The sequence below is a fragment of the Chlamydotis macqueenii genome, chromosome 14 (assembly GCF_036417535.1).
Source record: "Chlamydotis macqueenii isolate bChlMac1 chromosome 14, bChlMac1.mat, whole genome shotgun sequence".
Lineage (NCBI taxonomy): Eukaryota > Metazoa > Chordata > Aves > Otidiformes > Otididae > Chlamydotis > Chlamydotis macqueenii.
Genome location: NC_141569.1, coordinates 7,122,015 through 7,266,193, shown reverse-complemented (window position 1 = coordinate 7,266,193; position 144,179 = coordinate 7,122,015). Strand labels below are relative to the sequence as shown.

Below are 144,179 nucleotides of genomic sequence, written 5' to 3'. Positions count from 1 at the left end.
TATGATTCTAAAAGAGAACCCAACTATTTCCATCTTACCCAGAGGCCTCTATGTATATTAGCATTCTTCTCCTAGGGAGACTTCTGTTAATACTTCTTTGACAAATTTTCTTCTCTATCTGGCTCTTGCTAACATCCTACTGCCTCAAACTCTTTCCTGTGACAGATGAACCTTATTAAAATGCTATAGCTCAGTTAAAACATTTTACCCTTGAAAGCCCTACATTAAGATTTAACAGTTGACCTTTAGCCCTCAAGTAGCATTGGAGGTATTGATAGCTGCATTCATGATACAGATATTTTCATAAATAGCTTCACAATACAAGCTGGAATGTTAGAATTGCACTGACACATCCAATTAAACATAGGACAAGTGCAAAAGTCCCTCAAGGTCACATAAGGTTTATAATTTCTCCAGAAGATACAAATACAGCAACTTGGGGTGTTATCCCTTCAAATAATGTTTAACTTATTAGCAAAGAGAAATAAAGTTGAGGGACAAAAGGTGTGATACTTTGTTTCTACTTTTAAAATTATTATTATTTTCTATTTGTCCAGGAAAACAAAAGATCCGCAGAAGTTACACTTTTACCCTAGGTCAGTCATTCAACTTAAAGAGTTGAAAAAAACCCATCTTACTTTCTCTCAAATGTAAATCAACCAGCAAAAGGCCACCAAGCCATAACCTTCTCACTGTTCAAATTTATTACATATTCACTATGTGTCAACTAATTCGGCATAATTGTCTTATTTCTTTACACAGCAAAGTAGCAGGAAGCTGGGTGACAGTGCCATTATGTCAATTAGCTCATTCCTCAGGAGAAACTCTAAAACTCCTCTCCCCCTTCTTAGTTCCATATGTAGACAGCAGTGGCAACTGGTTATTAAATAATTCCAATTAAAACCAAACAGGTTCATCCTAGATTCCGTCAAGTTAACTCTGATTAGTGGCTTTAAACAGACTGTACATCTATACTGAAATGATCAAAAGCCAAAATCCAATTTAAGCAGCAGTAAAGTACAATCTGCACTCAGAAGCACAAAAGCACAAAGAAGCACAAATTTAACTTAAATCCTACCTCTAACATCCGAGTTCTGTTTTGTCATTTCTTCTAGCTCTTGCATGTAGTACTTCAATGCATCTGTCACTACCAACACCTACAAGCATGAAATAGGAGGAACTATAACAAAAATACTCTCAGTCTGCAACAATTTAGTATGTGTGAAAACCTATACAATATGCATACTATGAAGAACCTGGTACACATCTTGAAGGCATCCAGGTCTTCCCTTAAAAAGCTGACTTCTCTCTCTTTGAGGTATTCCCTCAAAATTTACACAGACTAACATCTTCTAGATACAAGCAAACAAATAATCTTTCAACTGTCTAAATACTGGGTAAGTATACACAATTTATTTAAGCTTTATTATATCAATGTTATTTTTTTAGAAATAAACCACAGCATGTCACATACTCTTGTGTCCTTTTTCTCTCAGACTAATCCCTCACATTTATCCCTTTCAAGCACTTTGCTACAGAAGCAGATCTTGGAAAAAAAACTTTTTGTCCTTATGGTGCCTTATAAGACATATCATTGTGTGGATAAGTGTTGGTAGCAGGGTGGCTACAGGGGTGGCTTCTGTGAAAAAGCTTCCCTTGTATCTGATAAAGCCAACACCAGCTGGCTTCAAGGCGGACCCCAGTGCTGGCCAAGGCTGATCCAAACAGCAATGGTGGTAGCGCCTCTGGGATAACAGATTTAAGAAGGGGAAAACAGTAGTGGAGAGAGGAGTGAGAATACGTGAGATTACGTAGATACCAAGGTCAGCAAAGAAGGAGGAGGAGGTGCTCCAGGCACCGGAGCAGAGATTCCCCTGCAGCCCGTGGTGCAGCCCATGGTGAAGCAGGCTGTCCCTCTGCAGCCCACGGAGGTCCATGGAGCAGCAGAGATCCACCTGCAGTACATGGAGGACCCCATACTGGAGCAGGCAGGTGCCCAAAGGAGGCTGTGTCACCATGGAAAGCCCATACTGGAACAGGCTCCTGGTAGGACCTGTGGATCCATGGAGCACCCACACTGAAGCAGTCTGTTCCTGAAGGACTGTACCCCATGGAAAGAACCCACGCTGGAGCAGTTCATGAAGAACTGCAGCCTGTGAGAAGGACTCATGCTGGAGAAGTTAATGGAATACTGTCTCCTGTGGGAAGGACCCCACACTGGAGCAGAATCAGAGTACAAATAATTATTCCCCTGAGGGGGAAGGAGTGGTAGAGACAGCGTGCGATGAACTGACTGCAACTCCCACTCCCTGTCCCCCGGTACCACTGGTGGGGAGGAGGTAGAGGATTTTGGAGTAAAATTAAGTCTGGGAGGAAGGGAGGAGTGAGAGAAAGGTGGGTTTTGAGGTTTGGTTTTGTTTCTCATTATCCTACTCTGGTTTGATTGTTATTAAATTAAGTTAATTTTCCTCAAGTCAAGTCTGTTTTGTCCATGACCATAACTGCCAAATTATCTCTCCCTGACCTTATCTCAACCCAAGAGCCTTTCATTATATTTTCTTTGCCCTATCTCCCCAGGCAGTAGGGATGGTGAGTGACCAGCTATGTGGTACTCAGCTGCCAGCTCAGGCTAAACTACAACAACCAATCTTACACCAATGTGTTCATTGATTTGAAAAAATTCTAGAATTCGGGGCGGGGGGGGGGAAGCAAATCAGAGTTGCAAAAAAAGTGCAACAGCTGGTCTAAACACAAGACACTACAGGCACTCCATCACATTCTGAAAATAGAAGCACTTGAACATAATTACTGCACATGTTTTCCAGGGGAAATATAGTTAATGTGCCATTAGTTACAACCCACTGAGTCAGACAGGAAATCCTGAATGCTAGTATAGACCTGTCTCTGTCAGTGAAGTTAACCAATCTCAGTTCTACATTGTAAGTAATCTTCAAGCAACAAAAGCAAAGAAGGATTTTTTTTTCTGTTTTTCAACACACTGTCATACTTATTTTGAGCATAGAATCTAGAATAATAACGCATCACAGAAAAATGAAGCAACCATCTAACAATCTGATTAGATCATGCTAGTCTTTATCAAAGCTATTTTAAAAATTCAGTTTGCAAGTCTTACTTGTAACTGTAAAATATAGCGGTATGCTAGATTGTGATCATGTACTAATAACTCAGAAGGCAGCCAAGGCAGAATCTTTCTTGTTCTTTGCACACCTTCTAGTCTTAAAATAAGGAAATGTGATGCATCAGGTAGCTGTGATGCACACACACATCCATTTCTGTGAGCGGGAAGAAGGGGGAAGGAGAGATACAACAAAGATACAAACATAATATCATGTGTAAAGAAGCATGTGCATCATTAACCTGCTCTTCTACTGCAAAAAATACTGCACAACAGAATCTGGATTGAGCCTAAAGTAGAGCTACTCAAAATTTCCTTTTCTTCAATAGATATTATTTTCCTCTAATTAAATATTTTCTAGCAGGATAATACTGAAAGAGAAAGCATTCAAATGAAGATCATGAGCCTGAGTGATTTATGAAACCTTTGCTAATATTGTTTTTATTTACATTACAATGGTTAAGGAAGTAGAAGCTTCCAGATTTTCTGTATAATCCTTCAACAATCTTTTATGGCAAAGATAGCTTCAAGGAATGTGGGACAAGACAAACCAAAAGTATAACTTCCTCTCAGAACAAGAGTTTCAGCAGAGCTGTTACTCAGCAGTACTCTCTTAAATTTTATCTTCTCTGTCACAGACTAGCTCAGTTTGCAAGAAACTAGGAGGCAGAATCAGTAAAAAAAAAAAAGAAAAAAGAAAAAAACCCACAAAAACAGCTATCAAAAAAAAAAAATAAACCACACCCACACAACTTTCTTGCTTGAGTTTCTACCAAAAAGGCTCCATATCAGTAAATCACTTCACGTGTCCTCAATGCCTGCCATAATATAAACGTTAAAATACACTCAAATCATAAAAACTCTGACATATAAAAGCATAACTAACATGGCATTTTACAGTGAAGAGCTACCCTTTGTAAGATGGGCATCTCTCATGTCCAGTCTTTACTACAGACTTGCCTCACACAGGCCAATGTTGTGTTAAAAAAAAAGCTTAACATCTCAGTGAGATATTGAATCTCTTAAGCTCTCTGGAAGCTTATAATTTGCTGCCTCTGTGTTTAGAAATAAAGTTCCCAGGCTCAGCTCCCCATGCCCTCAAATATTAGACTCTTGTTTCCCCAAAAACTTATAACTGTTAGTTTACAGAATCAAAAAATCTCAAACATACCAAGCAACTTCAAAAGCAGCAGCAAGACGTGTTGCAAGCAGACAAGTACATTTCTAATCTAGCAATACTAAGTCTCAGATAAAAAAAGTTACCAAATTTGCCGAAAATAAAGTAAGTATTAGAGAAGATTTTCAACTATGAAGTGGTGAAGGAAAGAACTCAGAGAAGGTATAAAGCACAATATACATCAAGTCAATAAAAGGCAGCATTGTTACACAGCCTGGCATCGTCAAGATCTTCAGAACAGTACGCCCACATCTCTGTCACTTTATAGAAACGTCTGATTAGTGTAACTTATGCTGTGCAGTAGCATTCAGAGGTCTCAGATGCTAGACACCATATATATACACACACACACAAAACAAAAGCTAACTATTACCACAAAAAAAAAAAAAAACAAAACCACCTCAAACTATTCTGGATCTTTTAAAACCTAAGTTCTGCTGAATTTTAGTGGGTTTGAAATATACAGAGATGCAACAGCACATCCTCATACATATTCAAGACCTAGGGTTGGTTATGCAAGAAACCTCACATGAACAGAAGAACATGAGAACATCCCCTCTAAGACTTATTGCGGAGATGAAATGTGTCTGAACCAACAGAGAAAAACAAACTTATGCCAAATATTTGATCCATTTTTAATTATTCTAAAAGTCAGTTAGTAGAACCTAGAAAATGGATACACCTTTATAAGAAAGCCACAGTATATTCAAAATGAAAAAAAAAGCTTAAAACAGATGGATTGCAGTCAAAACATAAATAAGCCTATTAATCCCAGTGGGTATGTACTAACAGTTAATATATAAAAATTTCTCACCATGTGAAATGTTGAGAAGACTGATCTGAAGAAAACTTGAGTTTTTTAAATAAAAAAAAAACCCAAACTTTCACTTACATTTCATCTGTTGGCTGAGTTGCAAAGAGCCGAAGTACTACGTTGATGTTATGCATACATACATCTGAAGCTATTTGATTCGAATACTGAAACTTCACAATGACAAAAAAATCTGAAAAATCGTGTTTAATAACTTCTTTGACGTTCATAGTGGCTGCTTTTAATGAACTATTAATTTCTTACATTATTTAGAATAGTATCTATATATTAGAAATCAGCACTACATGCGTAATAACTGCTTATATTGATTATAACATCAGCATTACTATTTTCCTCTTTCATTTCATAACATACATTCTAAGTATTTCTAGTTACTGTAGAGATTCTATTATAAATGCTCTACACACATACTTTCCTTCAAATGACCAAATCAGTATCCTGTTGTCATAGCAGCAAGTTACTTTTTGAAGCCGAGACCAGCAAGGTGGCTGTTACTGGAGTCCAGTTAGGTAAATTACCTCATCCATCCATCTGTTTCTGCAGTGGGACAGAAGGGAAAGACCTGTTCCACCTACATCTCCTGCATCTCAGTCTGATGCTTTGCATATGTACAGATTGGAGCTTCAAAAAAGCAACGGCATTGAAGCAAGATCTAAGCTACCTTCCTTCACTTTCAGTTCTTAGAGCTCCCAATCAGTGAAAAAAAAAAAACAACAAAACAAAAACAAAACCCCACAAACTTAGAATCTTCATTATTCAGAACTATATATTTTTAAACAAGAATACATTTACATGATTTTCAAGACAATATTAAATGAACTTGTTCAACAAAACCATACAGCAATAGCTAGTATCCTGCTATTGGTGTTCCAACTCCAAACTTACCCAATACGTCTTAAGCATACTATAAGTCCAGAGGAACAGGTAGGCTTTTCCATGTAGCTTAAATAACCATAGTAACAACCTTAAATAACCTTTAAGAATCTTTACAATGTGCCTTAAATCAATATATTTGACCAAAGTAGTAACAATACAAAGCCATTCAGTATTTGTATAAGACTGAACTATCAGGTCTACATTCAACACTGATCCTGTTTTGGCCGAAGGTCTCTTTCAACAGAAAACAAGCTATGATTCTGCAATTGCAGCCTTGCTGTAACAAGTATACCTAAACAATGAACTAGATGGAGCTTGCTGTAATTTCAGCAGTATTTTTACTGGAAATGCGTTAACTAAAGCCTTTACTCAAGAATCAAAAATGCTTGTCACTCATATCAGATGCATGCAGATCTCTTCTTAATGGAAGCCACATAAGCTATTATGATCATTTTTATTCTATCTTTTATCCACAGTAAGATCCAAAATTTATAACTGAGTTTCACAGACCAAGAAAATCTGATGTCCCTGCAGACTACAAGAGCTTTTAAACAAGAGGGCCATCACAGTTCTCAGAGCAAAAGCAGTAAGAGAGGTGTGACACACTTGCACAAAGTCTGACTCTTAGTGCTGTGTACTTTCTATCTTCAATGTACCTTGGGTTGGAAATATCAAATCTAAATATACCAAATATATAACATCCTTTTCAAAACCTCAATCATAATTTTCTTATGTCTTGTCACTTCACCACTTTCTGCTGATATGGAAGATGGTCACGAACAGATCCAACAAAACACACTGGTATGATATAAGCTAACACTTTAAGGAGTTCCACATACACTTTTTTGCCCAATTACAACTGAGCAGGCAAATGTTCTTGTGGTAGCCTTTTTAGATGGTTGTTCTCTCCACATTTTTCTTCTCCAAACACATTAACTGTGAGTCATAAAGCTAAATGTGTGAGAAAGGAAAAGAATAACTGTGTGTTGCAACAGATCACATTAATAATTCAATCACTACTTTGACTTGTTCTTGGTGCCCACATGAATAGTCATTTTTCCTCTCTCCTGCTTACAAGCATTTATCCAACCCATTAGAAAGTTCTTCCTCAACCACCAGAACATTAGCTTGCCATCTTTATTTTTGGCGATTAGAAAAAATGTTGCCACTAATGAGATGTTATTACTAAGTAAAATTAATTATGCAATAATCCATAAAAATATATTAAGAGGATGAAAATTGTAAACATTTATGTAGTTTCTTCCACAGTTTCCCCAGTGATCTTCCTGTAGTGGGAATTAAAAACAGAGTAAGTTTTTTTTTAATCAGCCAGAATAAATAAGACATCAAACAAGTTTGGAGTTAAACAATCTTCATACACAGCACATCATGAAATAATTGACATCAAGTAAACAATGGAAAAAAAGGCAGTATAGAAGCTCACAATGGGAAATGGCTTGCTATAAGATCACACAATTAGTTTCTTGCATCTTTGAGATGCAAATATCTGCCATGTGAGGCTTATATTTCAAATCAGCCCACTGCATTGATGCAAACATCTTCATCAGTATCAAAATAAGCATATACTCAGTAAGTATACGCTTCATAACTACTCATTTCAAAGATAAGAGCACTTCCTCATGCTAGGAAACACAAGATGCACCTCAAACAAATGGATAATAGCAGCTTGATGTTGACAACAAAACTCCATTCTTTCGATTAAATTCACACAAATACAGAAGAAAAGCAAATGTCAGATCTCATACACACTTAGTAAGAAACAAAAGACCAAATTTTCCTGGAAAGTTGAAGTTTACCTTCTAGCCACACAAGAACAGTCCAGTGCCAGAAAGATGTTAGACTGGCAAAAAAGTGAAGTAAAAAACTTAATGGTAATTTCAAAGTAAATCAACCAGCAGTGTCAGAGGTTCAGCATTTCCAACTACTTCAAATAAATTGATCTTGCAGGAGAAATCACCTGAATGAACAAAAAAAAATAATAGTTAAAAATCAACTTCCTCTTTCTTTGCACGGAGACAGGAAAGAAAAAGGGGACAGAGTTTTCTACTAAAGAAGAGAAGAAAAGACTATGCAGAGGCAATAAGACCAACATTCAAGCCTCCAAACCAGCTAAGTTCTCAATGCAGAACACACTTCAAAGAAAACATTTGCCTCTCTACAGTTTTCAGTTTGGTTTTTTTTTTTCTGCTGAATCAGCTCACCTGCTTTTCATGTGTATAACAGATTTCAATAAGGAGCCTATTTGTATTATATATAGCCTATACTCATCCTATACATGAGCTCAAAAATTTCAATAAATCCATTATGCACTCTTCATTGAGCTAATTTACCCACAAAAAAAAAAAAAAACTCCTAAGTCACACATTTCCAACATTGCTTTGGATTAAAAAACAGTTGCTCAAGTCCTCCATCTCATGAAGTCATATATAGCTATTACATTTTTCCTCCACTCACACAAAAGACTTGAACATCTTATTAACTACAACTCCACTATAATACTCAGATCCCATTTGTGGAGGAAGTCTAGTCAAGAGAAACCAGCAATAAGTACATGTATGTATTAAAAATACAAAACAAACCACACAATAGGTATGTAAGGCTCTTCCTGCCTCCACGGTTTTTCCATCCCTTTGTTCATGTCTCAGTGGTTATTTTTCTCTGGGGCCCATACACACAGAGAAAAGTATAATCCAAACAAACCGCAGCCTCAATTTCAGGAAGAGAGGTGTTGGAGAGTGATTTAATTATTGTGATGATGGTCGGTCCCATTAGGGTGACCCTAAGTACACAAGGAATTTGCAGAGTCAACACAGATAAGGAATTTCATCAACTCTCATCAGTTAAGATTTCACCTTTGACTTAAATTTTCTTCAGCTCTGTTATCATTACTAAACATTTTGTTCTACAGGGGGTCTAAACCATCCATGCAGATTTAATTTAAGGCAATTTAAACTGTGTCAGAAAGTTAATAACTTAGGAATAATGCATGTGTCTCTTACTGAGTTTAATCAGTGCCCATTAATGTGCCTGTTATTTTTGTCTTTTTGTTATTCATGCATTCTAATCCAAATCTATATTTACATTGAGTGGAAACAAACTCACTCAACTCATCAGATCTCAAAATAGATGGCTAACTTGCTCAAACATTTTACTTCCTTCTATAAGTGAGGAAATTCCACTTTTCCTTTTAAAGTACAAAACAATACTTCCACCAAAATAAGAAAACAGTAAAAGGAGATCTAATCTGTTTAACTGTCGTAGTTCAGCCCCAACGGGGACCAGACTACGCAGTCTCTCTCTCACTCCCCCCACTCTCCGAGAGAATAGGAGGAGATTTGACAATCAAAAGAAAACCAGGAAAAAAAAAAAACCAAACACGCGGGTTGAGATTTGAACAAAAAGTAAATTTAACAGTAATGACAGAAGAAAACAATAGAGTGATGGAACATAAATACAGTATAATAGCTCACAACAGATCTCCACATCCAGTCTCTTCCAACTAGCAGGGCCTCCCTTCAGCACCCTCCTCACTTATATACTGAGCATGATGTCAGATGGGATGGAATAGCCCTTTGGCTAATTTGGGTAAATTAACCCCAGCTGTTAGCTAATTAGTTAACTATCCCAGCCATAGGGGCTACCAGCTTCAGTTCTCCACCCAGCTCAGGGAAATATTAACTCTATCCTGGCCAGAACCAGGACATTCACACACGCCAATAGTACTTAAGAACCTCACTGTCTTCATCTACCACTACAAATCAAGAAAAAACTTGATGGAAGAGGAGTTTTAGCTCAATATAGAAATGGTACTACCATGCATGAAATTGGTGCAAGCGAAAAAATGTTCAGGCTATAAGTTACACATACTTAAAAATTCTTTTGTTTGAACAAGGAATACATTAATAAAAAAAAGGTTTTTACTACTTAGCTGTAGAATGAAGTCACATGAACACATGTGCAACCGGCAGTACCAGGAAATGAAACGTTCATTTCCAGCGTATAGCCAGACAGGAGGAAAATTCTACCTTCCAGAAAACATGAGGAGTTAGTAAAAAAAAATTCAAGCAAGATAGGCACGAGAGTTGAAGCCATATGAAGCAATAGCAATGTTCTCATTTATTTTAATATCTCAAGCCGCATGGAATGGGCCAACCTTCTGGTTTCCAGGCTGCTGACCTCTCTGATGTTATAACTTGAACAGTTCTGCACCTAAGTATCCAGATCATAGATGTTAAATTTACTCTGTTCAGTGTGTATTTTGCTCACTTTCAATGATAAATCTCTAGTACATATATTAAGCACATCTCATCAGAAATCATAGCTGTCTCTTATGCATATCAAACAACAGGCAATAGAAGCCCAACCATTACACAAAGAGTTTATAGTCTGCTACGCACTGCAGATGTTTTTGGCTTCACAGGGACACAATGAACATGTTACCAAGAGTTAATAACCAAACAATGATCAAAAGATTTTTCCATTTCAATTCAGCTGTGTATTTGTTTTTCATCTACATTTAAAAAATACTAAAGAGGTCTTTGCCTAGAAGTCTAGATTGCCCACTATTTGTGCTAGCCATTTACAAATGCTAAAGGAAAGAAAACCATCTACAATGAAACAATTAGAAGGCTTATTTTATTCAAATGACTGTATTTTTCTTAGTAACTTACGAAAGTCCCCACACAGATAACAAATACTTGCAAATGTGCTTTGATTCCATTTGCTAAAAAAAGCACTTACTCAAACATAATTGCTTATTTCAGCAAACTCAAGTTTTGAAGTAAAGAGCACTGCAAAAATAAAGGTAAATGTTAGCATTAATAATTGCTAAGAAATGAGAAGAAAATCTCGCTAAACATATTTTAACAGTGGAAGTCAAACAGCATTTCAGTGCACAGTTGTATTTTCATAGAATTTCTTGCAAACCACTATGCCAGAACCAGTGGATTAACCTAGTTTCTGCGGGCACAAGACTAGAATCTATTGCCAAGTGCAGCTGTCAGAGCCACCTGCATATCTTAGGCTCAAATCAAGTCTCAGAAGTAAGCCAAAGGGTGATTTCAGGATGCTGTAGTGTCCACTTTAATTTATGTTTGTAAGAAAACAAAAGGAAAAAAAAAAAAAAAAAGAGCAACATAAACTACTAAGGCTGGAAGCTGCTAACCTTTTCTGCCTGGAAGCCTTGATCATACAAAGCTGGTATAATTTGTACTTGTCATATTTTCCCAGGATATACAATAATGTCAGTTTGACCTTTGTTTTTACTTGTATGCCTGTAATGGCCTTCCCCACCTTATTTAGGCTGTGTGTGGATTAGCCAGTGAGCAAGCTGCTACTATTAAAATTAAATGGCAAGTAAAGCCAATCGCATGGAAAACTTTGAGTCTCACAGATAAAGGAAAAAATAAGACAGGGACTTCCAGCTACCAGCAAGCTAACCTCAAACAGTTCAAATTGGCACTGTAAAGTTCAGATGCTTATCCAGACTCTTCCAGGTATTCTCAAATTTCTATTTGGAAAAGTAATTAGGCTATTTTTGAAGTTTATCTGTTCCAACTCACTGTTCTCTACCTCCCTGTTCACTAAATCAGACAGAAAACCCACTGGATTTAGCTGTAAACTCTGCAGACACTCTTCATACAACATGGGAAACAGGTTACTGTTAAATGTTTCCTTTACAGCACTTGTTCATGTGAAGATGCATTCATTCAAAACACACCAAACGCTATTCTGTTTTTACTGGCTTGCCCACTAACAAAGCAATATGGTAGCTACCAGGCTGATTTGACTTGCCCCACAAAACCTTCCTCAGCAGATCCGACTTGTCTTGGGGAGCATATCTTTAAGCATTCTATACACACAGACCAAAAAATTCATTTTCCCTTTTCTGAATCAAGAGTTCATGAAACCAGAGTAAAGTTTGGCAGGTTCACAAACATCGGCGGAATAATAACATAACATTCTGATAAGAACTCCAATATTCAAAGCTAGTGAGATTAACAAATAAGCTATCTTCCAGTTTGCCCAAAGTTCCCCAGACAAAGTGAAAATGCTGGGAAAAAAAAAAAGATAACCAGGATAATAAGTAAGCTTATTAAGTACATAGAAGTATTAGAACAGCTCAAGAGAGAACTGTAAGAATACTTCCATTAGTTGTTTTTAAAAACCCACATTACTGAATAAACAAAGACTGTTTTAATGTCTATCTCTGGCCTATTTAAATATGCTGAAGCCTCCATGTGCTTTTTTTGTTACAGAGTTATGTGTACATAAGGACACAGTTCAAGATACTTACACTATCGCTAAATGATTCTGCATCTATAATACACTAGATATACTACGACAGCACCTCACTTGGATTAGATAAACTCTGCTGAGAAGTAAGTTATTTCTCTGTGTAGCAGTGCACTGTGTGATACATACTTGAGTACAGGTTTATGATCAGGCTTTCAGTGCCAGACGCTGTGCTACTTTTAGGTAACAGCTGTGAGAGAACCATAATGCCTATCATGCCTCTGAAACAGCTGAAGAACCACCAGCTGAACAGATTACATGGATGCTCCTCAGTACACATCAAAGTGAGTCATCTTTTTAAAAATTTAGTCACTTCCCACTAAGAAAAATCAAGACTTTTTGCTCAGACAAGATGAAGAGCATTCACACAATTCATTCTGCCTGCTCTAGTTTGCGATCAAGCTTTCAACAGACAACAGCAACTAAAACCCACACGCCTAATTCCATAATGACAGTCTGATTTTAATATTACACACCCTTATTGCTCAGCAAACAAAGATGATCCTCAGTATCTTAATGAGAACACCACAACAGTGAAAGGGAACACACAGACAACTGATCCCAGCTCAGGATCAAGACACACTGGATATACATTGCTGTCCCTCAGAACGAGCTGGGCCAGGCAGTAAGGGCAGAAGCACCATGCCAAGCCAGCGTTACGCAGAGGCAGTCATTCAAGGCGCTGCTCTGGAGTACACACCACTTCGGTGCACACTGCACAACACAGGAGACATTCTCCCAACAGTTTGAGGACTGTGAAACTTCAGTTTCAAGTCGTAAGTATTGCCTGTTGTTCACCTTACCTCTGGACAAGAATGGAGTAGGAATGCAGATTCAGCAGCAAGGAGTTCCCCAAATGGATACTACTCAATCAAATTCCAAGAAAAACTTTTATATGTTTTTAACTCAAATCCAGAAAGGTACCGTGTTGCAGTCTTCTACTGTTGCCATGAATAAATCTCAACATTAGAGCCTTTACAGTTTGATCAGAAATAAGATGTTCAGCTTTTGCTTATTTGTGTGGATCACCCGTAACTTTTTAAATCAACAAGTTTATGTGTAAAAAAGTTTAAAATCTAACTTCTATTCAGAATTCATATAATCTTGACCAACATGGCCGTAATACGCCACTTTTTAAGCTGATTCACCTTGCTTCTGTGGCATTTGTTTTCATTTACTCTAAACTGGATGCAGAAGCTGTTCATCTGAAAAAACTTATTTTTAGAGATAAATTAGTAGTGTAAACACAATTTATAATCTGAAATATGTTAGGAGTTTTCTTATTTGTAACAGGAATACAAAATGCTACCTGAGATTTATGTACTTTTATTATGCACATCAATAAAATCTGCTTTTTTAAAAATTTATACGAGTTTTTCTAAAAAAATTCACTTTCTCTTGCTTACTCATAAAATGATGGTTAATCTAGGCATAGAAAAATATTATGTTATTAAAACTACTGAGTGCTGTCTTGGGTGAGTAACTCATCTATTAGCCTGGGATCAATGTAAATTAATCCACTCAGCACCATGAAAAGGCTGCTTCTGCTCTCTATGTCACATCAGAGTGGGAAAAGGTCTGATAAAGAATGGATGAACAGGCAGAACAAATAATTTGTCATACAACTTCCTTTTAGCAGCAGCAAGTAATTAATTTAGATAAATTATATCAAGTGTCCTGCATTTTATATGAGAATTTCATTGAAGTAATGGCACTGTGATTAAGTTCCCCTCTAACATGGATTATCTGCAGGAGAAAATTAGCACTTTCATTTTCCTTTTTCTTTCTTCAACATCCTGTAACAATTCTTGGCTATGATCAGCTCATAGTCATTGGCAAAAAAAAAAAAAAAAACAAAAAACCTCTTCTGAGTCCAAGCCTGTGCAGTAACACACAGCAGTAAACTCCATTGACATCTTTGTAAGATTCCTGCCTAAACTAAAAAATTTTCAAATTAAGACCCTTAACAATGCCCATAGTCACACAAGCATCCTATTCGTAATGGTCAGTTTGGATACCACAGTTTTTGTACTTTGAATGCTTATACAATATTCAAGTATTGCTGAATCAAAACCTAAATCCTATTTCTGGAACTATACCTGAGGAGTAGATGGATATAGAAGTAAAACAGCCTGCTTCCTTTTCGATTATTTCTCCATTTGAATATAGATTCTCTTGGTATGCAATTGGAAACATTGAGTTCAACCAATCTCTTATGAAGGTATTTTCACAGCCAGGTTACAAATATATAAAGTTTTACGAAACTAGAGTGAAAAAACATTTCAGTCATTTACTGCAAACCTAGTCAAAAGAAAACCATTCAATACATACCACCAAATATCATAAAGTCATCAGATTACTATCTCAAATCCCACAATGATACAGCAACCAACTTTATCTACATCAAAAAGCTTACCTGAAAGGTGAAATCATACATTTTCAGGTGTGACACGTAACTGGGAAGAAGAGTCCCAAATTCAGTGTACCGCCTGGGGAATAAGGAAAGTAGATATAAAATACTGTTTTTAAGTGTGATTCTTTGTAAATAGTTCAAGCTAGTTTTCCAGAGGTCTAGCTGAGTTTAGTTCTCCCAGAGTACCATGGGATATAAATTCTGAAAATTTACAGTGGCATTTTTTATCATGATTCATTGCCACAAGGCAAGGGTGCTTTTCACATTTATTTTCATTGCACCCAAAAGCAAAATTCACCTCCAGTTAGCAATGTCTGAAAATTATTTCCTTCATAATTTGGTTTATCCTTGTATCTTTTTATGAGAACTTCTTCTAACAACAAAAAGAAAGGATGCTTCAGCAACAGTCAATCAGTGAGCAGCTAAATTGCCAAAGTCATCTCCACATTGTGGAAATAGAAGTTTTTCAAGATAGTAGGTAAAGCACCAGATAATATGAAACAATTCAATATAGGAATAAAGAGTAGTGTTTTCAAATTGATTGGATCTTGAATTCTGGGTTTGTTTTTTTTTTTCCACAGCAAAATCAGAAGAGCAACATTTAAAACAAAGTCCAAGCTGCAGCCTCATTAAGGAAGCTTTTAATCTTTCAGAAGAATAAAGTAAGGGGTTATTCTTGTTCCTTTAAATTTTAAGGGAAAAATGCATTTCAAATGGCCATGAGCTGGACCTATCAATCTCAGTCATTCCAATTTATTGTAGCTCATGTTAAAGGAAAAAACAATATGACATCTAAAATTAGCTGTTCCACCCACTTCTACTTTGCTTTATAAGATCATTTAATTTGCAAACTCAGACATCCATCAGCTGAAAGAAAGACCAAAAGGATACTTAGCCTAGCCTTGAAGAAAGCTCTGCCTTCCCAAAAAAAATTTAAAAGTAAAATAAATAAATAAATAAATTCAGACATTACAATAATCTACGTCAATCAGCTGAGTTAAGAAACAAGAAATAACCTATTCCAGTGGAAAAATATACAGATTTAAAAATTTTATTTTCTTAAATAATCACAAGAAATAGATTTCAAAATGGTCAAACTTCTCTGGCTGTAAAGATAAGGATGTTGATCATCCAGCTGTACCACCACTGCAATTCACAAAGGCTTGTCTTCCCAGTTTCATGTTAATGAAAAGGGAGACAAATCAGTTTCTTTACACCACAAATTTTTTTTGGAATTAAGGAAAAAAAAAACCAACAACAAAAAAAAAAACCCAACAAAACACCACCATCAAAAAATGCTATACATATCTTTGATGCTTCCAAGAACTTTTGGCATCCTCTCTTCAGAATGGAGACATTTCCAAACAAGACCAGGTATATCAGTAGCAAGGAAGCTGTGATACCTACAAAGTCCTATCTGCTTTTAATGGAGCTAGTTGCTGCATTTGATTCATATACAAGTCACTCAACTTACAATACTAATTTACAATTTGATCAAAATACTAAAAAATATGCCAATTTCAAGTCCCTGCCTTCCTATCAAATTCTTTTTAGACACAATGAGATTAAGTTTCCATTAACATTAAATAAAGATGCTTCCTGTACTGTAATTTTTTTTAATCACAAAACCACCTCACTTTTGTTTTTGTGATCGAAATGCAGTAGTAGTTGGAGTAGTAGTACTTTTGAAAGATGACCATTACGGCACAGTTCTATCCCCTCAGACAATAAGAAGTGGAGAAATGCCACCTTGCCCTTCGACCAGTCTCAGAACAGGTATTCACATAATCTAAATGTCTGTATTATTCAGGGTTCATAATCAGTTTAGTGGTCCTTAAACTGATAATTTTATATATTAACTACCACAACATCTGTTCTACTAAGAGCATAAGGGGGTGCAATGTCTTCAAATGTCCACCATCCTATTTATAGAGTAAATAAAGTTCATCTTTGCAGGTTATGCTGGAATGCATCCAGATGTCAGCTGTCAGAGGTGAAGAATTCCTCAGATTACTCAGCTAAATTGCCAAAGAAATAAAAATATCAGTTTATTATGCAGATCACTTATAGTAAAACTGGTCTCTGATACATTATCAGTGGTATTGTCAGTGAGAAATTTTAAAAGAAATATTTAAAATAATTTAAGCTATTACTTTATCTATCATCATATTCTAAGAATACAGGTTTTGGGAAAAGTTGCTACTGAATATTCAAGACTGAGTCACATATCAGTTAATACACTTGCTATCTTCTCCAGAGATTACCCAGAGTGGCCCCATGCTGATCCAAAATAAGAGTTGACACTACTCTTCCTTTATGCATGAACAACTTCTGGAGCCTGAAATCACTATACTTAGCCTCTATTAATTAAGGTCAAAAATAAAACCTTAACTTAGGCATGCCAAGTTCCTTCAGCCACTTATATCTTCCTTCAGAACAACAAAAAAAAAATTGACTAACATTTTCAGGGTAAGAGTAACTTCATTCATCATGAGTTTTCAGTCCGCATAGTCAAGCAGACAATGTTACATCATCCAGTTGTTCCCACTGACATCCTCCATGCTCTGTGTTGCTTTGCACTGCTCTCCTGGAGGAGCGATACCTTCACCCTGGGAAGCATATGCGCCAGGTATATCAGATTCTTGAAGTGAGGCTGTGACTATCACCAACCTGAGCACAGGGTATGCCAAGGAGACAGACTGATGTAGTAAGAGGAGACAAGGCAGGAGCTTGTCCTGCTCCACCAGCTCAGGTCACAGATTTCCCCCCTAGCCCGGCAGAGCCCTAACAGCTGCATTTTGAAATCTACAAAAACTGAGTGTCACCATTAACTGAAGTTCCCTGGGTACTGGCTGATCACAGCAGATCTCTTGGATTTATCTGCACGAACTGATTCCATCTGAGATCTTCTGATATTTGCATATCAATGCTAGATATTGAAGTGTCCTAGCTTTTGTCTAACCTAGCACTGCTATGCAGTGTGACCTTACTGCAGCAGCAGTAACAATACAGGCTTACATGTCTAACTGGAAATGCTGAAGCATAATATTTTTACCTTGCTCTCACTGTACCCCCACACCACTCCCCAAGAACTGGTAATAAAAGACAGACCACAGTGCAATAGGTCTGTTCCAGGAACAAACACTGAGCTTTTAAAAAGTAACATTAAAATGAGTTGGACTATTGGAAAACCTATGTTAACCTTACATTCCTGTTAATTTGAACATATACAGAGACTGTTAACTTCAAGGATCAAGAAGTCATTAAAAACTCAATTAGCATTTCACTACAATCTACAAAAAAAAAGAAAATTAAAAAATCACTTGTTGGCATTCAGTAATCTTCCCATCATCAACCTATTCTTGAAAACAGTTATAAAGCGTGTTATAGGACAATCACCCTTTACTTCTGTCTCCATATTCACATAGATCCTCCATCAAATACTAGGCTGTAATCTTGAAAAATGCGAGAATAAATTTATAAAATAAACAAAAAAACAAGAGTGTGTTACAGAAGCCAGGCACAAATGTACCTCCAGAAGGTCATTCCACACCCAAATTATTGTCCTCTCTTAGCTGCCACAGAAATAAGTACACACAAAATCAAAGTTTACTCTTTGTGCCAGTAGTCATTGCCTGCTTTTAAACAATTGGGAAATTGCACATATTCAAGTCTTGAGTTACTCAGGCCCAAACCTGATGCAGCCATAGTGATTTTAAATAGATGCTCCCTACTGAAAATATAGAATCATTCAGAACCATGTTTTGCCTCACAACTTTATATTAGACTTTATTTTTTCTTAGAGTAAATTTTCTGACTTGCCCTGTCTGTGCAGCTGTGCCAAAACTCTTTAACCAGAACCTGCAGCATCTCTGCTTCTTCTACCGACAACCTCCAGGAGAGAGGCTAGCTATTTGCTCAATCACTTCAAGCACGACCGTGTGCTTGTGACTTGGTCAGAGGACTGACAGGCCTTTAATTGCTAACTACTGGCAAATTATGTTGACAATTTATGAAGATCTGATAACTTATTAAGAAATGCTATTAAGGAAAACACCAAACACACTTTTCCTATACATTATCAAAAGGAAGAAAAGTCTAATTAGGGGAAAAACCTACAAGGTTAATCTTAAGCTTTCAAACTTATTACAAAATTCATAGACCTAACATATTTATTTAAAAAAGAGTCTAATCATCTTCACTACATTGTTTTGGACATGAAAACGATGTTGATAATTTTCAGCAATTAACAATTCTTTTCACTTTCCCTGTCTTCTGACAATGCTTCCCAGAAGACACAACATGTCACGTGTTATATCCCCCAAAATTCTCCTCTTTGGATCAGATTTTTCTATTACTTCTTTTTATTGGCTGTATGCAATAGGTATGTCTACAGAAGACCATGTAAGGGAGATAATCATAGAATCACAGAATGGTTAGGGTTGGAAGGGATCTTCTAAAGTCTTCTAGTCCAACCCCCCTGCAAGGAGCAGGGACATCTCCAACCAGATCAGGTTGCTCAGAGCCTCGTCCAACCTGGCCTTGAACATTTGCAGGGATGATACTCTCGTCTTTTGGAAATAATAGGTAGGGTATGTTGCTTTCTTTCTTTCAACTGATAAACAGCAACAACCTGAACCTTCTAATAATCTGCTGTTAAAGATGCTATTTTAGACAAATTCTGTAACAAAATAGAATGATTTATCTATAAAGTGTCCCCAGATCATCCACTCCATATACATTTATACTCTAAGAAGTCTCAGCATGATTTCCAGCACCTTACAATAAACATGAAGCATCTAACAAAAGGTGCAACTGTAACCCCCCACAGCAGAGAGCTAAAGGAAGGGCACTGTTAGGGTCAAGGACCTTGAGACAGCAGAACTTCTTTAGCAAGCTCTCAAAATAGCCCCCCTCCCATGCCACAGTGAAAGATAAAAAGCATCCACAATTACATAAAAATGGAAAAGAAATGCAGTTTGTTAACCTCAGCATATACTCTAAAGTGAACTTATATCTTGAGCCCAGAAACTTGCCCACAGTCACACACAGCGCATGAGGTAAAAGTTCTTTAAGTCCTATTAATAGCATTGCTGCAAGCCTAACCTTCTTTCCTTGTATCTCCTATTTTTTCCTCCTTTTAGTCACCAAGACATGATCTGAACTTCAATTCAAACTTTATCATTTTCTTGCCTTAGCATTTTAAAACTTGCAGTTAAGACGGTGTTCAGATTGTTTTACTTCACTTAAAAAATTATTAGTAGATCTGACCAAAATCTAGGTAGGGGAAGAACAGAATAAGAAGGTACAGACATTATAAACATTTTCATAGAGTCATCTAAAAGTGAAGATATGGGAACAAAAACACAGAAGGAAGACTACAGCACCTGAGATTTTCCCTCCCATACAGAATTACAGTAAACTTCTGCAACAAAGCCTCCTGCAGTTTCTTAGTTGTTTCTAACATTTGCACAGTTGTCAGTCAACATAACTTCAACTGATCTTACTCAATGCTGTAAGAACACATCGCAATACAGGAGAACTCAAATAGAGTAATATAATTTACAAACAGCTCCTGTAGAATTCTGTAAAGAACAATATATAAGAAGCTTGGATTGCAAAGGATGTTGAAAGGCTGATAAACAGGTATTAACTCCCAGCAAACAGTCAACATCTTCACAAGACATAAGTGATGACAACGATGACATCTCAAATAGGTCCACAAGCCAAAACCAAACAGTCTTACTGGATTGTTATGCTAGCAAGTGTTAATCACTTCCATCAAAAGTGACCGATTCAAAGAACAACCACACATCTTGTAAAATGCAGACAGTACTACGCAGCTAATATTCAGGCTAAATAGAAGATGCAGCTAGACAGTCCTTAAGTAGTAATAGCTGAAGCATTTTGAAACTATCAAAAAAGCAAAGGCAAATTCTTCCAGAAGTTCAGCTGTAGGAGTATTATCTGTATGGATAATTAATGAAGTAAATCACCTTAGTAAATTGTTTATTGCTTACCAGCTCCAGCTGAAGCAATTTTCTACATGTACGACAACACAGTTGCAGAAGATAAAATCCAGAACACATGAGCCTAAGCCGAGAGAGTTTTTTAGTAGATGTATTTAAGTTCTATTCTTTACAGCATCTCTGAAAAATCTGGCAGCAATTTTTAGTAAAACCACTGTTTTTCCCAATAAAAACAATTTAAAAAAAAAATACCCCAAACCTTATACTGTCATGTAATTTTGGGAACCAAAGCGCCCAGACCCTCAGGAAATATTTTAGAAGAACTAACAGATAGCATAAACGAGCCATAATGGTTTTCATTACCTGGTCATTTCAGTCACATTTCATCACTTACTAGATTACATTGCTTTTTAAAATTATGGAAATAACACAAGTCAACTAAAAGCCAGACACTCCTTCCTGATAGCTGCCATACTCAGGTGTTATCACTAAGAATCAGAAAAAAAAAAAATTAAAAACCTACCACATCCATTTATACTGCAAAGAAAAGTCTGATACCACATCACATGAAGTTCTGATGTAAGTACAAATACGCCAAGTAACACTAACCAGAAATAAAATATAGCTCCAGCATATTTTTTTCATAGCTGCTGAAGTTTTAAAGTTGCTTCAAACAGAAACAAGAAGACCTGTTTGCACACCCTCTTCCAACCTCCGCAGCTGTCACACTGACTATCCCAAGCAGCTGTCAGTTTGGCTTTCTGATCTCTGACAGAAAGACCAGTCTGAAGCCCGTTTGCCCTTTTAATCCTGAGCCACTTTATGTCACTGCAGAAAGACTCATGCTTCCAGTGGTGAGGGAAGTTATATTCACCTCTTCTACATGACAGGATGAGTAGAGCAAAAAGCATACTGGCTTCTTTCACTCACAAGTTTGGATTTATTAAAAAGAAAAAAAAGGCTGAGTGCAGATCCTTGTCTCACCAGGCCAGTAAGGTTTGCGGGTGCATTGTTTCCTCACCTCAGAACTCAACTACTTCCAGTCCTGTGGTGTTGGCAATTTTATTTGCAGGTGACAGACATTAAGCAAAAATCTAAGCTTGCATCTGAAAGCAGCAATTTGCATTACAGAAAAACAATCTCTGCCTTCTAGCCTACCATAACTAAGATAAAATATTAGTGCTATAATAGCATTCAGACACAGGAAACCACCCTCCAGGCCACAAACACAGAAATTTTTTTCATAAGAAAAGCAAGTGCCATAGCATCTCTCCAACAAGGCCAAGCATAGTTACAAAGAAGAGAACATAGCCCTTGATCTGCCAAGTCTTTAGATTTCAAGTGTAAATATATGTAAGATAACTCATAAATCACATGTTTCCACCAATGTTTTACAGGTGCCTTTCTTAAGAAAGGGAATTCTATTTTCTCGTCTTTTATACTGCCTATGACCTTTTGTCCTGATTTCTTCTGAATTTTCTGAATTCTCTCCCCAGTCCCACAGGAGTGGGTGACGGAGAGCAAGAAATTGTGTGGTGACTAGAGCTAAACCACAACACCTTTCCTAAGATACTTATGCCCAGATCCAACAGAAGAGTTACAAATCCCAGTCAGGGGCAATTAAACTCAGTAGTGCTTCTTTATTATCCTCTGATGCCCAAGACTGTCCCCAGCTGAATGGTTCTTATAAATATGTAGTTAGGATTTAGGTGAACAGATCACTGCCAAGTCCTCTCAGACGCCCAATCACATAAATACACTTTGAGGAAAAAGGCAATGATTAACCCTTGGATGAACCACTAAGACACTACAGAATTCACTGTCACTGAAATACAGTGACCGCAGCTTGTAGTGATGCCCAACTATTTTAAAATTACTCCTGAGCAATCAATCAGTAAGTGGAACCCAGATTAGCTCTTTCCTCCATCTGTAAAGTTGAGATCCTGTTTCCTGGACAGACTATATTTAACTTCAACAGTTAACAAATTCGAAATAGTTCTTAGAACTGAAGTTTGAATTTCCAGTTCATGGACAGTTACCTGAAATTTTGTTATTTCATTGCCCTTTGTTTGATCTGGACCATAATTTTCCATTACCTTTCCAGTTCCTCCTTTCAATACTGGGCATAGATGTATTTGAACTACAAACAGAGTGATTCTGACGTTTCCCCAGTCTAAAGTGTGACAGTACTTCCCTCTCAGAGATCTGTGTGAAGACTGTTCCGCTTATATTTTGCAAGACATTCCAGCCCCAGAATGAGGGGTAGAATACTAGTCCACATGCTAAAAAGTACATTTTTCTGTGCTTATTAAGTTACAGTGCAGAATGCTGTTTTCATCATACAGAGCAAATAAACAAACAGAACAAGTTAAAGAAGAAAAGTTATCCACATGTTCTGGTGAAAGCATTCTTATAAAAAAAAAAAAAAAGCTTTTTTAAAAGACAGAGAAGCATTGAGTAAAGAACAGCTCAGTTAAGAACTGTTTCAGCTTTAAGTTGCTTATATAACACAAATTCACCACTGTAGCACACAAGGTAAAGCCCGATTTCCCATCTCAGTATTTTCTTTTGCACATTTCCTATGAGAGGAAAACCAAATTCATACAGAGATTATTGCAGGTTTGGTCTTCCAGAAAAGCAAATTTCTTAACAGGTTTATTTTGACTTGCCTGTTGAGCTCTTGTCTACAACACAGTTTATGCCAGAAGTAGAAGTTCCGTTGCAGAAGAAGAACAAGATTAAAAATGTCAAGCTTCACTAACACTTTAATGAGAAGTTACCTAGTTGGGCTTGTTAGATCTTTTTCCCTTCAATTGAGCTATGCATTGGGATAATTCATTGCACAGCTTCCAAAAAGGCTTTTAGTCAGCAGCACTTCAGCCTGCCTTAAGGTAAGAAAAGCCTCTTGCCTTCATCTCCCAAGGAGCTTTAAAACTGGGTCTGATTTCTCTTGATGTGAAGAGCTGCCATCTAACTTTCACTAAAGGCTAAGTTAGGGTGAGATCTGAATCTGTGGCTAGTCAAGGAAAAAAAATGCACAGGAATGAAAGATGTCAGCCTGAGGGAAATTCTAAACAATAATACTACTGCATCATGCAGCTTTCCTTCCTCCTTTCTAGTGAGCCAGCCTCTCTGACTCAGAGTTCAGTACACTGTGGATCTTGGTTATTACATCAATTCTTCTCATACTCTCATTCTAGGAGTTAGCTGTAAGTTTAAAACCAAGTGCAAGAGAGCAAAGAGTAGGGTGCATTTCCATAACAGCCTGTTTAACAAAACTGCTCCCCTCTTCCTCGCTCAATAGAATTTACATTTGTGTGACTAGGCAACAAACAGCTCACAAGCTGATCGGCTGAAAACTCATCGCTAGTGAGAAAACTGGAAGTCTTGATCTAGGTCAGCTAAGCCAGCTCACACTAGGGTCATATGGTCAAAGCCAAAAAGAATACTGCTCCGGGAAACTGGACCCACAACCACACAAAATTAAAATTGGCTTAAAACACTGTAGGTCCATACTATCAGACTGCCTTTGCATTGCCTAGTTCAACTAAAGATTAATGGTGCAAGGGATCAGATTATTAGATACTGATCTCACTCCAGAATTACATCCCAATTTTATCTCAAAATGAAGTCAGGCCCAACCTAACGCCATTCAGGTTTTGAAATTCTTCAAGTGAAATACTGATATGAGAGCAGGGCTGATGATACTTTACTGTATGATTTACATTGAGACAGAACTGCTTTCCTTAATGTGAGCTCTGAACTCACTCAGTTCCCTGCAGCCACATATACTACATTGCCTGTGCCAAACAGAATGGAGTTCCTGTTCTGCAGTTTCCAGTCATGGATTTCCTCTCCCCACCTTCCCTGGTGTATTTGAGTGTTGTGCTGAAAAATGCAGCATGAAGCAAACATGCATCTTGCAAAGCATGAATTTAAAAGACAGATTTTTGGGGTTCTTGAGGAGTCCCCCTCTAAAGTGATTGTGAGACAAAAAATTATCCATGGATACCAAGTTTTAGAGTCAATGAAGTCTTAGATAAAATCAGAGTTGCTAATATGTTAATACTAGTCTAACCCCTTAATATCAAAAAAAGGAAATTGCTTGTGTAACTTCAGTAGTTCAGAAAAGCCAGTAAAGCCTATTCTACTATAAAAAAATATAGGCAGGAAATAACTTGTGCATAGAGTGTTAAAACATCAGTTCAGTCTTGCTTCTCTTAAGAACTGGTGACTGAAAGTTTTTATTTTCTCAGCTTCATACAGAAAATTATTAAGTCTTCCAAAGTGTACTCTAAATTCCAGCCTTATACTATTTCAGATCCTGCTGATAAAGGTGGAAAGATGAATAATCATTAACAAAGCAAGAACTGGGATAGCCCACTTCCTCCTCAAATAGGCTTCTATGGATCCATTTATGTACCTGGCAGAGCCGTTAGAGGAAGATTTTTGTATTGTGCCAAACTGGTTTCCAAACTTCTTAAACATCAGTCATACTCCATGTTGGAAAAAAAAAAAAAGTTAAGACTCCTTTAGTGATCCCTCTCAAGTCCTGAAAAGCCGTTGGAGGGAGGGTTTGGGTGCTCAGGCAAGAACAGAGCATCACTGCTGCAGCTTCGTTTTCTTGGACTCTCTAAGAAGCATTGCTCTAATTGCTGCACAGCTAGTGCCTCACTTCCTCACAAGTTAATTGCTACACTAAGTCCTCAGGATTAAAAAGTTGTGAGGAAATATTGAGGGAAGTAAGTCTTAAAAACTGAAGAAGTAAAATCATTATTATTATTATTATTCTCCTCCTTTCATCTGCTGCCATCCCCGGTTTCTTCCTCCTAACTCAGACATTCCCACCTGCAGTTCAAAAAGGTTGGGAATTGCTTCTTCAGTGCAGCCCAAGATTGCCACCTACAGGCCTCGGAAACCAGAACGACTCAATGTATACAACAGCCTGAAACTGAAGAAAAACTAGCATGAAACAGGTTGTATTTTCCCTAAAAATTCAGGCCTGACCTGACCATTTGACACTGTCCCACACAACATCCTTCAATCAGGGATGCCATCCAGAGGGACCTTGACAGGCTGGAGAGGTGGGCCCGTGCCCACCTCATGAAGTTCAACCAGGCCAAGTGCAAGGTCCTGCACATGGGTCGGGACAATCCCAGGCACAAATACAGGCTGGGCGGGGAATGGATGGAGAGCAGCCCTGAGGAGAAGGACTTCGGTGTGCTGGTGTGTCCAAAAAGCACAGATGTCTTTCTAAAACAATACTCCAAAACTTTTGCTCGTAATGTCAGGTTAAATCATAATGAATGCTTTCTGGCACTGCAGGCTGAGAGATCCAAACTACACTAACTAGTTTTTAGCTGAACTAACCTGAGCTACATAGCTAAAACTGCAGAGTAACCCTGGCTACCCTTACACATTACTCCCAAGTATCAGAGATCCAAGTTTACTACACTTTCCAATAAAGGGGAACTGGTCAGCACTCAGCCACTCATTCTGTGACAGAGCACAGCTGATAGACATCATGAGAACATCTGCTTTGTTGCAGCATATTTTCTTGCAACCATTCTACCTATTCTCCCAGATTCTATTAATCTAAATAACGTGACCATCTTGTAGCCTTCTACTGACAAAGATCCTTTCCACCACATCAGCATTTCTATTTAAAGTATTTTTCATTCAGAGTATAATATGAAATCATTTGGGAAAGCCATACTCAGCTTTAATCTTTTCCGTGAATAATTAGCAACTTGGCAACAAAGGACGCGCGCTCTCTCTGAATTGACGCGTGTTCTAATGTCAAGACATCTGCATTTGCGCCAAGGGGCTTAGTAATACTGTTCATTGCATTTCTGTTTTTGCAAGCTAAAAAGGGAAGTGAAGTTTCAAGGAAGAATCCAGGCCAGTTTTCTTTCAACCGTGCTCGTTTACCAGTGCAGTACCAGTGTAGTACAGCAAATTTGTTTGTCTTCCTGAGAAGTTACATTCCTGTCATCCAATTATAATAATAATCCTAACACCCAGACAGAAACAGCTACCAGATGCCAAAGTTAACAGAAAGCATTCAGAAAACTGCTGTTGATTTTAGGTGAGCATGCAAGCAACTGCAGTTCTATCAATCTTCTCAGACTTCACCAAGCCACAGGCTGGTACAGCTTTCAGTTCATACCACATAGAATTATAGAATGGTTAGGGTTGGAAGGGACCTTCAAAGGTCATCTAGTCCAACCCCCCTGCAAGGAGCATCTTTGAATGGCAGCTATAAGGACTGTACTGCTGTTCAGCACTACAGTATTTGACAACCATGAGCTCCATCATAGATATCAGAAATCGCAGAGTTTTATTGCTGGTGCACAACTATCTGTTAGGGGATGCAACAAAGAATCACCACTTTGTACACACACAGGAAGGAGGTGCTGTCACTGTCCTGCCTGCTGCCTTCTTGAAGAAGTTGTTCATAAGCGACCTTTGTCTGGACATAATCCAGTTGTGATGCTTCCACCATTACACTGTGAATCTGAGATTTTGGAAAGCCTAGAATTGTCAATGAAGATAACAGAGGTGAGCAGAAGGAGAGATGGGTCAAGTAAGCAAACAAAGTTAAGTAAAGCCATACAGCTGCCTTGAGTCAATGTCAAAGCCGAAAAACACACGGTCCTGGTTTTGCATTCTGTTCATTCATTAAGTGTCCCTAGCCGTAGGCATGCAACTGAAAACAGATAAGGTGCTAAACTTACAACTCTCATTTTCACCTGATGAACAGCCCTTACATGCTTATTTCTGTTTAAATTAAGGGAAAAACCTTGTATCAAAGCTACTATCTGGCAAAACTTAATTCTGTGTGTCCCTCCAACATCTCTGTACACAAGATGTACCAGGGCAGTGTAACAAAAGTTATATTTACTGTTTGTTCAAGGCAGTAATTAATTCAATTAAATTAACTGAAGGGGAAAATTCAAGGAGAAAGACTACTAGAAAAAGTAATTTAAACTTTGTTTCAGCTCACTCAACAAGTTAAACAGAGAAGCTTTTCCACACTTGACAGTCACAATACACGATATGTAGTATGAATGTTGAAAAAAAACAGTAGCTGGCCTTGAATTATCAAAGTGGTGACTATGAAGGCCAAGGAAACCTTACTCTCAATTTTGCAATAAGGACAGAGTCAAACTGACTTGTTATTTCTTGGTTAGGCTTAGCCTGCAGCAATGTAAATGAATAAAAAAAAAAACAAAACAAAAAAAACAAACAGCAAAGGACCAAATTTTTCCTCCACCAGACCTTGCAAGTCAATTGAAAAGTGACATGCGTAGGCTTGCACTTGACGGGGGGGAAGACTGGAAAGGAAATTAGACCATAGTAGGTGTCGTAGTTCAGCCCCAACGGGGACCAGACTACGCAGTCTCTCTCTCACTCCCCCCACTCTCCGAGAGAATAGGAGGAGATTTGACAAACAAAAGAAAACCAGGAAAAAAAAAAACCAAACACGCGGGTTGAGATTGAACAAAAAAGTAAATTTAACAGTAATGACAGAAGAAAACAAGACAGTGATGGAACACAAATACAGTACAATAGCTCACAACAGATCTCCACATCCAGTCTCTTCCAACTAGCAGGGGGGCTCCCTTCAGCAGCCTCCTCACTTCTATACTGAGCATGATGTCAGATGGGATGGAATAGCCCTTTGGCTAATTTGGGTAAATTAACCCCAGCTGTTAGCTAATTAGTTAACTATCCCAGCCATAGGGGCTACCAGCTTCAGTTCTCCACCCAGCTCAGGTGAATATTAACTCTGTCCTAGCCAGAACCAGGACAGTAGGAAAGAATAAAGAACTCCGTTCTAATAAGGCGTGAAACAGTGACTGCCATAAAGGAACAACAAACATTTTCTCCTATTTGTCTGTAACATGAAATTACTTCAGCTGAAGTCAATCTGTAAGTTGTTCAGCTAGTAACCCTGATCCCCATTTATGGAGAAGACTGCCTTGCTCTTTCAAGTACATGACAACATCCTGTTACAATGAATAAGAGAGGCCGGAATTTGAGAGCCCACACTCGCTGCTCCTTACGTGGAGCTTGGATTGATAAAGAAAACTATGACTCAATGTGGATGCCTATGCTCTTTTTAATTTCAAGCAATGAGATTTCATTTTTCTTGAAATTGCAACAGAAATAAGCTATATTTTCTATTTTTGTCTGAGAAAATTGCATGAACCACACTTACCAGATAAAACACATATTAAGCATACAAAATTCACATGGTTAGGGCAAACAATTAATCCAAGCTTCTCCAAAGCACTTGTGGGGAAAAAGGACCCATAAAGGTCAAGTGAAGCTCTCCAGCCAGTTCTGAATTTAACACCTCTCACATCTTTAATACATTTAATCATAGTATTATTTCAGAAATCCAGAATTCCTACTTTGCAGATACGCCTCATTCTGGAGAAAATATCCTTGGCCTGGAAAGCATCTGTTTTGTCATCAGATTGTTACAAAGGCCAAGTCTGACAATAGTCAGTTTAATATTTTCAGAATTTCATCTTTCCTGGAGGAAACAGATACCGAACTGGTGTTGCATAAACCCAAGAGGTTATCCCATAGTATCAGTAGCATTCAAGTTCTAATCACGTAGCCAAAGAAGGAAAGCAGTGAAAGCATTTGTTTAGTTGATTGGTTTGGGATGGGGCTTCTGGGGCTTGTATGTGTTGTTTGGGTTTTCTGTTCAGTGGGTTTGTTTTTCAATTGAGAGACATTGTATAATTTGATAAAAACAAATTTACAGTAGTTACTATGACACAGCTACTGAAGATCAAGTATAATTTAAAGATGTTGTCCATAAAAAAAAAAAAAAAAAAAAAGAGAATTCCTCTCCAATGTGGTATAAAGATAGAAGAAAGGGGTTTTTATTTTCTAGCATGCAGGAATACTTAAGCCATAACTTCAGTAACACGGGAATGTTTTGTACAATGTAAATTGTAAAGAAATATCTGTGCTTAAGATGTACCAGTTATATGACTGAATTTCCACCACCTCTTTAGAAGGCTAAGATTTGACTAATAATTTCTTAGGTATTTACAGAATAGCAATTCTAAAAATTCCTGAAGGTACTTATAACCTTTCAGAATGAGAAATGTCAGGAACACTTCATCCCCCACTGAAATACATTCGTCAGCTAGGGTGGAATACAGCAACTGTTTAACAGGCAAGAAGAGACACAAGAAACATCAGTCTGGGAAATTAAATGGATACCTTAGGCAAGGAGAACGAAATTACCAGAACCAGAATTTGATCAAGATGCTACTGTTGGTAAAAGTTTCATGATTAATAATGGTCTGAGGGTCATTCATTTCAGCACTAGCAACTTGAAAATGCAAAGCAAGATGAGAGAAGAGGATTACAATTGCAAATATGAGTAGTTACTTCAACAAAAACAGGAAGAAAGCACATTGCATTGGATTATTGTGATAATCCACCTTTACTGTGTCATTCAGAAGTTCAAAGATTTCAGGTCATAGGCAGATATCCTTTTTAGCATCTGTATATTTTTGAGTACAAAAAAGCAGAACCAAACTTGCCAGTCTCAAGTATCATCTGTAACCTATGCTGGCACAATAAAATGGTTCAAAACTATTTAAATGTAAAAAAAAAAAAAAAGCACAAACACTAAGTAATTTTATATACCGCACTGCTGTTTCGTAGATGTCTTCCACCTAATGAGAAATGACACATAAAATTAATTTAAAGACAAATAATGATACAGTGCAAACATGTATTAAAGAGAAAGGAGAATGAATAGGGAGGTGGCTTAACTTGGTAGTCCCCTTGGCCTTTTGAGATATATGTGATGATGCAATCTTTGTGAAGCACTTAAACTGTTTATGTTACACTCCATCCTCAATTTTCTTTTCCAATGGTGCATCAATCACTATTAGAACTGTAAAAAGATACTAGTGTTTTTCTTTTAATTGTTAAAAAAGAAGCCTATGAGAATGAATTTGCCATGGCCTTTGTGTCTTAAACTGCATCCATGTTATTACAAGTTACCCCAAATTCAGCCACTTCTCTTTCCCCATTCCTCTAGTGTTGCCTTCCTGCTTCCTCATATATTTATGTTTTCAATAAAAAAATCCTCTGTCAATCTTTACTGTCTACCCTCTAGAGCAACTTCTAAGCCTTCAATAATTCATAACCTGATAGTATTAGCATAAAATACTTTGAATTCAAGGCAAAAATAATGAGAAAATTTGCATTTAAAAACTCACTTAAAGATATTTTTCCCCTCCTGCCTTCCACAATTTTATGTATAACATGGTTGGTTTATGTCTTAAACACACTTAAGACAAATGCTTTCTAAATATAATTAGTAACTGTTTTTCAAACCTCTTTTACTGATAAGTCGAAAATTTTAACAGTAATACTTCACTGTTTAGGAATTGCATTTTATTATAGCCTAAAATAAGCATGCGAAATCATTCACTGTTGCATCTTTTCTTTTGAGTGCATAAAATAACTAATATGCCCAATATTCATCTTAAAGAGCTTAACTTAACATAGAGTACCTCCTTTAAAAGCAATAGACTTCATCTAAATTGTAGTTTGAAAGAATAAATATGAACTGACAAAATCTAATTTCGTTTTTACAGCTGATTTAGAGTAGGATTAAGTTAAGCCTTCAGTGAAATTACTGCAAATTTACACTTAAGTATCAGATCAAAATTTCATCCAATATCTTTTACTGAAGTCAAATGAAAGCTTTTGTTTCCAGAGACAAGTAATCACACTTATGCTAGAGATTTATTAAGTCAACACCTCCCCTAGTCTTTCTGGCACTATTTTCATTACAATTATCTTTTCACTAAATACATAAATGGACATAAAAGAATGTATTCAGTTCATAGGTAGGCAATCAACCTTTGCTGTCTCAGCCATCTTCAGCTTAGGATATACACAAACCCAAAGGAGAAGTGCGTACTGGGATAGTGTCAGGTATTAACTTTTACAGGCAAATCAGTTCTGTCTTCTACTGTACTTATCAGGAAAGTTTCAATAATGTACCTTCTAACCACACTCGAATATGCACTATCTTCTCTTAGCTTCTGAGTATGCATAGGTCCCAACAGCCTCCTTATTTCTATTAATTTCTTTCCAAATCCTTTTTAATACATTAAGTTACTTATTTCTGGAATTATTAGGCATTGATTTGTACACTTCACTTACCACCTAGCCTTCAGAGCTCTGGAAAGTAAATATAGGTTGGGTTTTATTTTATGGCCCATCCTACTTCTTTTACTGCTGAAATAATGAAATCTTCTATATGTTATTAATTTCATCGTAAAAGTTTATTACATGACATCTTCCAGAAAAGCCATTCAAAACAAAACTATGCAGTTACCCAATAGAATGAAGCACTAACACTGATTAGCAAGTTGATGTTAAATTAGGTTTAACAAAAACACTGCTAGGAACTTGAGAAGAGCCATAATACTGATGGCCCTTTATTAATATAATGACAGCATACAACAACACAAGCCTTGCTACCAACCAAACCTCAGATGACACAAAAGTCCCAAGAAGAGCTGACTTTTCCTGAGATTTGAGCTTCCTACAATCCCCACAGCTCCTTGGGGAGCCATGTCAATTATACCATCATGAATGCAAATGGTATTTTAAAGAGTCTCAGCAAGAGGCAGAGAATGCCAATGCTGATCAGAGGTGCCAGCATACAGCACATTTCTCCCAAAAGCTCTTTAACCACTTGCATGTCTGTTCAGTTGGTTCAAATCCTACCACTTCTGTAACAGGCCACTGGTGCCCCCTCTGCCTTTGTCAGTCAAACATCAACCACTAAAAACAATCCATTTTCCAACATCATAGCAGTGTGGAATGCCGTAGTGGCAGCAAAAAGATAAACTCCTATATAGAGAGTGTGATAATGTGAAGTCTGCTGGCTTTCTTGCTTTGTAAGTTATTCTTATTAAGATAAAATGTTTTCAAAAAAAAAAAAAATCTACTCTCCATAGGAAGTTAGTTAAGGAAAAAAAAAAAAAAGTAGTGAAGACACTCAATACTGCTATGTGGCATGAACAGGAAATGAAACTTGGTTTGAAACTTATTTATCACTGTTCTCAAAAAAAAAAAATTCCACATGCTCATTTTCCAATGGAATTTAATCTGTTCACCACTGATGCTCCACTTATCATATAATAGGGTTCTTTGGGGAATAGATGCAAGGAGTATAAATGCAGCAACCATACAAATTAAAAGGAAAACACAGTATTACAGAAGCAACTGGCACATCAATTTGAAAAGAAATGAGAACCCAGCAAACCATCCCACTGCAGAAACATTCATATATGTGATACATCCACTTCATATTTACATATCAAGGAAAGTCAAAGAACTTCCAAGTTTCCTATGATTATTTCCTAAGTGTTGAGAAATGGTAATGTTTACCCCAAATATTAAAGCAATTCCTTTCGCCTTCATCAAAATTTTGTACTGCCTGGCAAACTAATAAGGTGTTTAAATAACGTAGTTCAGTTAACCAGCATTAGAAGTCATTTTCTAAATTACTTGTACATAATAACTTTTTTTTTGTGTAAAGGTTGATTCTAATACTGCTTCACAGACGGACACAGGTTAAGTCATTTGGTAAACAATACAGATCTGAACAAAAGAAGCAAGAACAAAAAAAAATATTGAAACAAGAAATCAAGGGCACAGGTGGAATAACGATTTACATCTTCAGTTTTAACAAAAGCAGAAAGTCTTTTGAACTGTGCAGTGTTAGAAGGTGCTCAGACAAACCCAATACCTGATTCTGAAATAATTTTTGGATTAAATGGCTACTCCATTTTGATCTGAGCTGTAGCCATACTTTGGGGTATCTGTAGAACCTTATGCTAGAAAGAGAGGGATGGGGGAGAGAAAAAAAAAAGATAGAAACTTAAATCCAAAAGTACTCATAGAACGTGTCACGTTCAAGTTGAGGTGTAAGGTCCCCTCGATGCACACATCTTTCTTAGGATTATCTTTCTCTTAATTGTAAACAACATTAAGAAACTATTTCTGTTTCAAGGATGGTAAAACCTTTATGGTGACACTGAGGTTCAACAAAAATAGAAGACAGCACAGGAAGGTGAACTTCCCAGGGGATGTTTCACCTTCCAGAAAGTCATTCCTCTGTGCAAGCTCTTCTGAAAAAATTTCCCTAAGCACATTCTTTCACAATACAGAAAAAGGCACTCATGTGATTATTTTTTTTCACTTAATACAAATGTAAGCATAAGTTTATGTAACTTTCTGGGAACAAACTGTAAGCTATTTTCATCCTTTTCTAGCAAGCAGAGCTAGTCCATGAAGCAGATTACTTGCAAAATTCTCATGCCTTTTAATAACTCAGTAGCTCTAGTTTCATAGATTTTAAAAAGACAGTCTCCTTCAGCAAGAAATTCTGTCCTTCTGGGAAAACACTACATTTTCCTACCATGAATTGAACACCTTCTTCAGTTTGGGTAAGAGCCCCTCTGTTTTCAACATTGAAGTCTGATAACTCCATATGTCACTATCAGAGACACGCCACTGACCAAACAGCCCAAGCATCAAGTGTTGTACTTCTCACACAGCAGAAGTAATACTACAATTAACAAGAAGTTAGCGTGGCATTCTGCCCCTGCTGCCCTCTCCCTAAAGATAAACTGTGCCACTCCTTTGACACACACTTACTGCTCAACTGACCAATTTATCTATCAAAATAAGACATTCGTCTCTTATGCACAGCATTACAGCAATAATTACTGCTAGTAGCATTACACACCTCCCAATTTTAACTCTGATGCTCACTTGGAGACATGTGCTGAGGTGGCCTCAGCTGGAGCCTCCCACCTCACAGCTCCTTTCTGTGCCTGCACAGTTGGAGCCAGGAAAGCTATACAGGCAGCACACATCAGCAGTAGTCATCCCAACTTCCATTCAAACACAACTGCATAAAACAAAAGCTGTGCTGTCAGATGGGGCAGCATTCATAATTTTTCCTGGCTGAAAGTTCGAGAACATTCTGTGGCAACTCTGGGCACACTGATCCCTTGCCTGAAATTAGGTTCACCAATTTATAGATTTCTATACCTTAGATAAATATTTTTCTTCCCACACAAAGAATTTTATCAGAATACCACACCATTCATTAAATAATCAGTTTTATGTATATGCACTGTTAAAATCCCAAATGCAAGTTAATTGGGGAGTTTTTAGAGCACCTACACAGTATTTCTAAAGACTTTAATCTGATTCAGCTGTAAAAAAAGAAAACAGGTTGCAGTTGTACCAGCTCTCCATTCTGTATTACTGTATTTATAGATATGGAAGACTTTATTCCACAATCATACCCATTTTTCAAAAACCAAAACCATTTTTCAAAGCACAAAAAATTCACCAGAAACCACATGAACTGAATTTTAAGTCCACTATGGAACAGGAATCCCTACAGCAGATAGTTTATCTTAAATTAGCTTTTAAATAAGTGAGATTGTGCCTATTTTTAATTTAATATTTCAGTACAGGTTTCCATCGATCTCAATTTTCCAAGTACACTTGGAAGCTTCTAAGTAACACTGGTAGGCTGATTTTTATTTTTGCTTTCACACCACTTGAGTGGATTCAAGTTCTATGAGGCAAAACGATATTTGGCAGCAAACGACACAAGATGCCACTTGGCATCATATTCTGATTTTTAAGCAGAAGCTGCTGGAGAGCATAAAATAATTCCTTTGTCTTACTCTACAATATCTGAAATACAGGTCTAATTTGTTAAGAAGCCCAATACTAAAGAGAGGAAGCCAGGACATGAAAATTTCCTTTTTATGCAGATCAGAAGGATGTTGATTACATGAATTTGGGGAAACTTCAAAATATTGCAGGGCAATATGTCTGAACATTAAGATCTACTATGTGGCCAAGAAAAGCTACAGATAAGTAGAGTTTCTACAGCCCAGTGTCTCGTGATGGTCAGTTTAATATTTACATGCATATTTATAGTCCACTGCAAATTTAAAGGAGAATTTGATCAACCTATAATTATATCATGAACACCATTCAAATCAGTATATTTGACTTTGTTTTGTTTAGCCCACGTAAACACTTATCCTATCTCAGTTGATCTGCAGTACCACTAAGTACTATAAATATTATTTTCATGCTTCCCTCACCCACACCTCACCTTCCATTATTCTTGGTCATCCTCTGTTTCGTCTTGGTGACTTTGTCATTTGTCATTTGTATGGCAATTTCTTCTTCCAGACTGCAAAATCCTGAACAACGCAGAGAAAGTAATTCAAGCAACTGTAATACCTTCAGGAGTACTACACAGTCCTTTAACAAGCATTAGCTAAGCTCCTGAAAAAAACAGTATTTATTTTGCAGATAGATTATCGCTATAGTTACTCAATTCCACAAGATCCAGAAGCAAAACCAATAATGAAGCATCCACAAGGAACATCTTTTCTGTTGGAGGATCCCTCACCTAGTTGGAGAGTACACAACCAGACTTAAGAAAAAGATGAATAAGTTTTAATACTTTTAAGTAGCACTAGCTCTTACTTATATTTGCTACTGGTAATCTAGAAGCTTATCAGGAAGAGGGAAGAAAAGAACAGAGCAGTGATAACACACGTCACAGTCTTCCTCCAGTACTCCAGGGAAGGATCCATCATTAGATGCTGAAGTGCCATGAGGTAGTGCTGCTTAACATCTATTGATATACGCACTGAATACAGTGGTCAAGGGGTAGAGTTCTTCACGTCTATATTTAGCCGACATAGACTTCATATCATTAAAGCAGACACATTTGAAAAAAAAAATATTTTGGTTCTGAAGATCCAGAAGAATCTAGTATTAGTACATTCTTCTGGTTTATCACCAGGGACATAGAAAAGACCCATGCAAACCTCTACTTTGGAAGTGTCCAAATAGCCCAGAGTTCAACCCGAGTTCCTCCTAACTCTAAGTACCCAAGTAGAGCATATGAGCTGCTGATGGCAGGGGTGTCTCACTTAAGTTCTCACCAGAAGCAACCTCTTGACCTCTTCAAATCAAGGTTTTGTTGAAATTGGCCTATCCTAAGAAGAGTTATTTCAGCAACAATTTCTTAACCAGCTCTCACTCACCAGTTATGCACTTACTTTCATAAAGGCAGATCATTTTTTTAGCTGTTGCTACTCCATACAGCTTCAGTAAGAATACCCCTATTTCACTCAAGTAGCTCAAGGCTTACTTACTAGCATGCCAAGTTATTCATTACATGTTTGAGCATAATGCATTTTCACATTAAAGAGTGAGAAATAAGAGCCTGGCAGTTGCTGTTTGTATACACAAAAACCAAGATTCATTTTTGAAAGCTGACAAAAACATAAAGAAGCATAGATTTAAGTTAAAACATCACTAAATAAGCAGAAGGAACCAAAACTGACAATTGGTTCAGACTGGCCAAATATCCCTTCACTTGTGGTTCAAAGTTATACAGCTGTTATTGTTTGGGGCTCTGGAAGCATCCAGGTCAGATATTGTAGTAAAAAAAAAAAAAAAAAACACACAAAAAAACTGACTCATAACAACAAAGCAAAGAAAGAAACAAAAACACATAAAACTTTGTGCCTGTAAGTGACCAGGATCCCATTACAACTCAGCTCCCCACAGTATGAAACAGTAGCTGTTTTCTATTTAAAAGTAGCCCAAAGTTACACTGGAATGTTTACCGCCTGCGTCAAAAACCCTTGCCCTGCTGCTTTGCATTCAAAAGAGGCATAAGAGAATTAATTTACTCAAAAATCTGTGCAAGGGTACTGAGGATAAGTCTCTCAGGTTCGTGTCCTGTAATTACTTCTTTTGAACGCTAACCAGAAAGCCTGGCTCAGGCACAGTGTGCTGAACAGGACACTGAAGAGAGCCTTGGAACAACTGCAGAGGGGAATTATTGCAAAACAGCCCCCACGTGATTACATAGCCACTCATTTCATAGCAAGGGCATATCTGTTTCTGTCTCTCAGGGAAAATCCTATGAAGTCCACAGTTTTTAAAACGAGAAATAGCAGACAAGTTTTATCGTTTTTCACAGAACGTCAAAAAGACAAAACCAAAAAATTGCCACACACACACTATACAGAGCTTGTGCCAGAGGGAGCTCAAATGTTACATTTGAAAGTGCTAAAATGATTTTTCAAAGAAACAAAGCAAAGCACCAGAGGCACAGAGAGTGGGCAGGCAAGCAGAAACTCTGGACACTAGCCAGTGCTGGAGCTGGGCAGGAACCCAGTATTTCATGATACCCCTATGCTGACTTCTGTCTCAAAGGACTTGGTCCCCAGTTCAGCCGCCACTGCTGCCAGCCTTGTCACTGATTTCAGCAAAAGATTGGTTTGGCCTTAGGGCTTAAAGTTCAGACATGCTAGACGTGTGTTGACTTCAGCTGTTGTTGTCCATGCTCAGCAACACACATCTGGAAGAGCAAGTCCTTAACACACAAAACAATTCTGTACTGGTCACATAATCACCTTACTCAAGTCACAGAAGCATAAGACTATTTTAACACGGAAGACAGCCCTGAGAAGTATGGTAATCGAGAAAACATTAAAACACACAAGAGGCACTTAGGTACTCAAAAGGTACTTTTGCCGTATTTGGTTTGCATATACCCACAACGCAGTGACCACTGAGTGTGAGTTTTTTCCTTAAAATACTATTTTTATTACATGAGAATTTACATAAAAGCATGTAGGAGACCATCTAGAACATGGTAGGCAGCGAACAAAGCTGTGGGGGTTTTTCTTGTTTCAGTTGTTGGTTTGGTTTTTGTTTGTTTGTTTGGGTTTTTTTAAATGTTCAAGTATCCCAAAGCCTCAAAGCACAATTTCTAAAGGGTGGGGGTGTACGCAGGGAGTTCAGTCCTCTGGACCTATTAGAAAGAATAGTTCCAATAACTATAAGTTGTAAATATGTGATTTCTATGATACAAAGAAACTACTTCAGATTTTCTCAACCTATCAACAGTTTTTTTTTCCAAGAGTCTTACTTTAAAAGGGTAGATTTAGATTAGAAATTAGGAAAAAATATTTTACGACGTGAGTTATAGAACACTGGAGCAGGTTGCCCAGCGAGGTGGTAGAGGCCCCATCCCTCGAAACGTTCAAGGCCAGGCTGGATGAGGCTCTGAGCAACCTGATCTAGTCAGGGATGTCCCTGCTCCTTGCTGTCACCAACCACCTCCTTGCTCTCCATGTGCCTTAGCATGGTTTCCAGGAGAATCTGCTCCATGACCTTGCCAGGCACAGAGGTGAGGCTGACCGGCCTGTAGTTACCTGCGTCTTCCTTATTCCCCTTTTTAAAAATGGGGGTTATGTTCCCTCTCTTCCAGTCATCGGGGACCTCACCAGACCGCCACGACTTCTCAAATACAATAGCCAGTGGCTTGGCAACTTCATCCGCCAGTTCCCTCAGGACCCGCGGATGGATCTCATCAGGACCCATGGACTTGTGCACCTTCAGGTTTCTCAGATGATCCCGAACCTGCTCTTCGAGTACAATGGGCAGTTCTTCATTCTCGCAGTCCCTGCTTGCACCTTCTACAGCTTGGGCGGTGGGACAGGAACTCTTGTCGGTGAAGACTGAGGCAAAAAAGTCATTGAGAACCTCAGCCTTCTCCATGTCCTGGGTAACCAGGACACCAGTTCCCTTCTGGAGGGGGCCTACATTTACCCTGGACTTTCTTTTGTCCCCTACGTACCTATAAAAGCTCTTCCTGTTACATTTTATATCCCTGGCCAGATTCAGTTCTGCCAGGGCTTTGGCCTTCCTTACCTTATCCCTGGCCACTCGCGCAGCCTCTTTGTAGTCCTCCCAGGCTACCTGTCCCCACTTCCACCCTCTATAGGCTTCCTTTTTCACTTTCAGTTGGTCCAGGAGCTCTTTGCTCATCCACGCCGGCCTCCTGGCCTTTTTGCCCGACTTGTTTTTCATCGGGATGCACCTCTGCTGAGCTTGGAGGAGGTGCTCCTTGAATATAGACCAACTTTCCTGGGCCCCTCTTCCCTCCAGGGCCACCTCCCATGGCACTTGGCCCATCAGGTCCCTGAAGAGGCCGAAGTCCGCCTTCCTGAAGTCTAGGGCAGAGAGCTTGCCATGTAGTTTCCTTGCTGCCCAAGGAACTATCTTGTTCCCTGTCTCATTCTCCTGCTATTTTTAGAAATAAATGAGTGTTTTTCCCCAGAAAAACAGAGTCCAGAGGGGCTGCATCCAAGGGTGCTGAGAGAGTGTTTTTCAGCAGGAGGTGCTGGTCTGTTATGAGCCCAATAAGAAAGGACCCAGTTAGACTCCATAGGGTATCTTCTAGAATCACACAGTGATTCATAGAAATAATCTAATTTTCCTTCAGATGGCTGGAATCCCAAGTGGTAGAGCATCGATTGGCCCTTCAGTGCAAACACAACACGTGATTTAGACCCCATCCACTTAAGAAAATATTCTTACAATGAAACAACTTTATTCACAGTAGCTACCACTTCCTGCTGCAGGGTTAAAGGTAAGGCCACACAGGAGACATCACGGTTGGTACTGAGTGGGAGCTGCCTGCAGGGTCTCCTGTGACAATGAGCTCCTGAGGCTGTCCTGCGGCCAAGGGACCTGGGCAGCACAGCGCGGGTGTGAGTGCCATGCTGTACATGCAGCGCAGCACAGCACAGCGCTGACTTCTCCACATACAATGCTCTTCTGGTCAGGATCACTGCTCAAGGTTTTCTCTGAGTTGTTTCTTTTTCAGCAAAAGAAAGACAAGGGACAGATTCCAGCTTAGGGATGAGCTACAAAGGAAGGCAAAATTTTCATGTGAGGTACACTGACACAAAACCATGATCTACATTTCCAGTCTCTGAAGATCGAACTGTGCAGCAGAGAGCCTGGAAGCATCTGAGCTCCATTTGTCTGCCCTGCATTTCAGCAGGTAAAATTCAACTCAGCATGTAAAAATGTGCTTTGATTATCTTCCAAGCCTAAAACAACACATGGGTCAGGAAATTGGCCAGGACACTTAAAGAACCAAATGTAGGAGTAGAGACCTCCTAAGCAGAGGACAACTGCACCCTCTTCCATGAGCCTCTGCTGTAGAGGCCCCCACCTCCAGTTGACTCCCTTTTCCTGGGGCACACTGCAGTGCACAGGATCACAGGATGGATCGTGGGAAAGGGACTGCTGGGGGTCTCTGGTCCAGCCTCCCACCCCAAAAGTGAGGTATCACCAACCCCTGTGTCCCACTGGCTGACACTTTGTGGAGATTCAACCTAAAGCCTATGAAGATGGAGATCACAGAGAGTCTCTGGGTGTCCTGCTGTGGGGCAGCACCCCCTCCTGGTCAGTTTTTCCTCAGGCTCACTGTGGAGTTCCCAGGACAGGGCTTGTGGCTCTTGCCTCTGCCATACCCTCTGCCACTGCAGAAGAGGTGGGCTCCACCACCTCTCCAGGCGGGAGTTGCCTGCTGTTGGCCAGCCCTGTGCCTCCCCTTCGGCAGAGTCAAGAGGCCCAGTTCCCTCAGCCTCTCCACACAGGGCATGTGCTTTAGGCCCCTCACCCCATCAGGACAGACTTCCTCAGTTTCCGTCCCCAGTTTCTCCATCCTCCTTTCAAACTGGGAAACCCACTGACTTGTACAGCATCATGACTCCCACCTCCTTCTCACCAGGATCTTGGCTGCTGGTGGCCCACCTCTTTGGCCAGCTCACCCCCTTGATAAGGTGAGCGGTTTGTGAGACAGGTGGAAGTGCAGGCAGAGAACAAGGTGTCTGTAGCAGCCAAGGTGTTAAAGGCAGGAACAAGGCCTGAAATAATGGGGCGAGCAAGGGTCATGCTGAAGTAAAATAGGTTCAATTTAATTTTGAGACAGAAGAAGGAGGAGGATTGGCAATTCAGTGCTGGGATATGGAGAGAAGGAGGGGATTCATGAAAGTGTGGGGCTGAAATATCTTGGGTGCTAGAGGAGCATTAGCAGGGAGTTGGAGAAAGCCAGAGAGGGTGTGGAGAACTCACAGGCACTGGCCAATCTTCAGAAAAGCAAAGCTTTGTGTTTGAAGCTATCTCCAGGGACAAGAGAGAGACACCAGTAAAGCCTGGGAGACCTCATGGTCAGAGGGAGGCGGGGAAGCAGAGGGGTGGCTAAAATCCTCAGAGAGAAAGGCACAGGCGTAGGACAACCTGTGGTGTGGACGGCCAAGGACTCAACCCCTGAATGAAGATGTCAGGCAGCAGTAGAAACACGGGCAGAACAGACCTTGGTGTAACAAGTGTGCAGGGAGTCTTCACATTAAGAATTTTAATGTTGCCCTTTTTTTCATTGCTAATGGACATGAAGCAGCAAGCTGATGAACATTTTAAATGGACAAACTGTGTCCCAAGGACGTGTATAAACTCATACAGTTCCCATCTGCATTTCACATCTAAAGGGAGCTGTGAGCAGTGAAGGGTGCAGAAGCTGGGCAGACCTCACTGTTATTGCTTTGCTCTCCAGCAGTGCCCACCAGTGGTATCCACAGTGGGGACCCACCGGTCAGAAGCTTGGAAGAGCAGCAGAGCTCAGTACAGCTGGTCTGCAAGGACAGCGTCCTCCCAGCTCAGCAGAGAGATATTCAGTTGGAACTCAAAATGGAATCCAGGGGCATCATAATGAGAGACACAGTGAGCATCGATGCCTGTCAGCTTGGAACATCCATCACACGATTAACACGTGAATAGCTGGTGGCTTTTCCAGGACTCATTTCTCAAGGGACAGAGAAAGCTGTGGGTACAAGCAGTCTCAGGCACACCTTTCCCATCACATGCAATTTGACTGCAAGCCAACCACTTGATCCCGTAAATACGACAGCCAAAGGGAGCCTTCCCTGAGCTCTCCCTGCCCAGCGCCGTGGCTGCATGGCGCTGATCTCCCCTTGAGCTGGGACACCTCTCCCGTTTGCTCCTCGAGGCTGAGATCTCTTACAAACAGCAAATCTTCGGTACGTGACCGACATCGCACATGACCTGGTATCACAGTGCACCAGGATTCTGTATTCTCTTCTCTTCATCTCCCTAATCCCTGTTGCTTTTAAAATGCTGAGTCTCCTTTTATCATTCTTGTCTTTATTTTTCTGCATTTTTGTTCTAATTATTTCTTTTTCCTTATTGCTGTCACTTTTAAAAATTTATATCTGTCCACATTTTAGTCAGATGTTGCTATTACTTTAGTGCTTTTGCTTTTAAAATTTTCTAATTTGACCTTGTCTGCTATCATAATCTTTAATTATTTTTTTCTTCTTTTTTTTCCGTAGCGCCATTGCGCTTTATGTTGTTTTTCATCATTTTTCTTTTTCTTGCTGTCGCTACCTGCTTTCTCCTTATAACCTTAATCTTATGTGCATCTACATTTTTCTCTGTACTTTTATTCTGTTTGCTGTCTTTTAAAAAAAAATATATATTTCTTGTCTGTATTCACGCCTTTGATTTTAAAACTTTCTTTCTAGGTGCTTGTTACAGTTTGTAATTTCTGGTTTTTAAATTTTTCTCTATTTCCCTGATACCCATCACCGAGTGACTTCTATTATGTTTGCTAGGGTTTTTTTGTTCGTTATTTCTTGTCTTTCCTTAGCATCCTGCCTTTTCAGAGATTCTTTTTACATCTCTGTTTCATTCTGCTGTCTCTGTTTCCCTAATGCCTGATGTCTTTTCTTTTTTTTATTCCCCGTGCCTACTTTTATCTTGGTCACTTATTTTTTTTTTTCTCCATTTTTTTTCTTGTCTGATTTTAGCACCGCCACTTTTACAAATATCTGTCTCTGTTTGCGTTTTAGTTCTCCGACTGTATTGTGTGTTGTTTCTTCTCCTAAACCTCGGGCTTTAAACATTTTCGACTTTTACGTCTTTCGGCATTATTAGCAGCTTGGACAAAGATCATTGCGGCTTTCGCGGTTCGAGTTGTGCAGCGAAGGCAGAGAGCCTCCTCGTCCGGATCCCCGGAGCTCTGCGGGAAAGAGCGAGAGAAGAGCCGCGAAAGCTCCGAGTGCGGCCAGCTCGCGTGTGGCGGCGATCATCCGCTGTTCGTTGGTTGGAGGGCGACTGCCTTCTGCGCGGCTGCTTCCAAGTTGACGGTAACTGCCAGCGTGCTAGCTGTGTAGGACAGTGAAGAGGCTGACGCGTGTGTGTCCGTAGAGCTGCTAGAAAGCGTACGTGAAGAGCAGGAAGGGCTTTCAGAGCAGCCGGTTCTCGTCTTGGACAGTCGCCACACATCCGCACTTTTAGTGCCTCAGAACCCCGGACAGCTTGCAAAACACGGCTGTAACTGTCCCAGCGCAAGCTGTTCAGGAAAGCACAGAGATGCGATGTTCGTGTGCCTTTAGCGCTGCTAGCAAGAAGCCTCCGGAGCAGGCACTTCTCGTGCGGCAACAACCGTGCCTTCTACGAGCTTTCATAGCCTCTTTTCCTCCGGGCAGCCGGCTTTAGCTGATGTGAAGTGTTGGTGGGCAAATCACCCAGAGAAGCGAAGAGTCGCAATGCTTCTGGGCCGTTACCAAGAGCGAGTGAAGAGCAGCAAGAGCTTTCCTTGCTGACCCTTTTCACGTGGGAGATTAGCTAGACATTTGCCGGTTTAGTGCCTAGTTTCTTCTGCGCAGCTTGGACAAAGATCATTGCGGCTTTCGCGGTTCGAGTTGTGCAGCGAAGGCAGAGAGCCTCCTCGTCCGGATCCCCGGAGCTCTGCGGGAAAGAGCGAGAGAAGAGCCGCGAAAGCTCCGAGTGCGGCCAGCTCGCGTGTGGCGGCGATCATCCGCTGTTCGTCGGTTGGAGGGCGACTGCCTTCTGCGCGGCTGCTTCCAAGCTGACGGTAACTGCCAGCGTGCTAGCTGTGTAGGACAGTGAAGAGGCTGACGTGTGTATGTCCGTAGATCTGCTAGAAAGCGCACGTGAAGAGCAGTAAGGGCTTTCAGAGCAGCCGGTTCTCGTCTTGGACAGTGGCCAGACATCCGCACTTTTAGTGCCTCACCACCCCGGACAGCTTGCAAAACACGGCTGTAACTGTCCCAGTGCAAGCTGTTCAGGAAAGCACAGAGATGCGATGTTCGTGTGCCTTTAGCGCTGCTAGCAAGAAGCCTCCGGAGCAGGCACTTCTCGTGCGGCAACAACCGTGCCTATTCTATTTTATGTTAAGACTCCATTGGCATACTGGCAGATAAATCCAACAAAGGAGAATTTCACTAGATAAACTTCTTAAATTATAGTTATAATTATGTGCAAGTAAAACTAATACACTTTTCTTTCACTCCCTGGCACACCAAAGCTGTTAACTCCACTTTACCAATTTTCATCATCCAGAGATTTCAAAATTTATCTTTCACATTGCCTTAGCAAGGCCTTCAGAAACTCTCATTATCTGCACCAGTGTTCGTAGGCATGTAAATACAAACACCCCCACCATTGACAAGTCAGCAGCAGTTGTGCTTGCATGGAGTTACTCCTTCCACTTCATTTAATACATCTATGGAGTCTTTTGTAGAGAGACATTAATTCACTGCACTGCATGATTATTGGCTTGCAATTGCAGTTTCCAGACTCAGGGGAGCACAAGCACAACCACCTTATATAAAGCTGAGTAGATATGAAGAACAAGCAAAAGCAGGCTGGGCATCATATCAGAAGTTTCTTAAAACCATAATAACCAATTACATAATTAATTCTATTATTCCAACAACTACACCAGTCCTTGTGCCACCTCAGCAAGATACCCGTCCAGTTATAATCTTGCCTTCACTACCAGATTAACTGCTCCAAAAATCATGTCACTAGATTCCGTATCAAGAAGTCCACAATTGGCAGAGAAGTTGTGCTTCACAAGACAACACTCATTAAGACACATACGTTATATATTGTTCTCTCACAAATCTACTAATGCTGCACAACACTGAAAGCCAATTAAGAAAACATGACAGATCACATGTTAAGGCAGAGGGAGGAGTAATTATTTACATAAAACTTCCATAACTGCTGCTGCAAAGCAGCCACATGAGGAAGTAACAATTACAAGTACTTGACTTAGGTACATGTAAATAGACTTGGTGGTATTGAAGTAAATAGCAAAATGAAATATTGTGTATGGAAAAGAATCCTCCAGTAAAAACTTAGTTTCATTCCTGTACAACCTGACCATCTCCTGAAAACCTATAAAAACTTGAAATGCAGATTTGCCAGCTCTACTTGTCAAGTGATAGCATTTTCTTCCCTTCAGCAACTTCTCTTGCTTTTCTTCGGAACTCGAAAAATCATTCTAGTGGGAGGTTAAGTTGAAAATCGTCTTTATAAAAATATCTCCCTTCACAGTCTTTTCTGGTATTTCTAAAGCTCTGAATTTACAAAAGTAATTCCCCAACACATTCACTGAAACACCTAATATAAATATACCCAAGCTCACAGTTTTTAATGAGTGTTATATTAAACATGAATAAGGACTATACACATCGTGCACCGCTACTGCCCTCCTTTGGCAGATGTCTGAATCACACAGTCATCTTCTTCAAAAGACTAGTTTTCCACACAATTATTTTTATTGTTCGTTTTGGTGGTATAGATCTGAGCTTACGTACTGTCATTCACACTTTCTTTCAACTTGAAGCGTCCTCTCCTAACAAGAGGAATTTCTATTAGATCCCTGAGCAAGACAGAGTGAAAAACCTGATAGCACGCTAAAACATAAACCAAGAAATCCACAGTGTTTGCTTAGACACAAGTGACCACAAGCAAGTGATTTCAGTGCTGAACTCATCTAAGTAGAAATGCAAGTACCAAATACACAGTTAAAAAAAATTCAAAAGCTGAAACCAACCAGCTTGGATTCAGATCACATGGAAAGATGTATTAGAACATAAAATAATTAAAATAGAAGTAGTTTAAATATGCTCCACTGTTGTTCATAAAGGCATAATTACCTAAAGGTGGCAGGGGGATCAAAAATACTATTTAACAGACATTATTTTTTTAAAATATGTTAAAAAACACAGCAAAAATTAAGGCATAAGTGACAACAAAAAAAAAATTATTAACCATAACTGTAAAGAAATGGATGCCTCACAAGCAATAAGGAGCCAGATAAGTTTAAAGAAGCAGAAGGAATCTAAAAGCCTTGACCCACAATGACACAGAAACAGTAAAATGATGAACAGAACAAACACTGATCAAATATTGTTCTGTTCTCTTCTTCAGTAAATCATAGCCCTATCAAAATAATTTTTCATTTTAAACAATACATTTCAGCTATTAACATGTGATTTATAGGAAAAAAAAGGAAAAAAAAAACAAAACAAAACTTTAAATGGCTCTATTCCACAAAATGTATGTTCATAAAGAACATTCTGTGCTATTAAATTTGATTTCAAAACACTCCTAAACAAGCCGGAGTCATGATACTTTAAAGGAAATACAGGGTGCTTAGTCTAAATCAATCCCTAGTAATATCCAGAAATGTCACTTATTCCTCCAATGCACTACTCATTTGGTCCTCTTCACACAAAAGCTGACTATATCATCCCTTTCCAGACTGGTAGCCCAGTCTCTAAATATGGCAACAAATTACAAGATCCACAAGCTAAATTTTAACTGTTTAGTAATCAGTGCTGGTTTTTACAGAAAATACTTCTCTCAGCTTTGTTTCAGAACTTGTAAGGGCAAGAGAGGCACAAAGAGAGAAGTCAGTGAGACTGCTCACTCATTTTATTTAGTTAACCAGGGAAGAAAGCTTTCTGTGTTTTCATCAAGCACAGCTTTGGCCAGCTGCAGCGCACTTACCCCACTACATTATTACCAAGTATTTCTACAGTTATTTGAGTCTGAACAAAGCAATACCAAAGAGATCAGTGACCAAAAAAAAAAAAAAAAACACCACTTGAACTCCAAATATTGTAATTTAAGAAAACTGTGCCAAAAATAAGTAGGGAAACGTGTGGGTTGGAGGGCAAGGTAAGAGTGGCACGAAGGGGAATGCAGCAAGCTCTTTCAATTAACAGTTTTCAGAACACCTCTGTAACCTATTTATTATAAAGTAAAACAAACAAACAAAAAAAAAACAGGCTGCCTTTGCCCTTCTCTGTAACCTGCTTTCCCAATGTGCCGCACCAGAAAAGCGGCACAACAGTGCTCATGTTTACCTGAGAGACAACACTGTCACTCCAGCTACATTGGTCTGACATTTTACATTCACGCATTAGGAAACAATGACTATTTCTGGACTGCAAAATACTATCTGAAGGACAGGCAGATTATATACCATGCATTCTAAAGTGGCAGGTTGCTATGGTTTCCCACTGCAAGAACAAAATTCGCTTCATTATGTTACTGAAGATCTCCTCTGCTAAACCAAGAGGGTCCATCGGGGAAGCAGACTGTCCTTTAATCATTGCTCTGCCTTTGTGAAAACCAGTCCATTTTTCCCCTAAACCAGCTTTTGAAGAGAAGGATGGAGCTCTGCACATAAGCTGAAATATCCCAATGCTTCATCTTCTGAGCTGTGTACTAACCACTGAGTTTCCACAATAGCACGGATGCCAACTGACTTGCAAGCTGCTGTACCCAAAAACTGTGGTTTGGAAAAAAGTATTTAACTCTTGATTGTTTAAACTACTACCTGAACTACTTAACTCATGCATTTGGTAGGGCACATTAGCAATTACAATCAATTAGTAGACCCTCCTATCTTGAAATTAAGACGCAAATAACAGGCATCAAACTATTTCCTCACAAAAAAAAAAAAAAAAAAAAGAGATGTATCACTCTTAACTGGGCCATTGGGAGAACGAGTTATTCCAATCTGACATGAAGCAATCTTCTGAATACTCAGATTATTTGTGGGACATTTTGCAGAGCATGACATAGCTCCACTTCAGAGAAAAACAGCAGCAAGACTTACTGGAGGACAGTCTTCAGCAAGGTACAAGTATGGGTCTGGCTTGGGAGGCTTCTTCCTTTCCATCAAGCTAAAACATTGACAAGGTTCCAAACTTTAAAGATACTGTTCTACTGACATTCTGATACAGTGATTTAGGAATAAAATAAATTAGGTTTTAACTGAATCTGCTCTCCAGTCTAACTTGCCACATAAGTGCTAAAGCTAGGCCAAGAGAGAGCGTTCCCGTGCAACCGGAGACAATAGCTAATACAACAGTGTGGCACTACACCCTCACGCCCATAATTCTAAAGGTAATTAAAAGGAATTTGCATTAGAATCATGAGACAGTTACATTTCTAAATCGAAAAGCTTAAAATACCTTCACTATAGAGTTTACTTATTTTCAAAGGCATCCCAGTTAATAGCTCTTGAGGTTGAATGGAACTACAGTCAGAGAAAAAAGCTTAAGCTGTAACTACTACTCTACAGTGAAACCAAGGCACTAATTAGTTTACAATTGGCTGTGATATCAGATCCTGGGGGCGAGGAGAAGGATCAACTCAGAACTGAGTAAACAGGTGAATGGTGGGAAACCTAACCCCACATTTCAATGCATTCAATTCCAGTTCTTCAGAGAGCACCTAATCTTTGTGACACAAAACCAATAAAGATAAATTCCCCTGAACAGTGGTGCCAGGGTGTTATCTTGCTTTTGGAGGGTGTGGCAGGGAGAATGTATTCACCCAGGTTTTTTTTTTCCCCCAACTATCTTTTCCATGTATTTTTGCATATTAGCAAATACTATACGATCCACCAAACAGAAATATTGGTTCAGTCCGTCTCTTTGGATTCATTGATCAAGCACAGTGCGAAAGATCCCCAGGTACTGCTTTTGCAAACTATATTCAACCATTTTAAGCCCCTGAGCTCTCAATTAGTCTTTCATGTTGCATTCATCTGGGATTTATTGAGAAGTCTGCTTTTTAGTAGAAAGCTTCCAAATTCCATTACTTCGCTTCCTAACATTTTTACTTAACAAAAATTAGAAACCACAGATTTCCATGATGTCAAGATGCAGCTAATAGGGTTCACAAACTGCTGTTCCAGGGTGGTGAGTCTCATAATGACTGAAGTATTTCAAACAGTTCTCTCTGAACAAAACTGACAGCGTCCCCAGAGTGCCCCTCACAGGATGATTAACAAAAGCACACACGCTCCTCTGCAGGCTTATTAGTAATCAGAAGTCCCTGGTCTCAGCTTTCCCCATCTACTCAGGAAATTACTCTGTGTTCTGAATCTCACTGACACTACTCTTCCTAGAAAAGCAGTTATGAATCTTTTCAAAGCAGAAGGAAATACCTAGCTGAAAATAAAGGACAGAGATGTATAGTATTTCCCACTCCCAAGGGTTCAGACTGCGTGCACACCTCCATGAAAACATTCAAGGACAGGTTGGACAGGGCTCTGGGTGAAGCAACGAGCAGCCTTGCAGGGAGGTCGGATCGGATGGCCTTTAAAGGTCCCTTCCAACCCCAACTCTTGTATGATTCTGATTTCTCCAATTAAAACAACCATATTGCAGTGCTTCCTGATGTTGTTCAGGACAGTCAATATCTGTCTGTAACCCATCAGAAAATAATCTTATTTCTGCTACAGCAGAAATCCCTCTAGGTGATAACTACAGGTCTGTATTCTCCAAGAGACTTAACTATAAGATCTGTCCTCTGCCTATTAACCATAAACTCTTGATTTTGTCCACATCATCTCACAGAAAAGCTGGCCCTATTCATTTCAGCAAGTATCATTACAGAAGCATTTTTAAAATCTTATATAAACATGTAGGTGGAATTGTGAGTGTCACTTAACATAAGCACAGTAGAAGGATAATGAGAAAGTGCTATACTAAAAACTACTAAGACTTCCTTGGGAAAACCTGCTTTAGATTAAAGCTCTTTGTTTGTAATGATACAATTTATAGCAAGACACATAGATAATTTTTCCCTTTAACATAAGGTATTTCTAGGTTAAATGAAGTGGAGAGGACACAAGATTTTCTATAGAATCAGACAAAAGTTTTGAGGACTGATTCATAAAAATCAAAGAGCCAGCATGGCTCCATCTGAGAAGAGCAGCCAGAAGCTGAGGACAATGCCAGCAAAGGCAGGGCAGGACCTCGCAGACAAAGACACCGGCCCACAGCAGAGTGAGCAGAGCCAGTCTGGTGACAGACGCAGGCTGTGCTGTCAGTCCTGTGATTACCAAACAAATGAGAGGTGACAAGGTAAGTCCAAAGTCATTCTAGGAAGTCCAGTGAACAAGTTTGGAAAAGCAAGGAGAGGGCTGACCACAGTCCTTCCCAGACCACAGCTCTGAGCTTAAGGGAGGCTCCTGGACCCCTGGGCAGGGAGTGTGGGTGGAAGTCTCAGGTGAGGCTGGTCCAAGTCATTAAGACATACTTAGTGCTCTCTAACTCTGGCAATAGAGATGAAACAAACATTTACACAGATTTTTCTAAAGACATACAGACATAGATTAAATAGAAAAAACGTGAAGATGTCACTCCTGAAACTATGCACTCCGCTTCTATGGCAGGATCACCACCAGTCCCTGTCACGGTCCCAGCGCAAGCACACTGCTCAGCTTGGCACAGCGGTATGCACTGGGGTCAGTGTGCCTTCAGCCACCAGACAGATTCACGAGAAAACTGGATGCTCTTGCCTCAGGCGTGACAAGCACCAAAGAGGTAAAACAGACATCTAGCACAGAAGATGTAACACCTTTAGCTATCCAGTCTTCATCCTCTGCCTCCTATCTGGGAGAGCTACTAGGCAACAGCTGCAGCAGGTTTCAGAAGTTCCTGGTGCCCTCACTGTTTGCTGCCACCCTCTTGAAGAGTTATCTACCCACACACAGCAGTCTGCAGAGCAGATGGAGCCTGTGCACTTGCTTCAGCCCCTTCAGCACCAAGTCTGGCACCCTGCAGAAAGTCACTTCTCCCAGCTGCTGCGCAGGGAGCTAACAGCAGCCTAGACTCTGCACCGGGGGTTTTAACTGGTGACACATGCTGACACATGCTGACAAAGGTGTTTGGGGCTTCCCCTTGCTAAGTGTCTAAGCCTTAGGAATGTTTTTAAATCCAAACCTCGATGTTATTTTTAATTGACATTAACTTGTTTTCCATAGTGTTGCTTCAGTCCATAATCCTTACTGCAAGAAAAAAAAAAATAGGCCAGTGGCTTTGGCTGCTATCAGTGGCTTCCAACCAGCTCCATAGCCCACTGCTTTTTAGAGTTCTATTTTTAACAGCAATTTAAGAAATGAAAGCTATTTAAAACAAGTAGCATAAAAAGAAGTATCATTTGCTTCACATGATTATTATGTGCATAGTAATGACAGGAAGACTACTGCAAATGTTTTCCAACTCTTAAAAAAAAAAAAAAAAAAGAAGAACGCTTCCTGTGCAATAGATAATTTTGAATTTTAATTTAGATAACTCAGATTATTTACTGGCAACAAAAATATGCATATTCATGAGATCTGATTTACTATAATCTTTATTTCTGATGTTCTGCATCTGTGAATACTTGAAGTACTTGAGTTCACATTCATGAGCAATTATACAGGAATCTCATAGAGCAGCAACAGATTGATATCTAGTTAAAGAGTCTGGAACACAGAAAGCCAATTCATTTTCTTTCAGAAGGGCTGTGGCATGAGATTTGGGATTGATGCTTCCACTATCATTTTTGAACAAATGACTTTTTCTTGTCTAACAGACATGCAAATCAAGGTCATTATAATGAGAGCCAAAATAATGATTTTTAGAAGCATCCACTCTACCAATAGTTAACAAAGGTCAGAGGAAGAAAGTTAAAGAAACAGCAAGTGGAAACCTTAAAGTTAGATTCGATGCAAGTGAATGGCGCTTTAGAGGGAAAGACAGACGCACTATTTGGTAATTCTGCCTTTGCACCCAAGGGCTCCCTCATGGTGACTTCCACTGAGCCCTCTACAAGTCCAAGCATTTACTATGCAAAACACATTTTTTCTTTAAAATCTCCGCATCTCTAACTACACTTCTTTCTGGTCTTGCCTTTCTTGTCATTCATTCTGGCCTTCTGAAATACAAAGATTCTGCTAATAAAATAACTTAAATCCATTTCCAAAGGTGAGCCGTAGGGAGAATGAAACAAACCCATAACAGATCAGTAAAGAAGTACAGTGGAAGGAAGTTGGATGAATACAGCTTTTGGTACATATACTGAGTAAATAAGATGATAAAGATCATTGATGCAGGAAACAGTCCCCCAGTTTCACACTCACACTCCTTCAACTGTAAAGGCTTCCTAAGAAAGCTGCTCCCTCATCTTCCTCTCCTTCCGTAAACCAATGAATACGGATAGTGATAGTCATTAACACAAAAAAAAAAAAAAAAAAAGCAGAGGATGTGCAAAGTGCTTTTTAAATTGAGTTGGATCATCATATTTAGAGCATCTCAGGCTAACTGTAGATTTGGTGAGTGTCACTCTTGGTGAAAACACTATATAATGCTCTTGCCAATATTTAGCCAGTATTTCTAAACAGTAAAAAACTCACACATATGAACAATTTTTGCTGAACAAAAATACCTTATAACTAATCTCGATTTTCCACACAGTCTCCTTTAAGGACACAGTAATTCCACAACGTTACTCGAAAACATATAAATATAATGAAGTTTCTCATAGCTATAATTGCTACGACCTACCTCTGACAGCAAGTCCACACTGTTAGCTTTAGACAGAAGGAACCAGAATTTATGCACGCCAGATCATGGTTTGTTGTGGGGTGCAGCTATATTAGACATACCTCTGGCTAATGAAAGTACCCTGTTCTGAACAGTTGCAGTATTATCAATCACATCTAAACTGTCTTATGTAAGTAAATACATGCCTTTTTTATTGTTTGTTTCACAAATATTATGCTAATTTCACTCCAAAGGACTTGAAACTCATCTTGTCCTCTACTCCTGGGAGATATGACAAGCTCTCATGTTATATAGGACAAAGAAAACAGTGTGCTCTAGGGGAGGGTAAAATCCTGCCTGGAACAGGTGCTGGCTGTTTGCAATTTACCTCCACTTTAAGGGCAACTCATCCTCCCTCCATTTTTAGAGGCATAAAGCACTTCAGATAGAATGCTTACAGCAAAGGCAGAGCAGACGCTTTAATAAGCAGAAAACATAGAGATAAAAAAATAGCCTGTCTCAGAGGACACAGCACGACTTGTTTCACTTGTGTGTTCAATTGTAGACTATCAGTAGAGCTGGCTAAAAGCAGTGTGAAGAATGCTGTCTTAAAGGCTAAATAAATCATTCAACCTTCCTTCCTTCCAGGAAGATTTTTGAACAACAGACAAGGTGATAGACTTCACTGGGGGAAGAGGGGAAAAAAAAAAAAAAAAAAAAAAGGCACATTCTTCTCAGGATAGTTATCACCTAGGCTGTATGGAAATGTTAGACTTCCTGAGAGAACTTAAAAAAAAAAAACATAAAGCCCACTTGGATTTGAACTCTTTCAAGCTCTTTTGAGATTCAGAGAACTTCCTCCTGTTTGCAAGATGCATGTATCTTCAATATCTACACACGTAATGGTAAAAAAAGTTTAGGGCTGCGTATCACCTCATTTATTAGTTGCATATCAACATACATTTGATTTGGGGAGGTAGAATATCAAACATAGCTAAGAGATTTGCCTTCCTAAAAACCTTGCATTACAGAATATGCTGGTTCACACCTCAAGAGAATTTTAAGCCTTTCAACCAATTATTATTAATCATTAAAAAAATAGTTAGAAAGTTTCAGACTGAAGTAGAAAAACCACCCAAATAGTCTTAGGAAAGCAAGTACTTAAGCACCTTGGACCTATTTGAAAGATGTAGCATGCATTACAGGTCTGCAAAATACCTCCTTCAGTCTTCTTAAGAGACTAACATTTACTTAAGGAACATTTATTAAATAAATATATAAATAACTTATTTAATAACATTTATTTAATAACTTTATTTAATAACATTTATTAAATAAATATATAAATAACTCACAGTTTTCGAGCATGCCCTAAACTCAAGATTTCTATAGTAAGCAACTCCCTTTACTTGCCCAAAATCAGTTCAGAAGTTGAATATTTCCTGCTCCTGGAATAATTTTAAAAGCTGTTTTAAGCATTTTTCAACAATACCATCTGTTTGTAACACGCAACTTGTTTTGTAACATAACTACTTATGTCAAACAAAAAAAAAAAGTTTATACACAGCCTGACCCCTGCAACAAGTTAGAACTAACTTTCACTGGCAGCACTTGAACCTCAACATAGCCCCGAGTAACTCCTGCCAGTCTGCAGAGCAGAACGAATATTTGTTATTTCTCTCAACCAAACACACACAAATGAGGAAGATGAAGGACCTGAAACCCAAACAAAACTCACCACCTCAGCGGTTTTAAGCAAGAGGTTGATCTGGTTCTTCTGTTAGTCTTGACCTTCCACAAATATACCAAAAAAAAAAAAAATTTCTGAGGGACTTTAAAGTGTTTAAAAAAAAAAAATCCCTAATGGTCTATATATAGAAGATGCCAGCCCTGTGGAGGCGGGAGCAGCCAAAGAGCTAACTCCCGCCGGTCCTCACCCCACCAGGAAGACGGTTTCAGTTTCCCGGACCCGCAAACCCAGCGCGGAGCTACGACACGCCCTTAGGAGTCGCTGACACCACGGCCTGGGTGCGCGGCTGGTGGGCGCACCGAGCCCCCGCGGGCGGGAGGCGGCGGGGCCGGAGGTGACCGCGGCCGCAGGCACTGGGGGGCACGGGCTGCGGCTCTCGCGCTCCGAGCGGGCGGGACCCCCTCGTGCTGCCCAGCCCGCCCGACCGAGCGAGCGGCACGCGCCGTCGGGATTAGGCGGGAAGCGGCGCCGGCACGTGGCAGGCAGTGCCGCGCGGAAGAGCCACCAGGGGCCGCCACTGTGCCGGCTCTGCCTGTCTCCTAGCGACGGCGCTCCGCCCCTTCCCGCCATCCACGCTTTGTGATTGGCCTGCCTGGAAGTCTATCATCCCCGCCCCCTGGGTTCGAGGACGGGCTGTCTGCGGGGCGGCGGCTGTATGGCGTTCTCCCGGTGGTCCCTGGGGCCTGAAAAACTGGGCAGTGCTTTAGAGTGACCCCTCAGCGCTGCTGTGTTTGTCACTGCGGGTCACACCGGCTCGGGGCCCTCTGCGCCACAGAAGGGAGCGTGGCGGCAGCGATAAGGTAAGGGTGCGAAACTGGGCCCCACCGACGGTGGGCTTGTGGTCTTCCACAGCGTGCTCATCCGGTCCGCGGGACAGCCGTGACCCCTCTGTCCCGCCGACGGAGGTGGCAGGCTGGCCGCCCCTTGTCCGAGGCCCCGAGAAGGCGAAGGACAGGCCCGGGCTTGTCCCGAGGAGGCGGCGCCTGCGCAGTGCGCGGCCCCCCTGGGCTGGGGGGCGCCGGGCGAGGCCCTGCCGGGTTGGTGGGGAGGCTCTCTGCGGGTTTTGGGGGGTGCGGGCCACCACTGTGGGCACCTTTGAATGAGCCCCGAGTGAAGTTCTCTGGCCTGGTGCTGCCTCAGCTGTGGTGTTGCTCTGAGGACGGCCGTGTAACTCTTGAAGTTCGGGTTGAAAAATAGCGCTACGGTGAGTGGCAGGGTGCCCGCACCCACCCCAGCCGCACAGCTACCGGCCCTGGTGCCGCGGGGATGTGCCCGAGCGTGTCCGTTCCAGGTGTGCCACGCGTGTTGCTGATTGGCAAAAGTACTTACACTGGCAAATCAGTATTCCTTATAGCTATAGAGAAAGTAACTATCTTTGCTTTAGAGCCAACTGTAACTTTGTAAGTTTTTCCCCTTGTAGCTGTTTGATACACTAACATTTGTTCCTCTTTACAGATGATTGAAACATTGGTAACTACCGAAGCTCAGGAACTGCTGTACCAGCTCACAGCCCTGTTGGAGCAGGAGTTAAGATGCCAGCCAAAGGCCTCTGGCCTGAGACTAATTGAATCTGCTCATGATAATGGCCTCCGAATGACCACAAGACTGCGAGACTTTGAAGTGAAAGATCTCCTTAGCTTAACTCAATTCTTTGGCTTCCATACAGAGACGTTTTCTCTAGCTGTGAATTACTTAGATAGATTCCTGTCAAAAATGAAGGTAAGGCTTTTTAGTCATTAGCTTTTGCTCATTGCATCCGTGTTCTTGTAACTTAGAATATCTTGATTTTAGATAGCTAAAGATTATGGTCCTTTCAGAAACTCTCATTGATTGTGCAAAAAATGGCTTTTCCTGCTCAGATTTTAGTATTGTTAAGGAAGCTGTTTGCTCTGGAGAAGAGAAGGAAGAGGCCATCAATTTCAGTTTGAGAATGCCCATAGGCAATGCTGGGCACATTAATGGCTCAGATCAAGAGAGATTGTCTTGCCTGTCACATGTATACAAGAACACCTTAAATTACTTGTTATTTTACTGCTGTTTCAACCTACGTGTAACCCTCATGTAGGCTTGATGCTGTTCAGCACTCTGTTCTACTGTGCATATGTGGCATGCTGACCTGGGTTGTTTTTAATTGTTTAATGAGACAGGATTACCACTATACTATTTGGTCAAGAACAAAAGCTTTTCCTTGTGTTAAAACAAAAATGAGAAAGTTAGATGGAGTACATGGGAAAACAATTATTTTAAAGACTTCTGAATCCAAAATAAGCAGTAAAAATGGGGACTGTGGAATAAATAAGTCAGTTTTTTAATTTATATGTACATATATATATGTGTGTGTGTGTGTATATATATAGGAGTTAAAACCCCTTTTTGTGTGTGTGTATGTCAGCCAAGATGTAAAACACGAAGTCCTAAAAGCTTCTGATTGGGCTATTATAGAACCTCATGAAGAAGTAGTTCTACCTCAATCAAAAATACATTGTTCTGCAATTTTGCTCTTTAGATTAATGAGGCAGAACTTCTAGTTTGTAATGATTTTCCAATTTAGTTAAATAAAGATGTAAATGTAAGTAAATAACAGACTGATTTCTCAGTCTTCAAAAAACTTAACACTCCTTCCCTCTCCTCCAATTTTTCTCCTAAAATACATTGGTACCTACATGGTTTGGTACTTATACATTGAAATGGCTGGTCAAAGGCCTTCCTCTCTGAAAGTAACAACAATTTACTTTTCTTTAGGTACAGCCTAAACACTTGGGCTGTGTTGGACTCAGCTGCTTCTACTTGGCTGTGAAGGCATCAGAAGAAGAGAGGAATGTTCCCTTGGCCACTGACTTAATTCGAATAAGCCAGTATAGGTTCACGGTTTCTGATATGATGAGAATGGAGAAAATCATACTGGAGAAGCTGTGTTGGAAAGTCAAAGCTACAACAGCCTTCCAGTTTCTACAACTGTATCATTCCCTCATTCATGAGAATTTAAGCTGTGAAAGGTAAAATATTTAATACTTATTTAGTATGACTGAATATGATTAGGAAGCCTATGTAGAAAAGTAAGCAGGGAACTTAAGTAATTGCCCTTTCTAAACTTAACAAAACAATGAACTTTCCCCTTTATTGGTAAATATCATAAATGTTAATATCTGTGATTTAATGTTATTTTAATTTTGAATGTTATTTGCATAAAGTGACCTAAAGAGTATTGCTCTCTGATCCAAAAAACAAACTTGCTGAATTATGATGGTATAATAAATCTCGGCTTATGCTGCACTAGGTATTGCCTCATTGCAAAGATTTCAAAATTTGGCTTAGAAAGAGATTCCTTTTGATAGTAAGCATTCAAATTCCTTGTTGGTAAGTATATTTTGACAATTCAGTTCTCCTCAATGTAACACAAGGCTTAATTTTAGCATTGGGACTGCCAAAACTGAACACCTGATTGACTGTAACTCTAGAACTTCTGTACAAATTAGGTCTTTGTTTAGATAATGAACTTTCTTGTTGCTTCTCTGAGTTCCCAGAGTGATGTTGCGTTGACCAAGCTTATGTTATTCTACATTCACTCATGTACTTTTATTATAGGAGAAGATACCTTAATCTTGAGAGACTTGAGACCCAGCTTAAGGCATGTCACTGCAGAATCATGTTTTCTAAAGCCAAGGTAAAAGTCTTGAAACCTCAAAAAGAATGAGATTACTGAAACTTAACAAAGCAGTGTTTAAAAACGTTTTTTTTCTCTCTCTCTCTCTCCAGCCTTCTGTCCTGGCACTGTCTATTATAGCACTAGAGATAGAAGAACAAAAACTATTGGAGTTGACAGAGGCATTGGAATTTCTGCAGTTGCACTCCAAGGTGATGTTTCACGGGAGGAAGGAAGAAAAATGCATGCAAGGGCCTACACAGTGAGGAAGGGGGAAGTCCATTGGCATACTGGTTTCTTTTGTGGCTTAGTTTGTGGAGTTCTTTGGTGGTTTTTTTTTTTTTTTTTTTGTTCAGTTGGTTGGTTGGTTGTTTGTTTTTCCATTTAGCTTGGGCTCTTTAGCTTTCTATCATATGTGAAGGACCTGAAATTACGTGTGTGAAATGAGGATTTAATGAGTTGTTAACATGATAATCTGTTACACTACTTAGATAAACAGCAGAGATCTGACCTTCTGGAAGGAACTGGTGTTGAAGTGCCTTACAGAATATTCTTCGAGCAAGTGTTCCAAACCAAATGTCCAGAAATTAAAATGGATTGTGTCTGGACGTACAGCACGGCAGCTTAAACATAGCTACTACCGAATAACACACCTTCCTACAATTCCAGAGACCAGCTCCTAATAGGTAACTCCTTGTAAAACCAATTTCTGATAATGTAGAAATAGTTAGCTGTTAACTACTCCAAGTTTCTTATTCTGTGTAAGTAACTTCTTGAAGACGTGTAACAGAAACATAGTAGGCCACTCAGAGGCTGGTCTCTGCTTGTATTCATGCTTGAGTAAGTGCTGTACCTAAGGAAGTGGCAACTGAACCTGTAAACATTGGAGAAAGAACTGATTCTCTAGTGTGCTGTGGGAGCAGAAGTGTGTTCTGCAGACATTGGGACCTCATTGAAACTAAAATATGGAATAAAACTGGTAAAATGGCAGAGGAAAAATGTGGCTTGCTCCTATCCTAAAAAGAATTGGCTAACAGGAAGCAGTTGTCTATTAGAATTAGTTTATTGTAATTATTTACCTAAACCACTTAGAAGGAGACATGTTCATACTGGTTTATTTGTATAACTGTCCATTTAGTGAAGTCTAAAAACTCTAATTAAATTATTCATGTTACTGGGGTTTTACTCGGTAAAAATTGTGAACTTCTTCCTTATCTAGACTTTAATTCCAAAGGCTACATATTTTCTGTAACAGCTGTCTTGTTCATGTCTTGTTATATTAAAATCTGATGCTTTGTTTGGCTCTTGTAGAAAACCCTTCAGTTGACTGGGTTTTTTCTTTTTTTTTTTTTTGTTCGTGGTTTTTTTTTTTTTTTTTTTTTTTTTTTTTTTTTACAGGAATGAAATAAAATGAGGAGAGAACCATCATGTGACCTTATCAACAGACAAGTGAATATTTGAGAAACCAAGTCTGAAACATTATCTTAATAATGAAGAACTCGGCTCATGGAAAGAAGATGTAACATGTGAGACTAAAGATCCTTCCAGCAAATACGTTCTTTTCATGATGATTACAAGAATATTCAGTATCAGTTTTCAGTCTCACTTGTTAGACTGTTTACTGTTCAGTCAAATACCACAATACTGATACAAGGAATTTTAACACCTTATGGGTTGTAGAGCAGCTTGTGTCGTCTGACCTTGGTTTACTATATCTGCAGGTGCTGAATTTGTATATTTAATTTAAGAAGTCTGGTTCATTTCCCAAAGACTATGTGACACCAGAAAAACCTCCTGTGCAGTAGCACAATGTTGCAGTATCTCAATCAAACTAAAGACTAATCCCGCTCAATACTGATGACAATAGCAAATGCCTGATGGTACACCTGACATGCTGTTTGGGCAGTGTTGCGTGTCTGCTTGCTCCTGCGGGGCAGGGCACTGGCCTTCTGCCATAGACACACATGAAAAACTAGGGTATGTGATACCCACTGAACATGTCAAGTAGCTAGAGCAGAAGAAAAGAGAAACCTTAATCCTTAATCCTGTAGAAGGTATTGACTAACACAGCATCAGTAACCTCCGTGATTTCTAAGAGGTGTAGTTTGCCAAGATTACAGATTATTTCATGGAGTGTAAAAACTTTAACTCCAGAAAGCTGAGGGAAAGTACTAGGCCATGTGCCCCATATCTGACTTAAGTTTTGCAAAGTTTCAGTGTACAAGAGAAAAAGGCTGAGGCTGAACAGGTGCATTTCTACAGGTACAGTAGGAGCAGAGCTAATGCCCCATCTTGGCCTGTAAGTAGAAGCAGTCTAGTTGGAAACACTGAAGTGTGCTTCAACTCTGATAGCTTTAATGGTAAGCTTTGTAAAATACAACTGTTCTTTCTGCATATCAGATCAGTACTTGAGGCGTATTGTGCTTCTGCTGCTAACAAGGAAGTGAATAACAAGAAAGTATTACTGTATGTAAGATGAATAGAGGTGCTGGGGAGATATTGCTGATGGCCTCTTGAATTCTGCGTCACTGAGGAGCAGAGGCTGTTAGTGATAGGCTGTTAATAACTGATGGCCAAATGAACCGACTTGGTGGAGAGAGAGAGAGAGAGAGATCGGAATGTCCTGAATATAGTGTGGGCTGAGATGTCAACTAGCCAACCCTTTCCCCTGTATGGTAACAGCGGAGGGGGAAACCTTTCTTTGCATATCTCAACCTAGTTAAACCTGCCACAGAAGACTTCATACCAAAGCTCTATACTGGACAAATCAAGCCTTCTCATGAACACATGGGAGCGATTGCACTGCATGACATCTAATTGAGTTTTGCATCTGCCAGTGCTGTCTTTGCATGGTGCTGGCCTCTGAAAAGCCTACAAGTGATTGGGACAAAAGTGTGGTTAGCCTACTAGGAGAGATGGAGAAGATGCAAGGTGCAGTTCTAATGTTATTGTCATGTCTCAATATTAAGAAGTGTACCTTTCAATAAAACATTGAAATGTGCTTAACTGAGTAACATTTGTCCTATTTGTTATAAAACATCTTGGTATGAAGCCTGTAAAGTGACTTATATTTGAACAGTACCTGCAAACCTTCCAGACGGGAGGTAAGAAACTGATGTTTTTGAGGTTGGGTTTGTTTTTCTTTTTCCTTTTAAGAGGTTGAGGCTGCATGGGAAAGGCTAGAGAACCAACAGGATAAACTCAAGGTGCTTGATTTAAAAAAATATTTCTGCTTAGCCCATAATTGTGTGGAATCCATTGAGATGTGAAGATGTTATGATTTAAAAGACTGACTTAAATAGTTTAACATAGAAATTTGATTTCAACCCTCTTCCTTTATCTAATAAGGTGTACCACCTGTCCCTATACATTGCAGTAAATACATGGATAGTGCTTCCTTAAAACACTCTAGCACACCTATTTCTAATCCAATATTTGTGCTTTGGCACTGAGCCGAGCATCCTAGTTTAACTAGATAAAAGTTTAGCTATATCTTTCTGTACCTAATTCACCTGGAGCAGCAGTGGTCCTTTTGATGAAGAGAGCAATGCTGTAGCATTACTCTAAGCTGAGTTTGAACCAGATACATGAAAATAATGCCAACACACTGTCCTCAACTCATTTACTAACAAAGTACTCTGAAAGAGTGCACAGGATTATTTCCTGTAGAGTAGGTTGCTCTAGACCCTAGATCACATAATTAAATTCATATATCATCTGTCAAATACCTGTTACTGTTTGTCTAATAAGCAAGGGCTTGAATCTCAGTGAGACTTCAGATGGAACACAAACCACCATTTGTTCAAGTATAGGCTGACAATGGAGTACATACTGATAAAGAAAAGTCTATCATCAATATGTTTTTATTTTCATCTAGATTCTTTCTAAATGGGAAATCTGTAACTTACAGTAGGCAATAGAAGTAGTTCAAGCCTTTCCTCTTAAAACGTTTCATAACTGCAATGCTTGAACATGTACTTCACATTTGTCCTCCTTCCTTGACATCAGACTTGGACTTAGCTGTAGGATGACTCTCATGCTACTTCATAAAGCAGAAAATATGGGAATTAAGTTCATCTTTGAAAGTGACAGATGCATTCTAAACTTCATACAAAACCACCCTGTGCAAACTAACTGCTGTACTAAAAAACGACTATTGCACTGGATACTATGTCAGCATTTTGATGCAACATTGACAGTTTTCTATCTTCCCTCTGTTTTCAGCTACTTTTGCTGCAGTCTCATTTCTTAATTTTCCTTCCACCTTCTATACTAGTATCAGGGTGAAAATACAAAACATCATAGCTGTCAATCAGGGCTTGACACCACACTACTTTGCTTCTGTATAGTAAGGCAAGTTCTCTAGAACCCAAGCATAGTGTCTGGACTTACTTTACACTCTGTAAATATGACATAGGTGTAAGGAGCACACTTGATTATTTCAGGAGTACTTAATGCTTACTTGCTCATACAACAAGAAAGCATTAGATATAATTACAATGCAGACATTCTTCCTCAACTATTGCTTTACTCTTGCCATATGCCAACTGAAATTATGATGCAATTTTAGAAATCAGGCTCAGCAGTACAATGAACAGCTGCTGACAATTTATCTCCTGTGAGAATTCTGCTTAGGACTTGTCTATAGGCAGTACTTTCAGGGTTCAGAACACAATAGGATTTGGCAATCATTGTTTCTTCCTCTGATAATCTGACACAGCATTCATCCTGTATAATGCTGTGGTTGGAGCACTTCTCAGCTGCAACCTTGACAATCAGTAGAAAATTCCTGACATAAATGGCACATGCAAAATATTGCATCATGCAATAGCCAAGCTCAAAATGTGACTATTCAACTTAAAACTCTGTCTACACAAATCTACAGCTTCTTAAATACACTATCAACAATTTCTGCTATGTGTTGGTCATGAACAGATGCAAGATAAAATTTTCTACTTAAAGACTTATTATTCCTTTCAAAATTCATTATATTATCTTACTTTCAAGATTTTAAATATTTATACTGCAAGGCTATATTACATTAACATATAAAGTTATTTCTATCCAGACGTTCACCTTTCAGTTTTCTAGTATCGCTTACCTGGTAGCAAGTGTTAATTATTAGTGCTATATTTGACAGCACGGTGGATTGTAAAACCTTATCTGAGGCAAGATGCAGTAGTTTCTTTATTTAAACTACTGTTTTAGAATTTCATTTATGAGTTCTCAGAGGGCTGCTACAGAGGGCAAGTGTAACTGTAGCCATCCTAATACCCTTCCTGTTGCAAGTTAAGAGAAAGTATTAAATGTCTTGATTATAAGATCTATTATTTATCTGTGAATAAGATATTACTGCATAAAGACCAGGGGTATATTTATAACTGATTAGTTTATCATGGTATTTCTAAAAGGAAACAACCAATCAAAAAAGCCCCAAAAAACAAATAAACCCCAAAACCAACCAACACTCTGCTTAAAGATGTTACTTTTTTGTGTACGCCTTTCGCTATAGTTTGTCTCTTAGTATTAGAAAGTTATTGCAGCTCATAAATCAGCCGGTAACACTTTGTCTTCGTTGTAGTGGAAGAGAGCTTCTTTCTCTTCACTGACTTAATTACTTGACAACAATGTGCTGAAGAGATCACTGAAGTCTTCATTAGTTACATGATTCCAATCTTTTAAGTGTAATGTGTAATTTCTCTCAAGGAACACAGATAAAAAGAGGTCACTTTTCAAGGCTAGAGAAGTCTGGTCCTCCTTTGCTGTAATTTCCAGAAATTTCTGCCCCACTGAAGTCAAATCCAGGATTCTGAAAGAGACAAGAGACAAGCTGAATAGATTATAGAATCATAGAATGGTTAGGGTTGGAAGGGACCTTCAAAGGTCATCTAGTCCAACCCCCCTGCAAGGAGCAGGGACTGCAAAACAAACAACAAACAAAAAGCTCACAACTGTTTCTGTCAATATTCTGCCATCCTAACAAGAACATGCAGCGATCAACTTGTCATCCATTTGTCATGGCACTGAAATTCTTGGAAAATACATCAATAAATAAACCTTGAATTGTCATAGTTTGGATGCCTACTGCTGAAGTGACCTCGCAACGCCATTCTCAATTCAGCAAGCACCTAGATCTCCCAGTAAAGAAACACTAAGGAAAGTTCAAGAAAAATTCCTGGCTTCTAGTGTCCCTTAGAATTAGTATTTGAAAATTTAAGTACCTGCTATGCTCAATAACAAGAACATACAAGTTATGTTCTTTGTTGCAGTACATAATGTGCTGATTAAGCTGTTAAGTAATGAGTTGCAACTCTACAACCCTGCAGACTTGCATAGGAATAGTTGCATGCTAAAGGTGTACCAAAACCACTTGAGCAATTTTAGTAAAAGGGCAAGGAAAATATTTTCCAGCTAACTATTCTATATCACCTGACGTTATAAACAAACACACTGAATACAGCTAGGTGGTACAAGCTGGTTGTAAATATGGCTAGGTCGTAATTCTAGATAATAATAGAAAGTGTGTAGCCTAACTTAACTGAAAAGTTATTAGCATTATGCAACAAACCCTAAAACAGCAATACCCCCTCAACCTCATCTTACCTTTTCACAAAGCCTTCAGACAGACTACAGACAGATTAACCTCTTGAAAGTACGCTGATAAATAAAGCCTCATGAGGGTTCCATACATATTGAACTAGTGTATACGTTTCCATGACACTGGACAGCAGAACATTTTTGCTCAGCTGTCATGGCCATTACCTCTGTACGCAAACACAAAATGTAACGAGTCCTTTAACTTGCCTCTCTTTGGAATCGCTCCAGTGTAAGTTTCCTTTGCATCTGGTCCTGTACCCAAGGATCAGCAGCATATTCATTTTCTAACAGAGATGTCCAACAATTTCCAGCGTCTCGATTTGTCTTCATTAGAACAATTCGTATCAGCTTCCTGTCTTCTGTTGAATGAAGAGAGATGCAAAACAACCATTAAACTCGGTCCTATGTGCTAGTCTTCTCTGATGTTTTGCTGACTTCACCATTAACAAGCACAGGATTTTTTGGGTGAAGTTATTTAAATTCCTAATGCAAATGCCCACAGGGTTATTGATATGCAATTAAACACTAAAAAGAAGCAGAAAGGCTGAAGCAGAGATAGCCTACACCCCTTTCTGGCCTGTAAAATGCTGCAGCTTTTTTAAGAGATTAAACACAGTTTGTAAGTACTTCCACTGCAAACAAACTAACCTTTTAGAGTGGTTCACAATGGATAAAATATTTAATCTATTAATATATACAGCTTAGGTAAGGCAATAACGAAGGATGTGTGGTCAGAAAGTTATTACCAATAAAAGCCAGAACTAAGTTTTAGTGAGCTACGAAGGTATAGTAAATGTATTTAAAGACAGACAGTATGCCTACAGATAACATACTGGAAGTACATTTCAAAGTTAACATGTAGGATGTTTAGTTCTACCTAATTGAATAAATACAGCATCACAAAGTGTATTTTAAAGATTACTCACATACTGGAAAAGAGTAGGCGTCACTTCACAATGTTTGTTTACACTTCTAGTTTTCACATTTGAGTTACTAAATTATTAATCAATATTTAGAACAAATATTGAATGGAAAACAAAATCCATCATTGGAAAACACTAAGTGAGAGGCACAATCCACAAATATGATTGCCAGAGCCCAAAATATTCTGAACACTTTATTATTTATAATCTAACAATCAGAGAAGCTTTTTTTGCTCATTATCTGCAGGTACTTTTGTGTGATTTTTAGATTGCTTTTTTTTTTTCTCTTGAATTGTTGGGCTTTTGTAGTACCTCAGTTCCTTAATATGGCAATAACAGTTGTCTTTTTTACAAAGCTATGTATAGGGAATAAAGTACTCTTTTCTATTGAAAAAAAAAGAGGGGGAGGCAAACTCGTCTGCAGCATATTTTGAGTAGTTCTGCTACCCTCATAAAGTCATTGAAGACGTCTGCTGTTACCTAAAGTCCATGTTCCTTCATCAGTTATTGTCGAGTCAAAAAGTTTGCCCTGCAAAAGACATGTACAGTATTACAAAACAGGGAAACCTGTTCGGTATCCAGCTCACATTGAATTGTGAAGTCTTACTCCCAACTCACGTTCTTGTTTTCTATTGAAAATGAATAGGGCGATCGGACCCTCTAAGTACAGACTTGCATGCAGACAATCAAAGAATTATCTTTTGTTACACATTTCTTTTTAAGTGAAGCACCGAATACAGCAAAAATCCCTGTCACTGTCTCAGTATCTCGAGACACTGAAAGGGGTTGTGTTTCTCAGCGGGTAATGCCGTTTTCAATAGACTTGCTATGACAATGCCAGTGTTTCTGCCGAGCGCAGCGTACAGCTGCGGTGCTACGTGCGTACATTACGCTGCAAAGATTTGCTCATCACCAATGTGAAAGCAAATCTGCTTTTGATCTGGTTTTCTGGCTTTCAGCAGTGACCGAAGCTACGCGCTTACACGCTGCCCGAATCGTCACAAAAGCAGGCCGCAAACCCACGTGAATTTGTTGTCTTTATTCTTCCTGTCGCCCTTAAAACCTTGCGCAGTACGACAAAACTGTTTCTAATAAGCTTAATTTGTAATTTACCCAAATCCAGGTATTTAAAGAAGCATTAAAAGAAAAGCGCGGCGCGGCGGAGGGACCCTGCGGCCCCTCGGCGGGCGGCGGCTGCGCTCCCCCTGCTCTCCGCGCCGCGCACCGCCCACACGCCCGCCCGTCCCGCCCTCCGCGGGCCGCTACCTGCAGCACCTCCTGGCCCCGCACGGAGAGCGCGATGTGGCGGCTCTGCAGGCTGCAGCGCACGTCCGCAGCCCGGGTTCCCGGCGGCACCCGCACCTCGATGAACACCTCCTCCAGCGTCTGGTACCAGCGGCCCCAGGGCGTCCCGCAGGGCACCACGCCGCTGCGCTCCTCGAAAGGAGCCGACATGGGAGATGCCCGCTCCCGCCCCTCTCAGCACGGCGCATGCGCGCAGCCCCACCGTCACTTTCTACCCACACCGCTGGCGCGGCCGCGCGCCTGCTCCGTGCCGGGGGCGCTGATTGGCTGAGCGAGCCTGGAACGGGAGGAGGTGATTGGCTGCTCGGTGCGCGTGGCGGCCGTTGGTCCCTTTGAAGGGTGAGAGGGCCGCGCTACCGTGCGCTCTGTCTGTCCGCAATGGCGTTCGCCAGAGCTCCGCTGCGCCGCTTCAATGAGAGCTCCGGTACGTGCGCGGCGCCTGCCGCTCTCGAGGGGCGGCGGGGAGGGAGGTCGAGGTCTCCGTGGTGGTGCCGCCGCCGCCGGGGGGAAGGGGCGGCCGGTCGGCCTTGTCTCGGTGTGTCCGGTTCTCTGTCCTGTGCCCCTCTGCGCGGGGAGCTGCCCGCAGCGGTGCGTTTGGGCGCCTCTTCTCGAAAGCCTTATAGGAGTCTTCTCTTGAGGGGAAGAGAGTTCCCGCTTCAGGTCGAATCCTGGTCGTAGGTAAACGGCTACTAACTGTGACTGTGGATGTCTAGGTGTGTGTAGTAAATAAACCAGGGACAAGCCAGCATTTGCTAGCCATCTGATACCGCCGTACAAAGCTGCAGGAGAAAGGTACAGGCCTAGTCACAGCTGAAGTACTGCTGCTGAGAGCGTTTTCTGATCCAAAAGTTTCCCACAAGGAGCTTTTGGCTGTGACTGAGTGCTTCTCTGCTACTGTCACCTCTTTTCAAATGAAGTCGCTCTCATTTGCGGAAAGCTGAAGCGAGTAGATAAGCATTTCCTGGGCTTGAGACCACCTGACTGTAATGGTATCTGCATGAGGAATTTGTAGCAATCTTGTTTCTCTCTGCTGTTTCCCTTAAAACTGTTCAATTAAAAAAAAAAAAACCACAAAACTTTTATTAAAAAATTAGAAGTTTTAAATAACTTAGCTCTATGGAGGAAAAGTCTGGCATTCAATAACATGTAAATATTGTCTTCTAAACTGGAATAAGTTGTTTAAATAAACCAGTGAAGTTTACTTTTTGTACTTAAACACTTTAGACTGACTATTTCACTAATTAGCATTAAGGTCCTTTAAGCATTTGAATTTTTTCTTTATGCAAGTTAATGCACTGCTATCACTACTAAGATGCCTTGGAATATTGTATATGGAAATCACAGTTTCTAATAGTGGTGTAATAAACAAACTCTTTCTCCCCCACCATGTGAGCTGTATATTTTTGTGTGTGTGTTTATGGGGAGGATGAGGATAACTGAGACTTAAGTTATTGATTGGAGGTTTGTTTGGATTGTTTGTTTTTTTTTTTTAAGCCAACTTGACTTACATGTGTTACTAGCCTCAGATTGCTGAAGTTGAAAACCCTATCATCTACCTTAATAGTTCTCTGCTCTTCTGGAAATCTCATTTCTAGTTTGTACTCCACTGCGAGGATCCTGTGATGTTAAATCTTCAGACGCACCAAAAAGCTCTCTATTCTCTGAAACATGTCAACGGGTTAGGAAACAGAAAAGTAAGTAGTTCTACAAGTTGCACAGAACACAATGATGAAGTATTTTTGAAGGCTACAGTTGTTAGTCCTTATATGCTGTTACCACTCTCTTCTTGTTTAGAAATGGTTTGCTGTTGCAGGGGCTCACTGCCTACCTTCCAGCTCAAGGGGACAGCAGCTGGAAAAATATGTCTGTGTCTGCAAAAAATAACTTTACACATGACTTCTGTTCATCAGGGGGACCTATGGAGATTAAATAAATTACTTCATTACTTCATTAACCTTGGTTTTAGTGATATTTCATGGGGTTTTTCAGATATATAACATCCCCCAGTTTAAGCATGGATCTGGATGGTGAGTGGGGAACTTGGGAGAAACTGGATTCTGAAAACAGGCTGTCATGTGGTAGTCTCTCTCTAAACTCTGGCAGGTGCCCAGGGGACTAATATTGAACTGCCTGATTGCAGTAAGAAAACAGCTGGCAGTAGTTTGTGAAGTGGGTAGTCTAATAATCAAGTGGCATTCTGTCTTTTGTATTAAAAAAATCAATTAACTTTGTCTCATTTGCTTGACTTTCTCTCACCGTGTGATGCACGCTTTATTTTTTAACTGTTCTTTTCTGCATTCTTCTGCAGGTGTGACAGATCTGAACAGTGAGAAGAGTACACCTACCCCTGTAACTGGAAGGAGACTCGCATCCCTTGGATCAACAGTAAGACTTTCCTGTGGTGTCTGCTCCACTGTTAAATTCCAGTTAAACCTCACAATGACTAGTTTAAATCATGTAGTCCCTTCATGCAATTACTATTAACCTACTTGAGTTAACTATGAAACACATTATTGTGCCTGTATTCCTTAGTAACTAAGAAGGAAAGATGAAAATGCAGCATCTTTGGGAATCACTTGAAGATAACTTGGGGCTACAGAGTAGCTTGTTGTCTTTGGTGTTACAATGTTGGGGTTTTTTGCCTCTTGCTTACCTTATAATTACAATGTAGCTGGTTTTTTTTGTTTGTTCTTTTAAGGAATGTTTCTCCTTTTCTATGGTGGGCAGAGCAGAAACCTAATGGTAAAAGAAAAAAGAGGAGATGATACTGTATTTACAGGTTTTCAGGTCAATGCACAAGGATTTGGGTTTGAAGTTCCATAGGTTAACAAGTTAAAAAATGATAACCCTGACTTATTAGTTCCATTTACTAGTACTCATGATGTAGGACAAAAGCTTTTTTTTTATGGAGTTTAAGGAGTGATAAGGTACCAAACTTACTCTATCTCTTTCCTGTCACTGTCGTTATAAACTGTCCATTCAAAGGAACGCTTATGAGAAAGCATGATGGTAAAACCCATTGTAACCCGATATTTGTCTGCCCTATGTGTAGAAAATGTTTGCTTTTTATTTTGTGTGTGTATGTATCTTTAATAATATTGTCTGTATGAAGGCATCCACTCCTACATTTAACTGTGTAGTTAAACTAGAGATCAGCTAGATCTAGAGATACAGCTAGAGATCAGTTTAAATATTTCTTATACGTCTCTTTTCAAAAGCCAGCCAGTGGAACTCTGAAGCCTAAAAAAGATCTTATCCTTTTGAAAGAGAAAAAGAAACAGAAGGCACTGGAGAAGGAGGTATGGATACGTTATACAAGTGCAACCCGGTAATATGTTTTCCATTTACCGTAATAAAAAATAGAAGTTGGTAAAATTAGCCTCTTTTGCATAGCATAGCATGCAGGTTGTTTGCAGACAGCTGTGTGCAGAGCAAAGATTATCAAATGGGGTTTGTTAATGGAATTACCTTAATTTGTACTGATTGTGAACAGCTTTGCAACCAGTCAATTTTTTTCATATAAAAAAAAGAGAGAACCAGATTTTAAGTTCTTTACCCCAAAAAGGTTCTATTGAACAACTGTTTACTGAGATTTTTGCTTAATAATAGACATAATTTCGAAATTGAAAAGGCAGCTAGCTTTTCCTTATCAGTACTCTTCTATGTACTAATCTGTGCCTCATATGTCTCAAACATCACATTCTGTCTTTGCATTCCACAGTCAAAGAGGAGAGTTGGCTTCTGTTGCAAGTAGTAGCTAAGACTGTGCTAACTTGCATGTGCTGTACTGGCTTAGTAGCATAAAATAAGTCAGAAGAAATGCTAGGACTGCAAATCAGTGATGTGTAACAATAGAGAATTGTGGTGATTCTCTGATCTCCTTTCCTGTGAATGACAAGAGTTTAAGATGTATATTCTGAATAAAAGTTAGTACACTTTGCATACTTAGCCTCTCCAAAAAAAAAACTCATGGGCATAAACTAATGATGTTATTTAAGATGAATAATAGTAGGAAATAAAGAAAAATCTCTTCTGTTTCAGATTCGTGCATTAGTGAGAGAGCGTGGAGAGCAGGATAAAAAACTTCAGGCTCTGGATGAGGACTTAGTTAAGATTGAAGCAAAGCTGAGTACTGCAGTTCAGGAGAAAACATCTCTTCTGGCAAATGTTGCATGCCTGAAAAAGCAGCTTCTGGAACTAACAAGAAGCAACGAACTACTAAAGTCAAAGGTACTCAGTCAAACAAGCACATGTTTGCTTTGTGTTTGCTGCTGTTAAGCTCCCTGGGCAAGAGGGAATTTTAGTTGCGGACAAGCATCTGTTTTTACATCCGCTGTGTCCCTTCACTGGCACAGGGATAGAGCGTGTCTGGTTTGGGATCTTGTACACTTCTGTCTAAAGACAGAGCAGGACCTGCTACTGTCCATCTCAAGGACAGGTAGAGATCAGTGTTGTGGGTGGGAGGGGGACCATTTGAAAGATTGTGTGAAGAATAATTCATATGAAGGACTTGTGCTTAGTGGCTTTATATTCATTTCTAATAAGCTATCTGAAGATGGCGTACAGAAGAAAATGAGCAGCCTGTGCATGGAGTTAATGAAGCTCAGAAACAAGAGGGATGCTAAGGAAAAGGTATGACTATTTGCAGTGCACAGGATAGTAATTCTGAGCTGTTCAGGAACAGACAATGAGGGGCTTACAGCAGAACTGCAGATCATGTTTTGTTTCTTTCCTTAACTCTGTAGTTTATTCTACTGTGTGCAGAGTGAAAATAGAGAGAGATCAAACAAGGAATGTTCTTGATCTTGCTATTGATGTGCAGAGTAAATCTGAGTTCAAGTAAGGAAGCCTAGAAATACCTCTTTTACAATATCAACTTGTTGGTCACAATATTAATTTATTTGAAAAGGAGTGGTCAAAAACGTAGCTTGAAGCTCTTACACGTGTTTGTGTGTTTTGGGTGGTGGTAGTTGTTGTTTTAATGAAAGGCAAATATATTTACAGAGGAATAGTTTGAATCACATTTAGTATAGTAGCAAGCACTATCGTTAAGTTGTAGTTAAGAATTAATTTCTGTTTCTCAGTTTACCACTGTCTGAGACAATGTGTTTTGGGGTTTGTTTTTGTGTTGTTGTTTTGGTTGTTTTTTTTTTTTTTTTTTCTGAATCTAATTTTGGTGGTAATATTTGTCTCTTTTTTTTTTTTTTTTTTTTTTTAAGACTGCACTTGCAAAGCAGGAAGACATGGAAATGAAGCTGCAGGAAGTGCAAAGGCATCTAGAGCATTCAAAAGGAAAAGTAGCACAGTTAGAAGAAAAATTGTAAGTAGTCAAGAAGGGAATTGATAGATAACATATCATCTAGCTGTCCTTATATGCTTACACCTTATAGACAGTATGTAGTTTAGGGAAAATAGAGTCCGTCTCCCTACTGAGAAAGAACAAATATCACTAATATTTGTGACCTGGAATAAATTTGATGGATTTAAGTTTTGGGAACTGCTGTATTCTTGTAAAATGAACATACAAAATAGTGTTCCTGTAGTGTATCTAACCTTTTCCCAAAAATCAGATAATAAAATCTCAACCCTTTTTCTTCCAGAAGGGTATGGGTGGAGATTTCTTGGTATGGAGTGGGGAGGGAAGACATGATCTTCAGAAAAGGATTGTTGTTCATGTTGGAGCAAGACATTAATGTAGATTGGGTACTTCAGGGTTTGGCTCTTTAGACTAGTAAGTTAAGAATAAGCAAGACTGAAAAAGTATTGAACCATGAGTTGAGATGCTAATTCAGTAGCTAGGCATTTGATGCAGACTTGATAAACAGGTGTGTGTTCTCTACTTAAGTGTAATGAAGAGCAGTTGTTGTGCCTTCAAAGTTGCTTCTTAGTAGACACATTCTCTGAAGAAAGGCAACTGCTAAGTGTCTATAGATAAAGCAGCTGTATAAAGGAAGAGAAATTTGCAAATCCATGGTTCCTGTTCTGCCCAATAATGTCACTTGCCGCACAGGAAGTGCGCTAACATATAGGCTATTTCTGAGGATGGCGACCTAAGAAGAATGATTTTATAAGGTATATTTTGGCTCTATTTTGCATGATTGGCACTGCAGCATCCCTCTTATGTTTTCTGTGTTTGCTTGATATCCAAGTGCTCAAATATGTGCACTATTTTCATACTTCCATTAGAGTTTAAATACACAAAGCTAATAATGCAGGTAGTGTAATTCACAAAGGAAGGAAATAATTTGTCTAGCTAATGCAGCTGTTCTAGTATATTTGCTTGTAGCAGAATGTGGCTCAGCATCTTTACTAAAAATGAGAAGACCACATGGAACAAGTAGCAAAAGAGGGTAGAATCACCTCTTAGAGCCAGTATGAGTTTGTCAGACAAACTGGATTATGAAAAGTCCATATTGCTACTAAGTCATGATTCTATGCTTTATTTCTACTTGCTTATCAGTAAATAAATAGCTTACAAATATATAAACCAATAGTTTATAAGTATCTGTAAACAAATAGCTTACAAGCTCTGAATTGTTTAAATACAGTCATGAAAACTTCCTGGTTTTAGGTCTGCTACTGAAAGAGACAAAGTTGAAGAGAAATCTGACACTGAAAAACTGCTGGAATATATCACAGAGCTCAGGTAACAACAAATTGTTTTTGATTTGGATTGGGTAAGTTAAAAGGCAGTAAAACTAACCCTGTTTATAGCTGGTAAAGTAGAACCTCAGCAGCAGTTCTGTTTAACAGTATTGAAACAGAGGAGGGGAGAAAGAAATCAGGTATTTTTTTCCATACAATGGAAAGGAGTTGTAAGATACTATTTTTCCTGTTTTTCCAAATGTGTCTCTGATTTTCTGGGCTGAGTAATACCATGGAAGAGTTTTGTATCGGGGTTCTCAAGTAATGTTTTTAGCCTGAGTTATTTGTACATAGATCAAGGTAAATCCTTTTCTTCCAAGGTACTGGCGGTCAAGTGTTTTAGCCCTTGACTGTAAAACAATGTACAGAAGGGCTAAAAACCCCCTCAGTCTTGGCTTAGTGAACTTTGCAATAGTCTGATTTGCATTTCAGAGTTGTGACAAATGATCTATGTAGAAGCATGATTGTAAAAATTACTCATCTGGTGCTTTGTAACTTTTGGAAACTCCAACCAATCTTCACAGTCGTGTGACCCTAGCTCAGAATATGGAATGGGTTACAGGGACTAATCCTGTTCAAAATTTCATGCTTTATTTGTATGATTGTATAAGTTTCTTTTAAAACAAAGTTTAAGTGTTGAAATAAATTCCTTTTAACTTTAACCTATCTTTAATATGCAAAAATTTGTCTGGCAAACTAGGTGAAGGAAGTTTTCCTGTTGGAAACCAACAGTGCTAAGCAGTTTTCCGTTTTGCTGAAGTGTAAGTTTAAGAACAAAATCTAGTGGTAATGAATACCTGAATTTTCTCCTACAGCAATGTTGCAGAAACAGTTGAGAAATACAAACAAGATGTTGCCCAGTTGGAGGAGAGACTGATAAAGAAAGATCAAGATATCATGATCCTGAGGGATATGCTCAAAACAAAAGAGGAAGAATCATTTAAACTGATAAAAGAACTTAATGAAAGATTTCAATTACTTAAACAAGAAAAAGGTAACTGTTAGTGTTTGCATGCTGTTCACATATGGGAGATCACTGGAATGTCTTAAAGCATCTCAAACAGGTTTGTTCTAAAATGACAACTTAGACTGGTTTGTTCCAAGGTAAGTCATGTCTCTGAGCTCCAGCTGAAAACAGCTAGGCATACTTCTAACAGTTATGGAAACTACCTTGAGGCTGACATCTAAAGTACAAATCTAAATTTGTACTTCCAATGAGGGTTACTCAGGTAATAGTATAGAGGGAAAATGATTTACATAGCAGGAGTGGCTTTAATCTGAAAGCTGAACACAAATGACTTGTTCCTTACTGTTCATTGAGAAGCAGTGTGATATTGTGTCAATCCACTGTTAGCAGCCTGTGCACAAGCTCATTGAGGTACTGGGAATGTGTCTGGGAATCCTTTTTCACCTCTCCACTCTTCCTCCAAAGCCAGCAGACCTGCAGCCTGAGACGTGTACTCAGTTGTCTGTGTACCAGTTGACTTGTGTGAGCTGGTATTATGTGGAAGAAGCTTTGGGGAAATAATTTAGTTTTTTTTTTTTCCCAGCCATACTGCTGTTCTCATGAAGGCTAATAGCTTGATCCAAAGATTCTGTTAAAATTATTTTTAAGTGGTGTACTTCCAGCCAATTTTGAGGAGTTTCCAGATGCATTAAAGATGTGGCTGTGTTTTGGGTTTGTGTTTTTTTTTTTTTAGTTTGTCTGTGTTTGGTTTGGGTTGTTTGGTTTTTTTTTTTTTCCCCCCCTTGCTTAACTAACTTTAAAGCTAGAATGGTAGTACCATGAAGAATAGATGTTGTAGTTCTGTGAAGACAGAGAAGGGAATTTGTGTGATATTGGCAATTTTTCTATGCAGAGGAAGAACTGTCTGAGAGCAGACTAAAATTTCTGAGTATGAATGCTGAAATAGAAGACCTGAAAAAAAAAATGGGCTTAGAAGAGCAAGAACACCAAAAACTGCTTCAGAAACATGAGGAGATAGTCTCTCAGCTGCAGCAAGAGAAGGTAAATACAGACTATAAGTTACTCTAAAAATAGACTCCAGTCCCCATGACTTGACACGAAAGGTTATGATTTTGGTTACACGTGAGATAGCTGTATTAATAATTGTCTAATCTGTGGAATGTACAAGTGGGTGCTTGCCAGCAGAAACTGTGTGGTCCAGTATTTCTAAGAATCATCGCTGTTATGGGTGTGTTGGTTGTTCTTGTAGATTTGGCCTTATTCTTGCACTTGAAAGTTTTGAACTCTGCAAATTAGTCTTTAATATCAAGAAAAGTACCGGTGGTTTTAAGATCTGTGGTACTTTGGCATGCAGGAGTCATCTGCATCAATGCACCAGAAGTTAAGAGAGTTTGAAGATGAGGTAACGAATGAGAGACAGCTTCTTCAAGAAGAGCTGAATGATACAATGAATGAGCTGAATAAATTACATGCTAAGGAGAAGAAAGCTGAAAAGTTGGTGAAGCGGTTGGAACAAGAAATGAAATCTCAAGCTCTTGAACTTGCACACATGGAAGAAAAGTTGAAAAGGTTTGTGAAATAAACTTTCCAGTACTAAAGCTTGGAAAGGAAAAAATGTTAAAACAGTAGCACAAACAAAGCTTCTGAGCCTAGTTCATGTTTTAGAGACCTGAACAGATCTAAATTTGTTTCTTGCTGGTTGTTGACTATCAATAGTGACTAGACCTAATCCAGCTGAATGACTTGAATCAGTTTTATATTGTCTTAAAACTGTTTAGAGTGCTGAGACTTGCTTGAAATGCTGGTACTGTAGTAATATGACACTGCTGTGAAGGGTAAGCTACATGCATGTCATCTTAGATGTTTCTGCCCTGGGGAGGGCAGTAACTAAGGAATTAAAACTAGGGGAAAAACTTCTCAGCAGGGCCTGTTTGTGATAGGACAAGGGGTAATGGTTTTAAAGTAGAGGGAGGTAGATTCAGAGTGGATATAAGGAAAAAATCTTTTACACTGAGGGTGGTGGAACACTGCCACAGGTTGCCCAGAGAGGTGGTAGATGTGCCCCATCCTTGGAAACATTGAAAGCCAGGTTGGATGAGGCTCTGAGCAACCTGATCTGGTTGGAGATGTCCCTGCTCCTTGCAGGGGGGTTGGACTGGATGGCTTTTAAAGATCCCTTCCAACCCTAACTATTCTGTGGTTGTAAGATATTTCAAGCAAGTTGTTCCTTCCTTTCACGTGTGGAAAGTTTACTGTTAGATGTTCAATCTATTCTATAGCTACCTTGAGAAATAATGGGAGGGGGAAATGCTTAGTTAAATCTGCTGTGAAGGTTGTGCTTCAATACTTCAGAAGTTATGGCAGAGAAGTTACTTTTTTGTCATAATTAATTTATTGCTGTCACTGCAAGCCTTCTGTAACTTACAACAGCCTTTGGTAATGTGTTCAGACATACTTAGCTCCAGCATTGAATGCTGAATTTTTATTTCAGGAAGGATGCAGAATTGGAGCAAATCAATGAAACACACAGCAATGCTGTTGTGCAAATCCAGCAAGAGCATAGCAACACATTGCGCAAACTTGGAGAAACTGTTGCTGAGTTTGAAAGGTATTAAAGTTTTAAGATCTAGGACAGGGATTATCTCTAAGATGACAATAAAATACACTGTTTATTCATGTGCTTTGGGACTTAACACTGTATGTGAGTGTTGGTACAGCATTACAGCAGAGGATTTTGTAAGGGAGTATTTGGCAGCATTAAGAAATTTATTAATTCCTTTTGAGTACCGATCGAGTGTGATGACGTATTCAGTATCTAGGTCAGGAAACTGAATGTTTCTTCGTTGCAAGTGTAACCAATGGGAATACTCAAGTGCTCTTGAATCTCAGTGAGAGTGGTAACTAGTGATGATGTTCTCTTTGCACTAAAATACCTTGCAAAAAGACTTCTTTTTTAGGCTCGGAACTTGTACTGAATTGAGATTCGTGCAAATCTCTCTTCTCAAAATACTCAGGTAGTGGAAGTATTTGAAAAGTGATACTCTTACTGCTAAGTATGCAAGGTACTCTTGAAGGATCAAGTGAGATAATTGCTAATGCAAGCTGCAGGTAGTAGGTCTTTAGGTGTTTAAAGTAAGCTTCGGATGTAGTAGGTTTTTTGTGTTTAAATTTTTACCAAAATGTTATGTTATCTGTAACGCGGAATTTGTCGTAATGTTATTGCTTGTAGCTTTAAAGAAATGGGGTTTTTTTAACTTTGGATTTATCAGTACCAGAATACTGCTATATCTCTAGATTATTAAATCTCTTAAACGTGTTAGCATGAGCTTATATGGCTCTTGAAAGGCTTGAACAGGTCAATCTGTATTTTTTTTTTTCCAAGTAACAAGATTCTTCTGATTTGTGTTGTAATACCAGCTACAAGAAGACAGTAGATGAAGAAATATGCAGTCTTAAACTGGAGAAAACCTCTCTACAAGAAGAAGTTGCCAACCTAAAAAAGTTAGACCAACATAACCTACTGCTACTTCAGGAAGCAGAATACACTAAAAACAAAGCTAACGAAGAATGTGCAAGGTACTAGACAGACAAACTTCCTTAAGCTAAAGAATCCCAGCTAAAACTTGTGGAACTTAACATGGTGCTCTGCCAAATAAAATCAGTATTTGTAATAGGTTAAGTTGATTCGTTTTTGCAGTGCAGAGGTTTGAAAATACTGACAGACAAAATTCATTACGTTTATATGCATTAGAAAACTAGTCTGTCCAATCAATTGCTTTGACTTTTTCCTTTATGTGGAACATCGAGAAAAGGCAAGTACTTACTTAAACTATATGGGAATATAGTCTTCATCAGAAATATCAGTTACAGTGACTGCTCCATAAATAAGATCCACAGGGACAGACAAATATCTAATGTAGAGCTCACCCTTTGCCACTCTGAATAATGTGTCACCTCAAATTCTGCTCAGAAGCAGATGCCAATTAACCATCCATGAATTACCACACTGCACTGAGGTAAACAAAGGTCCTTTCTCTGCCTAATATGAAGTACCATAGTGCAGCTGATAAGACAGCTTTTTCGGTGTTACTACTTAGGGCACTAGCTGAGGATGTTTCTGTGACTGTCTAACAGCAGCTTAGCAGTGTATGTTCTCCTTCCAGCTCACTACACAGAGCATGGGTAAGTCCCTTGCTGCGAGCCGATCATTGGCTATTGGAGGAAGTGGGGGAGTTTTGTCTTGAAAGGTCCCAGTGCGCAGTCACCTGTATTAGGCAGCTGTGGTAACTGTCTGTCCCTGAGTTGCATTACGGAATATAATATCTGTGTGCTGGAAGACTTCCTTCCCCACCTCTTTTGATGTAGTTCCTGGCTACCTTTTGAAGTTGAAGCTAGATTGAAGTCAACAATTATGCTCTAATATTTTTAACTGTTGCATGTGGATAAAGGACTTAATCAACAGCATTAAAATGCTGCTCTGGATAAACTGAGATGGGCATTTCTGATCTTCCCAACTGCATCTCATTAATTTATAAAATGCCTCTGTAATGTTTTGTGGCACTTCTGTCTAGTTTACCTATAGGCAGGATATTAACATCGTCCAAAGGACAATTGCCGCTTACCCCTGCCTATTCTAAAACACCTGTACTGCTTAAGATGTTGCCCTTTCTTTCCTCCCAACCTGCTTAACATTGTCTTCAGTTTCCATTAGTAAAAGAAAAACAGCTGAATAGTTATTTCCTGTTTGATTTGCTGGCTGAGTGTGGCAGAGAAGTGATTCTTGGTCTCCACCTCAGTGATGTAATGAACAGCTGAGGTTGGAGAGGGAAGGCAGTGCTTTAGGTGTGGAGTTCTTGAACTCTTGAATACATCCACACTGACCAATCTAGTTTCTGCATGAGCAAATTTCTACAGGTAAAATATAACTACTGAAGTGTCTTCCACTAAAAGCTGCTGGAATTAAATACTCATGAATAAGAAACCTATGATCTTTCCTTGCTTCAAAAGCACTGCTTGCTTCCTCATAGGACAGGTTAAAAATATTGTACATTTTGAACTTGATTGCTTTCTGTATTGTTGTTCTTATCTTGAAGATAAGATGGTTTGTGCAATCTTTATTTCAGTCCTTCTACTAACAGCTTTTCAATCATTGTTACATGTGTTTTCAGATTTAGAGTAATGTAAAAATAAAAAAAAAGGGTTAATTAAAGATGGATGATATTTTTCTCAGGATGCTTTTAGAAGTTCAAACAAAGCTTGCGCTAAAGGAAGCAGAAACAGAGAGAACAAGAGAGTCTTGCTTTGCACAAATATCTAAACTTCAGGAAAAACTAGAAGAGCAAACTGGAGATCTGAAAAGACAACTTGAAGTGGAGAGATCAAGGTGATTTTTCTCAAACTAAACCTACTTTTTATAGCACATCAAGGCTCTAGTGTGAAGTTCTGAGAGCTAACAATGAATGTAATGAAATTCCATGTCTTGCTTTTTAGGAAAGCCATAAATGAAGATATGAACTCTAGCTTAAAAGAAGAGATAAAGACCTGGCGTAATCTATATGAAGATTTACATAACAAAACTAAGCCTTTTCAGGTGTGTTATGAAGTAGATGTTTATTAGTATCTGTTGATTTAAGTCTTCTGCAGTTGCCTCAAGTTCTACTCTTCAGAAGTAAACATGCTATTTCCCATTTGAAGGCATGTATCCTGCAACTGTCCCTCAAGGCAGCTATTCCCCTTCCCAAGCCAGTCTCTGTAGATTTCAGTTCAGTAAGAAGCTATGTTAAATTTCAGGATTTCTAAAATATTTCATTTGTATTTCAGCAACAACTAGATGCATTTGAGGCAGAGAAGAATGCACTCTTAAATGAGCATGGTGCAGCCCAAGAAGAACTGATTAAGCTAAGTGATGCATATGCTAAATTACTTGGCCACCAGAACCAGAAGCAAAAAATCAAGCATGTAATGAAGTTGAAGGAAGAGAATACCAACCTGAAGCAGGTTTGTGAAATGATAAGTTAGAAGTTTAAGTTACAAATTTGGTTGATTCCTTCATTTGTTGTTCTAAAAACTTTTAAAGACTAATCCTGCCGACTACGGGATTTTTATGGATCTTAAATTCCCTAAAAGAGCTGGATTAGAATAAACCACTGGCCTCTGGAAACACTAAGAGAAGCTATTTTAGTTTTGACTGAATATATGATATGCAGAGGGATCACAAGTGCAAATAACTATCCCTATTCTTAGCTTGGTTGGTTTTTCCTACCTCTTCAGGCTACCATACTGCTTACTGGTGTTGCACAGCAATTATACAATGGTGCTGGTTTCTCCACACCTGTGTGTTCAGTTTTGGTTTGTTTTCTAATGCCACCAGTAATCGTGTGTGTGTGCTTGTGTTTAGCATTACTCAAAAGAGCTACTTCAGTAAATGATGAAGCAAGATTTTTCCTGTTCTTATTTAACTTCCAAGTATTATGTTTTCTTTAGAATGTCTCAAAACTGCATGCATTGCTAGCAAAAGAAAAACAAACCAACAGAGATCTTCAGGAGCAACTACATGCAATTCAGGGCATTAGGCGTTTTGATCCTTCCAAAGCTTTCCAGCATGATAGCAAGGAAAATATTCCTCCAAAAACTCCTTTGAAAGAAGGTAAGCTTAGATGGTGATGTAACCATGTCCTTGTACCTCTTGAGCTTAACCAAAGAATGTTTGACAGTCCTGCATAGTCTGCTGCATTTCAGGAAGGAAGGAGAGTGGCGTTTCTTGTGTTTCACAGCAGATGTTGGAAGGCTGCATCAATGGGGCACTGCCAGTGTACTGCTTGCTGTTGTGCTTTCTAGCCCAGTTCGTTATAACCTGACCTGAGCAGGTGGTATGTCAGGTCGGACAACAGAAAGTGTATGTGAGAGGGCAGAGGAGGAAGGAGGGGGTTACAGAGAATCAGCTGGTTTGTGTCACTTTGCAAGATGTGAACTTTGCCTTGCTGTTGTGTGTTACCTACAGTTATTCTGCCATACAGTTTACCCGTTTCAGCTAACCAGGTGATGGCAAGGTCTCTTGCAAGGGTAAAAGGGGCTCAGCCAGAGCTTTGAGCCCTGGTACTTCAGCTGCTGCTTGGCAGGACCTCATACTGCTGTAGGTGTAAGGGTAAGCTGCAAAAGACCCGCAGGTGAATGCGGAGTGGAGGGAAAGGTGGCAAGAGGGTAGCGGTGCACCAAGGGAAGCAGTGTAGGAGAGCGTGGGAGGGTATAGATCTCAAGTAATCTGTCATATTACAGCATATTTCAGGGCCTGAATTTCTGGCTTGCCTCTTATGTGAAGTGCAGTGTCTTCCTGCCCCTAGAAGCCAGAAAATTTCTCAGTGTGGTGGAAGCAACAGTGAAAACGGAGAACTTAAAAACATTTTTTTTCATTGCAGGTAATAAAAACAAAATTTAATCTCTTCTTGGCTTTAAGAAAAATGAATAATCACCAGTAAATTAACATACTACACAGGATGTCAACAGACCACTTCTTCAAGGTGAACTTGGGTACTGTATGTAAGATAAAATGAGTAGGAGTACTAGAGAAATAATCTAAAATAATGTATTTTTAGAAAAAACTATGCTTGGTCCTACTCTTGCTGAGAAGCCATAGGTGTCTATGTTCCAGACACCTGGTAAAGCTGTTGCACTCTTGAACTCTGAAAAGTGTTCTCTCTCTTTGACTCTTTTTGTATGCTGAAGCTTCTTAGTGTGTTTTTGACAGAGTAGTATTAAGTCAGAAGTGATGAATAAGTGCTGGAGAATAAGGATGACAGATGAGATGTGATTTTATGAAATGCCTTTTTTTTTTTTGTACCTATCTTCATGTTAAATTACTTTTGCTGTTTAAGGCTGTTTTAAAACCAATGACAGAAATGCTACCAAGAGACCCCTTTTCCTCTGTGGCCTACATAATATAGAATCAATGTACACAATTGGACTGTACAGTTAATTTTGATGTTTTTAATGAGATGTACATTCAGGACATGCTAATTTAAATCTTACGGCTAGATATTGCAGCTGTTCCGCTTCAGAGAAGGATGTTCAGGTCTAACTCAAGCTGACTGCGTTTACCTACATACGTTGCATACTGTGGCTAAGATTAGCATTTAAGAGAAATACCTGTTTTATTAATGCTGGACTCTTAAATTCTCACAATATCTTTGTGGGTAGCTGTTGCAATTGATGAATGCTATGTGAAGTGGAATAACAACAGAACTTGTCTTAATTGGGTGGAAGGATACCCACTGTACATGCATTCATCCTACAGACGTGAATTTTGGCAAGAGGGAAGGAATCTGTTTAACGACATCTAAAATGAAGAATGTTTTAGCACAATAAAAACTTCAAATGAAACAACTTGTTTATTTCCTTCAAAACCAAGGATAAAAACCAAAATCACATTACATAGTGTAATTGACCTAGTATGCTTTGTTCTAGTCTTAAATCTTTATAACAAAGCCTAATGTTAGTCTTGCCTCAAAGACTGTGTGTATTCTCTAGGCTTATAGAAGAAATCATTTAAGCTGAACTGTACAATACACAGAACCTGCAATTTCCTTATTCTCTCATTTCCTGTTTATTTCAATACAAAAATACTGAAACTTGAGTAAAATGTGCAACTCTGTTCTTGTTACTGCATCTACTGATATCCTGCATATGGATGGTGCAGAGAGACAGTACACAAAGCTCACGTGTAGAACACATTGCCATTTGTACTGACATTGCAAGTTTACAGAGAATTGATAATACCCAGGAAATGAGATGCCCAAAATGCCTATTAAGTCCAAGAAAAGGAATTGCTAGGTCTTGTCTGGTAATGTTATATTTGTGTATTTGCTGGATTACTGGAACTTCTGAAGACAGAGGATGAGGATTAACTTGAGGTGGTTGCATTGAGAAATACTTGGTGTTCATTTAGCAGTTTGCCTGAGGTGTCGAGAGGTGTATTTTAGAAAGGAAGTTGTGGCAAGAATTAAATACTGGAATTATCTCTCCTTGTGGAGAAAAAGATAAAAGTTTTGTTGTCTGAAAGATGTAAACAGGGTAGAAGAAAACTGTAGAGGAAACATGCATTAGAAATCCTGATGTTAGACAGCCTGGGTATCCCACTGGTCAGTGGGTGTGGAATGAGCAGTTGATGACACCGAACTCTGTCTAGTGAGCAGCAGGGGAAAGAGCAAGGGTGGGGGGAGGAGGAACAACCTTAAACAACTGAAAATGGAAGAAGTAACACTCTGCAGCTATTAGACTAGAGTTTTTCCCTTAAGTTGGCCTTCATCTCTGATGCATGATTGCTGAAAGTTACACACATTCTATGCTGTTCTACTCGCATGGGGATTTTAAAGGCAAAATCACGTAATAAATTATAAGGTCAATGTCTGATGAAAAGCCTTTGTGCCAAAAAAATGAAGACATTCTTAGTTTAATGTGTCTTTTAAAATGTATATGAGCCTTATATTTCAGGAGAGATGAAGGCAAATGAATGTTAATAGAAGGTTCTGCAAAACTCACTGGAAATAGGAACGCTGAGTTAAGGTACACTTCTAACTGAACCTCATTTCTGGTGTTTGATATGTCCCGCATCGAGCGAGGAAGGGTTTGTCGAAGGGTGAAAGCATACTAAGTGAAACAAAATAGTGCAGTTAGCACAGGGCTGTGCTTTTATGATGGCTAGGTACTTTGCTCATACAACCTTAATTCTTAAAACTTGCTAGCTTCATCAGCAGTTTTGCCTAGGTGTAATTTAAAACCCTTTTTAGACTATCAGGTGCATGCTTATATTGAGAATAAGAATAGGGAAATTGCTGCAAATAACCGTGCTAGCCTTACAGCAATGTCAATTTTTGTTTTACCTTTAAAATGTAGATAAGTACAGTAGAGCAGACTGGGGACAGAAGTGAAGGGGAAATTTTAGGTGCTTTGTGTCAACTTCAGTCTAAGCAGTTTTGCCAGTTTCATGTACATATTAAAAACTGGAACCTTGATACTGGTAGCTCAACTGACAAGTATTCACTGCTGGAATTGCTTGCTTTCATGTTGTGGACCATAGTTTGTTGTTTTTTTTAATTGAAAAAATATATAACTTATTAGTCTCACTGTATTGTAGCAGGATCTGGGATGTAGTTGGTATAAATGGACAGTGAAGAGCTGCTAGAATCCTCAACCTGGCTGACCTAATTAGAGCCCTCCTCCTGTTTCCTACAAAAGGGAAACTGCGTAAGGCTCCGTGCCAGCGCTTTCAATACATTTTATACACACAATGGCTGCACTCGCTCTTCCTGGCTGTTAGGAACTCAAAATGTAAGTTCATACTGAGCAGTTTAAATGGTACCACTGGGAATAAACCAAAAGCTTAACAGGATTCAGAGCCACACATGACACAGGGATTGCATTAGCGTTTTGGTTTCAAAGGTCAGCGGAGCTATTGCTTCTTCCCGTCCACGTGCTCTCTGCAGGAAAAAGCAGACAAAGGGACAAACTGCACGAACTTCCTAGGCTGGTAATTCCCTCTCTAGTTTGAGGCAATGCCTGAAGTGCTGATGGAAACGGAGCAGGTAAGGCTCTGGATATTTGCATTAATATATTGCTGCCGCACTTTGATTACAGAATCTGGGGAAAAGGAAACAGGAAGAGAGAGATACTTAATTATGCTTTAGTCTCTGTAAATTACAGTCTGAAATACTAATTTAATGAGTAGTGCATTGAATCACCCATAATACTTAAATTACTGTGATATGGACTATAATAATTTTTTTGTATCTGTTCGATGAAAAGTGTTTCACCAAGTGAATATAATGATATAAATAAATTGAAAATATAAGCTAGAATAGTGCTGCATTCAATGTAAATATTGAAGAAAAAAGAGACTTAAATTAATAAAATAATAAAAATGGACTTGTAATAACAAATTAGACGTAGCTTTTGTGACTGTGCTACTGTTGACATAAGTGTGAAGATACTTTACGAGCCAATTCATGGATCTAGCTTAAGCCTCCAGTGTTAATGCTTTCCTTATTTTTCTATTTCTCTAACCCTGGAAGGCAAAACTTCTGTTTGTGCCACAATGTTTTTGTTCAGCTGTACAGTGAGCTCTTGCAGTCTGTGGCAGGAGGAAGGGGTGTGACTTCAGATGTGCTCGAAGCTGTTAGTGCTGCTGAACAGTTCAGTATTTCTTTGTAGATTTTTCTTTTCTGAATTTCAAGTTATGAACTACTGGTACTTTTTGATAGAATTCTAAGCTTCATGAAAGAAAAATAGATACCTGTAGCTTATTAATAGGAAAAATAAGGCATTGGCATTGTAAGAAGGCAGAAACTGGCTTAAGTTGTTTACATCTGCATACTTTTTTCTCCTGTGAATATCAGTTGTCACAAGTAAAGGCTGTTTAGTGTTTGATTTAAGTGTTAGTGGATTTTCTGATTTATCTTTACCTGTGTGTGAATGGCTGTAGCATCTACTGGTTTTCTTCCTTGACTATAAATTATATATTTTTAAGTAAGTTCATCGGAGGAGGTAAGTGTGAATGTAGGTAAAACAAGTCATGGCTATGTGTTCAGTCCTATTTTTAAAAACGGTGATTGGCATGTGCTCCCTGCCTTGGTGGATTTCAGAAGTATCACAGTACAAAGCTTTGTACAGAGAGGTATGTTATCTAAAAGACTTAACTAAAAAAAAGAAAAAAAAAAAAAAAACCCCAAACTTTAGTCTTGTTACTGTAAACTGAGGTGTAGAGGATAAGTACTGCAAGCAGTGGTTGCTTTTCCTAAAGCACTCTCTCCCCTTCTCCCCTTGCTTTCATGTAAACTAACTAACCCATGCACACTATTTTCCACTACTCTAAAGAGAAAATGAAATATTGTTAAACACCTGCCGGAGCTCTGTGGTTCTCTCCTTCCTCTCCCCACGCTCTGTACTGAGCAGCTGTGCAGTCCTGCACGTCTCGGGGTGCAGGGCCGTGTCTTCCCCTCTTCCCTCCGGAAGTGAAAAGGAGAAAGGGGGAGCGGACCTGTTGTGCTCCTCTGGCCGCAGCGGGTCCCTCCCAACCGCCCGGGTCTCCCCTCGCCCCCCGGATCCGCTCCTGTCCCGCCGCAGCGAGGAGCCTCTCCCTCCCTCTCTCCCACCCTCCGCGCACAGCCGGCCGGGGAACCGCCCCGCTGCCCAGCACCGCGGCCAGGCGTGCTGAGCGCCGCAGCCGCCGCCGCTGCCCCTTTAAGCCCCCGCTCGGGCCCCGCCCCTCAGCCAATGAGTGTGCGGCGGTGGGCGCTGGCTGTGTCCGCGCGGCCCAATGAGGACGCGCCTTGCCGCGCGGCGCACGGTGCGTCCGCCCTCCCGCAGCGGCGGGCGAGCCCAGCGCGCGGCGGAGCAGCAGCAGGAGCAGGCCCCGGCCCGGCCCCGCGCCGCCGCCATGGTGGGCCGGGAGAAGGAGCTCAAGATCCGCTTCGTGCCGGGCCGCTGCGAGCTGGTGGAGGTGAGCGGCGGCGCCGGGAGCCTGCGGCGGGGCGGTTTTCTCCACCTGCGCAACGACGGCTGGCGGAGGTGCCCGCGGCGGGCTCGGCCGTCCCGTCCTCGCTTGAGGCGGGGCCGGGGCCGGGGCCGGGGCCGGGGCCTGGGCCGGGGCGGGCGGAGAGGCGCTGGCGAAGCGCGGACGCGCGGTGCGGTGGGGCCGTTGCGGCGCGGCCCGGGTGCAGCGCGGTCGCTGCCAGCCGCTGGGCTCCGGTGCTGAGGTTCCGTGGGTGACCTTCGCGCCCCCCGCGGGGGTCTCCGGCGGCGTCAAGGAACGGGCCGGTGCGGATCTCCTGACATCGTCCGACAGCAGCCGCCGCGCAGCTGTCGCTGCTTTGCAGCAGGAAGTTCTGCCCGCCGAGCCCTCTGAGTCCCGGCGGCCCTGCTGCGCAGGGCGGTTACCCGTGACGGGGTAGCGGCCCCGCGTTTCGGTACTTCTGTGGGCTTCTTAACTTTATTGTCACGGTTTTTTGCCAATGACGTTTAACAGCTGTAGCTTTTCTGACATGTGAGTTAAATGCATAACTTTTTGTCAACATCGGTGTGTGTTCACTTGACCGGAAGGCAGCCTGTTGGCTGTTCGTTTGTTTTTTGTTGCTGTAGGTGATGTCAAAGCTGAATGAAGAGTTAGGCCCCGTACTGACTGTAGTATTACTCAAATTAGCTGCCAAGAGAACTTTCTGAACTTTCAGTGACTCTGAAAATGATTGCTTCTTAGTGGTACAACAGATGTAGAAGACCTATTGGCTAGTCTGAGCAAGAACTCGTACTGAAGCCTAGAAAACTTGCTGGCAAAAGGATAACATTTGAATTACGCTAGAATGTCTTTTTACATATAGTAACTCCGTAAAATTCTATGTGTATATTCTAGCTTGTTAGGATAAGTGAAGAGCAGCCTGATCTAGCTGCAGTACATTATTAATATCCCAGCCATATTTAAGAAAAAATATGTTAATTAACAACAGTTAAAAAGAAGGTGCTGCACAATACCTGGTTTCAGTTAAGCACTGATACTCCTAGATAGTAGATCTATTTTTTTTTCCTCCTTCTCTTCTAGAGGGCTCTGATTAATTCTTTGCAAGAGAAAGCAAGTAACAGCAATTACATTTTTAGCTTTGCAAACTGTTAAAGACATCTGGTTACTGCACTGAGGTATATGGTGCTGTTAATACCCATTCCTGTCTGCAGGTGTGAGGCAACAGCGCTGGCTTCTGCAGGTCTGTGGGAGCTGCTGCAAACAGCAGTGGTGGGAGCGTTAGACCTCACAGGTCCTTTGGACTCCGAAGGTCCTTGTCTGTAGTTTCCGAGACAGAAATGCTGTTGTAGCTGAGTAACGTTCTGTGAAGGAGCAAGGCAGCATATAGGGGAAGAGTTCATCTCTATAGGTTTTGTATTACCAGAATGTTGAACTTCTGGCAAGGTGACATAGATTTGCACTGGTAGTCGCTTTATGTTGAATTTATGGGAAACATCTTTCATTTATCTTGGTTTCTCAGAAACAAGTGACTGAAATCAATTAGTTTTGCAGACAAGAGCAACAGGATGCAAACTGTACTTAACTTGGTAAAAGTTGTGACTGTGTTCAGTTCAAGCTGTGCTGCTGATGTAACAACCACTTTATGCTGCATGGAATAAACAAACTTAGATGAATGGTGTTTAAAAGTGTCAGATTTTACAAATGACACAAGTTGTGTTGGTTGCTTTTTACTTATTCAAGATATTCTGCGACATTTTTACAGAACCTTTCAACTCTGTTTTCAGCAATGTCTTTTACATTTATTAGCAGGTTCCCTCTGGCTATAGAAGCACTGATAATCTGACCTCTGATGCTCTATCCAGACTTTGCTGAGATACAAAGTACATAACAAAAAAAGAAAACAGTCCTTGCGTGTTCTTGCTTATGCTTTTCAGAGAAACATGGGCAGCCTTAAAAAATGTAAATAAACTTGTGTTCTAACATAAAATTGGCTGTAAAGATCAAGGTAACTCTTTAAAACACTTAATTGCTGTAGTTTGTCATTTTCAGGAAACTGATCAGATACAAATTACTAGTTTTCATCCAGTACTGATGGGAGTAAGTCATCCTTTGCCTGAAGATTTAGAGTTGAGGAAAATAAGTGCACTGTGCTGGGAACTTTAAGCAGTTGCTTGAAGACAGGCTGTTCCGTAATGCACGTCTGCATATACCCTTATGGAACAAAAGCTTTTTAATTCAACAGTGAAAGACAGACAGTAACTTGGAAGTGATTTCTGGTGCTTCCTGTGCTGGAATCGAAAAAGAGCAGTGTGTTAAAATGCTGAAAATGTAAAAGAATGCTCAGAAGAGTCTGACTGGGCTATCTGAGTTGCATAGTAGAGAGCATTTACAAAGTTATAATCAGTTACCGCAAATTGTCCTTGTGTACAGAGTGGTCAGGAAATCCAAGATTTATGGATTCCGCACACTTGAAGTTGTGTCCTGTACTGGCATGTAAGCATATGCTCTTATTTTTGTTTTCAGCAGGCTCTTTTTCCATCATAGATGCAGAAGGAAAGCATGAAAGGAAAATAAATATTGCATAGACATGGATCTTTTGTTGTCTTGAAAACTTGATGGTCTGGTGGAGAGGAATGACCTTTGTGTGAACTGCTGTACGCAACTGTCTCTAGTACTGAAACGTGCGGTACCTGAAGTAAAGCTTTAGGGTGTTGTGTAGATTGAGAGTTTAAACTATCGAATCACTTTCAGGTGCATTTTGTAAAACTGAGAAGAGCGTGCTGTATCTTGGTCTTATTATTAGACTGTTGTGTTGAATAATGATGAGCTACTGTTCTATTTATCAATAAAAGTCAGGTCTTCAGTTCTTACCATCATTGTAGGTAGGCCCACAGTGAGTTGTGTTTTATTGCTGCAGCCTCTAACAGGGACAGACTATCCAAAATGTTGTTGCACAAAGTAGACCCTGAATCTTAAATATTTTGGGCCCATTTTCAAAATAAGTTATTTCCCTCATTTTAAATTGCACAAATTTACCAGATTGTGAATGAAATTAAAATTCTGTCTTCCTTAGTGGTTTGGTTTGTTTTCTTCTCTTGTTGTGGAAGTAAATGAATTTCCCATTTAATTTTGTTTTTATTATCTTCAGAAATATGTGTAAATACTTGACTAGGTACACTGTTGGTGCTCCCAGATGTTTGTGTTCCATTAGACACTCCAAAACACTCCTGCGGTAAGGAAAGCTATTCATTACCGTAGCACTGACTGTAGCCTTCTATACTTTTTAAGAAAAAAAAACAGTAATAAATGAGAGTGGAAAGAAAACTTTTCCTGTTCTTATTTCCCTAGGAAGATGTTGATATTCCCAGTAGGAGAGTTTTGATTACTGGTGCCACGGGACTTCTTGGCAGAGCAGTGTTTAAAGAATTCAATGAAAATAATTGGAATGCAGTTGGCTGTGGATACAGGAGAGCTCAGCCCAGATTTGAACAGATAAATCTTCTGGACTCTATTGCAGTTCATGACATTATCCATGATTTTCAGGTAAGTTTCTGGAGTGTGAAATAGATGGACAGGGTACTTGGTATGTCTAGTAATAAGCTGACAGTACTGTTCTGGTACTGAGTTCATGTGGCTTTAGGGGGCTAATGCTTTGTCAGAGCTCTGAAAAATTTACGGCTGCTTTTTCTGCCGTATCTGGAGTGTAGGTTTGCTCTGTAGACACAGATAATTCTGAACTTTGCTATCATCACCACAGGTAGACTGCAGATAACAAATGTATGTGTCAGCACGCTTGCATTGATAGTTGAAAGAAAAAGATAAATGTGAGTTACTGACACAGCAATATGAAGCAGTTCTTTGGAAGCTGAAGAACCCTTGAGTAGAACAGCCATAACTGTGTCTCGCATGCAGTGCAGTAAGAAGTTCACTGGTTTTTCAATGTAACTTGCAAGGGGAATATATAAAGCCTGAAATATATTATGTAGGGTGCTGTTCTATAAAATAACTTTAAATATCTTGTTAATAGTCTGCATATATCAAATGAGCCTTGTGTAAATGGCTTATCTAAAAATAGTTCAGCTAATGGGGTGGTTTTTTAAGTACCAGTGTATGTATGTGTGAGGTATATTTTTTATATTATTATACAGAGTTAAAAAGAAAAAAAAAAAGCCAACAACTTCAATCCTGCTGTAAAATCAAAGCTACTGAAGATCATAATTGCAAAATCATTGAGCAAATTTTTTTTGTATCTTGAAGCAATGTGGTTATATTGTACTTCCTAAGGAAAACATGCTCCTCAGAATGCCATGTTTAAAAATACTACTACTTTATTACTTCTCACAACTTTGTGAAACGCCTTTTTGCCTGAGGGAGTTCACTGCTAGAGTCAGGGTGCAACTGCAATCTCTTGACAAGGTTTGTTGTTTAAAACTAGTCTTTAATTTCCAGCCTCATGTCATAGTGCATTGTGCTGCTGAGAGAAGGCCAGATGTTGTAGAAAGTCAACCAGATGCTGCTTCTCAGCTCAATGTGGCTGCTTCAGGGAACTTAGCAAAAGAGGCAGGTAAGGAAAGCATCTAATGGATTTGGTTTCTTGTTAAAATACTGCATTTATTTATACAGAAACAAAAATATGAGTAAGTTGCTGAAAGTTCTCAATGTCATTTCTGTGATCAGCGTGCCGTTGATGCATTTTCTGTAAGGGCAGCATGGATGTCCATATGAAGTATCAGTGAACAGACAAAACAGCAGGAATGAATGGGGCGAGAAGATTAGGTCATTTTGGAGATTTGTTTAAAGGTTTACTGAGATTTCAAACAAGGCGTGAATTAAAATAGCCTATGTATAAACATTTTCTTCCTAGCTGGAGTCGGAGCGTTTCTGATCTACATCAGTACAGATTATGTATTTGATGGAACAAGCCCTCCTTATAAAGAGACTGATGTACCAAATCCCCTGAATTTATATGGTAAAACTAAACTGGAGGGTGAAAAGGCAGTCCTTGAGAATAATGAAGGTAAGAATACACTCCCATTTTCAATAGAGGCTTTCTGTTTTTGCTTAGTTATATATTAGCTTAACAGACTCTTAAGTCAGTGGTTAAGTTGCAAAACCATGGAAATCAGATTTAGAAAACAATGTAATTGGGAGTTGGTCTCCTTGCTCGTAAACAATTCCTATCACTTATAGGTTGACTAAAGCTTTATTTCTTACTCGTTCTGATCTTCATTTGTGTTACTGGTCTCTGCTGATGGAAATTCACAAGCCTTTGTCTACTGTGAATCAGCTATTCCTAAGGACAGATAAAATGCATCGTCAACGTATTGTAATGGCACAAGCTTTACCACACTTCATATAGAGCTGCTGTCATTAGGGGGATGCATTGCAATTGTTCTACAGGTATGCTTACTTGAAGGGAAAAACAGATGGGAGATTGAATAATAATGCAGATAAAGTCAACATAGGCTTTTGTTGTTACTCTCTTGGTTTTCTTGCTGATCTCCTGTTTTGCTCCCATTACTTAAGCCATCAGGCCACCCATTTTATTTTTACCCACCTAGTTTACAACACACATCAGATTCCTGCTTGTAACGCTTTCTAAAGGGTTACTAACATAGTTCTGTTTTTAAGCTACTATTTTTTTTTTCATTTAAATCTTTTCTTAATGAAAACTAGCATTCAAAATATACAAACATAATTTGAAAAATTGTACTTAATAAAGGAAAAAAGCTTGGGACTGAACACGTTCCCTTGCATTTAAAACTTCTTGTACAAAAGAGAGGTTTGGGTGTTTCTGGTTAGTATGCTCTCAGTTTCCATTCACAGATAGAAGTACTTCCATTTTTCTCAAAGAATTTGAGGAAAATAATCTCAGTGCACTTGGCAGAAGAGGCTTCTGGTATCTCAGTGTGATACCCACACTGTGATTCTGATCTGCCTAACCAGAGAATTGAACAACTGATATATCAGTATGACGGTCTGTGAATAAGTAAATACACACTGTATTTGAAAATCATCACTTAGTGTAGGTTTGTCGTTACTAGTAAGAAATAGACTTTCTAAAAAAATACTTTGATAGGAAAAGTGTTATTTAAGTAGAAATAAATTTAAATAAAAAGTTATTCACTCCACCTCTTACTTAAGTATCATCTCTGAATTTGACCCTGATGCTGTTTGGTCCCTCTTCTAGATTGGTAATGAAGATAAGACTGCACCAAATTCAAGTACATGTGGGTATCTTGCTAGATCCTCCCCGCAACTCAGCACTAACCTTTTTGAGCATGATCTGTCAGGCAGCAGTGGGTTGCTGCAGTGGTATTATTAGCAGAAGTAATTTAGAGATGGTGCTGAGTAAGACGCTTGAAAATGTCAATTCTGTTGTTTCATACAAATATAAATATTTTACGGGCATTAGTCTTCCAAATACTCATTGTATAGGAAGAATTCAGTCTATTACTTGTCTGTAGTTGCGTAAAGAACTTCTCTGTCCCTTTCTGTTGTATAATGCAAGAATTTCCACTAATAATTTGGGTTTTGTATATTTTAAAAAAATATATTTTACTTTGGCTAGGAGGGGATACAAGTTATATTTAGTACTTATGCTTATGAAACTAAAAAAGTTTCAGTAGGTCTTCAGAACCATTGGTAATGAAGGTAATGCTCTCCAAGTCTCAGATAGCTCTCTGAGAACAAAAGGAAGGCAGTCTTTTTCTCAATTAGTGAATATTTTAAAAGACATTGTTAATAAGAGGTATTTCAACCAGGATTTAAAGAGAGGAAGAACATATTTGCTGAGTGACCAAATAACTGGTTTTAGAACAGCAGGAAATCAGTGTTGTGTTGGATTTTTACTGTATTTATTTTTCTTGTGTGAGTACTACTTTCTTTCAGTTTATTTTTTTGTGCAAGTAATTTGTATGTTAGCTTTTTCTTATTGTTCTTCTAATAGCTATAGCATTTTCTTACAAATATTTAAGAATTGCAGTGATTCGGTGACTTCCACTTCTAATTTCAGGACTGATTTTTTTTCTCTTTAAGCAAAAATATTTGTATTACTTTTAATGAATTTGTCATAGCCTTGTTGGATTTCCACAGAGGCCTTCTGAGTCTTCATGACTAGTACAGTGTATTCCATCATAAAATATCCCTCTCTTTGTGCTTGTTTACTCTTGGTTAATTTCTCAAATAATTATCTTGAAATCTATTACTTTTTACTACTATATTCTGTGAACCTATTCCTTATTTGTCAAGCTTTTTATTCATTCCAAGGTTCATGTCTTTTTTCTTTTAAATAATATCTTCCATTATGCAGGAGGCTTCTGCATGCTGGGCAAAAAATCTTTGTCTGTAATTGATTCTGAATGTGGTGAATTGTGATTGGTGAGGGATTTTGTTCTTCCTTTGCCCAGGGAGGATGGCCAGTGCTGGATTAACTGCATAGTGCAGTTGAGTTTTTAATTTTTTTAGTTTAATGCCTTCTTTTTTCTCTTGGGATTTTAATGAAAGTTTGTTAACTTGCTGGAAATCAAAGGAATAAATGAAAATAAGTTTATATAAACTTAGTGTTTATCAACTGTTTTAATTGATATAAATTAAAATAATATTCTGAGAGCTAACATACTAATTGCATTTTCTTTGTGATTTGTAGATGCTGAGTGTCACTGACATATTTCTGAACACTTCCAAAACCCTTTTCAGGTTATGCTACAGTATTCATACCTATTCATAACAATGTTAATACTCTAAAAATATTCTTTATTTTAGGTGCTGCAGTACTTAGGATTCCTGTCTTGTATGGAGAGGTAGAAAGGCTGGAGGAAAGCGCTGTGACTGTTATGTTTGATAAAGTGCAGTTCAGTAATAAATCTGCCAACATGGACCACTGGCAACAAAGATTTCCTACTTACGTCAAGGACGTAGCAACTGTGTGCAGACAACTAGCAGAGAAGAGAATGCTGGTAAGAATTTAAAGAAACAAGCCTCTACAAGGTAAAAACAGTTCGAGTTCTTGGCTTTGTTTCTGAACAACTGAGAATTGCACGTAACCTGTATTTGCATTTCTGGAACACAGGGAGGGAGGAAAGAACTAACTGTAATACTACTTCCCTTTGCATGACAGTGTGCGGATATTCTGATAATGGAAAGAGAAGTGAGTGAAGTGATGGGATAGATCCTTCTGGAAGTTGTCATATGTCTTCTAGTATATAGGAGAGAAATGCATTTATTGTGGTATGCCTTTTACAAATTGCCATTTTGGACTAAAAAAAACCCATAGTAGTTGAATGTAATTGTCAAAGATGACCTTGTTTAGTGTATTAAGAACACTGAAGTGGCAAAAACAAACCACTTAGATTTAAATACTTTATTGTGTTTATTCACTGCAGCATCTTCAGATTACTGCTTTTGCAAGCTAAAAAAAAAAAAAAAAAAAAACTACCTTTAGTTTTTGTACATATAACTTGGAAAAAATGGACCACGGACATATGGTGACTGTAGTGCCATCAGTTTGTTTGCTAGGACTTGTGTATGGTTTGCAGTTTAACATTCAGAACATGTGGTCCCTTTTGTGTTTGTTTTTGAGTAAGTACAGAATAGCAGAGTTCCTCATCCTCAGCTATTTGACCCTGGCTGGATGGTTGGCTCACTCCTTTTCCCCCTGTTAATTCTACAGAGTATAACCTCTTTGTGAAAAGTCAGCTCAGGTCTATGTAACATCAGGTTTCAGTCTCAGTCCCTAGTCAGGTGTTCTCTGAAAACACGCGAGACATCTCCATAGCATCACTGAGGTGCTGTAACGTGCCTTTCAGGATAGGATCTTGCTGGGAAGATTGCTCAGCACAGTTCTTGCACGGGAATTAGGGTGAGGGCTGCTTTTTTTCACCTACGCTTCCTGTTTCTTCCACAGGACCCATCAATAAAAGGAACATTTCACTGGTCTGGCAATGAACAGATGACTAAGTATGAAATGGCATGTGCAATTGCAGATGCTTTCAACCTTCCCAGCACCCACCTGAGACCAGTAAGTGATGTGTTGTGCAGCCTGTAGAAAGATGGATGTGCTTTATCTTTGCAAGCAGTAGGTCTGACACTAGCTATACAAGTAAGCTGCTGCTTCAGGACGATCTATGTGAGTATGTCTGGCACAGCAGATGCATTGCTGAGGATGCTGTCTGGTTGACTCAGGAAAGCAACAGCTGCTTTGACCTGCTTAATTATGAAAATTACCCTGTCAGTCAGTAACCAGATTCTCGGTCTGTAGTGTAATGGTATTTGTGCAGAACGGTTCCCATTAGTCATGAGTAAAACCATATTTTTTGTTGCATTTTTGTCCTTAAAAGAATTTACAGATTGACAGAACATTAACTTGAAGGTAGGAATTTGTAAGAACTTTTCATGTCCATGTTTCTGAATATATGCACTTAGAACATCAAAATGTTTTTGCTTTGCTTAAAACACGTATCCTGCAGTATCATTGGCACTTAAAAGTAAGACTACTTTTAAAGACATACTGATTATGTTAGGAGAACAAAACATGTAAATAAGATTTTTTATTTAGATCCTAATTAAATTTCTAAGATTTTGAATTAGTAAAGCCTTGAACTGAAATGTGGCTAGGAAGATGGAGAGAAAAAAAATGGAAAACACTAAGTTAATTTGTTTTATGGTTTTTTTCCTGCCTAAATCTCTATTTCTCTTGAAGTGTATCGATCATTACATGGTTCTGTGAAAATTTTGGAGCATTTCTATCATAATACAGTTGTAGGGTGATAATAGGAATAAAATATAAAAAAGCATAAATGACGAGCAGTAATTGAGTGAGAAAAGCATAAATGATGAGCAGTAATTGAGTGAGAAAAATTTAACTTAAGACACTTCACCTCACTCTGCCTGACATCTGTTATGTTGAAATGAAGTTCACTATAAAACAAGCAAACAAAAAACTCCAAACTAAGAATCCTCCCAAAATAGTTGGAAGTGTGGAGGGGAACGTTACCTATGTAGAAAGCTATGAAGGAAAACTTCTAAATGAGCATATATAAAAATAAATATTTTTCTGTCATTTCTGATTACTTGTTGTTTTGTTGGGTTTTTTTCTCTTTATTTTTCAGATTACTGATTGTCCAGTTGTGGGTGCTCTTCGTCCAAGGAATGCTCAGCTAGACTGCTCCAAGCTGGAGATGCTGGGGATTGGTCAGAGAACGCCATTTCGAGCTGGGATCAAAGAATCGCTTTGGCCTTTCCTTGTTGACAAGAGATGGAGGCAGACAGTCTTCCATTAGTTTGTAACTTTTTTAGTAAAAGTATGGTATGTGGCACTTTTTTAAAATAAAAAAAATAGTTTTGTATGAGTGTTCTGAAATTGTGACATTTATGAGTTTTCATTTAATCAGGTAAACATATGGTCTTGCACTAGTGAAACTTATCCTAAAAAAAAGTTCAGTGACAAAAACTGAGCCTATTTGATGTCATGGATCTTTCCTTCCATTTGTACCAGTCTAACTTAATGTCTCTTCCTAGCAGATTATGGTTTTAGTGATCAGTACCATTTGATGCCAAGAATGACTCAGATCACTTGTAGATTTACTTTTGGCTGAAATACATTGTTGATGCTTAAGGTCTGTGCCATTGTTGTATATACCATTTCTCTACATTAAAAGACATGGTCAGTTACTTTATCACCAAAAATCTGAGCTTTTTTGTTTTTAACTTCTGAAGGTGGTGTTCTTATGAAGTTAAAGTGAAGTAGGAACTGTTAAATGTTTGTTTTGCTTGAGCTCTGATCAAAATGTTTTTTAAAAAAAGTTTTATTTTTGCAATTATCAAGTGTACTTTTTATGCTTGAAATATTTTCAGAATGTTCTGTAACTTCAATGCCTGCAGCTTCATATTTGTACAGTAAGTTTTATGCATTTGTTTCAAGGTAACATATAAAAGCTAGAAGACAGTTGGGAGGGTGGGGAACAAATACAATCATAGAATCTTTAAGGTTGGAAAAGACCTCTAAGATAATCAAGTCCAACCATCAACCTAACATCGCTATATCCACTAAACCTTATCCTGAAGTACTATGTCTGTATGTTTTTTGAACACCTCCAGGGAGTGTTCAAAACCTGGTCAAAAATAGTTTTGACCTGGTTTCTTCTTGGGTGGGGGGATTGGAGTTGGAGGGTTTTGTTTTGTTTTGTTTTTTTGAGTGTGGGGTTGTTTGTTTGGGGTTTTTTTGTATAAAAGCATGATATATCTTCATCTTTCTCTTTTTTTTGGGTAGTATTTGGGATTGGTGGAATTAGTGGGAGGAAGGTGTTTGTTAGTCAATACATGGGAGATGGAGAGGAAAGGTAGTTGAAGAATTTGTAGCGCTGTGGCTTCTTTTGCACAGACTATCAGATCTTGCACTGATGTAGTTTGTTCTGGGACAGCAAAGTGTGTATGTTGAAGGTTTGCACCACAATAATGTAACCACAGTAGTCTAATATAAGCATATCTTTAATCTCCTTAAGTCTAGTCCTTAAAGTTGGACTCTGTAGCCAGGTAAAGTGGAGGAAGAATATGGTTTGTTAAGGCTGGCTTCCTTCTGAAGTTGTAGAATCAGTAATATAAATGTTCTGAGATTGCCAGCAGATCATTAGTAAAACTAGAAAAAGTTGCATTTGGATGATCATTTGTTTTTCTGAGGGTGAAATGAAGGGGGAGAGGAAGATGTTCAGGTTTTAATTTTAAAAAAATGATAATAAGAGAGGATGAGACACAAAACCAGACCAACTAAAGATCGAAAGGTTGGTCCTTTAATTTCCAACTGGCATATGCTAAGATTTCATCATTCTGATTTGTTTTTAGTCTTAAGTCCTGATATACACATGGTAACCTATCTCCAAAATGACAATAAATGTATATTGCCAGCATGAGAAACAGTTGTTGCTTCTTTCTTTACCATCAGAATTTGTTTATCTGAAGCATAAATATTTGCAATTCTTCTTTCAGTGGTTTGTTGGTTTTGGGGTTTTTTTTTGCCGTTTTGGTTTTTTTTTTTTCCCCTTTCCGTAAATCGATGAACTATTTCCGGAGTTAGATTACATTGGATCAGTGTTTCTGGGTCAGTGTGCTGCTGCCTTGGGGATATGAGAAATGTACACATGAAAAAAAAAGGTACAGAAGGTTTTGAAAATATGAGCCTGAAACATCCTGTGCTTCCATGCTTGGTAAGGAAGATTCTGAGTGCATCCTCTCCACTTGCAGACAGCTAAGTTTCTATTAAATTTGACACCACATTTTTAAAAACATCACAATAAATTTACAACTGGTATGAAAAACTGGTGATGGGGATAAAAGCCACAAGAAGAAAAATGTTAAGGAAGATTAAGGCGGATAGCAGACTTGCTATTCTATTGTATGGTTTGGTTTTGGTTTGTTTTGTTTTTTGTTTTTTGAGCACCAAAATATAGGACTTAACTATCTAAGCTTCTAAGTAGTTTGATTCTTAAAAATAGGGAGGTTCAACCTTTCCCACTCTTAAACTGGATTAATCTTTACATTTCATCCTAGCGTACATGAAACAAACAGACAAAAGTTTGGACTTTTTTTTTTCTTTAAACAGAATAATTTTTGTGTTTAGTAAAATGTACAGTTGTTCAAACAGGAAGGAGTGGTTTGGGGAACTCTTGCTTCTGAAGCAGCATTCCAGACAACATTTTAATATAAGCTGTTGGCAATATGATTTAATTTATGTAGGTGTTACACTTTGTATATGTTGTTACCCAGACCAATACTTAATTTTTCCACTCAAAAAAAAGGGAGAATATATGCATCTGAAAAAGAAGTGTTTGTAGCTAGTTAAACTGAAGTGTTGTAACTCTGGCATAAATTTCAAAGGATGACAGTATGACTGGAAGATATAAAAATGACAAGATACAAAAATAACAAGACACAAAAAAATGTGATTCTCTTAGTTGCATGTTTCAATAGTTGGATAACCAAAGATTCAGCAAAATCAAGTATTAAGGCACTGTGAGTTTTATCACCTCCTATGGCATCCTTTCCACAAAAAGTTGTTTAGATAAATTCAAAGCCTATGTTTAAATGAAAACTACATTCTCAGCTAGATTGCAGTCCAAGGCTCTTATTACTAGTGCTTTTAAAAAATGTCTTGGGTGCAGTTTTCACAATTCAAAATCTTATTTTCAAGTGTAAGAAAAATCCATCTAAAAGGTTTTGAAGTAAGTCACGCTGACTTGAACTAGATTAAATGAGTAGCTCCTTTCATTCATTAACTTTTACAGGATGGCTCAGAAGTATAACAGAGATCAATCTATGTTTAGATCAGGAGTTTTGGGGTAATTCTGCCTACGTTCTGCCAAAGTGATCATGAACATCAAGCCGTCAAAATTAAGGATGTGGGAAGTCCCACATTGAGATATTCAATACTTTGGTATAAATGTGTGCTAAGATCTGGATTCTGTTCAGATAAATATACACTTTTATTTCAGTATCCTAGTGATAACATTTAGCAATCTATATTTACTTAGCACTGTATTTTCCATTTTGCTCCATATGTACTCTATAAAAAATAAATACCAAACTCCATCTGGCTATTATTTCTTTATTTTACTGCCATAATCTGAAGGCTGTGACAGATAACAAAGGCGAAAGGCAAGTATGTTCTTAAATGTCATGTCTGTTTGCTATATAGTTATCCTGCCAAGCAAAATTGTTCTTAATGCTTAATAAAAAGAAAAAATAATAGCTTTTATGTGTGATAACAGTTACAAATTCAGCAACAATCTATCATCTTTGACATAAATATTTAAACCAAAAGACAGAAACAACAGTTCCTCTTACCTTTTTCATACCAAGTCAAGAATAAGGAATTATTATTTCAAGCGTTCTGGTAGGAAATGAAAAACTAGTTAACTCCATCGTTTCTGTGAAGAAAAGACAACTGTTCAGTTACATCTTGTCAGAGAGGATCTGCATCCTCAGCATCCCCCCACTATATAAAGTGTAATAGAAGTTGCCCTGGGCAATGTCATTTCCAACATTTTATTATACCTTTCATGATATTTCCCTCCTTTGGTTATAGGTATCTAAGAGAGCACGACAGGTATTGCCAGAGACAGTGGAACTAGTACTGCAATCGTCCAATCACTTTTAAGCTATGTTGCTGTGGAAAGAATTGGTCATGCTCTTCCCTTTTCTTCTGACTTTGTGTTTGAGGCTCCAAGACCCTGTAGGTATTTCTGTTGGTCAAGAGCCTGTGAACCATTTGGTGTCAAAATCATTGTGATTGCATAAGACAATCTTTGTTTGCAGAGGAAAGTATGGTTTCTTTTTACAGAAGCAGTGCCAATTCCTGCCAGCTTAGTGAGTGTGTAAGTATGGTAGACAGAGTCAGTCCTGCCTGAATCCTCATTCTAGGGTTATTTGATATTTATATTCATTTATTCATTGCTTTCTGTCAGCTAACAGGATAAAGAAAGAAAAGTCACTGGTTTTAAAGTCTCATTTTCTGTTTAGATTGCAAAGATGCACTTCACTTTTTATCTTCCAGGCTTTCTAAACCCAAAGGACAGACTGTCATGAATGAAATGAAGTTTCTTATATCATCTGGTCTCTTATGATTTATTTCTCAATAAAAATGAGATAAAGACCATAGAGATTTGCCCCTAAACAAAATTTAAGTAAAACAAAGTTGAAGTTAGCCTTTCATAAATTATTCCATTTTTTTTTCCTACATCTTCACTATTGTTCTAGGGAAGTATGATTTTGTAATTTAAAAAAAAAATAATACAACCTATTTACTTCATATTAAGAGAAATGTAACTTGTTGACTTAGTGTTGTGCCCTTTCTCTACCTTCTAAAGCTAATGTTATTAGCATGGCTCCACAGAAGTTATATCTGTGCACAGAGAAGAGTTTCATGTTCTTCAAACAGTGACAGAACTCTCGTTTTTCAACTCAGCACTTTCTGGTTTATTGCTGGGCTGAGGCACTGCAAAAAGTTTGTCACTAAGCCTTCACAAAGTTGTCATTCTCTCCACTTCACTCAATTTGGCTGTTGAAGTTGTTTCTTGTAAATAAATAAAGTATGGATCAGTTCTAAAAATGGCATGCTTCTCTGTTTGTAACTGATAAACTGAACAGCCATCAGGGAAAGGTAGAGACAGCTTCACAGACCAGTGCTCTTGAAGCCATGAAGCAGTATCTACCTCCAATTTCCCCAAAAGCTGGGCTACTGCGAGTTCAATAGAAGCCTGACATTTTTAAGGTGTGAGTCATTTGAGGAAATTTCTTGGCTGTTTTGGGAAGCACTATGGTATAAGAAGTGTTAGCTTTCTAGTAGAACGTCTGTGGCAGAAGTGCCAGTGATGTAATCTCCAAGGGCTTTTTTGCACAGCTGGACTTTAATACCCATCAGATGTATAAAACAGGTTGCTGCCAGGTTTTTTGAAGAAAAGAAGGTTTAAACTTCATATTTGTATTCCAAATTTTCAATCTAGTAATAGACGAAGTCCCAATTTGCTAAGGATTTTGCGAACAAATTCCAAAAATAAAAAGTAGACATATGAACTGAACTTGCTGAATTCTGCGTTCTCTTAAATTACAAAATTTAGTATTTTCTCTATTAAATGCTGAAAGAAAAATAAAATTGATATCATAGCTTTACATATCCACTGTGCTTTAGAATCACAGAATCATAGAATGGTTTGGGTTGGAAGGGATCTTCAAAGCCCATCCAGTCCAACCCCCCTGCAAGGAGCAGGGACATCTCCAACCAGATCAGGTTGCTCAGAGCCCCGTCCAACCTGCCCTGGAATGTTCCCAGGGATGGGGCATCCACCACCTCTGGGCAACCTGGGCCAGTGCTCCACCACCCTCCCTTGATACTCTGGGATTCATGGTTTATGGGGTGGAAGTGAAACAAGAAAATCAGATGATGTATGAAATCCTTTTGGTTATTGAGGGCCACATTTTTGCAAACTTACGTGAGACTCTCTAGGAAAACATAATTTCAGTTTAAAACAATCTTCTAGCATCTCTCATTTCCTACTGTATGTTATATAGTAGAGTTCAAATAAAACCAGGCTGACAGGAGTTGGTGACATTTCTCATCACACAAAAAGACACATAAGTCAGAAAATGTCAGATTGGCATTTTTCCCATCTTCTGTCTGCTGTCTAGAAGAGGATCTGGCCAAGTGATCAATGCACCTGTCAGCTCCATACTGAATTATCATAGCTGAAAGAAGGCAGAAGCAATTTGCACCAAAGGCTGCATCCCTGAGCAAAGGAGAGGCAACATTCTGACATCCAGATCGCTCCACCGGGCTATAGTTCTGTAGTCCACTCAGAACTAACACACACTGAGTTACAACTGGTTTAGGATGCAACCACATCAGTAGCCTTCCCCTCCCATACCCATGATGGGCTTTTGAGAAGATGCATCTAAAAGGCTGTTGTGAAACATAAGGACTACAAATGAAGCAGTAGAGTTGGGAAATTTGTAATAAGAAGGATACAACTCAGAGAACATCTCAAATTCTGTGAAATACAGTGAGCAGTCTACTTCATAAAACCCAGTCATCTCATGGTTCAGGTGTCGTGGTTTTGTTAGTGAGGGGGGCCTAAGGTGGCAGCTTCTGTAGGAAACTGCTACAAGTCGCTCCCTTTGTTCAGTGGACTCGGCCGGGCCTAGGGCGGACCCGCTGCTGGCCAAGGCCGAGCCGATTGGTAGCAGAATGTCCCGTGATAACGCCTCTGCGATAACGTATTTAAGAAGGGGAAAACAGAAAAAAAAAAAAGAGAGAAGAGAAGATGTGAAGAAGCTGAGTCGGGGCAGAGGTGCAGAGGGGGAGGCGCAGGCCTCATGGGCCTTGCAGGCCTCACCCTCTGGCCTCTCGCCAGGCAGCCGACTGGGCCCGACTCGGTCCAGCCCGGCTGCAAGAAGTGGAAAGGACATGAGAAGTGAATAAGATGTAAAAAAGATCCTGAGAGACATCTACCAGCCTGTTGTGAGGAACGGTTGCAGACGCCAAGGTCAGTTCAGAAGGAGGGGGAGGAGTAATGCGGCTCCTGGCCTAGATTCCCCTGCAGCCTGTGGTGACGACCATGGTGGAGCAGGTTGTCCCCCTGCAGCCCATGGAGGTCCACGGAGGAGCAGAGATCCACCTGGAGCCTGTGAAGGACCCCGTACCGGGGGAGGTGGATGCCTGAAGGCAGCTGTGGCCCGTGGAGGGCCTGCTGGGACAGCTGTTCTAGAGGGACTGCACCCGTGGAAGAGATGACCCACGCCGGAGCAGTTCCATGAAGGACTGTGGCGTAGGGGTGGGACCCCACAACGGAGCAGGGGAGGAATGCGAGGAGTTCTTCCCCCAACCATGAAGCAGCGGCGTGACAACATGTGATGAACTGATTGCAACCCCCATTCCCTCTTCCCCCCTGTGCCGCTCGGGAGGGGAAGGTAGTAGAGATAATGTTAAGCTCGGGAAGAGGGAGGGGTGGGAGAAGGTTATCTTGTTCTCTGTCTCATTATCCTGCTGTTTGTAGTAATAAATGAATAGTTTTCCCCAAGTCGAGTCTGTTTTGCCCATGATGGTAACTTTAAGGATTTCTCCCTGTCCTTATCTCAAACCTCGAGCCGTTTTTCCTTATATTTTCTCTCCCTGTTTTCTCGGAAGGTGGGGGGAGTGAGAGAGAGACTGCGTAGTCTGGTCCGATCGGGGCTGAACTACGACACCAGGCTTTCTTTGCTTCAGTATTTGTGTAATGTGTTAGTCTAGTTCTTAATACAGATTCACAGAAAAACTTCACTTAAAAAATAAGTCCTATGAATAAACTTCTGCATGCTCAAGCTCTTAACAAATGGCTGAAGTAATTAACTCAGCCTTGCCTGACACCACTCACCAATAATAACATCACATGCTATAAGCATGTATCTGAACTCACTGCATCCAAGTCTTTTCTGTTGCAAAGGAGAATTTGGGTATCTGAATCAGGCCAGTTGGCTGAAACCAGTTTTTTTGGTTGTTAACATCACAAGAAATAACTAAATTTGTTAAAGAGGATTCCCCCTCTCCCAGTTACATGCTTCAGAGGGACTGCACATGTATTCAGGAGGCTCAGAAAGTATGTTGTGGGTAGAGAGCATAACGGCACCAGGCTAACTCTTGCTCCAAACCACCGTTATGTACCTTCAGGAGATACTGCAGGAGCTCCATGGTGACCTGTGTCTGTGTGGCACCTGTCAGAGAGGGCAAAATGCAGGATAAGCAGTCAGTGGGGTAGGAGGGCAGAAGTGGGTGCTCACATGTGGGCTGCTGTGCATGGACTGGTGACAGGGCTAGAAGCTTCAGGGCTATGAGGTGTTCTCTGCATATGTTGGAGGGCAGGAACCAAAGTTTCAAGACAGTGTTTCATTTTGATTTAGAGTTCGTCTCTCTTTGATTATTGACTGCAATAACATGCCAAAATAGACAATCAAAATTTAAATCTAATTTAGTTCCTAAATTAAAAGAGAAAACACATTAGTGAACCGTGATAGACCTGTGCATACCTGTCCGATAACTTAATTTCAAATGGTATTAGTGATTTCTGACCTAATTTACATGAGGTTGATTTACAATAACCCACCAATGACATAAATTATGCAAGTTTTTAACCATTCTGTTCCCACCTACTCTATAATCAAATCAAAATGGGATATTCTTTTTAAGTGGCACATCTTGATTTAAGCTGTTGGTTTAATGTGTTAACTTTACAACCAGTCACTCACATACAAAAATGCTTGAGCATCTAGGGATTACAGTGTAACAGGAGCTTAGATAAACTGTATAATAAGATAGAAAAATATAACCTCCTACAATATACACAGTTTTTTATGAGATTTTGGGTTCAGAGTTAAATTGAATGGTAAGCTTAGCACTGTCTTGAGGGACTTGGAGATGTAGCTTTGAGCTCAGGGAACTTGTGGCTTTGCAGTGTTGTTTGTTTACTTTATAACTCTTATTTGCCTGAATTTGTACTCAATTAAAATCTTAGAGAAATGAGACTTCTGTCTGAAATGGCTTCTTTATAACCTGAAAAAGGGCTCTCGAGGAGGACTGGCTGTTTTGTGACACTAGCTTCCAAAATAATGACTGCTGTGTGATGTTATAGGGCATTTGCCAGCATGAAAAATTGTCCTTAATAGTTACAGAAAAAGAAATCGTGTGTAGACAGCAGGGATTAGGAATTACATTAAGAAAACTATTACAAAACAGATTTCTGGCTGTGCTTAATGTTCCACTGATTTCAGTAGGGTTCCTTACCATGCTTAAATTTAAGCACAGGCATAAAACTTTGAAGCACCAATGGTTGGGACTATCTTGATGAAAGGTGAATAAGGATACAGATTGTTCCCTTACATGTATTTTAAAGTTTTGATAGTACTCTATTGTGGTTACTGCAATTCATATCAATATCAAAAAGTGGAGCAGTTAAGTTCCAAATACTTTTACTGCAGTCTAGGAACTGGTAGTGATGGCAATGAGTGCAATCACAGAGGGATGGACCTGATCAGATCCCCAGAGCCACTGCTCCTACTCCAGCCCCAGTGACAACTCTGTACTAGTAAGAATACGTGCATATGGGGCTGAACGAGTGAACGGTCTGATTTGCAGAATTACTGATCATCATCTAATAGTGAGTGGCTTGATAATTTTGAGTCATTAGAATATAGCACAATCAGGACAGTAGTTCTGAAAAGTCCTGACTGATGGATGGGCAAAGAAGGTATGGAAAAATAGCTAAACAGGAGTCAAGGGAAGAGAATCAACAAAAAAGAAGCTTGGATTTGTATACCAGTCCTAGCTGCTTAGTTCTGTGGACTCACGAGATATAAAGAGGCAGCACAAATGTCCCATATAAGTTCAATTAGTTCAATAATAAGTCTGAAGAACTCACCTCTGAGGCACACGCCAGCCCCGAGACAAATACTGAAATAACAATGCCAACTGCACTATTTCCACCGTGAAGAAAATGTTGTCCTTCTCTGTAACAGCTGGAAGACACAAATGTGATGAATCTATGACCTGGGGGAGGTGATGGAGTGCATGTTCAACAAGCCTGTGGATGGCATGAAATTGTGAGAAGCACCTGGTATGCTCAAGGACAAGGCTGCCATTCAGATCGATCTAAACAGGCTGCAGGAATGGACAACTGGGACTTTATGAAATTCATCAAGGACAAATGCCAATTGCTGCACCTGGGAAGGAAGAGCCTTTCCAGTTGATCCAGGCTGGGGAGCAGCTCTGGGAAAGCCCCAGGGCTCTGGGAGATAGAGCTGTTGAAGAGCAGTTGAACAAGAGACGGTAGATATAAAGTGAAACATGAGTGGTTCAGCCTGGACGTAGGGGAAGCCTTTCACACCATGAGGACAGGCAGGCACTGATCAGGTTGTGCGGAGAGGCTGTGTAGTCCCTGTCCTTGGAGACTTAAGACCAGACGGAATAAAGCCACCTCTCCTTACCTCAGAGCTGACCATGCTTAGAGCAGGAGGGCAGATTAGAGATCTCCTGTGGTCCCTTCTGACCTGAATTATCCTATGATCCTATGACAGAAAAAGGTTAAGAGAATTAAGAAAACATATAAATAAGTGAAACATTATTTTATATTTATAAGCAGCAAACAGGCAAGGGGAAACCCAGTAAAAAAAAGATTAAGATGAATGATGCTGGCATTGCCAGCAGTCTCAATGAATTTATTTGGCCTATTATTCATGAGAAAGGCTGAAGAAGGTCAAATTCTGGAAACTGGAGTGAGATGTTAAAAGGTTTTAGGATTATGCTGGAGCAGACAGGCAATTAGAAATATTAAAAGCTGACAAGGCACAAGGTCAAGCTGAATTATGCATTTCAGTATTCTAGCATGAGTGGGAAGAGAAATATTTTGAGCAGCATATGCTTTGCAACACTGGAGCTTCAAAAGATTGGTGCAGGTCTGAAGAACTGAAAATGAACACACATGCCCTTCTATACAAGGGGGCTTTGTTTTGCCCAAGTTCAGATTCCACAGGAAGACAGCAGGAAGGGAAGAGTTTGTGAAAAGGAGAAGGGTCCAAGTGAAAGCAAAACCACGTTCCTCTGTGTGACATTCCGTAAATGTTCTGAAAATCATTAATCTAAATTGTAAATCAACAGTCTTGCAATAGTTTTACTGTTTTCCAATACAGGCACACATAGCCCAGTAGGTGACAGCAACAGGTATTTTTAATCCCTTCTCAGGTGTGTGAACATCAAAGAGGCATGAAGAGCTGCTTGATTCACACAGGTGAAGCTACAGCTTCAGATTTTCTCCCTGAGGACCTAGAGCACCATAACTCCTGGAATATGGGGGACTACACTTTCTCTGATTAGCTAAAGGAAAAATAAACAGGAACCAAATCTCTGCACGACTGTTTCAAGTCTTTAGTGCATAGCTAGCTCCAATATAAATGCAACTGTGTACACTGATGACAGCGATACACAAAGGCGACAGATACTAAGAAGAAAGAAAGCATGAAGCGGCACAGTGAAAGTACCAGATAACCAGTATCCATAAAAAAGTCCTCTATCTGAAAACAAGTTAAATAATATTAGCATAAATTAATATATATTTAACTCAATAACTAAAGTATTAACATGTGTAATATTCATCTTATCATTTCATGCAAACAAGATGTAAATAACAATACTGTAAAAGCAAACATCTGCCTTACAGAGATATTTCATCACACTGAGCTGTAAGCAATGCTCAACATGTTATACAATTTTCCTTTACAAAGGCATTTCAAGGCTGTTTGTGAGCCAAGCACTGAGTGCAACATGCAAATACCTATCACACACACTAAGTGCCTAACCATTCTGCAGCAGGCAGTGCTTGTCTCAATTTACACACGGCCTGCATACTTCTTAAGGGCACTGTTCATTTCAAACTGGCATTTAAAGCACTAAAGGAATATTATGTATCCAGTCAATGTCAACTGGATGCCTAACACTTATTTGAACTTTTACTTGTACTTTTGACATCCCCTATCTTCGTTATTTACTCAATGCTTAAGTGGGGAGCTTTGCACAATATCCTCCTCCCTCCTGCTAAGACTGTTCTAGTTTATTCTAAAGGATAAAAGTACAGCTTCTTCAGCTTCTGAAAACCTGATCCATCGAACTGTGACCACGAGGGCATTCCTGGTAAGTGCCTGCATATCCCACAGATCTACAGGCTTAACTTCCGGAGGTCACTATTAAAATAATGCAGAGGAAGGGAAGAGACCAAGTTAGAAACAAAAGTTGAGATAAAAGGTGGGGAACTCTGGCAATACTAACTCCGGGTCCCTCACAGCACAGAGCAAAGGGCTCGTATTTCCTTCTCTCTCTGGGGTAATACATGGGGAGTTGGATGGAAGTTCAGCAAAATATTACCCACTGCATTCAGTTTTCCTTTTATTTCTACTTTAGTTTCAGATCTCAGGTTATGACTGGTCTCTCTTCTGTTTGATCTTCAAAGAGGCCTTCCAGTAGGGAAAGGAGATACATAAAGAGAAGGCTAAGAGTAGGGCAATAACTACTAGAGACAATATAGGAAAGAGAAAGAATACTGAACAGATATGAAAAATGCGAGAGAATGTATTTAATAGTGAGTATCTAGAGTGAGAGGCTCAGAAATACAGATTTAGAACATCAAGGTACACTGGAGGCAGATGCCAGGGCCTTAAGGGTGCCAGAGCCCCTACAGCACCTTTTCCCTGGCCCTGGCTGGCCCTGAGTGCAGTGGGGGATCAGCCCTGACAGACCGCAGCGTGCTCTAGGATCAGCCTGCTGGGAGAGGCTCCGTTGGGAAGACCTGTGGGAAGCCTCTGGCCCCCACGACTGACTGTGGTTACTGCCGCCGCCCGCTCTCCGGGTCAGGTGTGGAGGTACTGGGGCCAGTGGATGAGGAGCTCAGCCTGCTCGCCTGCCCCGTGCGCAGCCCCTCCTGCTTCTCCCTGACCAGGGAAGTGTTAAGAAAGGCACTTTCAACATTTTCAAATTGTCAGGCCTGTGTGAAAGGACAAGTCTATAGCCTGGGTGAGAGTACAGACACATAGATTAGGAAGTTTCCCTTCTTGAGTCATAGTGGTGGCCATTGTGACTTTCTCTTCAAAAACTATATATTTTAATGATAATTTATTAAAGGACCAAGTATGGCATTAGGCACCAGCGAGCATCTAATAGAAGCAGAATGACTAGAAGATTGAGAACACTGCAGGCTTGTAAATCTGACCGCAGTGGCAAAAAATACACAGAGAGCAATTATGCACACAGAACATTTATATACATGTAATTGCTCAAGGCATAGTCAGCATGGATCCTGGAAAAGAGGATTAGGCAAGATAAATATGCTTGGTATCTCTGAGTAGGCAGGACAGAGAGAGTGGATATCATTTATCTGGATTATGAGGAAGGAGGGGAAAATTTCTTAACGCTACATAAACCAAAAGTTGACTCATTTTCAAAGTCCATAAACATAGCTTGAGAAAAGATAGCTAATGGACTGGATTATGGCAGGTAGAGACAACAGGCATAAATATAATGTAACACTTATATTACAAAAACTCTCCATCTGATTTTCAGAGACTGCTTAGTGGACCCCTGAAGCTTTGCATTTCTCTCTATTGCATTTAAGTAACCCCCACTGACTTCAGTACTGTCCTAACATAACCCGAGTCACTACAGCAGTTTCTACGGTGGAGGCTTGATCCTGTATTCTTCTATGAATATCTACTTTCACAGAAGGTAGGAACAGGTGAATGGATCCAACCTGGCATCAAGGACCCTGGTAGCAATTAAGTCATCCATTTTAGGATGTGGTGGAACATCTGTTAAGACTGTGTGTTGCATTAACTCAGGGATGGAAACCACTGGAGCCAGGACTCTCTGGGACTTGACCTTTATTTTCATTTCCATCTTCAGCAGCCATTCTTATGATTTTGCTTTTATTCTACATGAAAAAAATCAGAACTTAGGTCAGAGCAGAGCAGGGATATTTTCACCTTAGAGTGCTTTGACCGTGCTGTAAAGAAAAAATCTTCCCAGACTGGACCCCAGTGGGTTTTTCATATCTTCTGTTGCAGTTGTAGCCTGTGTCCACCTAAGGCATGCCCTGCACAAGGGCTCTCCTGTCTAAGCCCTTACCGCTGGCAGGGCCATCACTTCTAGAGCCAGGCCCCTGGTACTCCTCAGGGGGAGAGTCCTACACCTAGAAGAGCTGGAGCTTTAAACGTGAAATAACTGCAAAAGCTCATCTTAGTTTTACACTGAAGGCTTCACCTAGTTTACATAGAGAAATTAAGCCAGAGTCACTTTCATAGTTGACAGTCTCATTTTCTAGTCCTCAAGCCTTTATAAAGTGCACTGTTTCGTGGGGCCAGCTACCACTAAGAGAGAATGTTCAAATAAACACACCACCTGCTTCTTGCTGGTCAGACTTTAATGTTGTAAGCACTTTTATTCAAGTTGTGCTTTACAATTACTTCTCTGCAGGATGTTACTTCTTTGTAAAAACCAATCCTCATGTCTGAGGCCTAAGACAGCGTTACCCCTTAAACTGCATAGCAGCAAATAGTTTAAAAAGATGGAACTCCACCAGATTTTTCTTTTTCGTTTTTGTCTTTTGAGAATGAAACCCCAGAAGGTGCACCACAGCTACCAGCCCAGGAGAAACGTGAAAGCAGACCGCGAAAAGCGAGGGGCTCACCCGACGCTGCCGCCGCCGCCGCCTCCCTTTCCCCGGCGCGCGGCCAGGGGCGGCAGCGCCCCCTCCCGCGCGGGCCGAGCGCTGCAGGGCCGGGGAAGCTTCCAGAGCTCAAAATGGCGCCGCCCGCCCGAGGGAGGGGCTGCAGGTTTGTGGCGGTTTTTTTTTGTGTGTGTGTGGATTTTTTAATTTTTCTTCCTTTCTTTCTTTCTTGTATGTATTTAGTATTCTTTCAGGGCTGTTCTTTTGTTTGCAGGAAGTTACCCAGTCTTGAGAAAATTTCAGGAGAAATTGCTCTGCTTGTTTAAGTACTTGCAGCTTAAATTTTTTTTGAGGTATAATGGTTTAAGGTGCTTACTTAAAAGGAGTTTTGAGGAGTTGGTCTGTTTTTTTTTTCCTGATCTTTTAATGCTTCTGATGTCTCCGAGTTGTACAGTGAGTTGACCGTCGAGGTGAGAAGCTGTGTGTTTTTGCTGTGTGCTTGCTGCTGTAACCGCAGTGACTGCTGAGGCTGCGAGAGCCGCGGTGGAGACACAGTGGTGCCTCCAAGTGCTTGACATGCTGTCCTTGCTATGAAAAGCATAGGTTTTAAAAGTGGTTAAGGTAATGCGTATGCTGTTTGTGAGTTGGTGTGTTATGGCCACAAATGTGTCTTTATCGTGGTTTCTATTTGGAGCACCTGTTTCTGTGGGCAAGGGGTTACTGTAACAGTGCTCACAGGTATTTTATAGAATCACAGAATGGTTTGGGTCCGAAGGGACCTTCAGAGGCCATCCAGTGCAACCGCCCTGCAAGGAGCAGGGACATCCCTGACTAGATCAGGTTGCTCAGAGCCCCGTCCAGCCTGGCCTTGAACGATTCCAGGGATGGGGCATCCACCACCTCTCTGGGCAACCTGGGCCAGTGCTCCACCACCCTCACTGTTAAAAAATTTTCCTTATGTCCAATTAAATTTTGCATTAATGTATTGTCATATTCCAGTTGCTCCCCGTATTTCCTTTTACTTATAAAATCAGATTTAAAAAAAGAGCAAGAGTTCTGAAGACTTTAAATGGGATTAAAAGTAATCATCTGCATGGCAGTACCCAGCTGCAGCCTGTAACAAGTTCGAAGGTGCTTAGTGCTACAAGTGATGTGCATAAAAACCATGGATAATGTTTCTAGGTGGTAGTTACACTCCTCCTGTAGATTAAGGGCAGGTTTTAAGAACACGTTGTTATTTCGCTTTTGTTCTGGGAAAAGGTTACAGAATAAAGAATTAGGAGTGTCTACACCTCTCCTTCAAATGGGGGAAAAAGCCCACCTCTTTTTATTGGCCTTGTTTGCTAAGGTCAACGCGGCTAGCAATGGTCTCGGTGCCTACAGAAACAAGAGCTGTTCTTTCAACATGATGTTTTTCCCTACAAAAGAAATAAGCAATACTGGATAGATGCTGGTATCTTGTAGTAGTGACTTGAGTAGTGCAGTTTAACGTGGGATAATGATGTGAACAGCCTGTGAACTACAAGTAGGGTGGAATTTGTGTAAAGGTAGTGTTTTTCAGGACAAGTGAGCTACAGGTGCTGGCTTGGGAAGAATCCTACTCTAGTGCCTAGCCCCAGTGCAAGAGCAGGAACAGCTGTTCCTGGAGGGGTTCACCAAGCCTGTTCTTGAGACCAGCTGGTCTGGGGAAGAGTACCATCTCGTTAAATGATCTGTTCTCATGCTTAACTGTTCTATTGTGAGAAAGGTGGTATTTGTCTGCATGTATGTGTTTCAGTGGGGCTGGTTTTGTTCGTTTGTTTTGGGTTGTTGTTGTTGTGTTTTTGTTGTTCGTGGTTTTTGACTGGTTGTGTGTACTGCCAAAGAGGAGACGTGAGGTAGACTTAAACTTTGCTGCTTTGCCTCCGTTTATTTGCAATACCCTTTCCTCTTTCAGCGTTGTTAACTTGTTCAGCCTGTTCTTGGGAGCTGTGGTGCTCGCTTTGATTTCGCAGTGTGTGTCTGAGGCCGAGAGCCCCTGCCTGTGACTGGGGCTTGCGTGTGTTGCTGCAACAACCGTGCTGAACGATGAGGGTAGGATGCAGGAGAATTCCCGCATCTTGAGAAATGAGCCATGTGCTGCTGGAGCTGTTTCTCTGCGAAGCTGCCACAGGAGGTCAGTGTTGTCCCATTTAACTGTGGCTCCAGCTTAGCCGCTGTCTCGGAGCAGATGGCACATTTCTTAGACTTCACTGAGTATATTTTTTCTTCTATTGAAGCGTGAGAGATGTTCATGTTTGCGGGTAGAAACGGATAGGTAGTTAAAAATTTGTAGTGTTTATTATTTCTTTGTGTTTATATTGATGGAAGCAGCCGAGTAGTTGATTTATCTTAATTTGTCGATTTGATGGACACGTTCTAATGGTGTGAGTAGGATGTTCATTTCCCCTCTGATGTAACACTTGTAGAATCTATGATATTTATCTGGTAGTGTGTATGCATCACTTGTGGGGTGCTACCTGCCAAGTCAGTCATTAAGATTTTGGGTGTGTTTTTCTACAGGGGTACAATGGCTGGAGGCAACTGAATAATTGTGGGGGTTTTTTTTTGTTTTGTTTTGTTTTTTTTTTCCTGTTTGTTTGGGGGTTTTTTTTGGTTTTGGGTTGGTTTTTTGTTTTTTTTTTTTTTTTTTGGGAGGAGGCGTGTGGTGGAAATGTATGTACTTGTTCCTTTTATGCAAGATAGCTGAGAAGTAATAACAGTGGCCCAAAGTGTGAAAATGTGTGAGGTCAAGCAAGTTATTGCATTGTTTTTTTCTCAACTTATAATAAGAAAATTCTGTTAAGAATTGGTTGGTGATTTTTCTTGTAAACATACTGAGGTCTTGGGGTACAAAACACTATAGAGGGTTTGCATTGTTTATCTAGATAAAATATAAATTTCATTTTAATAATGTGTGAAATCTTCCTCTTTGAAATTGAATGTTCATCTGCTTCATTTGGAAGTGTCAGCTACTTATACGTGATGACAGAAATGCATCAATAAGGAAGCCAGGAACAAAATACCAGCGCCTTCCCATTCTGTGTCTTGACACACTGGAAATCCTAGTGTTTAATTTCCACTCACTGCAGCAGATTGCATAAGCATTGAAAAGAAACGCACCTAAACCTGAAATGCACTTTTGACCTCTTGTCTTTGACCCTGACACATATGTTGGCATTGCAAATACAAATTCTGGCAGTTTTGCTTGGTTCAGCAGAAGGCAAGTTTGCAGAGAGAGACGGGAAATCCATTCCTGCTCTGTAGATCTATCACAAAAATGCCGAAAGCAAACAGCAAAGTGAGTTTGCTTTACTGGAGACAAACTCACACCTTTACTCTTTCAAAGACCCTGTTTACAAGTTAAAGCCATGGCTCAGTCTGTCTTTCTTCTTAAACTACCAATCTATAGGTGCTGCCTGAAGGCACTTAGAAAGAAAAAAATCGAGAGGTATCCTGCTGCTATCATGGTCTAACAGAAGTGCTTAATGTTCGGAATATAGAATGATTGTGTTTCAGTAGTCTGAAAGCCTGGAGAGCTGAAGCTGAAATGACGGCACATGTGTGCTGTCACCAGCAAAATCTGATTGCTCCACCTAGGAGAAGGCCAATTGAAGTTATGCAGGCCAATACAAATCTTTCTGGTGCAAAATGCATTCCCAATAAGCCTATTAATGGGGTATACCATAAAAAGATTTCAAAAAGGTCAGCTGAAATGAGTCTTTATGTTAAAGCTCTGCCTATGCTTGGAATAGAGTTGTGTTTGAAAATGGTGTTGAGGCACAGTTTGAGTTCAGCTCTTGCTGTTCCATTGCGACAATGATTTGGCAGCCTGGCAAGAGCTTGGATGAGATGTTAGAAGCTATGTTCCCTCTCGGAGGAGGAGGGGAAGGGTTATACTTTTGTTATATTTAAACAAAGGGCTGTCTGGTACAGGTTCTTTAAATTTTTTAATTGGTGGGATTTTTTTTTTTTTTGGGTTTTTTTTTTTTTTTACTATGGCTGATTTTGTGCTAAACGTTTTTCTGTGTTACAAGCCACAGATGACACAGAGTCCATCTTGAATTGCTTTTAAGACTGTTTTCAGCATGATTTTCTTTCTTAGAATAGACCTGATCTGTATTTGCAAGGGCCACAGTTAAATGTAATGATTATTGGTTATGAAACAGACCTAGCAATACAAGTGTATTATAAGCATATAACAGGAAATTGCTACTATTGTGTGGTGGTTGTGAAAGTAAATGAACAGAAGGAGGAAGGTGATGGGGGAATAAAGGTGTAGACTTGTTACACTGGCTAGAGAGTGAATGCAACCAGCTTGTAATATAGTTTGGAAGAAAATCGAAGTATTTTGACACGCAAGCCTGTGCTCTGTTTGCTGGAAATGATGGATTTGTGTTTAGGCACTCTAAGGAAACAGAAAGTGGTGATTGTTTGTTACAAAAGCAGGTAACTTGTCTGTTTTTCACTGGGCACTGTTGTTGGCACAGTTTCTGTTTTGAAACTTCATTTTGAATACAGAAACAGATATATTAAAAATAAATAGCAACTCCTTATTTCCCTTTCTGTCTAGAAAAATGCTGTTAATGTTTTTCTCAAACTGTTCCCTTTTTCCAGAAGATGTTATTACAGTTAATAAAGTAGGCACCATAGTTTGGTGATAACTATCAAAAAGAAGCAAACTCAAAAATTTTCATCCGTGGAAGCTGCTGATGGCTTCTTCCTTTGTATTACCTCTTCAGGCTGGTTCCACGTCATGGCTCAGTTTTAGGTGTGAATTTTACATTCTCAATTATGTCATGGAACTTTTCTTTGCATTGAAAGATCACCTACAAATATAATGGAAATAGTGTTGCAATGCCAAATCTAAACACTGGCTGATAAATAGCTGCACTAATTTGCTCATGAATAGGTGCCTTATCTTCAAAATCCTCTGGATGGCACTGGAGCCCTAGAAATATCTGCTCAGAAGCCTTTTCTTTCGGGTACCAAATTCTATTATCTAGGTTAGCTCATCTGTATTCAAAAGATCAATGTTGCATTATTACAAAGATCCTTTCAAGTGTAAAAAGGATGGCACTTCATTACAGAAAGTAAAAGAAACTAATCAAACTTTCTTGGTGAAATCATTGACTTTTTTTTTAAGTAAAGGGCAAATTTAAGAATTTGGAAGTCTGAAATGTAAGAGTGTCTTACAGTTGAGGCTCTGTGCTGCTCTAACTTCAATCTCCTGTAGCACAGTTCTTGGATTTTCATGTAATCTGAAGAAGAAAGTGGCATGATGCAGCTCGCCTGATGGTTTCTCATTAAGCTGGCATTTGCCCTCCTAAAGTCTGATGTACTATATAGCTTTAGAGAGCTGCCCAGTGTGCAAAGAGAGTCTTCATATGAGAGAACAGAGGAGGTCCTTTCTTCATTTAGGACAATTAGGCGATGCCTTAGCACTGTGCACATTTTCAGTTAGCCTGAAATCGTAGTGAACTTAATTTAAGTCTTAGTCTAGGTTGTCATGTAGAGTCCTGCATGTTGTCATAGCAAATAACCAGTCTTTTTTTTTTTTTCTTTGTGAAAGGACAGCAAACAGTTGTAGGGTTCCCTGATTTATTACTGATAGCTAGCTCTCTTCCCTCATGTTTCTTACTTGTAGCTTTCCAAATGCTTTGTTACAGAAATGGTTATTACTACTTTACATTGCCTGCACATAGATACAGGGCAGAACTCAGACCACTGAACTTCCACTCCTCGATGAATTGGTACTGATTAGCAGCTCATTTGTGAACACCTCACTGAATATTTGTAATTTGTGCTAGATTTACATATATTAGTGGGGGTTTTTTTGGTGGTTTTGTTTTTTTGTTTTTTTTTTTTTCCCCCTTGTTTGATTAGGTGGCTTGTGTAGCTTACCAGTGCTGACAGACCTTGCTGTTGAAAATGCTGCTCAGAATTCCCTTTTGGTGACTGAGTGCTCAGTTCATTTTCATGAATAAATCTCTAGCATCTGATCATCCACAGAAATGAACATAAATGGGTTATGAATGCAGCCAAATCACAATTCAGCTTTAATTTGCATGCATATTCATGACTGTTTCTTCCCACCACTTCCTTTCTCACTGACAACTTCCATGAGCGTATCTGAGTTGCCAAAGTTCAGTAGCAGTACCAGATCTGGCAAGCACTTCAAGGAGATCAGTCTGGCCAACTTGTACCAGTATTTACTTTGAACTTGAAAGAAGCTGGTTTGAATTCAGAACATAATTGGAGGCTTAATGAAGTCACTTGGAAAAGAAAGAAAATAAGCCTTAAACATCTGAACCAACTGAGTTGCTTAAGTGATATACTGGGAATGAAACAGAGCAGCTTTGTGGGCTTCCAGCCACCTTGTTGTGATTAATAGTTTATAGTGTCACAGTACCTACCCCTGCTGTACCTTGGGGAGGTTTTTTTCTTGAGTTTCAGGTTCTCCAAAATGACCTGTGATGCACATGCTAGGAGAAAGCTGAAGACAGTTGTTTTAAAATAGGTATCTTAAAAATTTATCTTGTGACGTATCTAGGAGGAATTTGCAGGAAGATGTGGCTGTAAGATGTAGTCTTGGATGCTGACGTATCCACACTGAGTTAAAATACTCTTTCCAGTTTGTTCTTATCTACTTTTTAGTATTTAAATTGGTTTTTGTGGCTAGTGTTTGCAAGATGCCTTGTTGTTGAAGTCTGAGCATGCATTTCTTCAAAATATATGGTTAGAGTCCCATTCTTGACTTTGGGGACATAGGGTAGTATCATTTAAATGTAATCTGGACTTACTTCAGTGTATCTTTGTTTATGAGCTATTTCATAAGCTTTGTGCTCTGCCTTCTGCTATTGGAACACCAAAGTGGATTCTCTTATTTCATTGTTTCGTGGATTCTTTTTTATTCTTTGTTTCTGAGAAAGCTGCAGGTACTCCTTGCATGGGAAGGAAGCTGATACTTGTTTGTATGAGGAGAGAAGAATTGTTATTGTAAGATTTGCCTCTGTAACTAGTTAGTTACAGTTGAATTTCTCAAAATTAGCTTCTGTAAGAGAAGTAAATATTCCTTCTCAGCCAATTTAATTCATAGGTAACTGTGTAAAAGGCTTCTCCAGGTAATCTGATTAAATTGAAATGAAAAGCTAGGTAGGTCATAGTAAGAAAAAAATATATTTGACAGTCAACTGGGATTCAGTGACTTTTAACTTCCTTTACATAAAAGATCGATGTGTCACTCAAAACACTAAAATGCTGTAGACTTGGGTGAGACTTAAGCTGTGCATAGGGCTGAAATGGGTTTTCACATTGCATGTTTTACATTATGCACAACTCAGTGGTGGGTAGTTTTCAGCAGTGTGAGTGTCTTAGGCTAATGCTGAATCACTTCGGGTTGATATCACTGAATTCTCCAAGAGATTAAAACTTTGGTGTTGTGGCCAAGGCTTTGATGCTTCCTTGCTGTCTCATCAGTGTATATAGAATTTCACATGCAGCATAGATAGAATTTCACTGGCAGACCAATTTTACATGGAGCCTTGTTCCCTTTGTTTTTCTCTCTGTATCACGGAACTTATTAATTAAAAAAAAAAGATGATACGGTCTGATGTGTGATATTTTTTTTTTCAATTCTTCAGTTACGATAAGGACATAGATAACAAGCCACTCTAGCTGTCTCTGTGGTGACTCCAACTACAGACCTTTTTCCTGGGGCTTGGCGTATTCCCATAAGCACGCCGGTCCAGCCTTTGTCTCCTTGCTAGTGTGTCCGATAAAGTGAGACTGACTTGTGTTAACATCTGTAGGGTTATGTATAATTATGGCGCTTTCAAACCTTTGCGCTTGGTCAGAAGGGCCTGATGTCACACATCATCTAGTGCTAATGAATCAGTGAATACCCCAATAAGAGCACTCTTTTGAAGGGTGGACTCCCGTCACCATTTAACTGTCAGTGATCGAGACTTTATGACTAGGAATGCTCTGAGGTACTGAAAAAATAAATCTCTTAGTGTGCTTGCATGAACAAAGTTGCTTCAGAGTATTACATGTCACTTCTGTCTCCTCCTGTTTAAAATGCTGATTAAGTATATCTACTAGTTTTCTAGAGCTCAGCAGTATAACTCTTTCTTTGTCTGGTTGGGAACAGACTCCCATAAAATGCTGTACTTAGTTTATGTTCATTAAGAGATTATATCTACAAAACAGCCTTGGCTTTTTAGTTGTTTGGTAACTATTTGAAATGGTTAAAAGCATAGAGTATATGTATAACTGTAGGATGAGGAAATAATTCCACCAAATGGTATTTATTGAGTTGGTTCCAGAGCCCTGAAAATGGGCATTGCTTGTGGCTTCTGCATGCCAAGTGCTATTAACATCAGCTGTAAAAATCAGTCTGGACATCTCTATTTGTGGAAAGAGACCTTTTTATACTTCTGATAGTATTATTTAAGCCAATTTATCAGTGAACATGTGAAGAGATGAGAACTTAGGTCCCTGCTATAACTGCTTCTCAAATCAGCGAAAATTCCCTCTTGTGGACGGTGCCATTTATTGTAGTCAGAATTTGCTTATTCAGCTGTAGTACCTGGTGGCACAAACAACTAGTTGTGAAAGAAATGAGTGATCCCATTAAAATCACGTGCATCATAACCACTAACTTGGGAGGTGTGATATGGATTCATTAATGTCAGGATGTTCTCCATTATGTATCCAGTAAATTGAAGTATAATGTGTTCTTGCTCTTCACTTTGTTTAAAAAGTTGTGGGTTTTTTTTTTTTTTTTTTTAGTGGAAAGACAAAATTAACCAAATATCTCTGTGCTTGTCTTCATGCTCTCTGCTCCACTTAAAGCAACTGGACATTAAACTCGATACACATGGAGGCTGGCAGAAATTTACAAGTGGGGAATCCAGGTATTAAACAGAGAGGTCACAGCATGCTCTAGAGCTGGCTAGGAAACATTTTACTGCCACCACCCCAGTTTGCTGATCATTTTTCTTTGGTAGCTCCGTGAGGTTTTTAACTTTCTGACTTTTTGTCTAGGCATCAGAAAACTTAGGCATTTCACAATAAATTTTACTAGATGTAAGATTTTTCTAAAGCAGAACCAGTGTTTGGCAACCTTTGATAGCTAATTGTTCAGTCACACTTGTAAGCATGCTGTTTATGAGCATGCAACTCCTCATTGTCTCTTCCTTGTTTAAGCTGCTGAAAAGAACTCCAAACCTAACCTGGATGTAGCTCTCTTCTTGCAGTCATTATATAACAGAAGTGGGTGTTAGACCAAGGCTGTGTATTTTAAAATGTCAGGAGTTGAATCTATTATCTGCCAAGGTTGAAGTGTCCTTGGCATCTGCCACTATAAAGCTCTGTCCCACCTGTCAATTTTGTAATTCCTGTATTTTCTTTTCTTTTCTGCTTTGTTACCTTCCAGGTTGCACTAGGTAAAAGCAGACTCCTGCCTGCCACTTTGAATAGTTAGCCTCCCTTCTTCAGACCTATATATCTCCATACGCTGCTTTCGCATGTTTCTCGAGTGCTTGTCTTTTTATCCTCTGTAATACCCATCAGGTGACTGAGGAACAGGACTAGCTGAAGATTCCTTTTTAAAAGCTGAAGATTCGGGCTAGTATTAAAGTATAATAGAAGACAGAGAAGGAAATAAAAGATGGCTCAGATGAGGCTCTAATCTGACAGAATTTACGTCCTATTTATGATGTGACTGTTTTGTGGCTTGAGTTGAGAGATAACATCTCTGTTTAATGTAAACAGTAATTCAAAATAGGATTGTGAATTTTGCTGCTACAACTTGAAAAAAAAAATGGAGAAAAGGGTGATTTGTATTTCCCAGCTCTTACTCATTGCACTGCCGTAAGTGCAACTGACTTTGATTGTTGGTTGGGTGACTTGAAGTTTTCCACCCCTTCTTCCTGCTTTCCCATTGCATCTTGGATAGTCTTATATCTCATTTGCACAGAGAATGTTAAACTGGCTGCTTTGTGCTCTAGATGAGGCATTGGAGACAGCAACCCTGAAACAAATTATTGTGAATATAGTATTTGATAGTCCAACTACTCTATCCTCAGTTCTCCACTTCAAGCTAATAATGGTCATTGGAGAAAACTGAGCATAAACGAGTATTTACCTTAAGGAGAGAAAGAAGCATCTTTCTTTACGTGATGTAATTGGTTCACATTGGAGTTTCCTTGTGTTTCCTAAAATGTCTAGTATTGGCTGCTAACAGAGATGAGATGTTGGATTAGATGAGCACTGGGTAGGTGTGGGTTTGGTTTTTTGTGGTTCCACACCCCCCCCCCCCCCCCGCCTTCTGGAAATACTAGCAACAAATGTACTGCATAGGTTGTGCAAGTATATTAAAGCATAGAAATGTGTCTTGGGCTGAGGCGCTGCATTATTAACTATCCAGTTAGAGAAGATTTGAAAGAACACATACAAGTGTAGTTAGTAATTATTAGGTTATTGGTGGGCAGTAATGGAGGGACAGTAAAAACTGCTTTCTCTCACTTAGCAGTGATTCTATCCCCAGTTGGTAACATGATTTCTGAATTACATGGTAGATGTGCTTTTATTCCCTACTTTTTTTGGGTGAGCATTTACATTTTTACCTAGGTTGCTTAGGTCATGTAACAGTTCTGTACAAGTGTCCTTGGCACTCCTACCCTTAAACAGAATATGCTAAAGGAAATAAGTGGAATTATCTTCTTTTTTTTTTTTTTCTCTTTTTTTTTTTTTTTCTTTTCCCTGTGGCTTCTATTTGCCATTTCTGTCACTGTTATATTGCAGCCTTAGAGAATGCAGGACTGAAATCCTCTGCTATTTTACTGTGACTTATGGAGGCTAAAGTAGAGTGCACAGAGCTATCAAGCCAGATTGCAAGTTCTTTTATGGGGCTATTTTCTTTACATTTCAACATTTTACTTGCTTGCCAACTGTTTCAACTGATTCATCATCTTCAGGTGTTGATTTCAAGGGGAATGCTATGCTTGATCTAAAGGACATGAATAAAAGTAGATTGTAGCCTGATTTTTTTATTTCTCTAATGCTTAAAGTAGTTTCACTGTTCTTCTATAAAAGTAGCAAAAACTGAGAGAAAAACCATCTTTTTTTCACTACTAATGTATGTTACTATTATTCATCCTTTGTAAAATATGACTGTTAAAAGAAGTGTATTAAAATACTTTTCTTCTTTTAGACCTCTTTTTCTGACTTAGGCAAATGACTTGTACAAAATGTAATGAAGGCGAAGTCAGACATAACTAGCAAGTGGATTTATTAAATTTCATTGTAAATTAAATTATGATTTTTCCCTAGTTGTGTTCTAATATAAGGAAATGAATCCACCTAATTTTTTACCTGTTAGATTCATTGTCCATAGCTTAAAATTTGTCCTTGAACTGCCTCACTTCTCTTTCTGTGTCTTGATTTTTCTGGTGCTGTATCTCATGTGACTTCGAGCAGGTAACCTAAGCCACTGGTACATGGTACTAGAGGGCTCTGTCATCTGAGGGTTTTGTTTGACAAAAGCAGGATGTTTCTGTATCTCAAAACGTTAATACCTTAATATTAGCATTGTGGTTGGGAAGCACTTTATTTCAATAATAAAGTTTAAATGTTCACTTCTTGTGCTTAAAAGGCACTCCTTGGAATGTTTGGGGTATTTTAAAAACTCTGTGCCTGCTGTGTTTTAAAAAAAATTAAGAACAGATGTATAGTTCACTTACATCAGATCTTCATTTTATTTAACCGTGCCTTTTCCTTGCTGTATTAGCTGTGTGTCAGGGACAGCAGTCTTAACCTGCAGAAACAGCATAGGCCCAGTCCCTAATAGCTTAATTTTCTTTTTTGTGTTCATAGGTGAGGAAGTTTAGAATACAGTCCCAAAATAGCTTGGATTCTGGTAAAGAGCTGTGTCTGACTATAGTTAATTTTCTTCTTTGTTATGATTTTGGCTCATGTGGCCCTGATCATGTCTGGGTTTCATGTTAATCCTTACAAAGGAAATAACAAGAGATGCATCCACATATTCTATTAAGCCTGTCTTCCCATCACTTTATCTCATTAACTGCTTGATGACTGTCAGGAAAAAAAGAAATGATCTTCCATTAGCTCTCAACTTCAAAAGACTCAGATTTTCAGATCAAACAGTCCTTCAACAGCTGTTTAAAAACCTTTAAATCCAAGAGGTTAACTTCAAAGAGCACCTTGTGGGTGTTCTGAACCCAGTTGATAGGTAAACAGTAATTTATGACCAAAGATATGCATTAATGAAATGCTTTTAAACCATGGGCAATCTCTTACTCTTTCCTGTTTGATTCTAGTGGGAGGTTCATAGATTGACAGCAATACAAGTGGATGGCTTAATTAGCCATGGAGCAAGCAGTGGTGTTCCAGGCTTCTACAATGCCATTCCACCAATATGCTTAAAATAAGCTTCACTTGGAATGGCAAGCTACTCCAAATAATAAAGCAATAGCTAGAACTTAATTTTCACTTGTTAGTAGTGAAATAAGATAACTTTATTTTTGCTACCTAAGTTATTCAGTAGAACATAATCCACCAGGAATATAGGCCTAAGGAAAGGAAAATAGTAAAGGCCGTAGCAGGTCATTGCTTCTGACATTTGTGATTGTATGATCCTGAATGGAAATGTCTGAATTGTATTCTTCTGGAAGACAGATATTAGCATGTCCCTCTGTGAGGATGGGGGAAAGAATATTGCTTTTAGTTAGCAAGAAACATTAATACCACTGTTTTAGAGCTCTTCTCTTTGAAGTTTCTGCTAACATTTATTCTGTTACATAAGTAGTTTTCTCAACACACTGTGGGATTTTAATTCTTTGGACTTTACCTTTTATATAACAGCTCAATCTTGTGTAACAGTTAAGGGGGAAAAAAATTCTTCCATGATCACTGCAAGTTCAAATGGGATTGTAAAGTGCGATACCATCTAACATCGGCTTATCAGAACCGTAATGATGCCATTGCTGGAATGGAGAGAACAGAGAAAAGATTTAATCAAAGACAGTTCTGTTAAAGAAAACCTTGAGCAATTTCGCCCATAAGAATACTTTTTGGGCTAAGGATCACAGGAAAAACATTTCAAAATCTTTCTTCCTTCTTAGTCTTTCAGACTTAAAATATTTTAGATACCAGACTGAGCAGAAGTAACCCATTGTGCTCCTCAGTGTTCAAGTGTGAATGGTTTCAAGCAGTGGTAAGTCAAACATGCTGGTGTGTGGAATCAAGATTTCCATGCACTGGGCTGGCTGTGCTCAGCAGGGAACGGTGGTCTTAAACAAAAGGTCATCTGAGCTCAGGTCCTACCCCTACAGCTGTATGCTGAAGTAGAGCCTCTTAAATGTGTTGATAACTAAATAATTATGTAAATGGTTAAACCCATTTCTAATATAAATTGTATCCAAATGCCTCCGAGCTGAACAGTACAGCAGAGCTTATACCTTCTTCAAATTCACTCTTACAGTTAGGTAGTCCAAACTACTGTACAAACTTATGTACAGTAAAGCTCCTGGTGCGTGCCACATGACAGTAGAACAAATATTTGGTTTTTGTTTCTTGAAAATACTGAATTAGCTTTGAACTGAACTGATAGAATGTGATTTGTCAGTGAATAAATTGTAATTCAATGTGATTATTTCCTGTTCTTCAGGGGCTGGCCTCTGCCAGCTTAATCTATTTCAGTCACTTAGTCTGAACAAGGAAGCAGCCAGATCTTTAGTAACAGACAGCCCAAAAGCACAATTTAGGTAACTGAACTGGACCGTGTTTTCATAAAAACATGGGACTGTGGATTCATTTGTTGATTATTTTTAGCAGTTCACATGTATTGTATAGTGGGGTGTGGGTTTGGTTTTTGTTTTGTTTTGTTTTTTTTTTGTTTTTTCTTTTTCCCTCCTTCCTGGAACTTAAGAATTGTCATGTGAATGTCTGCCATCCGCAAAGTGACTAGTTCCCATTGCTTTCAGAGGTATTTATACATAGAGTTTCTTTTGACCTCAGTGAGAATTATTTGCTAATGCTTTCAGGGAATTGAGATTAAGATCCACAGGAGCTACATAGCTGTTAAAACCTATTAGGAAGCAGGCTCCTCAGATGTCTTTCATAGAATCATAGAATGGTTAGGGTTGGAAGGGACCTTCAAAGGTCATCTAGTCCAACCCCCCTGCAAGGAGCAGGGACATCCCTGACTAGATCAGGTTGCTCAGAGCCTCATCCAGCCTGGCCTTGAACGTTTCCAGGGATGGGGCCTCCACCACCTTTCCGGGCAACCTGTTCCAGTGTTCTATAACTCGCATCGTAAAAATTTTTTTCCTAATTTCTAATCTAAATCTACCTCCCTCTATTTTAAAACCATTACCCCTCGTCCTATCGCAACAGGCCCTACTAAACAGCCTCTCCCCATCTTTCTTGTAGGTCTCCTTGAGGTACTGGAAGACCGCTATCAGGTCTCCCCGGAGCCTCCTCTTCTCCAGGCTGAACAGCCCCAACTCTCTCAGTCTGTCCTCGTAAGAGAGGTGCTGCAGCCCTTTTATCATCTTTGTGGCCCTCCTCTGGACCTTCTCCAACTGGTCCATGTCCTTCTCGTGTTGGGGGCTCCAGAACTGGACACAGTACTCCAGGTGGGAAGTTTGAAATTCAAACTTAGATTTTGATAAGTGATTGTCTAGGAGCAGTCTGTCTGGTTCGGAGAGGAGTGCTGTAGTCAGCGACACAGGCAGAAAGAAAGTAAACAAAGTGACAAAAACGCTGTAAAATCAAATAATGGGACATGGTTACAAACATACCACAGAATTATTTAAGTGTAGCATAATGCTGCAGAAGGCAAAAGCAGTGAACTTTGTGTTATAGAGCCTCACTGATGAGTCTGGCTTCAAGTAGGTGAAATGCAGTGTAAGAAAAACTGAGCTGATTTTTGGGGATCACTGAATCAGTGCACTTACTTACAGACACTTAAGATATTTATTGGCATGACATATTGGTATCTGGAGAAGAAAGGGATGGGAAAGTCCACCTGAGTGACAGTTTAGCTAAATTGCAGGTCAATAGCAAAACATGAACGTGCCAGTTGGTTTTGTTTGTTTGTTTGTTTTGGGTTTTTTTTGTTGTTGTTTTTTTTAGAGTGTGTAAAAGGGGATCCAAGAGCCTGACTTGTAGCTTTGATAACAAGGCTACAAATGTCCTAATCTGAATAGACTTTTCCAAATCTTAACATGGATCATGACACTTACTGGGAAATAAGTGTCACTTGTTTATCTGGGCTGGTAACTGTTTGGTAGCAGGGATTGTTTTGAGTACCGTATTGAGATTTCTGTTGTCTGCAGCAGGAAAGGACCTGCAAATATTTGGCTGCTTCTGGCAGTTTTTGGCAGTGGTTGTTCAGGCATGTTTTGACAGAGTTGCTAAGTCCATTTGCCTTTACAATGCATTTCTAAGTTTGTTTTGTGTTTACTTTTTAGTTGGTTTTATTTTGTCTTGGTTTTTCTCCTTTGAAATTGGCTCAGCTTCTTCTACTGAGATGATTCCCCCCCGCCCCCGTTCTGAGGCAGAATACAAGTAGCCATTATTTCTCTTGGAATATTACAAGCATGTGACCAAAAGTATGGTTACAGGAGCAAAGGCAGTGCACACATTTAGCAGGTAAGACTTTCCTTGCCACCAATAATGAAGTTTCCTAGAAGAAGTTAGCAGAAGTCAAAAAGTCATCTACAGTTTTCTTCTCTTGCTAGTGGTCCTGTACCTGAAGGCAGAAAAAGGAGTCCGCAGGCGGTGGTGGTTTGGTGATAGCCTTGTCTCTCCTGACAGGCTGGGGCTTCAAAGCTGTTGACTCAGCAGCTTAAAGTTCAGCAACGTTACATGAGATAGGGCATTCAACCTACTGAGGTTTTTCTTTTCACTCAGCTCCTTAAGTATATAATCATGTTCAGTCATGTTTCTGTAGTTGTACAAAAGTAGATGGGAGTTGGAGTAGATGACCTTTGAAGGTCCCTTCCAACCAAAACCGTTTTATGGATTCTAGATAGATTCTGTTTTTTACTACTAAATAGATTTTCTTTCACTCGCTTCACTAAATGGGTTTTATTTCACTCTCTTATCAGCGAAGACTTAGAAGTGACTGGAAAGAATTGCTGTGATAGCAACAGAATGCAGAGAATACAGATGGCAGCTGATAAGGTGTGATGAGTTAAAATGACATAGTTCTAATTCATGTTTGGGTATTAAAATATGTGGCACCTCGACAGGTATTAAAACATGATTGGGTAACTGAATTGGGCAAAATGGTATAAGACAATTAGCAATTCGCTACAGTCCTTTCAGCCAACGTGCCTCTTGAGATAGAAAAGAAACCCTTAAAATATCAACAGTTTATAGTGTATATTCAGTGTTCCAGTTTCTTTTGTTTTTTTGAAGCAGATAAGAGTGAGAAAAGTCAAAGCCAGTTCAAAAGGAGAATTGAAATGAAATTTGTGGATAAGATGCTTTGCTTGTATGTTGTTTTTTTTCCTTGTTTTCTAAACCTTTGTCATTCTTGGTTTGCTGACATTAATTACACAGGTATTTCCACTCTGTCAACTTGATTGTTGCAGTCCTGCCTCTTAGTTCACTTCTATTTTTTTTTTCCCCACTCCCTAAAGCGTTTGCATCTCAAACTCACTGATCCATAGTTCTCAGGCTCTCAGGGTTCAAGCTTGAAGCTCACAGATTGTTTATTACCTCACCCTTCACTATTGTGTTTCATCTTCTTGGACGGGCTATATTAACACATCTCTTGGTCTTCCGTGTCATAGGAAGCTGGTATATGGAATTGAAATGGAGGATCAGACTGATCCAGATCAAGTAGGCATTGTCTCAGTCCAGCAAGTGAATGTGATCATTAAGGTCCTTATGACTTTTTTTTTTTTTTTTTTTTTATGTTTGATGATTTTGTGACTGACTACACAGTGTAATACTTAAGGGCATAAGCTGTTTCTTTGGGATCTTTGGGTCTGTGTTGCTGCTGTGTGCTAGCAATATAAACCTTAATCTGGAGGTAAAACTGAAATGAAAGCCGTAAGTCCACAAGTTAGTTTTGTAAATGCTTATAAGAAATCTGTATGAAAGTTAAAATGTCTGAACAAGAGGAATAAGAGTTCTCTGAGATGATGTTAATGTCATCTTACGTATTTTCCTACACCCAAGTATCAACTAGAGTGAAGCCCTAAATCGTAACACACTGCAATAAGCTTTATCCCCACTAGCAAGGTGTTTGCAGAACAGGGCTCTAAATGTGGTTGAAATAGTTGTTATTCAAGTAGTATCCCAGAAAGCCTTTTGCTGTAATTTTCAATTACACGTGAATTTACTTTTTTGTCTTGTTCAGTTTTTATTGTCTTATTTTGAGGTACGTAAGCTTATTCTGACTGGTAAGATTTTATCTTTTTTTGATCAGAACTTTTTTTGGGTGATTTGTTTCAAGGAAATGACTTTAGCTTTCCAGAGCTTTAACTCTGCACATTGACTTGCAATAATTTCTTGCTTCCAAATGTATTTATTTTGTCAGCGATAGATACTGTAGAGCATACAACCCCCAGTAAAAACAACCTCCCCGACTCTACAATAACAGCAAATGTGAATTACTAGAGATCAAAGCTGTGAATGAATTCACTTGTCCTATCCCTTCCATTTTTCTGTAATGTCTTTCTAAGTGAGTAATGTCTATTGAGAAATCTTACTAAATATCAAAACAGAACAGCAGGTTTTCTTTTCTGAGTCCCAGAAGCTGTTTTAAATAGGGAGGGAAGTCTTTAACCTTCTTTGTAGCATCTTGACAGTTCGAAAAAGCATCTCCACCTGTCTTCAAAGTATAATGGCTTTTTGTTGAAATAATTAATTTTCTCGCTGAACTGTTTTCCCCTCTTCTGGATCTTGTTCTTCCATCCTCATTTTTCTGGTGGTCTTAATAATTTGGTACTGTGTAATCGTTACCAACATATTACTGCTGATGCTGTTGATGTGGATTTTTTTTTGGCCTTTATATTAGTTGATATAAACAAGGTTGTCTGTTCAGACTTTTAAAAGACCTAGCAGGGTCAAAGAATACCTGACCTTTCAAAAATTTCCAGTTCACTTTTATCTGTCCTTGCAGGTAGCCACTTAAATATCTGAGATACTTGTCTCACATGGTAAAAGGAACAAATCTCTTGTACAGTTTTGTTAATCTTGAAGAAGAACTATCTCTTTGGGTTTTGAAGGGTTACTGTCAAACTACAGATGGAAAGTAAAAGCTTAATGGTCTGATTATAACGAGGCTTGCCTATCTGAACCTTTTCTGCTCCTGCATAGCAATCAACTTCAGAATGGTGTTTGTGGAGTTTCAAGGCTGTTAGACCTTTTCTAAAGGAGAATTTAGGCACTTTAACTGGCAACTGAACATGCTAAATAGTGCTCTAAAAATAATATTTGTGTTTGAAATGGTGAAAAAAAAATTGTTAAAAAGATCATCAAGTAGATACAGTGTCAAGAAACAAAAGGAAGATGTTGAGAATGATGTGCCAAACCTGGAGAACCATCAGTGTTTTGCTCATTTTTGATGTGACTACTGTATAACTTTTGCTCATGTGATATAGAGCATACCAACTTAGACTTAAAGGCAACCTACTGTTTTCAATAGGAATTGGTTTAAAATTGATGTGTCCAGCCATATGATTATACATCTGAATGTTTTTTGTCTTGCTGTAGACATTTTATTTTCCTTCCTTGCTTAGAATATTATGTGTTTCTTCAATAAATATTAATATGAGAGGTTAGATTTATGATACCTCAGCAGTCCCACCTGATTATTTTTTTTTGTTTGTTTGAGATGATTCTCCAAACTTGACACAGTGTTTGTGGCTTAATTACTTAGTTAACTTTTTTATTTTTTGATGTACCAAGTCTTTTCTTACTGTCTTCTTTATTTATTTTAACAACATCTACTCATGCAGCTAATACTCATCATGTTAGGAGCCCAGGCAGAATTGTTGATATTAAATAGATGTTTGAAAAGTTGTTAAAATACTATAGATTGCTGCTTTAAGTACTTGAAAGTGTAATCCACATGTTTGTTTTTTGTCTATTCATGTAAGTCAGAGTTTAGTGTCCTTGTGAGGGTTTTAGTTATGTTAGAGCTAGACACCCATGGAAGCCCCTCCATTACCTTTGGAATTGGTTATGTTCAGATGAGTAATAAAATCTTTGACGGCGATGAGCATAAAAACACAAAATTCCCATCTCCTAGCTACAGTAGGTTGCAGTTTCCCACTGGAAGAATACCAGCTCACGTAAAGTAAAAGATTTTGAAGCAACATCTCTCTCCTGATTAAGATTTAGTAGAGTGAGGTATGTCACAGGAAAGCAGGCTTATTTCTCTACGTACTTAATAGCCTGCTTTAGCAGGTAGAGTGAACCCCAGCTTGAACAAGGCTTTTAAAATGTCTAGGCTTTCCAGAAACTAGCAGCAATCCCTGACAAGTAAGGATATTTCAAGTCACTCTTATTTATTATGTTTTTATTTTCCTTCCTGGATTTGGTACAACTAACTGTTTTGCTTTGTTTTTTTTTTTTTTTTGTGAAAACACTGCAATTACTTGGAAAGGAAAAAAAATTGAATATTATTTTCAAGGTAAAAAAAAAATTGTTTTACTATTAAATTCAGAAATACTGGAAGAAGCATTGGCCTGTTTCTACACCCTTGCTGTGAGCAGAACTACAGATATGCTTCTTGACTCTTGGACTTTCAATCATGAATGCCTCTGTGTTGTTAAAAAGTTTCAGATAGAAGTCCAACGGAAGGGCAACTTGGGTATCTCTTTCTACCTGGCTGCACATGTCGTGAGGTGGCCTTTCTAGTGTGGAGTAGCTGCAGGCATCACTAGCCATTTTCCTTCTGCCCCGCTTTTTGTAACTGGCAATGTGTATGTTTGTGTGTCTTTGAATGACAGGCCTCTGCCAAATCCGTATGAAGTGTTCGGTGTTTTAATAGCCTCATGCCTATGTTATGTGAGAGAGACGTAGTGCAGGGAAACAACAGCAACGCTTAAAGCTTCTTGCTCTGTGGGCCATTAAACCGCTAGGTTTTCAGTTAGTAACACTATACAATGTAAATGATGACAGTGTCAAGGCAGGGTGGTCTGGGCGACAGGTGAGGTGTCTGAAGTGATAAATTAGTACTCTAGTGACAATACTAATTGTATGTGATGTTGGACTCGTGTGCAGGTTGTCTTGTCTGATGGGAACAAACACAGACATAACCTCCTCCCTCTCCCTTTCGTTTAATTATGGTCTGTAACAACTAATCCGCTTCCCTAGCCTGAAAGCATCCTCCTCTGTGAAAGCTATGTTACTCTTTCTCTGTCTTAATTACTTGGTGAAAGTGGGTGACTCTTCAAGGTAAGGCATGAAGGCCACACACAGTGCAAAAACCTTGGGATATACAATTGGAAGTACTGGTCCAGTTCTTTAAAGGTGGATGTCAGTGTTACTAAGACCAGGTAGAATTGCCTGTGCTACTGCTCTTCAGCTGCACAAGAAAAGTACATTTAAATCCAGCAGAGGATCCATACCATATAGCAGTATTGTTAGCAGACTCAGCAGAGAACTCTCAAACTGCTTACACTCAGATGCTGAAGTAGCCTCGACGCTCCTGTAAGCGGCCCAGCCATCTCGACATCCGGTATTGTTGATGCGGCAGTGCTCCAAGGCTTACACCATGCCTATGCTGCATCTGTGTTCTGGATTACTGGATAACTTCCATTTTCTCTTGCTGTCTGCTGCTTTCTTACAACACTTAAAAACCAAAAACATTTTAGAGTGTATTTTTATGATCTCACAGCTTGCAGTGATTGATCAAATTATAGTACTGAATTGCTACTTAATGCAGATATGATGACATTGTAGGACAGTGTAGTTCAAATCAAAGACAAGATTACGTCAGTAAACGTAAGGGGAACTTAAAAAAGTGTGCTACCAGCAGAAGAAGAGCTGAATGTTAAGGATAGGCTTGGGCTAAGTATTGCTGAATGGACATTAAACTGCAAAAGAAAGGCAGAATACTCAAAGGCAGTTGAGAGAGCAGAATGAATCAACAGCTGGATCCCTGGAAGTTATTTAGAGGTTAATTCAACAGACAGATTTGTATGGAAGCTTGTTCATATTTTATCATTTTCATGGGGAATTTTGCCTCAATACGCAAGATTGATTGAGCCTGTAGATGTTGCGTTACTATTAAAATAATTAGTTGAGTTATGTGAATTAGGCATTCAGATCCCTTAGGCAGCTTGGAAAATGTCAGCCCTACCCACATAACCCATGACCCATATCAACCTACTGCAGGTTTCCCTTGTTCCTCAGCTCCTGAAAGAGACTGTTTCTACCTTCATGATAACTGTCCTGATCTCTTAATTAACACACAGAAACCTCTGCATTTGTGTACAAAGGCCACAGACTGAGTATGGCCAGATAACCTAGTTCTGGGCATGTATACATGAAGAATAAGTCAATCGAGTTAGTTAATAACCAAGCCATGCAGACAATACTCCATTATGGGAAGGAATCTATTGCTGCTGCATCCAATTTATGATATGCTTATGAAAATTTAAATATCTTTATCCTGATGCACGAGAATATTACTGAAATTTAAAAGAGGGTGTGGTGATAGATGATGAGGAAGGCTGAATAGGTTCAGTATTTAGACTCAGCTCAGGAAAATAACCAGTCTGAAACTATATCTAGAGTTCGTTCAGTGCATCTGCATTTTGTGAAGTGAAAAAGCTGAGAAGGTCTTGTTATTGCCTAAGTTTGCTCTTTAGGAGCTGAGAACTCGGTGTTTCACATTTTTTGGCTATGTGTGTGTGCGCGCATCTTTGTCTCTGGAAAAGATGTGGACTGATTTGCATGTCTATAATAAGAACAAGAAAAGCATAGGCCACAGCTTGAGAACCACCTGTGAGTAACTTGCTCTTTTATTTTTAGCTCGTCATGTTTTGTGATGTGTTGGCATATATTGATTACATGGGTAGATGTTTAAGATGATGAGCTAAGAGACTGAGCAGCACATACAGTCAGAATAAAACAGTTCAGCGAAGAATGCTATTTTTAACTTCAACTTGGATGCTGCTTGCATTGTGCCAAATTCCATCTTAAGTATAAACAAATCTGAATTTAGCATCACAAAACTACTTTTTTCTTGACTTTTTCTTTCTGTTTTTGACTTTGTAGTTTCTTATTTTGCTATTATTTTCAAATTAAACTGATTACTATACATCTTTCATGGCTTATAATTGTGAAATCTTATCTGTTGTAATTCCAGCTGAATGATGTGGAATCGAAGTGGTAGGATGGTCCAACTTCAGGGTTTAAAGGAGGGGGGGGAATTACAAGAATGCTTAATATTGTAGAAATTAGAATTAAATTGTTGATGGAAAAATAGTTTTTCTCACAGCACTTTCTCATCTCACTGAAAATCTAATGGAATATGAGAATAACAGCAGTAATATATGTGAATTGGATAAGTTGCAGAATATAAACATGGCTGTTGACAGGGACATTGTGAATTTCAGGGAGCGTAGGCACCAAAGTAAAGATTACTTTTACTGTGTTTCAGATCTTGTCTATGGGTTGTTAGTTGTTTTTTTTTTTTTTTTGTTCTTCCCACTTACTAATTGTTGTTGTTGTTGTTGTTATTGTTCCAAAATGAATTAAGTTCCTAAAACAATTCAAACCACCATAGGATTTACCGGGAATGTACTTAAACACGAAAGGTTGTGATGGTTGATAATAAATATAATCGTATCCCCTCTGATTTGAACATGTAGGCTTGTTGTTTAAGTAGCTTGATGTCTGGTGCCAGGAACCACAAATAACAAATCTAATAATTTTTTTTTTTTTCTTACACTTTTGCTTTCTCACAGAGTTTCATAGTTAGAGCCTGTGGCTCACTGGGTAGGGGACAGCAGTGTTTGTGACTCCATTTGCTCTTGTGGAGATGGAATGATTTCTTGCTCATGAGGAGTTATGTGAGATAAAATGAGCAGGAGTTGGAGGAAGCCAAGGGGAAAAAATAGATTAAATGTTGTTTGTTACACCCTGAATGGGGGAGAGGGAGTTAGAATAATTTCCTCTGCCGTAGGAGTTTTGGAACTCACATGCGTGAGAGAATGTCCTGGGTTGACCAAGTGTGTGCATTTGGGAAGGTGACTTGCCGTCCCTGTTGTTAATCTTGCTCAACTCTGGGTAAAGTACTGAGCATGCCCTGGAGTCATGATTGGAATCTGATCCTCCCAGGCACCTCTTCTAATTGCCATGGAATAGTATTGGTTTTACGCGTTCTTTTTAATATTTTGTATACAGTGCTTCTGCACTTTTGGGAGTGGTGGAGGAGGAAAAAAAAAAAACAACAGAAAACCCATTTTAGGATGGGAAGTGGGGAAATTCTTCAGCTCCCTTTACTGCATTGCAGATAGAGTACAAGTGAAATTGTCTCTCATTTCACAGATGACTTTTTTTTTTTCTTCCTTCCTCTTGTGTGGTATTTAAGACGGTATTCTTAAAATTATTTTAGTGCACTAAGCAATATATTAGATGAAGAAGTGTTCTTCCACTTGACTCTCTGTAAGATGAGGACTTGTAGTTTCTATGGAACTTCTACCACAGTGGAAGTCATTGTCTTGCAATGGAGCAAACAGGACCCTTGTGTCCCGAAGAAACATGCCTCACCTTGTCTGCAGGTGCTCAGCAGAAGTGACTATAGCAGGCCTGTGTATGAGGCAAAGGCTCCTGCTGAGTCCATCAAACCACCACCAGTGCAGAAGTTTCCCTGCAGGCACTGTATATTTGCTGAATTTTGAAATACTACGATAGCACTATGGCACACTGCAGTCCATCACTGAGAGTGAGCTCAGACCCTGCTGAACCATCCTAACTTCTAGACAGAGTGTACCACGTTGTGCTTGTCTTCCTTGTCTGGAGTTGTGCCACTGAGATCAGAAAAGCCAGCTATAAACTAAGAGAGCTACGATGGTAGATCACTTTTTCTGGAAGCTGTCCTGTTCTGCTCCTACGTATCTCCACTCTGGGGAAAAAGAAAAAACCCACCATGTTTCATGAGTTTTTCTTTCTTGAGAGTTGAGTAGCATCTAAAAACTGCAGATAGATGGAGTCAAAGAGGGCATACTACAAGAGGCGTGTTCTTACGGTGCTGTTTGTGCATTCCTGGGCATCTTCAGCAAAAAGGTAGCATACTGGCCTTTGCAGATATTCTGTCTCATGCAGCGTGACAATTTTGTGATTTCCGCTACCAGCTTCTGACCTGCCTTCCACTAACTGCCCTGTTTCTGCCAAGGGGTCTCTGCCAGCCTTCTATCCTCTAGGAAGCAGGAATGACTATGGTGACACTGAAACAACGGCTGGGTCCCTTCTATGTGGTGAGCCTGCATGTTTGAGTGGTGCTTTGAAGAAAATGGTGGTAAGTCTGCAGATGGATTCTGCAAAGGCTAATTAATGTAGTATAAGCCATTTGAAGTAATTAGAATTTAAGGGAGCTTCTAAGTAGTGTGTGTGGGCACTTGAAGAGATCTCTTGTGCTCTGGAACCTCTGCCACCATAGGTGTTCCAGCAAAGCCCTGTAATGATAGTATGGCACGTGCTAATAGAAGTCTCTCTCCCCAGGTAGCTTTACTGTATTGCAGGCTGCCCAAGCCAAAGAAGAGCACTTTTCTGTCAGCTTAGTTCAGTTTTCTCCTCTAGTGGAGATTTTTAATTAGGTGATAGAAATTTTTGAGATGTTGATTTGAAGTGTGAAAGGAGCAATGCCAGAACTTGTTTGACTTCAAAAAGTAACATGAGCTGCTTTTTATGAAAATACTTTTTGGTACTATTGCCGTTGAGCTGTGTAGTTCACTATAGTAACACAGCTCTCCTATCCTTTCTTCAGCTCTAACCATGACAAACCTAAAGATAACAGGGTGACAAGGAGGACCTGGGCAACTACAGGCCAGTCAGCCTCATTTCTGTGCCTGGCAAGGTCATGGAGCAGATTCTCCTGGAAACCATGCTAAGGCACATGGAGAGCAAGGAGGTGGTTGGTGACAGCCAACATGGCTTCACCAAGGGCAGATCGAGCCTGACCAATCTGGTGGCCTTCTATGACGGGGTGACGGCATCGGTGGACAAGGGACGAGCAACTGACATCATCTACCTGGACTTGTGCAAAGCTTTTGACACTGTCCCGCATGACATCCTTCTCTCTAAACTAGAGAGGCATGGGCTTGATGGACGGACCGCTCGGTGGATAAGGAGTTGGCTGGATGGCCGCACTCAGAGAGTGGTGGTCAACAGCTCGATGTCCATGTGGAGGCCGGTCACGAGTGGCGTCCCTCAGGGGTCCGTGCTGGGCCCGGCCCTGTTCAACATCTTTGTCGGCGACATGGACAGTGGGATAGAGTGCACCCTCAGCAAGTTCGCCGACGACACCAAGCTGTGTCGTCAACACGCTGGAAGGGAGGGATGCCATCCAGAGGGACCTTGACAGGCTGGAGAGGTGGACCCGTGCCAACCTCATGAAGTTCAACCAGGCCAAGTGCAAGGTCCTGCACCTGGGTCGTGGCAATCCCAGGCGCAAATACAGGCTGGGCAGGGAATGGATGGAGAGCAGCCCTGAGGAGAAGGACTTGGGAGTGCTGGTGGACGAGAAGCTTAACATGAGCAGGCAATGCGCCCTTGCGGCCCAGAAGGCCAACCGCATCCTGGGCCGCATCAAGAGGAGCGTGGCCAGCAGGTCGAGGGAGGTGATTCTCCCCCTCTACTCTGCCCTGGTGAGACCCCACCTGGAGTACTGTGTCCAGTTCTGGAGCCCCCAGCACAAGAAGGACATGGACCAGTTGGAGAAGGTCCAGAGGAGGGCCACGAAGATGATCAGAGGGCTGGAGCACCTCTCTTATGAGGCCAGGCTGAGAGGGTTGGGGCTGTTCAGCCTGGAGAAGAGGAGGCTCCGGGGAGACCTGATAGCGGTCTTCCAGTACCTCAAGGGGGCCTACAAGAAAGACAGGGAGAAACTCTTCAGCAGGGCGTTTTGTGATAGGACGAGGGGTAATGGTTTTAAAATAGAGGGGGGTAGATTTAGATTGGATATTAGGAAAAAATTTTTTACAATGTGAGTTGTAGAACACTGGCACAGGTTGCCCAGAAAGGTGGTAGAAGCCCCATCCCTGGAAACGTTCAAGGCCAGGCTGGATGAGGCTCTGAGCAACCTGATCTGGTTGGAGATGTCCCTCTCCTTGCAGGGGGGTTGGACTAGATGACCTTTGAAGGTCCCTTCCAACCCTAACCATTCTATCATTCTACAATTCTATAATGCAGAGAATGGCTGTGGGCAGAGTACCGCTTACACTGCGGTAGGGTTAATTTCTGCAGCAGGAGTTGTACAGCTTTTTACACAGTCACAACTAGATGTAGACAAGACTACACTGAGTTTCCTCTCTTGTCTCCTGCCTTGTGTGTTTTTTTCTTTCCTTCTTCTATACTTAAAATTTCTTAAAAATTCTTAGAATGCTTGTGATTTAGAAATAAAAATTTCAGCTTGGCATTAAGCTTGCCTCCATGTCAGCCCATCTCTCACTATGCAGTAGTATCGAACGGGGACCACGTAGGCTCTCCTCCCCGCTCCCCCCCAATATCCCTTTCTTGCTGATTGCTGCAGCACTCTATAATCAAGTGCTCAACTATTATGAGCATACTCCAGCTTGTTGTAATTGCCCTTTGTTTCAGTCAAGAGACTGGTAATTACTCCTGTGGGCCATGCCTTTTGCTTTAGCAGCATTTGATTGAAACCAGTCATTTATTGTGGTAAAATCATAAGGCTTTCTGCAGTGTTTACAGATAAGCTTTCTGTGTGGCAGTCACTTAGCCTACCCAACCATCCATATATTAAAGATATTGCACGTTTTCCTTTTTTCTATTCAGACAAATCAACTGCTGTTTTCAGTTTGATTACATTTTAGTTTGTAGAGATCATCCGTGAGCCTCCTCTCCTAGCTTCGGCTTGGACAAGATTGCCTTTTGCTGAGCCTGGGCTAGATTTTTGGCTGTTGGAAATCACTGATGTGAAACTTATTCATAAAATGAACTAAATACCTTTATGTCTACTTCATTATGATTCCCTTTACCTTGCCACTGCATAAAAGAATATATCCCTGCTTCGTGAAGCCTTTTAAACATTAGTGCATTGGAGCCTATGACACTTGCTTTTTCAGTTACAAATTCTTAACTGAAGTTCACTTACAGTGATGTAAATCTTTTGCTTGTTACCAAGTTTTCTTGGGAACTAAAAATCTTAAGTCTGATAGGGCTTTAGTTTAGAAGAAGGAAACTGGGATGGAATTCCTGTGAGCACTCTAAAATAGTGAGGTGGCGGATACGTTATGAGGATTACTTGAGTTGTTTTTGGGGTGGGCAGTCTGGATGATAGATGTTTAGGTGATTTTATGTCCTAAGAAATTGAAATGGACATGCTTTACATTACTCATTTAAAATCGGATTGAAGCAAGCCATTCATAATCTGAACCTTGTTATAACGTAGAAGTGAAAAAATGTACAGGTTGGATTGAGTGACCAGTGGGTCATTAGGAGCTTTTTCACTCATCTTCGTGAGCTTTGTGCAAGGCATTACCTGATAGCACTCCCTCGAACATCTGGAGTTCTTGCTCCCTTTAAAAAGAACATTTAAAAAGAGCTCCCTTTAAAAATATGTTCAAAAAACATATTTTCAAACTTTCTTCTATAAAGAAAATGGACGGTAGTTTAGATTTTTGCATTTGAGAACTACACCTTTTATTACGCACATCCTTCCAAATGATTCGTAGGAGTTACCATCTCGGTCTTTGTGCCTCGTTGGTAGTCAGATGCTGTGTGTTCCTGAGGGTTATGAGGCTGGATATTTTGCTTGAACAATCAAGATTTCTGCTTTTAGATCATATGTAGCTGTCTTCCAGGTTTACTCGGATTAGGATCGCTTAGATCTGTAGTTCTAAGTCTGTAAGTTATGAGAGTATACAAACTTTTAAGGTGTATGTGATGTGTTCCACCACATTGAGACTCACAGTGTGTTAAAGGGGCCTTATGAGCAAGTTGTCTTTTCAGTTCAGTTTGTTTAACCTTTCATTGGCGTTTTCTTGAGCAGCATTTTTGGTAGATACGTGTAACATGGTGCTTTTGGTGGCAGGGCTGCACTTGAAGGTCATAAGTTTGTAGAACATTTAACAAATGAAGGAGTAAGATTTGATAAGTGGTGATGCAAACTGGCAGTAGTTGTTTTTGATATATTTCACAAGGACTCGAATCCTTGACTGTTTTGATACTTCTGGACAAAGTTTTATACAGTAAGTCGGTGGCTGATGCTCTATGCTTTCGTTGATACCAGTAGTTACGTAATACCCTTCTGTGTTTGATGATTCTGCTTGATCTGTGTGGGAGTTCTTACTGATGCTGTTATGTCTGAAACCTGGGTAGTGAGAGAGTTATGCATAGGGCATTGCTGTTGTGATCAATTTACAAAGTTTTTAATCCGTCTTTACTGTTGTATTTGTGTAAGTAAAACCGTTCCATCTGATGTTTTTTACTGCCTTGGCTAGTCCAGTACGGTAAAGGTTTGGGTTAGAACAAGAACTAGTTGGAAGGGGAAAGGTGCTGTTTCATTGGCAAATCGATTACTGCTTGGATCCTAGCCTTGGTCTGTCTTCCTTTGCTGTGCTATGTAAAGGTGAGATCTAAGAACTGGCAGATGGATATAATGCAAAGTACAGTGAGAACTTGAACTGCAGGCTGTAGCTTTTTGCCATTCTTAGATGTGTGCCTGGTGGTTTTTTTTTTTGTTTTGGGGTTTTTTATGATCTTGTTTTACAGCCTGTGTTTTTTGTGTGTGATTGCAAGGGATTGAACTTGAAAATGCAGTAGTGTCTCCTTTTTCCTTTTTTTTCTGTGTGTTTTCTTTTGTTTGTTTGTTTCTGTATTTTAATACTCCTTCCAGCTTGTACCTAGCACTGTCAAATTTGCGTGTTGCTGAGCCCATGGGATTTGTTTTGTCACAAAGGCCTGAGCTTTCTTTCCTCTCCCTTCTTCCAGAGGTAGGTTTTCCTTTCAGGCATTTTGTTGTTTCAAGATCTTATTCAGTCTGTAGGAATTAGTAGGAGAAGATAGGAGAATGTAATGAGGCTAAATAAGAAATATAAAATGTTCATATCTGCACTGTGCACTGCAATAGTAATGATAAAGCTGATAGAAAAAGCTATGACTAACAAGATACGCTTCCACTAAAAAATCTTCCTGCACTGTTGCATTTTCTGCAAGTATTTCTGATATTATTGCAATATGTGATTAGCAAAATAGTTTTTCTTTGTACTTCTGAAGTGGTTGCACTGTTGTAAGTGCTTATTTGCTTGTTTGAAAATAGCAATTTAAACTGATGTCAATACGTACACTGTTGTCTCTGACTTGTTTGCCATTCTTCCTCTGGTAGAAGTAACACAGGATCTCCCAGAAGAGGCTTCACAGAACAGTCTGTAGAAGGTGGAGAGTAACACTGAATCTCTTCTGATGTTAAGTAAAAATCAGTGAAGAGTCAGAGGTGACATCAACTGCAGTCTTCTATCGGTCGGTCAAGTTAGGCTTTCCCTGTGCGTGAGTTTTGGCCTCTTAAAATGTTTACACTACAAGCTTATTTTTTCTCTTAGTTTTGGGATAGTCTGACCAGCTAGTCACTGGTTTTCTTGCAAGGGTTACCTACATGTGGTTCTCTGTATGCTTCACCTTCACTCTGGGCTGTAAGTTGCAGTGCATTTCTGTTCATGGTAGCTATGGATTCATGTGGTAGTGTTTCCTGGTAGGAGTTATGGTAGCTTTTCTAAATGAATTTATTGTACTTTGCTTTTTTTTTTTTTTTTTTTTTTAGAATGCCACTACAGGGAATTTAAAATAACCCAGGTAAATTAAAAAGCCAATACTTATATTCTGATTGTGCAAACAGCCACCATTTTGAGAAATGAAAGTGAATTTGGAGTCCTAATGATGCAAGACAGATAATAAGGTATATTTATCCTTATTTGCCTCATTCCTCTCTGAGGTTTTTAACATTGGGGTACACTTCATCTAAGCATGGATAAGTTCCAGGATTTCTATTTGCACGTCCCTTGCAAAATGTGCATATTCTGGCCAATATTTTAGACCACTTGGATCTTGAGCAGCGTCCAGTGTTACCTGCAGGATGGTAGCAGCATTTACAACATCAGCATGGCATGTGGTACAGAGTTTGTCGCAGATGACTCACGTATAAATATTCCAAATGACATGAAACGTCTCTCAGAGGAAGAGGAGAGTAAGAGACTGTCTTTACTTCATGTGATTCCTGGGGTCAAAAATTCATAATTGCGTCTGCTTTTGGGACAGGGACTTTGTGGGACTTGCATGAGGATTTTTAATGTAGATTTGTGTTTTCCTGGGGGGAAGGCTCTAGAGGATGTGTGTTCCTGTGGGGCTGTTACGCTTCAGCAGTAAGCAGCCTGGATTTTGTTTGAATGACTCAAATGTGTGGGTGAACAGATGTAAAACAGATCCCACTAATAAAAGGCAGGATCTGCCACAAAGTGTAATGGCATTGAGATTGGCGTTGCATAACTCATCTACAGCCACTACAGAAGGAATACTTGTCTCCTGTGTTCTTTCTGCTTATCCTCTTTTTTTTTTTTTTTTTTTTTTTTTTTTTTTTTGGAAGGTGGATGGTTACTGTTGAGCATGATCTGGAATATCTTGGAATGGTTGTCCATTTATTTTTAGAAATACTGCTTTTTCTCTGGGGCCAGGTTAGGCTGTGAAAGCTGTAGAAAAATCCAACCTAACAACTGAACTGAGAACTTAAAATGTTATTGAATCTTTAAAGTGGTTTAAAACAGTTTTCTCTTTTTTTTAAGAAGTGCAGCTTATTGACGCTACAAAGAAAGTTTAATTAGTTGGCATTTATCACCCCTGCCCTATGGTCGAATAAGCTAACAAGGTTTACATAGTCAAATAGTCTTGAATTTAACAAACTTGTTTATTTAAACAGAGTGTATTTCTTTAGAGAAATCCATAGTCTACTTTGTAAATTCTTCTCAGATCTTTTTATTTTTATTGATTTTGATTAGCCAACTAATTTGTCCTTAATCAATAAGTGATTCTGATTAACTCATTTTGGACCCTTAGCATAGAAGGTTGAAATGAAGAAGGGATTAGCAAAGTGTTTTGCTGACATTCCCATCTATTTTACGTGAATGCAAGCTTTCTAATAAATATTTAATGGATAGTTGTTTGTGGTTTAATAGAATTAGATAATTCTATTAAAATCCTGTTTGGATTTACATTTATATGTACCGTACATCACTGCCGAGGACACAGTTAATAATTTAGGCTAAGTGGCTAGTAATGAGAAACACAGTGAAATTAAGTAGGAGCCTTTTTTTTTTTTTTTTTTTTTTTCTTTTAGGTCATCCAGGGATTTAAATGGATATGTGTTTGTGTGTAACTGCAAGTCCATTCTTAGGTTCTCTCTTGCACGGAAGAGCTAATTTGGTGAGTTTGGGACAAGCCTTAAATATGATAAGGAAGTGTGAGGCCCCTGAGGTTTATTTAATGTCTTATCCTCTGAGTTAAT

General features: G+C 39.5%; 4 protein-coding genes across 6 annotated transcripts; 3 read left to right on the top strand and 1 right to left on the bottom strand.

Annotated features, from left to right (window-relative positions):
- The first annotated feature begins 55,746 nt into the window (after window positions 1–55,746).
- Window positions 55,747–61,778, top strand: CCNG1 (cyclin G1). Its single transcript, XM_086758864.1, has 7 exons — window positions 55,747–55,925; window positions 56,581–56,844; window positions 57,868–58,121; window positions 58,711–58,789; window positions 58,882–58,980; window positions 59,260–59,454; window positions 60,167–61,778. The coding sequence occupies exons 2-6, from the start codon at window positions 56,581–56,583 to the stop codon at window positions 59,449–59,451; spliced, it is 888 nt and encodes a 295-aa protein (XP_086614990.1). The 5' UTR covers window positions 55,747–55,925; the 3' UTR covers window positions 59,452–59,454; window positions 60,167–61,778.
- An 837-nt stretch (window positions 61,779–62,615) lies between these two features.
- NUDCD2 (NudC domain containing 2) lies at window positions 62,616–67,756 on the bottom strand. Its single transcript, XM_086758865.1, has 4 exons — window positions 67,555–67,756; window positions 66,769–66,817; window positions 65,573–65,724; window positions 62,616–64,577 (listed from the first exon to the last, which is right to left on the bottom strand). The coding sequence occupies exons 1-4, from the start codon at window positions 67,741–67,743 to the stop codon at window positions 64,494–64,496; spliced, it is 474 nt and encodes a 157-aa protein (XP_086614991.1). The 5' UTR covers window positions 67,744–67,756; the 3' UTR covers window positions 62,616–64,493.
- Window positions 67,757–67,971: 215 nt separating this feature from the next.
- Window positions 67,972–83,007, top strand: HMMR (hyaluronan mediated motility receptor). Of its 2 annotated transcripts, XM_086758883.1 has the most exons (18): window positions 67,972–68,017; window positions 69,189–69,287; window positions 69,902–69,978; window positions 70,812–70,892; window positions 71,635–71,823; window positions 72,139–72,225; window positions 72,813–72,913; window positions 74,165–74,239; window positions 75,054–75,232; window positions 76,098–76,246; window positions 76,560–76,774; window positions 77,697–77,813; window positions 78,623–78,781; window positions 80,436–80,588; window positions 80,696–80,795; window positions 81,026–81,202; window positions 81,689–81,851; window positions 82,621–83,007. In XM_086758883.1, the coding sequence occupies exons 1-18, from the start codon at window positions 67,972–67,974 to the stop codon at window positions 82,638–82,640; spliced, it is 2,187 nt and encodes a 728-aa protein (XP_086615009.1). In that variant the 3' UTR covers window positions 82,641–83,007. The 2 variants fall into 2 exon arrangements, with proteins under 2 accessions (XP_086615009.1, XP_086615010.1); XM_086758884.1 differs by lacking the exon at window positions 80,436–80,588.
- A 2,730-nt stretch (window positions 83,008–85,737) lies between these two features.
- Window positions 85,738–101,288, top strand: MAT2B (methionine adenosyltransferase 2 non-catalytic beta subunit). 2 transcript variants are annotated; one of them, XM_086758744.1, is made up of 7 exons: window positions 85,738–85,782; window positions 91,056–91,250; window positions 92,157–92,271; window positions 92,572–92,724; window positions 95,472–95,665; window positions 96,613–96,726; window positions 97,817–101,288. In XM_086758744.1, the coding sequence occupies exons 1-7, from the start codon at window positions 85,753–85,755 to the stop codon at window positions 97,985–97,987; spliced, it is 972 nt and encodes a 323-aa protein (XP_086614870.1). In that variant the 5' UTR covers window positions 85,738–85,752; the 3' UTR covers window positions 97,988–101,288. The 2 variants fall into 2 exon arrangements, with proteins under 2 accessions (XP_086614870.1, XP_086614869.1); XM_086758743.1 differs by lacking the exon at window positions 85,738–85,782 and adding an exon at window positions 87,545–87,695.
- Window positions 101,289–144,179: the final 42,891 nt, after the last annotated feature.

Coding starts and splice junctions, on each gene's coding strand:
- MAT2B (XM_086758743.1), top strand. CDS start 87,633: ATGGTGGGCCGGGAGAAGGAGCTCAAGATCCGCTTCGTGCCGGGCCGC. Junction 87,696..91,055: donor GCCGCTGCGAGCTGGTGGAG/GTGAGCGGCGGC, acceptor TTATTTCCCTAG/GAAGATGTTGATATTCCCAG. Junction 91,251..92,156: donor ACATTATCCATGATTTTCAG/GTAAGTTTCTGG, acceptor TTTAATTTCCAG/CCTCATGTCATAGTGCATTG.
- NUDCD2 (XM_086758865.1), bottom strand. CDS start 67,743: ATGTCGGCTCCTTTCGAGGAGCGCAGCGGCGTGGTGCCCTGCGGGACG. Junction 66,818..67,554: donor GGGGCCAGGAGGTGCTGCAG/GTAGCGGCCCGC, acceptor TGTCTTTTGCAG/GGCAAACTTTTTGACTCGAC. Junction 65,725..66,768: donor TGAAGGAACATGGACTTTAG/GTAACAGCAGAC, acceptor TTCATTCAACAG/AAGACAGGAAGCTGATACGA.
- CCNG1 (XM_086758864.1), top strand. CDS start 56,581: ATGATTGAAACATTGGTAACTACCGAAGCTCAGGAACTGCTGTACCAG. Junction 58,122..58,710: donor GAGAATTTAAGCTGTGAAAG/GTAAAATATTTA, acceptor CTTTTATTATAG/GAGAAGATACCTTAATCTTG. Junction 58,790..58,881: donor TCATGTTTTCTAAAGCCAAG/GTAAAAGTCTTG, acceptor CTCTCTCTCCAG/CCTTCTGTCCTGGCACTGTC.
- HMMR (XM_086758883.1), top strand. CDS start 67,972: ATGGCGTTCGCCAGAGCTCCGCTGCGCCGCTTCAATGAGAGCTCCG. Junction 80,589..80,695: donor CTTGAAGTGGAGAGATCAAG/GTGATTTTTCTC, acceptor CTTGCTTTTTAG/GAAAGCCATAAATGAAGATA. Junction 81,852..82,620: donor AAAAACTCCTTTGAAAGAAG/GTAAGCTTAGAT, acceptor TTTTCATTGCAG/GTAATAAAAACAAAATTTAA.